Raw genomic sequence first — 119,641 nt, 5'->3', positions numbered from 1 at the left:
TTATAACAAACGAGTCGTGAACTTAAAATTCAGAGCACACATATGCATGTTCTCTAGGCCCTAGGGTGGATTGTGGATATGGTAAATTGTCATATTAAATTTAATTAATTATTATAATTATATACAGATATGCATAGGTGAAAGCCAAAATAGGTGTCTGCTATTTGCCTAACTACCATTTTTTTTGTTCTTTTAATGTTATTAATTATTATTAGGGGTTGTTTGGTTAACATTATTTAACATAGGAACCAAGGATGTCTTGGCCTAATGGTTAATATTGAGGTGTTGTGAACGATAGATCACAGGTTCGAATCTTCCTTCCCCTTCTTTGTATTGTCTTCGTGGCTCATATGGATCAAAAAAAAAATTAACATAGGAAGTTAAAAATTCTAGGAACTGGAATTGTTTGGTGTTGTTTGGTTGACAAATTCATGGGAAGTAGGAATTCCTAGGAAATTCCACTTCCCACAAAATGAAGGAAATTACTTACCTAGGGGGGCCTAAGAAAATGGAAATTCTCATGAAAATTTTAATTTCCCCTGAATCACCAAACAACATCTAACAATTCCTAGAAAATACAATTACATCTGATAATATTCCAGGAATTTGCACTTCCTACATTCAACCAAACGCGCACTAGATATTATAGACGTAATATTTAGAGGGCATTAATTTCCTTCATGATCATCTCAAAGATGGCATGAAATTGTCCGCTTAAAGAAAAGTACATCTATACAAATATATTAAAAGGCGTGCGAAAATAAGAAATTGTGCCACGTGGCGCTCTCCCTAGGGAGTTTTAGATCATGTAATCCATGTACAATAAAAAAATGAAGAAATTACATAGTATAGGGTTTGATCCCAAGACCTCAAGTTCATATACTAAAGTTTTAACCACTAGACTAAGCTGTATTTAGTGTTATTATCATAAAGTATTATATTAATAAATGAAATTTTTTCTTTGCCGGGGCATATATAGCCCGGGCCTAATAACTAGTTATATATAATATATTGATTATGTACACAGCTCTATCAGGAAAAAATAAATTGTATTCTTAAGTACTCTCTTTGTTTTAAAACGATAGTTCCGTATACTATTTTGGTCAAGTAGCCTTGTAAGAAAATTCTTAAAATTCTTATATAAAAAATATTAGGTATTGTGTTTAATATCTAGCAAAAGTGTAAAATCTATTTTGTTATTGTTAATTAGGTAAAATGAAGTACTCATGTTTACTAATCAAAGTTGATGTTTATGATTAGAATTGATTTTATTAAAAATATCGTTAAAAGTTGAAAAATATGGGGACTAGTAATTAATATCTAGCCAAATAGCCTTTCTTTTTTTTTTTATAGAAGGGCATATTTACATGCACATATACGTGTGCCACTATATAAGAGGCTTTTTTCAAGAGTGTAGAATGTATTATTTAAGCGCATTATACTATAAAATAGAATAAATTTATATATATATATATATATATATATATATATATATATATATATATATATATATATATATATTCTGGATGATTTATTCATTTGGAAAGAATTTGTGGAAGAAATCTTTATTGTTAGAAAATATTTGGGTAAGGAAATCAATAAGGAAATATTGTTATTAATAGAAAAGTATTGTATTTGATATATAAGATTTATAGATGATGATCCCATATAATTGAATTATAATGAAATTAAAAGGCTAACCCAAATTATGTTTTAAATAAGATTCATATGTAATACTCCCTCTGTTTTTTTTTATCTTTCTCACTTTCCATTTACACATCTTCCAATGCACATTTTTGAATTAAAATATCTTTCATCATATATTAGTAAAAATTATAACGATTGAATATTAATAATGTACTAATTGAGACGAATCAAACAAGATCCCACATGACTATATTTTTTCTTATAAATTGAAAAAAATTGAGAAGATTCTCTCTAAGTATGAATAGTGTCAAGATTCTAAGTGAGAACGATAAAAAAAAACAGAGGGAGTATACTTCTACAACCTTTATTAAAATATTATATTCAAGAAGAAAAATATTATTATTCTCATAGGTTTCTCATGCACACCACGCTATAGTTGAGGTGCACCCAACACCACCAACTGCGACTAATAGCCTAAACACCACTAACTACAAGGTGGGGTGCAGTCTGTACCATCAACTATGGGGCAGGGTGCAATTTGTACCACTAAAATTCACCTTCTTCGGCAACATGTTAGGTTTTTAGTCTCATTTATAGTACAGAATGCACCCCACCCTATAATTGACGGTGTTTAGGCTACTAGTCGTAGTTGGTAGTATTGGGTGCATCCGATCTATAATTCAGAGTGTTGATGTCAATTTTATCTTTTTTTTAAACATCATATAAATTATACAAAATCAAAGTAACTAATCTTTTAAAATATGCATAACAAAGATTTGCATTTATTATTAAAAAAAAGGAGGGAGCATATTTTAACCTCTCAAATTCTTATGTGATCTTGCACAACTACAAATAATAAGTAGGCCAAGAAATCACCTCAAAAAGGAGAAACATGAACACCCAACTAAAAAAGCAAAGGAAAAAAAATAACAAGTTCAAGAGGCCAAGACAACGTGCTTCCACATTCTCTGAATATTTTCTTGCACATGAAGAAGACAACAACATTCTGTCAATTCTCAAATAAATAAAAACTAATTATGTCTAATTCAAAAGAACCCTCAAAATTATTATATAAATTATTTAAATTCAACTTAACAAAAGAAAAAACACGAAGAAAAGAAAAGCAAAAGGTAACCACGTGGAAGAGTACGTGCTTCCAGCTCAAATGATGTCACCGCCCTCTTTATTTCTCTCTCTTCACTGGACTTAAATCATTGTTCTCATTTTCCCCAAAATTTTCCTCAAAATTATTAGTTTCTTTTTAACATTTTATCTTCATTTTTTTCTAAAATAGTAAAATTGGTTCAAAATATACTTATTAAAATAGTTCTTCGATTTTTAGATACATACAACATTTCATGTTTACACGCTATCCAATGCATTATATTATTGTTTAATACCTTTAACTATGTACGTCAAAAAATTATATATAAAGCTGATATTACAAATGTACGTATTATGATCAATCACATAAGATTATACCTGACTATATTTTTTCTTATACATATGCGGTACGTGAAAAAATATAATATTAGGTTGGTAAATGAAAAGTAATTAGAAGTAATATGCAAGTACATGTATTTACCAAGAAGCATATGTTTAAAAATAAAGGATCAAGGTTGGCATAGTGGTTGTAAGACCATCCTTCCACCCCTGTGTCAAGAATTCGATTCTCACTCCTTATAAAAAGAATTCCCAAATTTCTTCTTTTTTTACAAGAAAATTATCCTTATCTTTACGTTGCTATATAGTCATTATTGTATAAATCAAAATACTATGTTATTGGTGAGCTTTATATTATCATGCCTATTCAAGAGTAAATTAATATATTTCATAGCAAATAGTTTAGTTTTTAAAGTACTATTTTTTTCTTTTTTAGTTGCTACATTTTGACTGAATTTTATTCACATTATAACTTAGACGGTTTTTGAGTTTATATACATAAAAAAAGTATAGTCATATTGGATCTTGTTTGTTTCGTCTCAATTTGTACTTTTCAAGTATATTTTTTTTATAATGTAACTCAATATATTGATATTTGAAGTTGTATCCCATAAACTTTGAAGAACACAAATATAACAAGTAAGAACTAAAAAAAGACAGAGGGAGTACTTTATTATCTTACACATATGAGCAACATTCATACTTCTTCCATTCTACAAACTTTGTATGCAGAAATGACACATTAGTATATGCGTAAATTTGAGCATTAATATCTCAAACTACGCGTAAAGAAACATTATAGAAAATTGATGATATGAATTTATATATCGACATAAATTTAATAAATCCAACATCACTGCGTTTTACTCACATGCAAATAATACAAAAGGTCAAAATGAATTTATTTTTTGATCCATATGAATCACGAAGTCAGTACAAAGTACAAAGAAGAGAAGGGAGAATTCGAACCTATTACTTAACGTTTACAACACCTCAATCTTAACCATTATGTCAAAATATTCTTGGTGCGTAAAAACTAATATAGTAGTAAAAAAAAAATTGGAGAAAGTGTTTTTTTAGACAAATTTTATTTGGGAGGTCCTTTTAAAATTTTAAATTTAAATTGACACCATTGAAGAAAAAAATCAAATCAATAAATTTTAGGACAGCATGTTCATTTCATTTGCATTTGCATTTCATTTGGCAGCTTCCTCTCCTCAACATAATAAAGGATAGCAAGTCACACATTCAATCGCCTCTCTCTCCTACTACTACTACTTCTCATTTCTTTCTCTCTCATTTTCTCTCTCTTTCTCTCTCTTCATTCTCTCTCCTCTCGCAGCCTCAAGCTCTCTTCGTTCTTTAAGGTAAGCGCTAAAAAGCTCTCTCACTTTGTAATTTCATTCATCCTTTTTTTTGTTGGTAGATTCTTCATTTTTAGTTCTTATTTTTCTGGATCTTTTTTAGCTTCGATTTGTTGTTGAAGTTCGAATTTAATTCTTTGTTTGAGTTTAATTTGATGTGAATCTGCTTGTTTTTACTGAATCGTAGTGTTTTTTATGGTTGATTTAGTTCCGATCTGAAGTTTTAGTTCAGTTGACCTTGTTTGATTGTGATTTGACTAGCTCGATCTGCTGAAAAATTTGTCGATCTTGTTGATTTTTGATAGATTTATGATAATCGATTGTTTTAGTTGAAATGTTAGGGTTAGGTGATGTTTTTTTTGAGGTTGATTCTTGTTTTCTGTTATTATCTTGCTTAGAATCGTTGTTTGCTCTGTATTTGTGCTAGATGTTCATCAGTTGGAGATACTTGATGTTTAGATTTATTCGTTTGCGATTTGATATTTCTTTAGAATTGTTTTTGGATCGTTTTGTTGAAGTAACATTCGAACCGTGCCGATGTTTATAACTTGATGAGCTATTTGCTTGGAATTTGTACTATGTAAGTAATTGAATTTGATAGTATTGCTGAGGAATGGTTTGAATTTTCCTTGTTGGATTGTAGTTAGAATTTAGATCACAGTATTGCCAAATTTTGTTTTAAAAAGTACTTTTTAATCTGTTTGTTGAGCCTAGAATGCGCATCAAATACTAAATCTCGATAGAGATCTGAAAAATATGCATCTTTGTTGTTACGAATCCGGAGATTAGTTCAACATTGTGGAAGTATTAAAAAATGGAAGAAACAATAGAATTTGTAAATAAATATTGGCAGCTTGATGCGTGATAGCTTGATTTTGATGTAGAGATGCAAATGGATCGTCTTTGGTTGGGAAATAATTCAGAATCCTATTGCATGAGAAAATGTGTTAATGCTTGAAGAGTTTTAGACCTTGTGCACTCTTGAGTTGTCGACATACTCTAGGGATGCGAATTATGTGTGAGAGATGTTTAGTTGATTACTTAATTTACAATTGATGTGATATAGAGATATTGGTGAAAGAGTCCACATTATCATGCTTACAATTCTATTGAGATCAATTCCTTTTGTAATAAAATGTGTTGACTATTTCTATGTAGTATAAACCGAGATGGCTGATGCAGAGGAGATTCAACCCCTTGTCTGTGACAATGGAACTGGTATGGTCAAGGTAAGATGATACCATTGCACTACTTAAAATTTGTAATGATGACTTGAATTGAAGCTGATTTTGATAATTTTTTTGATGTTGTACAGGCTGGATTTGCCGGAGATGATGCTCCAAGGGCTGTCTTCCCAAGTATTGTTGGTCGTCCCAGACACACTGGTGTCATGGTTGGTATGGGACAGAAGGACGCATATGTTGGAGATGAAGCACAATCTAAGAGAGGTATTTTGACCTTGAAGTACCCAATTGAGCACGGTATTGTGAGCAACTGGGATGACATGGAAAAGATTTGGCATCATACCTTCTACAACGAACTTCGTGTCGCCCCTGAGGAGCATCCAGTTTTGCTCACTGAGGCACCATTGAACCCTAAGGCTAACAGAGAGAAGATGACCCAGATCATGTTTGAGACCTTCAATGTGCCTGCTATGTATGTTGCCATCCAGGCCGTTCTTTCTCTGTACGCTAGTGGACGTACCACAGGTTCGTAGCTATATCAAATATACTATGGTTCTCTGGTTTCTGCATATATGTTTCTTGTTTATATGATCTAAGTTTGTTCTTTAATCAGGTATTGTGCTTGACTCTGGTGATGGTGTTAGTCACACTGTTCCAATTTACGAGGGTTATGCCCTTCCCCACGCCATTCTCCGTTTGGATCTTGCTGGTCGTGATCTCACTGATTATCTCATGAAGATCCTTACCGAAAGAGGTTACATGTTCACCACATCAGCCGAACGGGAAATTGTCCGTGATATTAAGGAGAAGCTAGCATACGTCGCGCTTGACTTTGAGCAAGAATCAGAGACTGCTAAGAGCAGCTCTGCCATTGAGAAGAACTATGAGCTTCCTGATGGTCAAGTTATTACCATTGGAGCTGAGAGATTCCGTTGCCCAGAGGTCCTCTTCCAGCCCTCATTGATCGGTATGGAAGCTGCTGGTATCCACGAGACAACCTACAACTCCATCATGAAGTGTGATGTCGATATCAGGAAGGACCTTTACGGTAACATCGTGCTCAGTGGTGGTACAACAATGTTCCCTGGTATTGCTGACCGTATGAGCAAGGAAATTACAGCTCTTGCTCCTAGCAGCATGAAGATCAAGGTCGTTGCACCACCCGAGAGGAAGTACAGTGTCTGGATAGGAGGGTCTATCCTTGCATCTCTCAGCACCTTCCAACAGGTAACACGGGGTTTAAAGGAATTAACCATTACTGTTTTGTTCCAGTGTTTACTTCTAAGGCATATAACTAACTCATAATGTGTTGTATTTGCAGATGTGGATCTCCAAGGGCGAGTACGATGAGTCTGGTCCATCAATCGTCCACAGAAAGTGCTTCTAAGCTAAGTTTTGAGATTTGTAGTCCTTCATAGTCTCCTGTTGTCTCTTTGTTTTTCTTTCAGTTTGGTCAAAAAAACTTAGTGTGGTGTATGATTTGATTTGATTTGGATGAGAGAGATGGAAAGGGTTTAGGAGCTTGTGGTTTTTTTTGGGACCAGAGCTTGGAATTTCTATTTGTTTGTTGTAACTATTTTTCGGGCATTATGGCATGTAATCTATGCGGATTGCAGAATGATGTTTAAATGCTATACTCTACTATTTTGCTGAGTCACACCTTTGCTTCAGCCTCAGGTCTTTGATCTTTTCATGTGGTTCTGTTTTTGCCATATTCTTCTATATCCTCTGAATTGTTGTTACTGGATGTATGTATTAAATGTATAGAACCATAGAGGACTTTGTGGAGGAGATTGTTGAAGATGGTGACATTTGTGTTATATATGCTGAGGGTCGAGAGGTGAGAATGAACCGAAAGAGATATATGCATAGAACCATAGGGGACGTCGTGGAGGAGATTGTAGATGATGGCGACATTCGTGTTCTATATGCCGAGGGTCAAGAGGTGAGAATCAATCGAAAGAAAGTTTTCTTGTAAGGCATTTGTTATTTGCTTACGAGTGCTGTGGTACTTCATTACAAGCAGAGCTATTTATTTTTTGACAATTGACTAGGATGAGTGAGGACAAATGGAGTAATGGACAATGTTTTGGTCGGTTCCTAGACTACAAATGATCCTATCCTGAGTTGTGACGATGTCCATTTAAAAGAGATGAATGGATTACAGACGTTGTAACGTTTACAAAAGTCAGGTGTTGGTGGTTTGAATTTCGTGAAGCAGTTTTGGCGTTTTTTTTTCTTTCTAATATAGTACGAAACCCAAATTCTGCGTTAACACTCGCAAGGCTTCATGGAGTGATTTTCTAGATTGGTGCTGAAGAATTTTTTTTTTTATAGAGAAAATTTCTAGGTTGAAACAAGCGCTAACCAATTCAAATAGAGGATAAATAGGGTTTTCTAAGTTCAAAAAAATCAAATTCAAGTAGATGTGTCTTAAGGGAGAGTTTCAATAACAAGGATCACTTTCGCAACCCTTTACTTGAATGTGGTGCAAAATTGATAGCACCATGTTCCACCATAACTCGATTTTGTACTCTATGTGGCAATAAGGTAGTCAGGTAGGTAGGTATGATCTATTCTATCCTTTTTTTTTATATTTCAAGTTCGATTTAGGTCATGTGTGGTTAGATTAGGATATTAGTGGCTAGGCTCGAGAATCGTATTAAATTGGTTTGGGTTTGAGTCAGTATTAGATTGATTCAACATTTATATTCCGAAATCTATAAAAAATCATTTCTAGTTTACTTGGGTCAATATTGGTTGGAATCAGGTCAAGTTCTCTCAGATTTGTGTCGTATGGTTTATTTGAGTCAGTTTCGAGTAAGATCAGTATATTTCGGGTTTCAAGTCTCATATTAAGAGAATTTCATGTACAACTTATAGTTTAATACATGTATATATGTAGGTAGGTGAGATCAAAGGCTCAATTGGTCCGTAATCTCTTAAAGGTCAACTCGATCCAGGTTAGCGAACTATACACTTTGAGATGAGGAAAGACTCGTTTAGATTTCCTTCCTCAAAGCGCCTTTAGTAAGAATTAAACTCCCAACCTTAAAATCAGAAAGTATTATCATTATGATTGACCAAGTTTAACTTGGTACTTTGAATTGAATATAGAGCTTTCTCTTTTGAGACAAAGTTCCGTGTTTGGTTATATATCCACCTTTTGTCGAAGCATCTCTAGGAAATCTAGTCGTCCTCTTTCCTCTTAAATAAAGTTAGACTAAAAAGTTGATTAGATTAAAGCTAATGGTGGGCTTGATTATAAAATTTGGGCAGTCAAATCAAAGTTGCTTTCATAGTTTGGCTTATTTACCAATAGTTGGAAGTCTCGTCCGAGGCAAACAGTTTATAGACCCTAGGTTATTGGAGGCAAATTTGTGCTTTAAGCGGGCAACTAATAAATTATTACTTCCTTATTCTAACGAATAAATAGTGATGTCTCAGGTGCTTTTTTCTCTTCTTCATGTATAGTATTATTATGTGTTGAGATCCTCTAGAGTTTCAAAATTCCTCCATATATCTCAGGTGTTTTTGGGATGTAAATTTGGCTATAAATTCGTGAATTTCAGTCCACACGTCCAATCGATTCGGATCTTTGCGCATTCTTAGATGCACATGAACTTTTATTCATCGTCCTAAAAGTACTTAAAGTTGCCCAAAAAAAATTGAAATTACATTTTTAATCTTTTCCTTCTTTGTCCTAAACCACCACCACCCCCAACCCCCAACCCCCACCACCAAACCACCTCACTCCACCACCATCCACCTCCTGCCACTCCCACCCCCATTGTCACTGCCACAACCACCCACTGGCCACCTGGAAGGAGTCGAAATTTTTTTAGGACGATGGACGAACATCTGGCCTGAACGTTCTCCCCATGACCCGGACGTCCAGGCTAGACGTTCGCCCATCGTCCTAAAAAAATTTCGACTCCTTCCAGGTGTCTGGTGGTGGCAGTGACGGGTGGCAATGGGGAGGTAGGTGATGGTGGGTGGTTCCAAGGAGTGGCAGGTGGTGGGTGGTGTGGAAAAGAGAAAGGTAGTCTATAAAAATAAATTTGGGGCGATTTTAAGTAATTTTGGAACTACATTGAACAAACCCCAAAAGCACGTGTGTGGTTACCCATCCTTCTAGTACTCTATTACCAAACAAAAGATTTTAGGTAACTTTCATATATAAATAAAGGAGATGCTGGCTTTTTCTTCCGGGTTTCTCTTGCTTTGCCCCCTCTCTTTGTGGTAATTTTCTTTAAGAATTGTTGAACTTCCAACACTCTTTTCATCTCTGTAAGTTTAATTGTTTGCCACTCTTTTCATCTCTGTAAGTTTAATTGTTTGCCACTCTTTTGATATCTCTTAAAACAAAAAATTAAAAGTGTTCTTAAAATTTATCTCCTTTCTTCTTTGTAATCTTCCATTAAAATCAAAATTTTTTCCTCCCATGAAGAATAATAATGAGTTTTTTTTTTTAATTGCAATATCTATTTCTAATCCACTTGTGTTTTTCGTTTTGAGTGAATCTTTTGCATAGGACCCTAATTTTAGCAATTACCATCAAGATTCGTACCGGGTGTATGAATGAAATCTAAGTTGAACCATACTACTTTCCCAGTCCATGAAATTTCACAAGTGTGTCTTGCATAAAAAGCATCAGACTTAAGTTTCAGCACATAATTATACTATTAAGTTTGCAACTAGCACAAACTTTAACATGAAAGGATAGTTCAACATATTGGACTTGTTAAAAAAAAACCATTAACAAACTTACAGAAGTGCAAGATTTTGTAATCTAACCATTCACTTTAATTTCTTAAAAGGTGCATGACCTAGTCTACTTTTATAATTTTAGGTCAGCCCATTAGAGTATACTCTCTTCATGTCATAATATAGTGCCAACTTTATTAATGGTGGGTCAAACCTTAAAATTTTTGACCAAATATTCTCATTTGTATATATAAAAAAACATATTTATGTGGGATCTTTTATTAATACGAAATTGAAGATATTAAAGTTCAAAGTAACATCTTGGAGACCGTGTAAAAAAGAAACAATAACTATATTATGGGACGGACGGGGGAGTATATAGTAATTGAATTCAACTATATTTTGTTTAATTAGTAGTACTTGGTCAACTTGATAAAACTCTTATCCTAGATACTTGAGTTATTTGGTTCCAATCTTGCGAAGTTTAGTGTTTTAGAGTATGAATGTTGTTATCCGACCTCACCTTGCTCTCAAGCGTCTGATCTGTAAATGTCATTATGATAATCTGTGAGAGTTGATGTCTGAAGTCTAAACAAGATCCTTCGACCAATTAAAATAACTACATTCATGATTCTTAATTTGATATGCATTTATGTATACTGGACTAAGCATTAACTGGCCCAAGAGAGAGTGAGCTGGGTTACAGAGCCCAATGATAATCTGAAGACATGTATCATTTTTTTCCCGTCATTCATTCACATTTTGACTTGAAAATATTCGTTACACAATGGTAGAGATTTCTTCAGCTCATATGGCCCTATAAAGTATAAAAGTGAGCTACTATCAAACCAAAAGCTCAAATGGCAATTTATTCCTCCACACACATTAGCCTGCATCACCACTGTTGGAACATTTATAGGGTAATGGGTTTGAAACTCATAAGGGTATGTACTAGAAGAGGAGGAGGTCTAGTATGCAAAAGGCTAGAAGTGCATCAAGTGGCAAAACGCATTGATAAACCAAGGGAGACAGAAGACTGGCCGCGAGTCGCGACAACCGTCGCGAGTCGCGACCAGTGGCCGTCGCGAGTCGCGACAGGTGTCGCGGGTCGCGACCAGCGCCTCGCGACTCGCGAGCTTTTTCGCGAGTCGCGACGTGTCTTCTGCCTTGGAATGCGAAAAGATGCCTTGACGGTTTTATGTCCGTTGTGATGTTATGGCCTCATTTTAATGACCTTTAAGGTCCTTTAATCAGCTGATTAAAGGCCTTTGATGGGTGATTAACATGGGGGTTATGGGATTAACTACTCTAGTCAATGAAAGGTTTATTCTTCCTATATAAACCTTGGGATTCCTATGAGTGAAGGGTTAGAAGAAAATCAGAATTTTCTATTCTATACTCATCTAAATACTTCTTGCTTAGCTTTAGAGAAAACTTGCAATCTTCTCTTGAGTGTTCTTCACAAACACAAAACACAAGTTCTTGTTGATTCACTTAGAAGATCATCTAAGTGGATTGTTTCTCTCCATTGTATCTCATTAGTTATTTCGTGTTAACCGGTGATCCTAGAGGGGAGAAATTAAACTAATAGGAAAGCGTAGTTTCCGTGCCTTGGAGTGGATATCCGGTTCTCTCATTGATCAACATAAAATCTATTAGTTTAAATTTCTCATTTCTTTTCGGATATGGCTCATAAATCAAGGACATGACTATGAACTTCCAAAAGTTGGATAAGTTTGAGGGGGTGGGCTATCGGAGGTGGCAAAAGAAGATGCATTCTTGTTGACCGCCTTGAATGTGGTGTATGTTTTATCAACTCCTATGCCACCATCCCGGAAGATGGAGAGGAAGAGCCTCTTGAGACTACTAGGAAGAGGATAAGTGGGAGAATGATGACTACATTGTCGTGGTATATTCAACTCTCTCACGACCGTTGTTTGATCTCTACCAAATGTGAGAGTGAAAGGAACTTTGGGACGCTCTTGAGGCCAAGTACATTTCGGAAGATGCTTCAAGTAAGAAATTCCTGTTAGTAATTTAATTTTTTTAAAATGACTAATGATCGGCCTATTATGGAGCAATTCCATGAGGTTCATCATATTTTGAACCAAATAAGATCACATGGTATGGTGATGGATGAGGCAATTGCGGTTGCCTCAATCATTGACAAATTACCAAATTCTTGGAAAGATACAAAACATCTTTTAAAACATAAAAAGGAAGACATGTCCATGGAGCAATTAGGAACTCATCTTCGTATTGAAGAGGGGATCCGGGCTCAAGATGGGGTTAAGGATACTACTCCTAGTATTCCTAAATTACCGTTAATTTGGTAGAGGTTGGTGGTCTAGTAAGACCAAGAACCAAAAAACAACAACAACAAAACAAAATCAATGTTGGAAACAAGAAGAGGAAGACCCTCTCTTGTTGGATATGCAATGGTCCTCATCTTAAGAGGGATTAACAACAAGAAGAAGACAAAGAACACACAACCTAGTGTTGTTCAAAACAAAGATTGCACATGTAAATGTAATTGAAGAAATGCATTTTGTTGCTATGATTTCTGAAATTATGTGTGTGCAGGTTGATGATTCTTGGTGGATAGATTCGGGAGCCTCTAGACATGTGTGCAATAACAAGATTTCTTCAAGTCTTTGAAAGATTTGGATGATGGTCCAATCTTGTATATGGGGAATGATTCACGGTAAAGGCTAGAGGCATAGGCCAAGTAGAATTTTGTTAACCTCGGGAAAGACTTTAACTCTCCGGGATGTTGTGTATGTACCGGAAGTTAGGAAGAATCTTGTGTCAGGAGGTCTCTTGAATAGTATGGTTTTAAAGTTGTTTTTGAGTCGGATAAATTTGTACTTTCCAAGGGTGGTATTTTTGTTGGACAAGGTTTCTTTTGTAATGGAATGTTTAAATTTAGTATTGATAATAAAATTGGTACTAGTTCTATTTACATGCTTGATGTTTCTTCTCTATGGCACAATCGTTTATGTCATGTGAATTATCGTAGATTATATGACATGTCTAAAATGGGGTTATACCTCCTTTCGATTTAAAGTTAGAGAAGTGTCACACTTGCGTGCTAAATAAAATTACAAAAAATCCTTATCCTAGTGTGACTAGACAAACGGTATTGCTTGATGGTGCATAGTGACTTGTGTGACTTTCATAGTTCACCTTCTTTAGGAAATAAAAAATATATTGTAACTTTTATTGATGATTTTTCAAGGTTTTGTTACATATATTTATTATTTACTAAAGATGAAGCACTAGAAAAGTTTAAGACCTTTAAAATCGAAGTGGAACTCCAACTTAATCAAAAGATTAAAAGACTTCGAACGGATAGGGGTGGTGAATATTATAATCCAAGTTATTTTAGTTCCATTGGTGTAATTCATGAAACAACCGCCCATACTCACCTCAAAGTAATGGTATAGCGGAAAGGAAAAATAGGGTCCTAAAAGAAATGGTTAATACCATGCTTTCTAATTCGGGTCTTAATGACGGTTTTTGGGGTGATGCAATTTTAACTGCATGTTACATTTTAAATCGAGTTCCTAATAAAAGGAATAAGACTACCCTCATGAACTTTGGTGTAATAAAAAGCCTAATCTCAATTACCTTAAGGTATGGGGTTGTAGGGCAATTGTCAAATTGACGGAACCTAAAAGGAAAACTTTAGGTGAAAAAGGAATTGATTGCATTTTTATAGGCTATGCGGTACATAGCAAAGCCTATAGGTTTTATGTCATTGAGCCCAATGACTTTGTCTCTATTCACTCCGTAATAGAGTCAAGGGATGCAATATTTGATGAGACTAGATTCTCATCGATTCCTAGACCAAAGGACATGATACCTAGTACTAGTTCCAATGTTGTAGATGACATTTCAAATGATCATGATACTATAACACGTGAATTAGGAAAAGTAAACGAATTAGAAAAGAGAAATCTTTTGGACCGGATTTTCAACTATATTTAGTTGAAGGGTCAAGGGAGTCAATTTCGACTCAAATTTCATATTGTTACAATATGGAGGAGGATCCTAGGTCCTTTGATGAGGCTATGAAGTCTCATGATTCTGCTTTCTGGAAAGAGGCAGTGAATGATGAAATGGATTCTATAATGGGTAATCACACTTGGATTTTAGCTAATTTACCTCCCGGTTGCAAACCCCTAGGTTGTAAATGGATTTTTGTAAGGAAAAAGAAAATCGATGGAACCATACTAAAACATAAGGCCCGGTTAGTGGTCCAAGGTTTTAGGCAAAGATATGGTATCGATTACTTTGATACTTATGCTCCAGTAGCTAGAATAGCTACTATTAGACTATTGATAGCATTAGCTGCGATTCATGGTCTAGTAATTCACCAAATGGATGTAAAAACTGCTTTTCTTAATGGTGAATTGGAGGAGGAAGTGTACATGAATCAACCTGAAGGGTTTGTGGTTAAAGGTCAAGAAACTAAAGTTTGAAATTAGTTAGATCTTTGTATGGTCTTAAACAAGCACCTAAGCAATGGCATCAAAATTTGATGAGTTGTGTTGTCTAGTGGGTTCAAAATAAATCAGTCCGATAGTGTGTATATAGCAAATTTGATAATAACGGTAAAGGAGTTATAATTTGCTTATATGTTGATGATATGCTTATTTTTGGGACTGATTTGGAACAAGTGGAAAAGACCAAAGTCTTCCTTTCCTCTAGCTTCTCCATGAAAGATTTGGGTGAAGCGGATGTTATTCTAGGTATTAGAATAATAAGAGGGAAAGGGTCGTTTTATCATTATTAATATATATATGAGAAGGTGGATAGAGGTATAATGAGTCAAATTCGACTCATTTTGCTACTCCTATGGATCCTAGTATTCACTTGGTTCCGAGTAGTGGTACTCCAATTTCACAATTGGAGTATGCAAGCTTAATTGGAAGCTTGATGTATGCTATGACTAGCACTCGGCCGGATATAGCCTTTGCTATTGGCAAGCTCAGTAGGTATACTAGTAATCCTAGTATGTTGCATTGGCAAGCATTGAGAAGAGTGTTAAGGTACTTGAATAAGACCTTGGATTATGTCATAACATACAATAGAGAACCTTCTATCTTAGAAGGTTACTCGGATGCTAGTTGGATTTCGAATAAGGAAGATTATTCATCCACTAGTGGTTGGGTGTTTCTTCTTGGAGGAGGTGCCATTTCATGGGCTTCCAAGAAGCAAACATGTATAACGGATTCCACTATGGCATCGGAATTCATTGCTTTGGCTTCTTGTTGCCAAGAAGCGGAATGGCTAAGGAATGTGTTGAGTGAGGTGGACTTATGGGTGAAACCAATGTCACCTCTTGCTATCCATTGTGATAGTGCATCAACCATAGCTAAAGCATATAGTGAAGTCTACAATGGCAAGTCAAGGCACATTGGAGTTAGACATAGCTATGTGCGGGAAATGATAAGGAATAGTTGTATAACTATTAATTTTGTTCGGTCTAGTTTGAACTTGGCGGATACGTTTACAAAACCGTTGTCAAGGGAACTAGTGAACAAAATGAACAAAGGGATGGGTCTTAAGCCTATTGATCAACCTATGGTGAAGGAAAACTCTATTTGATGTCTAATACAACGTTAGATCTCAAATTCAAGGAGGATAGTACTTCTCTAAGAGGTTGGGAGCACTTGTTTAATACATCCCGAGGTTAGTGCTTGTTGCTACAATGATAAAGAGGTTGAATTTTATTCTTAATAAATCTTTGATAAGGTGCTCAATTGTAGGAGCATGTCCGGAAAGATTTACCTATGTAAGCTAGAAGTTTGGCCGCTTCATCAAGTCTTAGGCTTGACTTGGAATGCTTATGAATGGATATGGACACCAAGGCTTCATAGGTGTCGGAGGTTTTAAGAACCTAGTTTATGTTTGTGTGTATTAGTAACTTCAATAATTTGTAATGGTTATATGATTCAAAGCTTTGTCTATCATTATGATCTAAATTATTGTAAAGATTACTTTTACTAAATGGAAATTCAATCGTTAGATATTTCCATGATGCATGAACATGTGTGTTTGCGATTTATAGCAAGTTGAAAAACTTTTCAACATTACCCTATAAATGGGAGGAGGATTGTTGGAACATTTATAGGGTAATGGGTTTGAAACTCATAAGGGTATGTACTAGAAGAGGAGGAGGTCTAGTATGCAAAAGGCTAGAGTGCATCAAGTGGCAAAACGCATTGATAAACCAAGGGAGACAGAAGACTGGCCGCGAGTCGCGACAACCGTCGCGAGTCGCGACCAGTGGCCCGTCGCGAGTCGCGACAGGTGTCGCGGGTCGCGACCAGCGCCTCGCGACTCGCGAGCTTTTCGCGAGTCGCGACGTGTCTTCTGCCTTGGAATGCGAAAAGATGCCTTGACGGTTTTATGTCCGTTGTGATGTTATGGCCTCATTTTAATGACCTTTAAGGTCCTTAAATCAGCTGATTAAAGGCCTTTGATGGGTGATTAAAATGGGGGTTATGGATTAACTACTCTAGTCAATGAAAGGTTTATTCTTCCTATATAAACCTTGGGATTCCTATGAGTGAAGGGTTGAAGAAAATCAGAATTTTCTATTCTATACTCTCTCAAATACTTCTTGCTTAGCTTTAGAGAAAACTTGCAATCTTCTCTTGAGTGTTCTTCACAAACACAAAAACAAGTTCTTGTTGATTCACTTAGAAGATCATCTAAGTGGATTGTTTCTCTCCATTGTATCTCATTAGTTATTTCGTGTTAACCCGGTGATCCTAGAGGGGCGAAATTAAACTAATAGGAAAGCGTAGTTTCCGTGCCTTGGAGTGGATATCCGGTTCTCTCATTGATCACACCTCTAACAACCACTGCGGCCATCACCTAAACGGCGAATGCCGCCTTTACCAATAACCACAACGGACGTTCGCCCATGACATAAAAAAATTTCGCCTGCATTTGCGCGACCAAAGCAGCGGTGGTGGAGGCAGATTGTGGTGGTGGCGGCAGCTTGGCAGGAGGGGATGGTGGTGGTGATTTAAGAAAAAAAAGTAAAGGTTATAAATGTAATTTCAATTTTTTTAGGCGGTTTTAAATAATTATGGGGCGATGTATAGAAGTTCGGATGAGTATATATTATAGGTAGATAGATTTAAATTAAAGGAATATGGTAACAACTTTAGTTTGTTAAGGTAGTTGTTCATGACTTTGAAGCTTTGGCACTAAGTTAGTTAGTAATAACTCTAAAGCATTTTTGACATTATGAGTTAAAGAAGTCTTGGCAAATATGATCATATCATTACCAACACACAATTATCTTACTTATTTTAGAAGTATTCATGTTTAAGATTTTTCGTCAATGAATAAATAATCTATGATTTCAGTAATGTACATAATAATACTAATAATGATAACAAAAAGAAATAAATGTATAAATAAATACTAAAGCTAAAATGTTGCTACATTTGGTTTTTCACAGTTTGCGAGATGCAACTTCAAACACTAAGATTTTGAGTTACATACATGAAAAATATATAAAAATTATATATTTGAAAAATACAAAGTGGGACGAATCAAATAAAATCCAACATGATTATGCTTTTTCTTATGTATATTAAATGGTAAAATATAAGGCATGCACGATGTTCGAGGTCAGTGGCAGATTCAAGGGGGGCCTACCTAGGCCATGGCCCACCCCATGGTTTTAGTTCTTTACTAGTATTAAATGTTGCAAATACTTACATACAACCGTGGTAGTTTAGTTGGTATTAGGCTATGTTTAGTTCACCTGAAATTTTCTGATCTGATTTGAACTTATTTTTTCTGATCTGATCTGAACTGATCTGATAATACGATCTTATCTTTTAGATTTTTCTCAATATTAAGAAAAAATATAGTCATGTGGGATCTTGTTTGATTCGTCTCAATGAGTACTTTATTAATATTCAATTATTATAATTTTTACTAATATGTAATGAAAGATATAGTGATTTTTAAATATAAGCTTGATCTGAACTGATCTGATTTGAACTTATTTTTTCTGATCTGATCTGATTAGATCTGAAATAAGCAAAAATAAGGTGAACTAAACATAGCCTTAGTGTGTCTTTGATTTTTGCTTAGATCTGGGTTTAAAACTTGTTGTAGACTTCTTTCCCACATTTTGCCATTTTTTTTTAAAAAATATTTCTTCCTGATTACTGTTCCAATTTTGAACATCTTATCCCTTTAACTTCATCATTTGATTCCTTGCTAGTTGCTTCCCTTCCTCTTATTAAAACAAATGTCAACATCGGAAAAATTCAGTCAATGTCGAAAAATGTTCGACAGGTTTGATCTGACAAAAAAATAAAATTTTAAAACTTGTTTCTCACAAAAGAAAATTTATAAAGTTGCTTCTCACAAAATATTACTTTAAAAATTATTTCTAACCAAAAAAAAAACTTTTTTTTTCATATCATTCAAATAATCACATAACACCACATAAATTACAAGTATATACTTTTAAATCACTTTAGAACAAAACAATAATTTTAAATTTGCTTTAGAACAAAAAAAAAAAGTAATTTATAAATAACTTTACAACAAAAATAATAATTCAAAATTACCCAATATGCATAAAGTATTGAGAACCAAAACCCACTTGATTGACCAACCATGACTCCAAGAAAGACACCCCCAAAGATAAAAAGAAAGAAAGATAGAAATAAAAAAAAGGACAACATAAGTGGCACACACCTACTTTTATCACACAAAAACAGGTAGGGATTAATTACACACAGCCTGGTACTCCTTACCTGCTACTCACTCTTCCACACTTCACTCTCCCACTAAATTACTACTAAAATTAAAAGCACACAACATTTTTCTACTATCTCCTATATTTATCACTATCATCACAATATCACACTCATTCACTTTTTTTCTCTCTCTCTCTCCTCCATTAGTCCATTGCATTGCTCTTGCCAAAAGCTTTAAACAAAGCTTCAAGTTAAAGCTAAATCTGCTCTCTTCCCAATTTCTCTTCTTATTATTCTTTATCACATTTTTCAATGCATCTTTCTTTACCATACTAAAAAACAAAAACCCAAAAAAACCCATTTTTTTATTTTTTCAAAAAATCCCTAAAACCCTCAAAAGATCCCATTTTTTTTGTTAACCTTCTTCAACAACAATGGCATTGTTGAGGAAACTACCCAGATAAGAAAAAACAAACCTTTTTCACTGTCTTACTCTCCACCATAAAACCCAGAAAAAAAAACACTCAAAGTTTGCATTTTTGACAATGAACAGAAGAAAAACAACTCTAAAGTTGATGAATTTGATACCAAGTTTTGTGCTTTTTTTCTTGTTCATAATTCCAACTGCATTATCAGATGTTTCTTCAAGTAGATCCGCACTACTTTCTCTCTCCTCTGCAGTGGGTGGTCGTACACTCTTATGGAACACTTCGAATTTAAACGCTTGTTCTTGGTCAGGCGTTCAATGCCAAAACGACGTCGTTGTAGGCCTCCATTTACCAGGATTTTCTCTCTCTGGAAAAATCCCACATGGGATTTTCACCAATTTAACATCCCTAAAAACTCTAAGCCTTCGTTTCAACAAATTATCAGGAAATTTACCGTTAGATCTTGGTTTATGTTCTGAGCTCAGGAACATGTATTTACAGGAGAATGAATTTGAGGGTGAAATCCCAGAATTTGTTTCTTCTCTTAAGAATTTGGTTCGACTTAATTTGGCTGATAATAATTTTAGTGGGGAAGTTCCTAGTTCATTAAAGAATTTGACTAGGTTGAAGACTTTGTATCTTCAAGATAATAATTTGAGTGGGTTTATGCCAGAATTGAAGTTGGAATTGGACCAATTTAATGTGTCTAATAATCATTTAAATGGGTCAATTCCTGTTAGTCTTAGTTCAATGTCTGTGACTGCTTTTCAGGGTAACAAACTCTGTGGAAAACCACTTCAAATTTGCCCTGGCATTGCTGCAGGTAATGGGTTTTCTTCCTATCTTGTAAAGACTTTGTTCTTTTAGTAAATGGTTATGTTACTCGGACTCAAGTACCCAAGTTGGACATGGGTATGTATATACAAGTGTTCGACTCGTCTATTTTATAAAAAAATTCGTGATTGTGGACTAAAATGAAGTGTTGAAGTATTTATACCCATGTCCGAGGGTGGAGAATCCGATACGGGTACTTGAGGAGAAATGAAGAGGGTAAGTAACATAAGGAAAAACTATAATATTTTTTTTTGTAAATTAGGTTTGTGTAGTTTTCAGTTTCTGGTTGGTTGTTTTTGGATTTTAGATAGATGGATTATTAGTAACAATAGTGTGGATTCAACTACCAACCAGAAACTATAAACTGGGCCTAGCTTTTAATGTTGTGTATCTGCTGTATATAGTAATGTTTATGTATGTTTGATTCTTTGAGGAATTAGCTCCTGTAGGTCTTTTTGTTGCGAGACTAAAACTAGGTAGTTGTTGTTGTGATGGACAGGTACTGGTATCTTGACTGGAGAACAAAGGAAAAAGAAGAAGGGGTTATCTGGTGGTGCAATTGCTGGTATTGTCATTGGAGCTGTGGTGGCATTTGCTTTGATTTTGATGATTATAGTATTTGTATGTTGTAAGAAGAGGAGTAAGAAGAGCAGTGCAGTTGATCTAGCCTCAATCAATAAGCAGTTGGGGATTGAATTTCCGGAGGAGAAGCCTGCTGGGGATGTCGAACATGGTGGGTATTCAGTTCCCGCGGTGGCAGCAGCTGCATTGGCGACTAATGGAGGTGCGAAAGGAGAAGAGGCTAATGTTGGAAGTGTGAGTAAGAAATTGGTGTTTTTCGGAAATGGGATTGGTGGGAAATTGTTTGATTTGGAGGAATTGTTGAGAGCTTCTGCTGAAGTTTTGGGGAAAGGTACTTTTGGGACAGCTTACAAGGCGGTTCTAGAGATGGGGACTGTCGTTGCTGTAAAGAGGTTGAAGGATGTGATCCTCGGAGATGTAGAATTCAAGGAGAAGATAGAAGTTGTCGGCGGAATGGAGCATGAGTTTTTGGTGCCTCTTAGAGCTTACTATTACAGTAGGGATGAAAAGCTTCTTGTCTATGATTACATGCCCATGGGAAGCTTATCTGCATTTTTGCATGGTGAGTATTCTCTTGCTAGTAAATCTATGGCTGTTTATATTTCTTTAATTTCATTTAATATCCTGAGTTTATTCAAGTTGTTTTAAGCTCCCTATTCTTTCAGTCATAGATTCCTGGTTAGTGGTGTTAGTAGCGATTAAGCAATTTTTGAGCTTACAATAGCGTGGACCCTGTTCACTTCACCTTATTTTCGCTAAACTGAAAGTATTTTGAGTGATTAAACTTATTACGACTAAACATTAACATTTAAGGTGAAGTGAACACGGCCTTAATTAGTGTGAATTCAAATTTCAAGTTGCCCAAATTTTAAGTTGATTGCCCATGCCTGAATCTCTGGCGAAAAGACTTCAATCTAGTCAAGAGTTGTAGGGTCGTGCTTTCTGGAATTCCACCCCATGTTAGTATACAAAAAGGTGATCTTCTAATGGTACACCTAAGCTTGTAATTAGAAGATGAGAGAATTGAACTGACTGACCTCATATAATTAGGCTGTTAATCTTGGATTTTAGTAAAAACAGCGCACTTTGTCCTCATAAGTTGGAATTTCGTTGATTAATAGTGAATAAGATTAGGATATTTCACCATCATTGTATAAAAGTGTAAAGATAGACAAGCCATTTCTATGCTATCCAGTAAGTTACTACAGGACCCATTGTTAAAGAAACTGATTAGTGCCGTTGCTACACTTTGGCAGTACTATGGCCTGACTAGTTTGCTCAAAGCATGTTGAAAGGATGTGTTTTGTCAGAATTCTTTAAATTGTAGCCATTGCATTGTTTGAATTTGGGTTGTATAATGTATATTATTGTTGTTCTGCCATAACATTAACCCCACATCTGTACACTGGGTTTGTCTCAAGTTCTTTTGGTTAGCGTTTCTGTCATTGTCATTTGGTAATGGGAACTATTCTGAAGTTTATTCAATCAGGTTAAATAATGTTTTGCAGATTCGGAGTTTTGATGTTTGTATTTATATTCTGGTGTATATAGCATCTTGCTATAGACATTTGTTTTTATATTACTGAAGTCGGATGTAGAGCCAAGCGGTGGCTGGTGCCTGGTAGGGGCTGTAATAGTAACCATATGCTGCGCAAGTTAACATAGATTATATTTCACATATTCGAAATCTATGCTGATCCGTTTTTGTTAAACTTTTCATCTATTTGGTCTCCCTAGTAAGTCCGTTTTCTCCTCATTTCCACTTATTTCAAGAAAACTAATTATGTTCAGGGTTGATAAATTCCGACTTCTGATAGGGCCTGGGCCAATAAGTTACGATATGGGTTGAGAAGGGCTAATAGTATATAAATTCAGATTGGTTGATATAAGTTTAGGTAAGTAAAATTTAGGTGAAGTGAGCACACCCTAAAATTTCTTGGTTACGTCATTGACCCAAGGGTTAGAATGCTTGCAACTTCTAGTACTCTATGCACACCGTTTTCCCCTGTCAATCCTTAAGGTCACTCTTATAATTGTTGCTTGTCTTGTTTCATGCTCTTAGGAAACAAAGGGGCTGGTAGAACACCGTTAAACTGGGAATTAAGGTCAAGCATTGCCCTCGGAGTGGCTCGTGGTATAAGTTACCTCCATTCCCAAGGCTCTGATGTCTCCCATGGAAACATCAAATCATCCAACGTTCTCCTCACCAAATCCTATGAACCCCGTGTGTCTGACTTTGGTCTAGCTCAGCTTGTGGGACCATCATCCACTCCAACCCGTGTCAATGGCTACCGTGCACCCGAAGTGACAGAGCCTCGAAAAACATCCCAAAAAGCTGATGTCTACAGCTTTGGGGTGCTGCTGTTGGAGCTCCTAACTGGCAAAGCACCAACACACGCTCTCTTGAATGAAGAAGGCGTTGATCTCCCAAGATGGGTACAATCCGTGGTTAAGGATGATTGGGCTTCTGAGGTGTTCGATCTCGAACTCCTCAGATACCAACATGCTGAGGAGGAGATGGTTCAGCTGTTACAGATCGCAGTAGATTGTGCAGCTCAGTACCCTGATACTCGTCCTTCAATGATCGACGTAACCAAGCAAATTGAGGAGCTCTGTAGTTCTAGCTCAAGGGAGGCTACAGATCCAAATGCTGCCTCATTTGTCGATGCCGATGACGGATCTTCTCTTTGAAAAATGATTAAATGAAGAATCCAAGATTGGTATGCCATTGTACTTAAGACTTTGGATTCCTACATAAAAAAAGATTAGCAAATTCATGTTCTATTCCCTAGGAGAGTATCAATTGTCCAATTTAGTTCATTTCTTCTTCCTTTTCCACTTTTTTTTTTTTTTTTTATTTAATTTTTGGCTTGGAGTGGGGTAGTAACTAGTGATAATACTTGTGAATTCGTTGTTAGAAGGATCTTTTGGGTGGCTGTAATTATTAGTTTGGCTTCTGTTTATGTATGTGGTTTCACTTTACAGCAGATTTAGGTGCATTTTTTTTCTTTTCATATTGCATGGAACTATGGAAGTCGACATCTTTAGTTTGCTTCGTCATGCGGGAATGTTTAGTTGTATTGCATGCCCTTTCAAGTGTACGTTGGTCCCACACTCCCACTTGTCTCTAATGTTTGTTTTAATTATTGGTTTTCATTTCAACTTCTGTCTACTACACTGATACTTACAAAACTTTTGTCGTGTATCTGGGTGTACCTTGAGCATGCTACACTGTAACTGTAAGGTTAATTTTCTGATCATTGCTCGTATGAAATTTTCCGAATGAGCAAAATTTAGTAAAAATAGAGAGTTTTAAATGAGTAAAAATTGCATAATACATCTGGGTGTATGATAAATGAACTCATGATATTAATACAAATTCTTGTGACTTAAATTTGTTTAATATTATTTAGGGCCTTTGGGCCAATGTCGAAAACTGGTACATTATTAATATATTAATTATAAATTAGTAAAAATTTGAAAAGTTAATATTTTAGATTTCTTTATGCACTTGATGATAATTTATGTTTAATTGGTCAAGCTTTTAGCTTTATGATTGAGTCAACCCAAATGAGATTAGATACAGTGAAGGAGTTACATATTATGATTTAAGATCATCACTTATGAGTCTCATATCAATTATGAGATTTATATTTCAATTTTGTTGAATAAAGGTAAAAACAAATAGCTCTAATACATAGGTTAGAAAATACGTTATTATTATTTTTCTGCATGACATTTACTTTAATGTAAACTATCCAAAATAAATCATTAAAGTAACTTTCCATATTTTAGTTTTCATTTACTCTGATATCATCTACAGCATATTCGTTTTTTATACCGTTAATGAGAGAAAAAAAATCTTTACAAATTAAGCTAACAAGATTTTTTGTTATGTTCTGTCTTCATAGAGAATCTATAATTTGGTTTGATTCCAAACATAGAGAAAATTATACCTAAAATTTATGGTTGAAATCAAAAATTCATTTGTCCAATGCCAACTTTCCTAAATTTTTGGAGGCTTAGAGAAAGAGAATCTCAACCTTCACTTTACTTGGATAATTTCTCCACCCTTGCAAACTTGGTTTAAAACATGAAAAATTACACTAAATTTAGGCAAACAACCTTTAGTACCATAAGATATGTTTGACAAACATCAAACTTTGGTTAATGACCTTATCTTTCTTCTACAGACAGAATAGTTCCTTTCTTTGTTCCACAATTTTTATACAAAAGAAAACCAGAACAAACCGCCCCCTCGAAAATTAATAATTAGGGAGAGTGACGAACATATAGATTACGCACACTCTCCCACCAATGGATGGGCTCCCAAGACCACCTGCCCATGGCAAGTATGACTTCCATACAAATAGGCCTAGGCAACAAAAGACCAGTTTCATAAAATGGTTTTGCATCGCTTTTGGTCTAATACTTCTACTTTCATTGGGTATTTATGCCATAACCTTATTAGTTGTCTTCAAAAAGGCGCAGGTGCCAAATTTCCAGGTTAAAAATGTACAAGTTTCGAAATTTAGTGTTGCTCATGTGTTAACCGATCAAGAAAAAGTATTATCAACTAATCTTGAATTTTTCTTTGAATCCGACAACAAAAACCCTTTACTTGGTGTTGATTTTGGGAATATGGTGATGGAGACAACTTGGGATGATATTGAGGCACATTTAGGAGAAACACACGTCCAAAATTTTGTGCAAAAGTCTAAGGGTGTATCAACGTTAAAGGTTAGTACCAAAGGTGAGGTTGAATTAACAAAGGATGTGAAAAAGGAGGATTTGAAGCTTGATTTGTTCCTTAGTGGGAATCTTAAATTCTTTTCTGGTCCTTTCAACACCAAAGTCTTTCCTTTCATGATCTCATGCAATGATATTTCTGGTGTTTCAACTAATGCTGCTTGTGACTCCAAAATGTTCACCACAGGGTAAGATAAAGATTTATATATCTACCTTTTACATAACTAATCTACCGAATAATTGACGCTGTAACTCATGATATATGCGCGGACATCCCTTCTTTTAGATACACCTGAATGTATGATAGACATAAAATATTGCACATTTTAGCACATTTAAGTTGGAAATTGCTTCCCATATGCATAAAAGAATGCTATATTATAGGAGTACATAAGAAATGCAATGTAGGAGAATTATATTAATTATCTTGTTGTTTGGACAGCAAACCTCAAAAACCAACACCAGCCAAGAAGCCTAAGCCACCAACACCAAAAGCAAAGCCAGCTCCAGCTGTGGGAGAGCCACCTGCGGAAGAGCCGACTGCTGGAGCGCCAGCAGCGGAAGCACCAGCTGCTAAAGAGCCAGCTGCCGCAGAGGGCCCAACGCCACCACCACCGGAGTCTTTCCCACCAGTCAAACTCACCATCCAAGACAAATCTGTAAGCTCGACGTCAAAATACTAGTTTAATTTAAAATGGTTAGGCATTTAACTTGGACGATAAAAAAAAAAGTTAACTATTCATGTTAACAATAATTAACATGAATAGATTGTTAAAAGATCTTTAACATAGCAAATTGCAAAATGTAGCCTACTACTAACACCTAAGACAATGTTTAAGTAGACAAATACATAAATACATAATGATCAAAATGGTTAAAGTGAACATAATTTTACTACAAAAGTCAAATATACAAGAGTCTAATTAAGAGTAACAACTAAAAGTATTAAAAATTGTGTCTTTTTGCTCCAAAAAAATACATAAGTTTAGTGTTGTTCATGCAGGTGATAATGGATAATGGATTTCTGCAAGCCACAATTTCCAAACCAGCTGGATATGTCACTGGCATTAAATACAATGGAATTGATAACATTCTTGATACAGTTAATCCAGAAGATGATAGAGGGTACTTGCTAGTTCATTACTTCCCCTAAAGAATGATAATACCTACTAATTGATTTCTAATCGTTCCATATTGATGTTTCTAGTTGAAATCTTTTTACGAGACAAACAAAACAAACTAGAAATATCAAAAGGGACGGAGAGAGTAATACAGATTTTGATCAAAATTTCCAAAAAAAACACATTTTCTTTCATGACGGTACTAGCTTTAGATATACTACCTCCGTTTTTTATTATGTGCAACGATTTGACATAAAGTAGAGAGGGTAAATGTCTAATCGTTGCAAATAATAAAAAACGGAAGTATATTTTGAAGACCAACATGTAAACCTACATTTCGTATCGATGAATTTCAGGTATTGGGACGTTGTTTGGGCTCCACCAGGTACAAAAGGAACCAAAGGAAATTTTCAGAGGTACTTTAACCTTCAATTTTTTTTAAAACAAATGCTTTATAAGATAAAATGGTATGCATACTGATGAAAATTGTTACTTTGAATTGTTACACAGGATAATAGGTACAGAATTTCGAGTAATTATTGACAGAGAAGATCAATTAGAATTGTCATTTAAAATACTATATGATCCTGCCAAAGATGCTAAAAAGGCAGCTCCAATGGAAATAGATCAAAGGTACGTCGTATGACATCAATTTTAGCATATACTCCCTCTGTTCTATAAATTTTCTTTTTGCTATCTTCTTTTATGGTCTCGACTCTTGAGCATACAATTGCACGCCATAAAACAACTATTATTATTTTGATAACACTAAAAAGAATCGTTGTTTAATAAACACACATTAAAACAAATTTTGTGATCCTTCATAATATTAAATTTCCTTATATAATCATGTAAATCTATATATTCTCCAATATATTAATATTATGAATGCTATAGGTATGTGATGCTCCGTGGAGTATCAGGCATTTACGCCTACGGTATTTTTGAGAGGGCAGCTTGGGCTCCTTTTGGTATGCCAAATGCTAGGCTTGCTTTTAAGCTTCAACGACAACAGTAAGTTGCTACATATTTTTAGCATCATCTCATATAAACTTAGGTTGCACAAAGACAGATACGAATACGGGTGCGGATTCGGGTGCGGGGACAGAAAACGACAAGATTTTGAAATTTTAGGGAAAGGTACGCGTACCCATACATGATACGTAGCATATCGGGTACGGGTGGGGGTACAAGTACGTGACCTAGAAGAAGTACCCATGCTACATATAAATATTATTAGAGCTGATCCTTTGCCCCGGCCCGTTTTTGGGCCGGCTTTTGGGCAGAATTTTTCGGGCCTGTCTCGATTTTTTTTGCTTTGGGCAAGCCAAAAACGACTTTTCAGTCTATTTTTTTGGCCCGAAACCCCGCTAATTTTGGCCTGAAAATAACAGGCTTTGGGCACAAAAATTCGGCCCGACCCGACCCGACCAATGGGCATTTTTTTCTGCCGCGATCCGGCCCATGATCACCTCTAAATATTATAAACAAGATTATGAATTTGAGATTGTATTACATTTTAATACTATGATGTTTTATTACCACTCTAAATTTCTCATCAAATAACAGTGCAAGAAATTGTTATCTTGAAATGGATGAATGAACAGGTTTAGATACATGGTGATAGCAGATAATAGGCAAAGAGAAATGCCTGTTCCTGAGGATCGTATGAAACCTAGAGGTCAAGAGCTTGCTTATCCTGAAGCAGTCTTGTTGGTTGATCCTACTGATGCAAAGTTTAAAGGAGAGGTAACTATATCCACGATTACCCACTACTAATAGATCGTTCAAATAAATTACTACCTCCGTTTTCTTTTAGTTGCAACGTTTGACAAATTGCACTATTCATGTTCTCTTATTTGACCACATTTATTGATTTATATGTTAAACAAAATATAGTCATGTGGGGTCTTGTTTGATTCGTTTCGATGTAAGCTTTCATAATATCAAATTTTTATAATTTTTACTTACATACAATTAGAGATAAAACGATTTGAAATTGTACATTGGCAAGCGTGAAAGTCAAAATGTTGCAACTAAATAAAAACAGAGGTAGTATTAACTAAGTTTTATCTGTAAGATCTGTAGAGCATGATATTTTCGAAAGATTCGACACATCATAAGTCCAATACATAAAAGTGAAGAAACTATAATGTATGTTTTGCACATTGGACGTAGAGAGACATATTCCTTTGTTTTAATTTGAATCCCGTCTATTACATATCTAAATATACTGTGCGCATAGTATATCCAATTATCTTAGACTATTTTTTTTAGCTCATGGTGCTTTCTCCTCGAGTTATACAATGCATAAGACACACTACCGTTTTAAAAGTGAAATTATGAGCGTTTAACTCTTATCTGGCCTTTGCGCCACTAGCATAGTATTTACTATTCAAATCTTATACTTTGATTGTCTTTCATGATATATATATAGGAAAAACGTAATTATATAAGATCTTGTAAAATCCGTCTCAATGTATATGATATTAATGTCTGAAATCATGTCTCATCAAGCGTGAAAACATGAAATAGTACGACTATGACTATTTCTAAACAGAGTAAGTATCTCCAATTATCTTAGACGTACAAATTTTGGTTGTTGTGGCAGGTGGATGACAAGTACCAGTACTCAGAGGAAAGCCAAGACATTCGGGTGCATGGGTGGATCTGTAGAGACCCGCCTAGTGGATTCTGGCAGATAACTCCCAGCTTTGAGTTCCGTTCGGGAGGGCCCAATAAACAATTCCTTACCTCTCATGTCGGCCCATCCACCCTTGCTGTAAGTTTTCTTCTGCTATCTATTGTCCAATTTGCACCAACATGGGCTTTTATTTCCTCTTTTTTTTTTTTGGTTTAAAACAATTACTACAAATAAGGTAGAAATGATCATGTGGCCGGGGCGGGTTTGGGTCGGGCCTAAGATTGTCCATTGTGCGGGTTGGGTCAAAATCTTGTGCCCAAATCCTGCTATTTCAGGCCAAAAAAATAGACTAAAAAATCATTTTTGGCTTGCCCAAAGCAAAAAATATCGGGTCGAGCCCGTCTGCGGGCCAAAAAATACGACCTAAAAAGCGGGCCGAGCCGGGCCAAAATGATCAACTCTAAAATAAGGATACATGGTTCCTAATAAGGCCCATCTTAAATCGAGTTTCTAACCGAATTTATTATGGCCCTTTTGGTCGACAATAACTTTACAAAATAACAATATTGATAATGAATTTTTACAAAATACTTTTGTGATTTAGATCATAATTTTTATACCTCAACACGACCTATATTGTGATAATTAATGGTAATAAAATTATTATAAATAAAATCACAATCGTTTGTTAATTATTACTTATCGATTACACGAACATTTAGTGTCTTTTGAACATGATAGATTTCATTTTACCTCTCCTATTATCTTTGGAAAAAAAGCGAAAAATAATATATAGAGAATCAAAAATGGCATATAGAGATCCTCACGAAAAAATCCTTAGATGGACCTTATAAGTTAGAATACTTCTTCTATTCCACAATAGTTCACCGGTTTATGGACAACGTTTATGGACAACGTTTATACTTCTATAACGCAATTATCGGAAAATGATGTGCAGATGTTCGTAAGTGCTCACTATTCAGGAGAGGAGCTAGTCCCAAAATTTGAAGAAGGAGAACCATGGAACCATATTTATGGTCCTATTTTTATGTATATGAATAATGCAACCAAGCAGGAGAATATTTCTATGCTTTGGGATGATGCTAAACGAAAGGTAGCTCCTAATTGAATTTCATCAAGCCTCTTAAATTACTGAAATTATTAAATAATTTACTTAATCTTGAATTAGCCTTAAAACTAACACTTCTTTCTCAATCCAATATGATTTATGGTGAATGTTTAAGATGTCATCTGAAGTCGAAAAATGGCCATACAGCTTCCCAGCATCAGAAGATTTCCCCAAAGCCAATGAAAGAGTTAATGTTACTGGTAAATTTTTTGTTCATGACAAGTAAGTCCTCTTTAACACTCCTGAGTCCTAACTAAACTATATCGTATACCAAAGATGTCTTGACCTAATAGTTAAGGGTTTGTTTTCTTCGACATAAAACAATTGAATTGAACTGATTGCAACCGAACTGAATTGAAAATAAGATGGGGAGAACATACCCTAAGATTGAGGTGCTGTGAATGATAGGTCACATATTCAAATCTCCCTGCCCCTTCTTTGTACTTTGTATTGCCTTCGTGGCTCATATGGATTAAAAAAAATACGTCGAAATATGGGAGAATCCACCTCACAATACAAAAAAGGTTCAACCTTAAAACCATATGACAATAAGGGAAATAAATTTCTTTTACAATATAAAGTGAACCTATCTCTCTTCTTTTATCATGGTGATCACCATTATCCTATCTAACTCATAGCTACAACACTAAATACTTCTTTGCTACAATACTAAATACTTCGTTTTAAGTTACTCGATTGGAGTACAATCAATGCACTATGATTTGTTAGTTTTCACTCGTTGGTGTTGCTATGTAATAATCCAAACAGTTTTATGTATATGAAAGTAAATGAGTATTATTATATACTATGCACAACATTTAGGGCATTCAAAATGATTTTACTATATGTAAATTGTTCATTCAAATACACTAGTATTATCTAAAGGTACTATGGGTTATGTTAAAATTTTAAGATTTGAGATATACTCCGTAGTTGGACCTCGTCATAGGTCCGCTTCTAATACTTACCAAAATGAATGAGGAATTGAAATAGGCTCAAGTGATGAGTTTTCCCATCTTCCCTAACAATATCTACGGTTCAATTTCTACCCCAAACATTTACTTGGGATCTAAGGGATGAGGGAATTAGAAGTGTTTGGCTGGTAATGGGCCTCTGGGTAGAGATCATGTGTGAAGGCAACCTAGAGGATTTCTTCTTACCAATTTTTTAAAATAAAAAACTTACCAAAATGAATGAATGTTTTAGATATAAAAGCAAAGAACGGGAACCAGCCAAAAATGCTTTTATCGGATTGGGCCCTCCGGGAGAGGCAGGATCTTGGCAAAGAGATTGCAAGGTAATACAATGACATCTTTTATTGCACTTCATCTTTATAAATAAGCCCATTTAAATCACAAGTTGTGAGTTCGATTCTCATAAAAGGAGTTGAGAGGTTTGTGAAATAAGTTAAATTTAGATGCTCTATGAGATGGCGTGCAATTTATCTTTCTTAATTTTTTAAAAAACAAGCCTATGTAAATCACCTTTTTATTATCATAAAAAAAAGGTTTCAAAAATAAAATGCACTTCAACTTTCAATTTGATTTAGAGAGAGACACAAAAATTATAATAGTTGAACTGAAATCCTTTGTGTTGCTTAAATAGACTTATCAATTTTGGACACAAACAAATGAGGAAGGAAGTTTCACAATTCCTTTTGTACGTGTTGGAAGCTACAATCTTTATGGTTGGGTCGATGGTTTTATCGGGGACTTTAAACACGATACTCCCATCAACATAAGCATAGGTAAATTTTCTTTAATCTGTGTTTTACTTCATTTTAATCATGAAATGTCCCAATTAATATTAACTATGGAGTAATACTACCTCCATTTCAAAATAAAATGCATTCACGTCTTACGAAAATTTACTTCGACCATAAATATCTGTCATAATATGATAAATAAAAATTATATCGTTGAATTCATCCTGAAAAATACTATAATAACAATATTTTTTAAAAAAAAATTATCCACGTAAATTGAAAATAATTAACGGTCAAAGTTCGACCTCGAACATCGTGCGTGTCTTATATTTTGAAACGGAGGGAGTAATTGATAAATATTAATTACTACGCGGAACTTCAGGTAAAAATGTGGATGTGGGTGAGGTTGTGTTCGAGCCACCAAGGGATGGACCGACCCTATGGGAAATAGGTATTCCCGATCGTGTTGCTCAAGAGTTCCACATCCCTGATCCTAATCCGAAGTATGTGAATAAACTCTATGTCAATCACCCTGACAGGTAAATAAGCTTTTTCTTCAAGACTCTAATTAATTAAGAAGCCAGTTAACCCAAAATTGATTGTAAATGTCTTTATATTAAGTGTTGAAAGAGATTAAATACATTTTTTTATGGTTTATTAACAGGTTTAGGCAATATGGTCTATGGGAAAGATACTCAGAATTGTATCCAAAGGATGACTTAGTCTATGATGTCAAGGCCAGTAATTACTCAAAGGATTGGTTCTATGCTCAAGTCACAAGGTAATTATTGTCTTTAATTCATAATAAATTTAACAAACAAGGATTTTTGTCCAACTCACCTCACAACCTCGAACCTTATGATGTGGGGTTCGATTCTCATTTCCGCACCCCTCCAAGAGGTATAACTAGGGGTGGCAATGAGATGAGACAACTCGCGAGCTACTCGAGATCGACTCGGTCAAAACTCGGTCAAAGCTCGACTCGAGATGTTGGTGAGTCGAGTTGAGCAACTCATACTCGACTCGAAAACTCGTGAGAAGCTCGAATACCTAATTATCAATAGCAAAATACCTAAATTCAACATTTTTCTACCTTATTATTACTTGTAACATGAGACACTTGTAAATTACTCGAAATCTACTCGGTCAAAGCTCGACTCGGTCAAAACTCGACTCGGTCAATGCTCGGTCAAAACTCGGTCAAAACTCGACTCGAGTAAGCTCGACTCAACTCAAACTCGACTCAAAATACTAACGAGTCGAGTCGAGCTAGCTCAAACTTGAACTCGACTCGCATCATTGTCACCCCTAGGTATAAGTACCCCTCTTTATAGGCTTACATCTGACAATAGGAGGTGGGGGCCACTTTAAACCATCACACATAAACGTCTAATTTTCATGTTTTGAGATACAATGTTTATGTTGACAGACATAGTGTTTGTAGAAGCAACTTACAGAGTTAAATGTTTAGCAAAATACAAACACGTATTACAAACACAAACAATATATCTGAACTTATATACATTATATGTTTTTTCTGTTATGGGCTAATTAAGGTGCCCCCATACCCATTATGGATTGATCATTCCTCGTATATCATCATAATGGTTCCATATATTGTTGGGTAAACTCAAACTGTATGAAATGATTATCTTAATCTCAAACCTAGCTAGGCAAGTTCACCAAATCCTATAACAAGTTAGGGCTTTTTCATGCATGAACCCTTCAAAAATGATTTTTCTAGAAATCATAAATTATTTAAATGGTTGTATTTGTGTCTGTGTCTGAGTTACAGGCCCATAGGTGCAAGGTATAACGGAACCACATGGACAGTGAAATTCAGTCTCGATAATGTGGAATCGGGTGCAACCTATAAGCTCAGAGTGGCAATTGCCTCGGCCACCAATTCTGACTTGGAGGTACAATGATTTTCCTATTACCTATTACAATATAATCTTAACAAAAATGAAAACCTTGCTAATTTTGTGTTTGGATGTGTGTGCGTGTGTGTGCGTGTGTGTGTCAGATTCGGTTCAATAAGGCGAAACCAAATCCTCCAATCTTCAAAACAGGGAGAATAGGGAATGATAATTCAATTGCAAGACATGGTATTCATGGACTTTATTGGCTTTACAACGTTGATGTAAAAGGAAGTGAACTCAACAAAGGCGACAATACTCTATTATTGACTCAAACAAAGGGAGTTAGCCCATTCCAAGGGATTATGTATGATTATCTTCGTCTTGAAGGCCCTCCAACTAGTCCGAAATGAAGATATACAAAAAAGAGAGAAAACTAACCCACTAACTAAAAGTACCAAAACATCGATTTTTATCCCCAAAAAAATATTTACCATGCTCAATCTGTAATATAATATGGTCAAAGACAAATATTTTTGGGGGCTAATTTATCTAACCTTTTGTGAGTTTCAGTTTATTTTCGGCCATCAGTTTAAACGATGTGTATATTTATTTCTCTTTAGTATAGAAAGATGAGGAAATGTTTGCCATGAAATCGTTTCAGTTTGATAAGCCACTTAACAACGATGTGAGAGGAAAACATACTAACATAGCCTAAGAGCGTATCACAACATGGATTGTCAGCTAAGGTAAGATTTCGGGGACGATATTCAGAATTTGGGATCTAATCTCATTTAGATTATTATCGTCCATTCCATTCGCACCTCACTATCTGCCAAAAGAAAAAGAAACAAATAGACAAAAACAAAAGCGAAATTATATCATACCATAACAAAGGCTATATCACATAATTTAGTTGGATTCATGAATCATGAATGTGCTTTTTCTTATTTTCTGCAGCATCTGTAGCATCCACTTGCATCTTTGCCATTTGCAAATCAGCTAATGTAGCTTCCTTTTCGTTTCTAGCCAACAACTTTTTCCCCTGCACATAGACACCATCCAAACAAAAGTGAAGCGTTATAGTAGAGTGTACTGTTTTCGCCTTAAAAAGGAATCGTTGATCACACAAAAAGCTCGATTTAGTACAATCAGATTTCAGACAAACAATGATAATTTGTAAATAATCGGGTTGGAAGTTCAGTTTAGCTCGGCATATAACTATATAAGTTAACTTCGTGAAACACATCTACACTCCGAATCATAAGCTATAAAACTAGCCACTTGACTGATCCGCGTATGTGATAGAGAACAATAGGAAGATAGGGTGTCTTGCTCTCGAAATTTTGTATGGGAAATATATCGTTGTATAGCTGTGGCATATCAAGGAATCATTCATATCTAAAGACGCTTAGACAAATCAAGGAATAATTGATACAAAGCATATATGAAAATAAAGAGAGGAGTGAGGAGGGAGCAATGAGACTCATCTTGTTCAAACAAAGGACAGTATATTAGCAAATTTTAATAGGTAGTGATAATTACTCTGCACTTCTTATATCTACTTTACAGTTAAATACTTGGCATTAATCCTAATTGGCATCATTGTAATGCCCCAATATTGCTTAGAAGATATGGGTTCCGTTTGGTTGGACAGAATACATTTTTGGTGGAAAATAATTTTCTTGAAAAAACATTTTCCGAGTAAAGCCAAGATCATTGAAACTTAGTTTTCGTTTTTTTTAATAAATAAGAGATAAAGGGAAGAAGGTTTATGCAAGGAGGGGAGGAGGATGGATGAGACTATTAGAGGAACGACGGGGAAGAATAGGGAGAAAAACGTGTTTTCCCTCCATTTGAAAAGGAATATGCTTTTCACTCTTTAGAGAACTATGCCACCATTTGGAAATCTTTTTCATTCTTTACCTAACTAGTAACTAAACATGCTCTTGATGGTACTTCCTAATTCTCATACTAGCTACAACAAGGTGCATTTTTTCTTTCAAGAACCTCTAAGATACTCCACACTCAAGCATGATTATCTTGGAGTATTCATAGAATACCTGAGAATTCTTTAGCGGTGCACATGCATGAGAGGGGATAAATTACAGACTTGACCATTTTTTTTATAAATGTGTTTGGTAACAATTAACTGATTGCTAAAAACTTATTGCCGTTTGTTTGAGTGAAATGATATTTATATAGACATTTTAATACAATATGTATTAGTATTATTAGAGACAAAAAAGTTATTAAACATATTTTTACCTAATCCTCTTAAAAAAAAACCTCCTGTTAGGAGCCTTTTCAGTTTGAGAGTTTTCCACCATTCTCTCTAAAACTCTATTTTACCAAACACCACTTTTAGAGTTTTTGACTAGTCAAAACTCTAAAAGTAGTCCAAAACTCTCTTTTGCTTCAAAACTACACATTGCCAAACACCCCAAAGTGTCTTTCAAAAGAAGTTTAAATTTCTTTAGAACCTAGCTCAACAGAATAGTAAAACTTCTGAAAAGTAAATCAATTTCTTATAATCAACCAAATAAAGGATTATATAATTAATAGAAAAATAAAATACAAAATTCCTAGTATATAGAGGAACCAAAAAAGGAGCAAATCAATATATTCATAATAATAATAAAGTTCAAATTTGATCCATAGGGTTTATTAACAAGTAATATTTGACACAAAAATATACTCTTATGCAATTTAATCAACCATATTATGAAGGTAAAATTCATAAATAAAACATAACTAATAAATACTACACAAACAAAAGGAATAGTGAAAATAATAAGATATACCTGGCCAACAACAAAGGCTTTGCAATAGCTAAAACATTCTTGAAAGTAAATATAGAAGGAGAGACACCCATTTTTCATATTAGAAAGAATAGTGGATTCATGTTGGTCCATCTTCTTAATATTAACTTCTTCAATTATATTTCCACCTAAAATGAAACTCAAAGTTGTAACTAATGGAAGAAAAGGAAAGAGTGTTTTTTTTTTGTTTCACTTTCATATGAAAAGGCCTGGGCTCGGCTTTGTGCTGCTAGTTTGCCGCGTGTTGTTTAGAGGTCATTTGTACGTGGCAGGTCCACATTTTATATTTTACTTGTGCGTTTCATATAATTCGCTATATTACTTCTCAATTTACGGACTCTTAGACAATATTGAGATAAAAGAGAGGTAAAAAATAAAAAGAAAAGGGACCCGTTTGAAAGGAGAAAGATAGAGAAAATTTATTATCCGAAAAGAAAGTATAGTAAATAATTTGAAACTTCCCACAATAAAAAGTGTAGCGAGTATTATGAAACGGAGGAAGTAGTTTCATGTTGCCAACCTTTCTTTTTTTTTTTTGAAAGGTTGCCAACCTTTCTTTTGGTGCTTGCAAATCTTACCTTACGACTACGAGTCTATTTGGAGTTTTGGACTCCAACAAAGGGTAAGATAGTCTTTTTGCAAATGAAAGGTAAATATAAATATTACAATGCGTCTTGCGTGTGGCTGGCCACATGCGAAATTATAGGTGTAACCGCGTACATGACATGTTGTCAGTCCGTCGGCTTATTTTCAAATGGTCATATCTCACTCGTTTTTCATCAGAATCGAGTTTTTGATCAGGTTTTAGAAAGTTGTCGAGCCAAATTTTCATCTCTAACTTAAATCTTCCCAAAATATTAAGTATGCTGTGAGATATAACCTTTTGAAGTTGACCCTTATGCACAAACACTTATAAACAAATGGAATTACTCTTATGAACATATAGAGTTACTCTTATGACCAAATGGAGTTACATGTATGAGTATGTGGTTACTTTTAACAATGAAAATGTGTCACTTCTATAATGAAATGTGATTAATCTTGTAAGCAAATGCAGTTACTTTTGGGAACCTTTGGGGTTACTCGTATGATTAAATGAGGTTACTCGTATGATTTATTGAAGTTACTTGTATAAATAAATGAGGTTATTAGTATGAATTAACTAGGTTACACATAAATGGGGTTACACATATAATAAAATGGGGTTACTTTTGTGAATAATTGGAGTTATTTGATCAAATAGGGTCATCATATGATTAAATAAGGTTAATATCGTGAACTAATGATGTTACTTGTATGAAAAAATGAAGTTACTTTTGTGAACAAATGAGGTTACTCATTTGAATAAATGAGATTGCTAATCAGTTTACTTTTATGAATGGATGAGGTTACTTTTATAAGCAAATGCGGTTACTTTTGTCAATTTTTGGGATTACTTTTGTAAAATCTTGTACGGGGTTTGGGGCTTTTTGGGCCTCTAGGTGAGTAGTCCTGTGCGAAGGCTGTCCAATAAGGGAAATTCATCTTACCATGAATTTTCGAAAAGGGGCCTAAAAAAACTATTTTAATTGAATCATATGAAAGGTTGTGGAAAATACTGTTGGATCTTTTGAGTTATAGGATTGATGGGTACTTTAGTTTATTATCAAGACAATGAAGTAATCCAATAAATTAATAAAAATAAAATGAAGTGCAATATATGCATATAAATATTGTATAATAATAAACACTAATATTAGATTCGAAATTTACATTAATTGTATAACCTACGTTGTATAATTAAACCTTTCTCAAGCATTTTAAAAAATAATAATTTGAAGTATCATTTTTCGCACGAGTTCCTACCTCCTATTATTCCAGAATTATGAGAAAGTTGCATTCTCACATACTTATATTGCATTATGGTTGTATAAGAATTCCTTATTTTTATTTTTATTTTAAAAATAACCAAATAACTCCAAATTAACTATTCCTAGAAATTGATCCCATCATACTTCCTTAGTTTATTAATAGATAAATCATATTTACTTTTTACACTATTTGAAATTTAATTTTGACCATATTTAATTACTATTGTGTAAAAATAAATGCCATTGTCTTATTGTTATTCGATTAATCTCAATATATATATTCAAAATATTTTTTTATAATGATAATCGAAAATATTGATGGTCAAAGTTGTGAATCAGCAAATGTATCCAATCAAAATTTAAGAAACAACAAAAGTATGACCTAAAATTCACTCTCAACCATTTACCTCCAGTCCTCCACTTACAAATCCTCGTACTCCATTTAATCAAGTCACATTACACAAACACTTACATAAAAATCATAACATCCAATTCAGTCAATTTCAAACCTACATCCCTTTATCTCGGAAACACAAACAAAAATTCCATGACCTAACTCCAATAAACTTTTCTTCATACATCTTGATTTAAATTCACATCTTTAGTCCAAAGTCTTATAATAATCTCATTAATATACCCCTATTCCTTTACTCCATAAATACCAAAAGGTCTTGTAACACAAATGAAAATCACACTACCAAAAAATTGAGTTTCTTCTAATTACTCCATAATTCCAACAACAATAAACAAAAAACACCTAAAATCCCTCAAAAGCAAAAAAATTGAAACAAAAACGTCTCCCCTCTTTCTCTCTCCTCCATTTCTCGCAGTTTTTGCTTTGAGGTTTCTCTCTCCTCTTTCTCTCTCTACTTTCTCTCTCTTGTACAGTCGAAGAAAAGAAACGTCGGATGTGTATGCATCCTCTTCTTTCTCTCTCTGGTAACTCTTTTCTTTGACTCGCACACTTTTTCTCTATCTTCTAAGTTTTGTTTTTACCCTTTTTTTTGCAGTATTTTGTTCTTGATTGTTGATTTTTAACTTGTTGATGATATTTTGCAGTATTTAAGATTATAGAGATATAATCATACAAGTTTTTGATTGCAAATATGGCAACCCTAAGATCGAGTTTGCCGTCGAGGCTTCGGCAACTCTTTTCTAGCGAAGGATCTTTTGGACCTTCTATTCAACTTGATTCTGAGACGGTTAGTTTTTGTGATTTTTTTTGCGATTCGATTATAAACTAGGGTTTTTCGGCAATTGTAACTGATTTAGGGTTTTTTTGGGGGAGAGATGGAGTTTTATTTGATTAGTTCGTGTTTTAGGGTTTACTTGGGAGTTGAATGTGGTGGTTTGTGTATTACCGGATTTTGTATGATATATAGTATTGTATAAGTTGTTGATGGTTATTGAAATATGGATATATCTATTTTAATGCTTTACTTGTGAAATTAACATTGGGCTTTATTCTTTAACCCTAATGAAAATTTTAACTTTCACTTTATGAAACCTCTAAAAAAAGTGTAGTACTTTTGGCGAAAAAAGGAAAAATAGATGTTACTCAAAATTTGAGTGTGTGTCACAAAACAGCTGTGTATATGACTTATTTATTTGTGTAAAATGTTTACCATATTGTCGTGATAATTAGATCAGATAAGTGAATTTGTAAATAGGATTTTTATTGCGGCTCGTGATAATAGCTGAGGTTGCTTGAGGCACTTGATTGAACTTTTAGTTTTAGATTATTGCAGATATGATGTGATAAGCCTTGGTTTTCCTTGTGTCAGTAAAAATTTGTTGAAAGAAGTGAGGATGGTATACCGTAGAAGTAATTTTATATTTCTTTGCAATTTGCACTTCTGATAAAGGAAGGTGATGGTTGTGCACTTGTACTAGTAGTTCAATACATTGACAGGTCCTTATTTATCCTTGGGATTTGTCTCATGGAGTCAGTGGCAGCTTTTTTTTTTTTTTTTTTTTTTTTTTTTGGGGGGGGGGGAATCTTACATATGGTTGAGGTTGTACACGAATTAAAAAATGAAGTCATATCTATTTTTGTTCAATTTGTTGCTGTAGTTTACATTGCAATCTGGTTCTTTCTGTTTCATGACTTTGTCACAATCGCTTTGTCAAGGCAAGGCCTTAGCTGAATTGTTGATGTTAGAGGAGCTGCTGCGGTTCGTAGATCATGTTGGCGTATGGTCTAGGGTTCTAGGCCGAGACTTTTTACTATTTATGATATTACGTTTTCATTTTGCTGGAGTTCTTGTTACAATCAAATGACCTTAACAGCTCGGCTTGTTAATGATGCTGTTTTCTTTTCTGCAGCCTCCTAAAATCAAATCATTTATTGACAAGGTTATTCAGAGTCCGCTACAAGACATGGCAATTCCACTGTCTGGTTTTCGTTGGGAGTACAACAAGGTGTTTATCTTGGTATTCTCTGAAATGATGTCTAAATGTGTCTGTTCCCAACTTACACTTTTCTTATTTTTTTAGGGGAATTTTCATCATTGGAGGCCACTGTTTCATCACTTTGATACATACTTCAAGGCCTATATAACTGAAAGGAATGACCTCCTACTCTCAGATACTATCACAGAAGATGATGCTCCATTCCCGAAGCTTGCAGTTTTGCAGATCTTGAGGGTGATGCAAATCATCCTGGAGAACTGTCACAATAAAAGTTCGTTCGATGGTTTAGAGGTACTCTGAATCTTATGAGTAAATTTGTCTTTACAGTAGTCTTCTGCTGAGCGGTTAATTGGAGGTGATTGTGTCCGAACTAAGCTTTTTACTTCTAATTATTGTTTGAACAGCATTTCAAGCTACTGCTAGCCTCAACAGATCCCGAAGTTATTGTGGCAACACTGGAGACACTTTCTGCTCTAGTGAAAATACCTCCCTCGAAGCTGCATGTAAGTGGGAAGATGATTGGGCTTGGCCCTATTAATAGTTGCCTGTTGTCTCTAGCGCAGGGGTGGGGAAGCAAGGAAGAGGGCTTGGGTTTGTATTCATGTGTCGTGGCAAACGAGAAGAGTCAGGAAGAGGGGCTGTCGTTATTTCCATCAGATGTACAGGATAAAGATGAAAAGTCTCAGACTCGTCTTGGCTCCACCTTGTACTTTGAATTGCATGGAGTTAGTCCCCAGAGAAATGGAGAGAGCAGTAGTGATGTAAAATCATCTACTTCAACCATGATACATATGCCAGATCTGCATTTACGGAAAGAGGATGATCTTTTGCTTCTTAAGCAATGCATTGAGCAGCATAATGTACCTCCTGAACAGAGATTCTCGCTGCTCACAAGAATCAGATACGCACATGCCTTCCGTTCAACTAGATCAGGCAGATTGTACAGTAGAATCTGCCTTCTTGCTTTTATTGTGCTTGTGCAGTCAAATGATGCAAATGATGAGCTTGTGTCCTTTTTTGCTAATGAACCTGAATATACTAATGAGCTGATCAAGATAGTTCGATCTGAGGAAACTATTTCTGGAATTGTGAGGACACTTGCTATGCTTGCATTGGGAGCTCAGTTGGCTGCATATTCTTCATCTCATGATCGGGCCAGGATGTTGAGTGGTTCAAGCATTAATTTTGCTGGCGGTAATCGTATGATTCTTCTGAATGTACTTCAGAAGGCCATTTTGTCACTGAAGAATTCTAGTGATCCGTCGTCTCTTGCTTTTGTTGAAGCACTTCTGCAATTTTATCTGCTTCATGTCATATCTACTTCAAGTTCGGGTAGCATTATTCGTGGATCTGGAATGGTTCCGACGTTTTTGCCACTTTTGGAGGATTCTGATCCTGCACATATGCACCTTGTCTGTTATGCTGTGAAAACGCTTCAGAAGCTTATGGATTACAGTAATGCAGCTGTTACTCTTTTGAAAGATTCAGGGGGGGTTGAACTTCTAGTCCAGAGACTTCATATAGAGGTTCAAAGAGTTATAGATGCAGCAGGTTTAGATGATAATTCGATGGTTTTGAGCGAGGGTTCAAGCTCCAGCGAGGATCATTTATATGGTCAAAAGAGGCTCATCAGGGCTCTGTTGAAGGCGCTTGGATCTGCAACCTATGCTCCTACTAACACGTCCGGCTCCCAGAGTTCTCCTGATAGTACGTTGCCATCCACTTTGGCTTCAATATTTGGCAATGTTGGAAAGTTTGGAGGTGACATATATTGCTCCGCTGTTACTGTTATGAGTGAAATTCTCCACAAAGACCCTACTTGCTTTCCTGTGTTACATGATATGGGTCTTCCCGATGCATTTTTATCTTCAGTTGTTGCTGGCATAATTCCTTCTTCAAAGGCTCTCACTTGTGTGCCGAGTGGTTTGGGTGCTATTTGCCTTAATACCAAAGGTTTGGAAGCAGTTAAAGAAGCTTCTGCATTGCGCTTCCTTCTTGACATTTTCACATGCAAAAAATATGTTGTGGCTATGAATGAGGCTATTGTTCCTTTGGCAAATGGTGTGGAAGAGTTGCTGCGCCACGTGTCTTCCTTGAGAAGCACTGGGGTTGATATCATTATTGAGATCATCAACAAAATTTCTTCTATTGGAGAGGGAAGTACTTCAGGGTCATCAGAGAAGGTCAATGAGGGCAATCCTATGGAAATGGATTCTGGGGAGAGGGGAAGTGGAAGTGAAAGCTCTTCCAGTGTAGTCATTCCGTCAGATTCAGCTGGGGAGAGTATTACAGATGAGCATTTCATTAACTTGAGTGTATTTCATGTAATGGTATTGGTTCACAGGACAATGGAGAACTCAGAAACTTGTAGGCTGTTTGTTGAGAAGTCTGGTATAGACGCTTTACTGAAGCTTTTGCTCCGACCTAGTATTGCCCAGTCCTCTGAGGGGATGGCTATTGCTTTGCACAGCACTATGATTTTTAAGGGGTTTACCCAGCACCACTCTGCTCCGCTAGCTCGTGCTTTCTGTTCCTATTTGAGGGATCATTTGAAGAAAGCTTTGACTGGATTTAGTCTGGTTGCAGGGTCTTTTCTGTTGGATTCTAAGACAAAACTTGATCATGGGGTTTTCTCTTCATTATTTCTTGTTGAATTTCTTCTATTTCTTGCTGCTGCAAAGGAAAATCGGTGGATTTCTGCACTGCTTACAGAATTTGGCGGTGATAGCAAGGATGTATTGGAGGATATTGGGAAAGTGCATAGGGAAATTCTATGGCAGATTGCACTTTTCGAGGATGCAAAGGTTGAAGTACAAGAAGGTGCGAGTACGGTATCTGCATCAGAATCACCGCAGGTATTGAGTTCCAGTGGAAGTGATGAACAGAGAGTTACATCCTTTAGGCAGTTGCTTGATCCACTACTCAGAAGGAGGATGTCAGGATGGAGTGTTGAGTCGCAGTTTTTTGATCTAATTAATCTCTATAGAGATCTTGGTCGTGCAAGTGGTATTCAAAGAAGTAACTCTGATGGTTCGAACCTACGGCTGGGAAGCAACCAGCAGCCACGTGAGTCAGGTGGTTCGGATACTGATAGTGCTCCTAGAAGGGAAGAGGACAAACAGAGGAATTATTATTCATCTTGTTGCGACATGGTTGGATCACTGGCGTTGCACATAATGCATTTGCTTCAAGAGTTGGGAAAGTCAATGCTATTACCTTCTCGAAGACGTGATGATGCCATTAACATATCACCTTCTTCTAAAGGAGTAGTATCTACTTTCGCTTCTATCTGCCTGGGACACATGAATTTTGGGGGCCATATGAGCTCTTCTGGATCTGAAGTTTCAGTATCCAGCAAGTGCCGCTATTTTGGCAAGGTTGTGGATTTCATTGATGGCATCTTAATGGACAGGCATGATTCTTGTAATCCTGTGCTATTAAATTGCTTGTATGGGCAAGGTGTCATTCAGTCAGTTTTGACTACATTTGAAGCTACAAGCCAGTTACTGTTTACTGTTCCCGCATCACCTATGGAGACGGACGATGGAAATGTGAAACTTGAAAAGAAGGAAGAGTCGGAGCATTCATGGCTCTATGGACCTCTCGCTAGCTATGGCAAGCTTATGGATCATCTAGTGACGTCATCGTATATATTGTCTCCGTTCACGAAGCACTTACTTGTGCAGCCTGTATCTAATAGCAATATTCCATTCCCACAAGATGCTGAAACATTTGTGAAGGTTCTACAGTCAATGGTCCTAAAAGCTGTACTTCCAGTTTGGACTCACCCACAGTTTGTGGATTGCAGCTATGATTTCATCACATCAATTATCTCTATTGTTCGACATATTTATTCTGGGGTTGAATTGAAAAATGTCAGTAGCAATAGCAGCAGTCGTATAACAGGTCCACCTCCAAATGAAGCAGCTATTTCAACCATTGTGGAAATGGGGTTTTCGAGGGCTAGAGCTGAAGAAGCTCTGAGGCAAGTTGGAGCCAACAGTGTTGAATTGGCAATGGAGTGGCTCTTCAGTCATCAAGAGGAAGTCCAAGAAGATGATGAGCTAGCTCGTGCACTTGCTATGTCTCTTGGAACTCCGGGGTCGGAGGCAAAAGAAGATGCGGCTAGCGAAAATAGTAGGCAGTTTGAAGAGGAGATGGCACAACTTCCGCCAATTGATGAACTTTTATTGACTTGTGTGAAACTTTTGCAATCGAAGGAATCTCTTGCTTTTCCAGTCCGGGACTTGCTTATGACAATGTGCTCTCAGAATGATGGTCAATACAGACCTAATGTTATTTCCTTCATTATTGACCAGATAAAGCGATGTAACTCTGTTAGTGATTGTGGAAATAGTTCTATGCTTTCTGCATTATTTCATGTTCTTGCGCTGATTCTTCATGAAGATGCTGTTTCCCGAGAAACTTGTTTAAAAAATGGTTTGGTAGAGCTTGTCTCTGATGTATTGTGGCAATGGGATGGGGGTTCATCAGGTGGGTCAGATGTAATTGTTCCAAAGTGGGTAACAGCTGCCTTTCTTGCTGTTGATCGCTTGTTGCAAGTGGATCAGAAGCTAAATCCTGAAGTGGTTGAATTGTTGAAGAGGAGCACCGAGAGCAGCCAGCAGACATCCATCGTTATTGATGAGGATAAGCAAAACAAGTCGCAGGAAGTATCAAATCATGTTGATACAGACAAGCAGAAGAGGCTTGTTGAGGTTGCTTGTAATTGTATCAGGAAGCAACTTCCATCTGAAACAATGCATGCTGTTCTGCAGCTATGTGCAACACTCACCCGAAGCTATCCGGTTGCTGTTTGTTTTCTTGATGCCGGGGGTCTTCCATTGCTTCTCAATCTGCCAACAAGCAGCCTCTTCTCTGGGTTCGACAATATTGCTGCTACTATTATTCGGCATATCCTTGAAGATCCTCAGACTCTTCAGCAGGCAATGGAGTCAGAAATTCGTCACAATATTGTTACTGCAACAAACAGACACTCAAGTGGAAGGCTCACTGTTCGTAATTTTTTGGTAAATTTGACGTCTGTGATATCTAGAGATCCAGTGGTGTTCATGCGGGCTGTTCAATCTGTTTGTCAAGTTGAGATGGTTGGTGATAGGCCATATATTGTCTTACTGAAAGATCGTGAGAAGGATAAATCGAAGGAGAAGGAAAAGACATCAGAGAAGGAGAAACCAGTGGGTATTGACGCAAAAGCTGCTTCTGGTTTTCTTTCACCTACAGTGTTGGGAGGTGGACAAGGGAAGCTTCAGGAGTCCAAGAGTTTTAAGGCTCACAGGAAACCTCCTCACAGCTTTGTCAATGTGATTGAGCTTCTCCTGGATACGGTTATGATGTTCGAACCCCCTAAGAAAGATGATGCCTTGCCTGGAGCTTCAGGTACACAGTCAACAGCTAACATGGACATTGATGCTGCTGCAAGTAAAGGAAAAGGAAAGGCTGTTGCGAATGAGTCTGAAGAAAATGAAGCTCAAAACCAGGATGTTTCTGCTTCATTGGCCAAAATTGTTTTTATTCTGAAGCTTCTTACAGAGATTCTAGTGACATATGCTGCTTCTGTTCATGTCTTGTTGCGGAAAGATGTTGAGCTTAGCAGCTCAAGGGGTTTGCTACCCCGGATTCCTTCTGGATGCAGCTCTGGGGGGATGTTTCAGCATATTTTGCACAAATTTGTCCCCTATTCTAAAAAATCTAAAAAAGAAAAGAAAGTGGATGGTGACTGGAAACATAAGTTGGCATCCAGGGCTGGTCAATTTCTGGTGGCTGCATGTGTGCGTTCTGCTGAGGCAAGGAAGAGAATTTTCACGGAGGTTAATTCCGTTTTCAGTGACTTTGTTGAATCAGCTGAAGGATTCATTTCACCAGGCAATGAAATTTTGGCTTTTATTGATCTTCTTAATGATGTCCTTTCTGCTCGATCCCCTACTGGTTCATATATCTCTTCAGAAGCTTCAGCTACTTTCGTAGATGTTGGTCTGGTTAGATCACTGACTCGAACACTACAAGTGTTGGACCTTGACTCGGGTGACTCATTAAGTGTTGTTACCGTACTTATTAAAGTATTAGAATTGGTAACCAAGGAGCATATCAATTCTGCTGATGCTCATGCTGGAAAGAACGATAATTCTGCCAAGCCTTCTGAGAATAATTTGCATGAAAGAACTGATAATGGTGGTGATGGCGTGCAAGCTATGGAAGGTGCTTCTCAAGAGAATGATAACTCTGCCACTGATGTTCGTGGTGATTCTTTTAGTATTGGGCATATGTATGGTGGTTCTGAGGCTGTAACAGATGATATGGAGCACGACCAGGATCTTGATGGAGGCTTTGCTCCAAATGAAGATGATTACATGCATGACACACCAGAGGATGGAAGAGGCCTTGAGAATGGGGTTGACAGTGTGGAAATCAGATTTGAAATACAACAAGATGGGCAAGAAAATCTTGATGAAGATGATGATGAGGAGATGTCTGGAGATGATGCAGATGACGGAGATGATGATGATGACGAGGATGAAGATGAGCGTAATGATTTGGAAGAAGATGAAGATCATCACCTTCCCCATCCAGATACTGATCAGGATGATCATGAGATGGATGAAGATGAGTTTGATGAGGAAGTATTGGAGGAAGAAGATGAGGAGGATGAAGATGATGAAGATGGACTCATACTCCGGCTGGAGGAAGGCATTAATGGGATTAATGTACTTGATCACATTGAGGTATTCGGTAGAGATCACAGTTTTGCAAATGAAACTCTGCAAGTGATGCCCGTTGAACTTTTTGGCTCTAGGCGACAAGGGCGCTCTACATCCATATATAATCTTCTTGGAAGAAGTGACAATACTGTACCCTCTCAGCATCCACTCTTAGTTGAGTCACATCCCTCTTCAACTTCAGCAACTTCAAGGGCTTCAGGTAAACTTGTGTTATGTTTGATTTTCTTCACATTTTGTTGCAGTTGATACTATCTTTTGTTTATGGGATTTTGATACATGTTCTGCTTTCAGAAAATACAAGTGATTTATTATTTCCTGATAGAAACTTGGAAAATGCCTCATCTCGGCTGGACACTATTTTCCGTTCTGCACGGAATGGACGGCAAGGTCACAGATTTAATTTGTGGCTTGATGATAATGAGCAAGCTGGTGGATCAAGTTCGTCTGCCATACCGCAAGGCTTAGAGGATCTGCTTGTGTCACATCTGAGGAGGCCAGACACCGAAAAGCCTTCTGATCAGAACAGAACCAGTGCTGACTTTGGGAGAAAGAATGATGCTGCCCAGCTCCAAGTGTCAGAAACAAGTATGAGAGCAGAAACTCCTGCTATGAGTAATGCCAATGACGAAAGTGCATATCGTCCAGCACCATCTTCTGCAACTATGGATGGCTCCAATCCTGAAGATAGATTGGGGACTTCTCCACCTCTTCAGGGAGCTGATGTGTCATGTTCACAATCTCAGTCTGTTGAAATGCAATTTGAGCATAATGATGCAGCTGTTCGAGATATTGAGGCAGTGAGCCAAGAAAGTGGTGGAAGTGGGGCAACTTTGGGAGAGAGCCTCCGAAGCCTAGATGTTGAAATTGGGAGCGCTGATGGTCATGATGATGGCGGAGACAGGCAAGGCTCTGCAGACAGAATGCCTTTGGGTGATTCGCTGGGAACTAGGTCAAGGAGAAATACTGTTTCGTTTGGGTTGACTGCTCCAGTTGTTGGCAGGGAGAATTCACTTCACAGTGTAAGTGAAGTTGCAGAAAACTCTAGTCAGGATGCTGAGGAAGGTGTTCCAGCTGATGGGAACCAAAGGACTGGCGATGGTGATTCTGGTTCAATTGATCCTGCCTTCCTTGATGCGCTTCCTGAGGAGTTGCGGGCTGAAGTTTTATCTGCTCAGCAGGGTCAAACAACCCAGCCTCCCAATGCTGAGCAGCAGAGCGGTGGAGATATTGATCCTGAATTTCTCGCGGCACTCCCCCCAGATATTCGAGCAGAAGTTCTTGCACAGCAGCAGGCACAGAGGGTTCATCAATCCCAGGAGCTGGAAGGGCAACCAGTTGAGATGGATACTGTGTCGATAATTGCTACCTTCCCTTCAGAACTTAGAGAAGAGGTTAACTATCAGATTTCTGTAAATATATGTTGATTGCTGATTGTCATGTTTTTTATCTTAACAAATATGTGCTTTTGTTAGGTTCTTTTAACATCATCTGATGCTGTGCTGGCTAATCTTACTCCTGCTCTTGTTGCTGAGGCAAACATGTTACGTGAAAGATTTGCGCATCGCTATCACAGCCGCACACTTTTTGGTATGTACCCAAGAAGTCGAAGAGGTGAGTCCTCCAGGAGAGGTGAAGGATCTGGTCTGGATAGAGCTGTTGGAAATATTACTTCCCGTCGCTCAATTGGGGGCAAGCTACTTGAAGCTGATGGTGCTCCTTTAGTTGATACAGATGCTCTTAAGGGAATGATACGGTTGCTTCGTGTTGTTCAGGTGTGTGATACAATGTTGATGGCTGCTTAATTTTTTGATTTGTTGGTTTTTTCTGGCAGGATACTGATGCATATTCCTTTGCAGCAAGTCTATAAAGGTTCATTTCAGAGACTTCTTCTGAACTTGTGTGCTCATGTCGAAACAAGGACTGCATTAATCAAAATTTTGATGGAAATGTTGATGCTTGATGATCACAAGCCTAGCAATCAGCTAAATGATGTTGAGCCTTCATATCGGCTTTATGCATGCCAGAGCCACGTGATGTACTCTCGTCCTCAGTTCGTTGATGGTAACTTTTTTTCCGGATTTTTTGTTTTTGATGGACATTGATTGCGTTTGGTTTCACAATGTGCATCTCATTCTGAGTGTGGGAGCATAGAGCTCTCTGCCGTTATGGAATTGGAGTTTAGTTTCTGCAAATGCGTATTTCTAAAATCTAACTGTATGGTCTTCTATCTGGTGTATAGGAGTCCCTCCTCTGGTTTCTCGACGAGTTCTTGAAACTCTAACCTACCTGGCACGCAATCATCCTTATGTTGCAAAAATTCTGCTAGAGCTGAGATTGCCCCAGCAGTTTCATTCTGCATCTGAGAATGCAGATAAAGTGCGTGGTAAAGCGTTGATGATTGTTGAAAATAAAAATTCTGATATGCATGAGGAATATCATTCTGCTGCACTGTTGTTGGGTCTTTTGAATCAACCACTTTATTTGCGGAGTAATGCACACTTAGAACAGGTTAAGATTTTACCTTGATGCCATAGCTCTCTCTTCTTTAGTTTAAGTATATTTCTTGTGCTGCATATATTATTGTTTGATTATGATTTTTCTTTTTCATGCCAGCTTCTAAGCCTATTGGATGTAATAGTTGACAATGCTGGAAGCAAACCTAACTCGTCAAGTAAACCCGGAGTATCTACTCCAGAGCAGCAGTCTGGCTCTGAGGTCCCTACAACAGATGCTGAGATGCATACGACAGATTCTGGAACTGTTTCTTCTGAAGCCAATGCAGTATCTAAAGTTAATGATTCTACGGTACCTTCAGTAGCTGTTTCAAGTGAGACATATGATTCTCGGGCTGTGTTGCTTAGCCTTCCACAAGCTGATCTTAGGCTATTGTGCTCTTTACTTGCGACTGAGGGGTAATTTGACTTATCATTGCTTTTTCTTCGATAAATATTTGATTAATCGAGCAAACTAATTATGTATGTCTGTGCATGCTTGTGATTCAACTATTGACACTTTTGTTCGGATTTGTTGGATGTTTGTGTATGGAGTGTGGAGGTATATTATGTTGTTGCTTACTATTCTCTGTTTCATTTTTTACTAGCCTACTGCAAGGATAGATGTCTGTATTAAGTATTCTCTTTATGTATATTTTGTTGTCTCATGCTAGCTGTGGCTACTAGTACTTCATTGTGCCATTTTCTGTGAGCTGTCTTGTATCACTTTGCTGTGCTTAAATGCTGCTTTCCAAGATTTTAAAGTTCAAGATTGCTTGCAAGATGGCCTCCAGACAATGGCTTCTTTACTGATATTCTTGTTTGCACAGCAGTATTGGCTGTCTATTTCTTAATTGTTATGCAGTTTTCTCAATCCCTTTTCACTTTCCCCCTTTTTTTAAATGTAAAAATTGACATTCAGTGTTGTCCAGCCTGTCAGATAATGCATACGCACTTGTTGCTGATGTGCTGAAGAAGTTGGTGGCTTTTGCCCCAGCGCATTGTCATTTATTCATCACTGAGTTGGCTAACTCAGTCCAAAAATTAAGCCAATCGGCTATGGAAGAGTTGCATTCCTTTGGTGAGGGTGAAGGAGCACTCCTACACTCTACTTCATCTGATGGAGCAGCAATACTAAGAGTATTGCAGGCACTAAGCTCTCTTGTTTCCTCTGTCAACGATAAGCTAGTAGATCAGCCTAATGTTGGTGCGAAGGAACGCAATGTTGCCCTTTCTCAAGTTAGAGATATCAATTCTGTTTTGGAACCGTTGTGGCTTGAGCTGAGCAGTTGCATTGGCAGAATAGAGGTTTATTCAGATTCTGGCCTTGAATCCCCTTCTTCATCTTTAGTTGTGAAACCTAAGCCTTCTACTGCAAGCCCACCTCTACCTGCTGGCAGCCAGAATGTCCTACCCTATATTGAGTCATTTTTTGTGACATGTGAAAAAATATACCCTGCACAGCTTGGTACAAGTCAGGATTTCACTGTTGCTGCAGTTCCAGAAGTTGATGATGCCAGTACTTCTGCTAGCAAGCAGCAGACATCTGGTGGTCCTGTCTCAAATGTTGATGAGAAGCGTGTTGCTTTTGTGAAGTTCACTGAAAAGCATCGGAAGCTGCTGAATGCTTTTATCCGGCAGAACCCTGGGTTGCTTGAAAAGTCCTTTTCGCTGATGATTAAGGTTCCTCGTTTCATTGATTTTGATAACAAACGTGCGCACTTCAGATCAAAGATAAAGCATCAGCATGATCATCATCACAGCCCTTTGAGGATTTCAGTTAGAAGAGCATACATTCTGGAAGATTCATATAACCAATTGCGGATGAGGTCGAACCAAGAGCTGAAGGGGAGGCTAACTGTACATTTCCAGGGAGAAGAAGGTATTGATGCTGGAGGGCTAACTAGGGAATGGTATCAGTCATTGTCTCGGGTCATTTTTGATAAAGGGGCACTGCTGTTCACTACTGTGGGCAATGATTCTACTTTTCAGCCAAACCCGAATTCTGTGTACCAAACAGAGCATCTCTCGTATTTCAAGTTTGTTGGGCGAGTTGTAAGTGTATTTTCTTCATGCTTGCATATTTTAGTCATTGTTTTGTACTTTTGCTCAACCACTTGAAAAATTACAGGTCGGCAAAGCACTTTTTGATGGGCAGCTTTTGGATGTTCATTTCACTCGCTCGTTCTACAAGCACATCCTAGGTGTAAAAGTGACGTATCATGACATAGAAGCCATTGATCCAGATTACTACAAGAATCTTAAATGGATGCTTGAGGTATGTTCTGTATTACTCAGTGGCATTCTTAGAGAGAACACTTTCTTCTGCTGTTTTTTTTTTCCTTCACATTTCTCTTTCCTCTTTTTTTGGGGTTCTTTTTCCCTTCTTTTTAGGGAGAAAGGTCGTATTGTTTAGAATGTCCTTCTTTACCACTTTAATGTTTCTGCAGAATGATATAAGCGATTTGCTAGATCTTACTTTCAGCATTGATGCTGATGAGGAGAAGCTGATATTATATGAAAGGACACAGGTACCAGTTTTCTCTTATTGTCATGTCTAACTTCTTTTTCTGAAACAAACACCGTCTTCACAATTGGGTTTCGCTGGAAAATTCAGGTGACAGATTATGAGCTGATTCCTGGTGGACGAAATATCAAAGTCACAGAGGAGAACAAGCATCAATATGTTGATTTAATTGCGGAACACAGATTGACGACTGCAATTCGTCCTCAAATCAATGCTTTCTTGGAAGGTTTTAATGAGCTGATCGCTCGAGAGCTTATATCCATATTTAATGACAAGGAACTTGAATTATTGATAAGTGGGCTTCCAGAGATCGATTGTAAGTTCTGTCATCTTTTACTGTTATTCTTCTTTTGACCTTTCTTCTGGCCTCTTACAATTTAAATTCTGATTTATGTATTGCAGTGGAGGATATGAGGGCGAATACAGAATACTCTGGGTACAGTCCTGCATCTCCAGTTATCCAGTGGTTCTGGGAGGTGGTTCAGGCATTTAGCAAGGAAGATAAGGCACGTTTACTGCAGTTTGTTACCGGCACATCAAAGGTAACTTTTCTTATAATCTTGAAGAGCAAGATGAACCATGAGAACAGGCTTTGCATATCAGAGGACCCAAATATCTGAAATCCATACTCACATCATCCTTCCTCCCCATATATTAGCCTCCATATTTTGTAAAACAAAAAAATTTATCGAGTTTTTCATGGCATGTATGCTATATTTGGAAATTGTGCATAATACTTTATATTAGAATCCGGTTTTTATAGATTAGACCCTCAAAATTTTAGGTGGTCCGGGATATTTCTAGTTTTTCTTATTGATTTTGTTGTCTTGTTCGTATATGTTTTCTTTTTGCTGTGATTGTGATTATGATTATTTTCTCTTTCGCTATTTTCTGCAGGTGCCTCTTGAAGGTTTCAGTGCCCTGCAAGGCATTTCCGGCTCACAGAAGTTCCAAATTCACAAAGCATATGGTAGTCAAGATCATTTGCCCTCGGCGCACACATGGTAAGTTTTCCTCCAATTTAAGCATGTGTATTTTTCTGTTCCATCTATGAGGTGCTTGAATTTCGGAACTAGCTCTAAACTTCCATTCAAATCTTGAAACAGCTTCAACCAACTGGATTTACCTGAGTATCCCTCAAAAGAACATCTGCAGGAGAGGTTATTGCTTGCTATCCATGAAGCTAGTGAGGGTTTTGGGTTTGGTTAAGAAACATAATTAATGGTTGATTAGTTGGTAACTAGAGTTACTGTAGATAAAAATTTGTTTCTTTTATCATTGGGTTGTAATTGGGAGGGCAAGTTGGATGGAATATGAGGATTTTTGAGTTGCTAAATTGTTAATATAATGTACAGTTCTATTAATTTGTCTACCTATAATTGATACTTGGCAGTTTTTGATCTTGCCAATATGCATTTAGTCTGAGGTAAATTTTTGTATCCTTTATTCCTTTTTATCTTTCCTTTTATTTATGTCGGCTTTGTAAATTCAAAACCTATTTTAAAAGAGCAGAGGTATGGTTTAAACTTTAAAATATTCAAATTAGAAGATGAAAGAAAATAAGTATGTTAATGTGCACATAGAAGATTTGTATGAGCAAATCGTTTTATGTGGAATTTGTTAGATTCATTTCAAAGTCTATATGGTTTTATGTAATTAATATTTGATAATTCTTTGTCACAAAGCAATATTTAAACAATCTTTGAGAAGGTATAGGACATATTCCAAAAAAATTGGACGAGCAAAATACATTATGACAATTGATTTGGGATGAATTAGTAGGTGATTGCGAACGTTTAGCGTCATGGACAAAGCATGATTTGGGATGAATTAGTACGTGATTGCGGACTTGATATCCCATTGGTAGATGACATTTCACAAAAAATTTGGTATTAAAATAGAGTAGCTTGGTATTAAAATAGTCATTTTGATATCAATACCAAAATATACTTGGTATCAAAGTGTAAGTTTGGTACCAAAATGTATTTGGTATCAAACGACTCTATTTTAGTACCACTTTGACTTAACTTTGGTACCAAATTTTTTGTGAGATGTCACTTTGACATCTCATTATGAGTTATCGATACTTTTTCGTCTGTAAACATGCAAGTTAAAAAAAAGTACTGCTCTCTAACAAGCTAAAGAGAAACCAATATACTTTTCGGGATCCATGGTATGACGCTATGATCCACTGTTCATGATAAAAATGCATGATTTGCTCAATCTGCTGCTAAAATTTATTAATGAATAATGATCTGCAACTTACAGAAGATCACTAATGTTTGCGCAACTCTAACCCAAAAGAGTAACTTACTGTATTATTTACTCACCAAATAAGAGTAGACAATGTTTTCTATAGGATACAAAGAATCACTAACTAGACTAGATCATGCTAATCAAAGCTCCCCAAAGAATCATTAACAAGAGCTGCAGTTTTGTCAGCATCATCATTTGAGTTCAAATTCAGCAAGGATGGTGGCGCTGAGTTCTTGCGACATACCTGAAGCATATCCATTATCCATGTAGTGCTGTCACAGAGTGTCACTTGCCAATGTCACTTGCCAGGCCCGTCTCGAACTATATAGAGGCCCTGTGCGATCTCGTGTAGGAAGAATTCAATAATGTAATAGCTCATCCATACTTCACATACATATTATGAAAAAAAAAAAATTAGTCCAAATAAGTAGATAAACTTTTTCTTTTTACTACTTGAACTTTCTCTATTTTGGGGCCCTGTTCCATAGAACATGTTGAACATGCTAAAAGCCGCCCCTGTCACTTGCACTGCTGTCCAAGAACTACGAAGTACGAAGTAGCAAAAAGTGTTGCTATTAGAGAAGCAAAAGATTCGCCATGGAAAAGACAACCCAGATAACAAAATTCGTAAATAAAAACCAAACAGTACGAGATTTCGATATTATCCATTCCAAAAAACAGAGCTCCAACTGATATGAACAAACAGCAAATACAATTTTACCAAATTACTCACTCTAATTGTATGTTCACTCTTCTAATTATCAGTACTTGCTGGAGGGATAACAGAAAAATACAGGAATTTCAAACCTAAAATTTAACAATATAAAAAGAAATTCTATACATGTAAACCTACATTAAATACAAACGAGAACATTTCAAGTAAAAAATTTCGTAATACTTAAGCTAATAATATCGTCTAGATCAAATATTCAAATGTTTACGTGAAAAAGTGAAAGTTAGTGTAACAAGAAGTTGAAAAACAACGGCAGAAAATGTTGATGCAAAGAGTGAAAGAGAAAAGAGATTACCAGCACCACTACCACTACTAGTAGAGGCTGTAGAGCTTCGTCGAGGCATTATTATGGCGAATCAAAACCAATAAAAGAGATGATATAAGAAGAAGTTTTCTAGTGAGAGAAATTCATATGAGCAAAAACTAGGAATGAATAATGGTGAGAAACATAGGAGAAGATTGCAGTGTTTGTATATGGAGGGAGCTAGACGTTGGCTTGAGCAACAAGTCAGGTTTGTTATGGGTTGGGGACTTGGGGATAGATTAGAAAGATAATTAGGTACTAATAGAGCATGCATGGGCTCTTTCAGGTGTTCGAACTGATAAGGTAGTCTATTACTTTAACTGTTTGGTAAAATTTTAACTTATCATTTAAGTCATCTTAACTACTTGAAATTTGATTTTAGAACTCTCCAAACAGTACTATTTATTTTAACATCTAAAATATATTCGTATCTTATCATTTAAGGTAACTAAAATGGTTTATCAAACAGAGCTATTATGTACGAGCTTATTGTGCACATACATTGTATGTAAACTTGTAGAAAAAAAGTGTGTTGAGGCTAAGTTATTCGGTATCAAATATGGGTTCAATTTGCTCATGGTCTGTATGCTTATATGACCTACCACCTTATATATGTGTCATTAGTAAATTGGAGGCGTATCACTTGACCTAAAAGTTCGAAAAGAGCAAAGTTTACCACATACTTAAATAATGTCATTTTTCCCCTCTTACTTTAGTTGTGTACGTTTGTCATTACACTTTTTTTTAAAAATATCTTTCATTATATAGTAATAATGATTAGAACGGTTGAATATTAATAAAGTACTCATCTAGACGAATCAAACAATATCTCACATAAGGATATGAGTTAGCTCAAGTGGGTAGAGTGCTTCCCCTTGGCCTCTGAGGTCAGGGGTTCGATCCTTACCCCCAGCATAATGTTGGAGGCCTTTTGGGTGGGCCGTTCCCACTCCAAAGCAAAACCTTGCGAATATGTACGATGATAACAAAAAAAATAGCTATGGATAGTGTACGACATAAAATAACAACTAAAGAAATTTGGGAGTCAATGCAGAATAATCTCGAGGTAATGGAGCAAATTTATGGACAAGAAGAAGACTAAGAGTTAACCGATTATGAAAACTAGTTAATGTTCGATAGTACTATTATTTTGCCTAGTAGTTCAGCTATCAAAACATGTATTTTTTTTTAATCATTACAACAATGACAATTGACAAGTATTATTATTGTTGTTATTATTAATAGTATTATTGTTGTCATCAAATTAAAAGTATATACTTCGAACAATGACAAACTTTATTGAAATGTGTACTTCTTAGGCTTGAATTATCATGTCAATATAATTAGCAAAAACATATAAAAAAAAGAATTAGCAAATAATAATTAGCAATATTAAAATAATAATATTATTATTAATATAATATTAAAAGCAATAGTAAATTAGAAATAGGAGTAATAATAACAATAATAATATAGCAATATAATTGTAATAATGATATTAATATTAACATTTATAATAATAATGATAATAATAATTATCATTGTTTTATTGTCAGAAAATTAAATTACTAAATTGGACTGAATTGAACTGATTGTAACTGAATTAAACTAAACTGATTACAACTAAACTGAAAATAAACTGAGACGAATTGTTCCGAGGTGCATAGGTTAAAAAAACCCCATATGATACTTCATACTCCCACCTTGACTTTATTTGGGTCTGAAATAGGAATATCTCCTCCAGCTCTCATATTCCTATCCAGGAAGACAGGAACACAAAATGGAGAAACACGTTGATCACATTGACTTTATTAATTATTTAAACATATAAAGATCTCATATTTCTATGCCATAAATGAACACCCACCTAACTACACGACCTCCTTTCTTCTTCCTCATATTCTATCAAATCATTGTTAATTATACTACAAAGTTTCCCCAAATCTCAAAATTTTGACCAAATTTCCCAACTCAAATTTTCTCTCTATCTTCTATTTCAATGGCATTACAATTACAGTTATTCAATCACTCTAAACTCTCATCTTCAACTTTCACAAATCATTCAAATACTTCCTCCATTTTTACAACTCCCAGAAACTCCATTTCTTTCTCCTCCAAAACTTCACTTAAAATGCCCACTTTTTCTCTCCTCCATAATCACTTTCTTCCTCACAAAACCAACCAAAATCTTTTCAGAAATCGTCTTAAAATCAAACCCAATAAAAAAGATAGTAATTTGAAGTTTAGAGTTAATGATTCTAGTAAACCTTTACCTGCTGAAACTTCTTCTTCTTCTAAAAGTAGCACAAAAACGATTATATTTTGGTCAATTGTTACTGCTGTTTTAGCTGTTGCTAACAGGGTTTTTTATAAGCTTGCTCTTGTTCCTCTTCAAGAGTACCCTTTTTTCTTGGCTCAGTTCATTACTTTTGGGTAATTATTTTCATCCCCTTTTTTTGAGTTTTTGATTGATTTTGACACTTTTTACTTTATTTTATTGGAACATTAGTATAAACTTTACATTGATCATCTTTATATAAAGTACCCTGAAAGAAAAGGTAGATGTGGGGTTTAATTATGGTAGTGATTTTAGTCATGAAACTTTAATCAAATTATAGAACAAATGTTTATTTCTCAAATTTTGAAATCATTTTGATAACCCATTTGGCAATTTTAGTTTATGGTAGTGAATGAATGTTTCTTGTGAATCCTTTTATATGTTAATCATTTGTTTTCAAATCTCAATTTATTAAGCAAATTGAGAATATTGTACATTTTTAGAATTGGACTGTTTTCTTGATCACCTAAACCCTAACCCTTAAATGGAAGTTTATTGTAATTATAATGTTGGATGAATGATATAAAATCAATTACACATTTAGGGTCCGTTATATTCGACTTATTTTGTATCCTAACTATCTGGATTTATCGGAACTTACTTGAACTTGGCTGAACTTATTGATATATGAATTTATTTTTTGAAAGAAATAAGTCAACATAAGTTGAACATAACAGACTAGAGAGCTTTACTTGAGCAACTCTATTGCTGATTTGTGTTGTTTGTTAAGAAAAAAACCTTCCCCCATAATTTGTTGTAAGTAGCGAAGTATTGTCTTACAAGAGGTTGTGATTTATGCAACACAGGTATGTGGCTATTTACTTTAGTATATTGTTCATACGACACCGTGCAGGGATAGTGACTGACGAAATGTTAGCTATTCCAAAATCTCGTTTTTGGCTCATTGGTCTTCTTGAAGCACTTGGTCTAGCTGCTGGCATGGCATCTGCTGGTACAGTTAACTACATTTCCCATTACTTCAATTACTTTGTAGTACTGTGTGGAGTTGTTTAAGGATATTCGATTACCATTCGAAATGAAGATATTAGTGTGTCTGCAATGAGGATAGACTGCATACTTATGACCTTGTTGCTTTCTACTCTGCCCTGGGTGGAAGCCTCTATAAAAGCATAGAGGCATTAAGATAGCAATACTCTCTTTGTCTTTTTTACACTTGCTGCATTTGCTTTTCCACTTCATGAGTCAAGATCCACATTTGATCATTATTATCTTTAATTATGCTTTATTACATACTTATTACAGAAGATATCATGAAATTATACATTAAGATAAACCGAACAAGATCCTGCATTCTATCTTATATACTACTTTGAACATCTAAAGCCGAACCGTGAATGTAACAAGTAAAACAAGACGGAGGAAGTATAAACTTTCCTTATATGTGCAGTATTTTTCACATTATATATCCCATCTTACTATGCCTATATGTAAGTGTAATCTAGAAAGTTGGTTCTGTTTCTGTAATTGTGAACAGAAGGCTAGATTAACTATCCTAGATCTTACAAATATCACCATTATACTTACAGTAGTACATCTTTTTTTTCCACAGCCATGATTCCTGGCCCAGTGATACCAATATTGCATCAGGTAAATTGAGTAGATTTCAAGTCTTCTACTGATGGCTGTTCAGTTTCATGATGGTGTTATTATAGCTCATATGGTTTGCGATTGATGTTGTGGCTTCATTGTCATCTCTGTTTATTCCTAGATGACCCAACAAACATTTAGACCTGTTATCATCAGTGAATCTATGCCAAATCAATAGGCTCTTTTCTAATTATTATTAAACCTGCATCTCCGAGCTTTCTTTTTTAATTTTGAAAAACGTATATAGCACCTAGAGGAGGCAGAAGTAAGTACTGTTCTTTCAAGTATCTCTACCCCTACTATGTTGAAAAATACAGGCTCCCAGCAGAAAGTAAGAATCTGTAATCTGGTCTCACTGCTTTGTTGAAGATCTGATGTCAACTTAAGATAATAAGTGGTGACAAGATATCAAATAACTCTAAACATAAGTCATATTCTATTGGGAAAGTGTACATGGTAGCTTATGCTTGCCATAAGTTTTATGTTATTAGGTTTCTTATGTTAATTGGTTATCTATATGGCTATATTATTAGGAAAGTGTATTAGCTGTTTCCCATTAAGAGTACGATATAGTGATTTTTCCTATCTACCTTTCTCTGTAGACTGGGTTTATGTTTTCTTTAGCTGTATCTTTATTATAGAGTTTAACTTCAACTTAATTGTGAACGTTTTGGATAGCAGAACAGACATGTTTGAGGTGTTGTATAAAAATATTCATGAAGCTAACTTAGTTGAGTGCTTCTTGTACTATTTTACTTATTTTAAGCATGCTTTAGTTATTACTTCCTCTGTGCAAATAAATGTTCTCTTAGGATTTTGCATGAATATTAAGAGGGAAAAAATGGGGGAGTATATGCTTTTTTTGGTGGATAGTGCAAAACTGAAAATATAAAATTGAGAGAGAGGAAACAAGATAATTGTGGAAGGGTCCACATAACATGGGTTGAGTAGGCCGGGTAGGGAGGGTATATGTTACATTTTAAGGTAACAGGATGTTTAGTTGTGGAATAACCAAAACAGTATGCAGTTTTTTTCGTTTACAGGACGTTTAGTTGTGGACGGAAGGAGTAATTAATTCACTATTTTTTTTTTCTCTCCCAGCTTTTACTCTTACCTCTCAATTATGCATTTTTCCTTCAAATTATCCTTGCACACTTGTGTTAGTAATACCTTTTCTTGAGGTGTGGCCTTTTGGGTGCAACTGGTAAGAATGGAAGGTATTTATTAGATTCTTGCAGAGATTCTGCCATGAATATGTCGGCATAGAAATTTCAGGTCACTCCTGCTCCCTTTGTCTTTGTTCTGGTTTATTTTTTGTAATAATGGAATCTGTTTTGAGTACAAAGTACAAATTGAGTGAGTTGTATGCTTCCCTCACTTGATTGGCCTTGATTTTGCGGATATCACCTAGTGGGATGACTTGGATCCTCACCTCCTCACTGCAAGATTTGTATTACAATATGTCTGTGGAATGTGGGGTATTAGAATATCATCTTTTTGCCTGAAAGACAATTCTTATAATTATGGTCTGAAGCAGAAACATTAATATCTACTACAAATTATTACCTTTTTAAATCTTTGATTATGTTTTAAGCAAAATAAGATCTTAATATCTGCTAAATTTGATCTCTGATATCACCTTCTTCTGAGCCCTCCTGCAGACTTTTCTGGTGTGGCAGCTGCTTCTCTCTTTTGTCGTCTTAGGCAGGCGCTATTCGTTTATGCAAATAGTCGGCTGCTTGCTTGTAGCTGCTGGTGTTGTCGTTGCAGTCTCTAGGCATGTTCAAGTCTTCATCTATATTTCTAGCACATAAACTAATTAAATTGCTCCACCACTGCTGTTTCCATGATGAGATACAATCAAGCCTTAATGAGCGATTTCTGATCCAAAATTTTCCGCAGTTCTCGTATTGAACTACAGCTTCTCAAGTTCTAAGAACTGTTCTTCTGATCCCCAAACATAAACTCTATATGGAAGAAATAACACTTCTGAAGGTGTATACAGTACAACTTCCATAGGGTACCAAATGTAGTACTTTGTGTACATTTTGTGCATCAACAACTCTGGCTTTGGAAAGGCTACATTGGGGCAGGTTCTTTAGTGAGGACAGTCAATGAATAGCTTTCTGCAAGAGGATTATTGTTTTTGAATTTGCTGATTTTGGTTTGTCTTGTACATTGTATTCACTTCTTGTACATGACACTCTGTACAAAGGCAAATTTATTTCCTCTTCTTTTCTTTTCTTTTCTTTCCTTTTTTGTTTATTTTTTTTCATAGGGTTGGGCTAGGGATGTCTGAAGCATGGAATTAGAAATAAAAATTCTGAAGTCTTGAATGTAATCATGTCAAAATAATTAGTTAACAGTTGCAGCCTCAACTGAGTAATATCGTTGTATTTTTTTTCTTGCTGCAGTGGTTCCGATGGTCACCAAGTTCTTTCAGGAGTTGCATTTGTGTGGCCAGCTCTAATGATTGCTTCAGGTGCTTTCCATGCTGCAGCATCTATCTTGAAGGTGATATTGTCTTATTCTATTGTTATTTATTAATTTACAGCTTATGATATGTTTGACAGATTTACTACTTCAAACTTAAAAGGAAAGACACCAATAGCTAACTAGTTGTCTATCCAACTCCTTGTGTATCGTCGATAATGTCTCCATGTATCTAAGCTAACTTGGGTTTAGTAAGGAAAATGATGTTAATGCATTGGGTGTTAGACGGAGAAGTAGTTAGCCATTTAGCTAGACTCAAACTAAAAGCATGATCTTTGTGAACAGGAGTTTATCTTTGTTGATGCTGCAGCACGTCTCAAGGTATCATTACTATCTCATACAATCTTCTTGACTTGCATCATTCTTCTGATAAAGAAGGCTTCTGGGATTTCATCTTTTTTCCTATGTTCTTTTGGGCATGGTATATAAACATTGATTCTGTCTGCACGCAGGAGAAGTCTCTTGACATATTTGTAGTCAACTCGTTTGGATCTGGCTGTCAGGTAAACCTTTCATCAATTGCTAATTATTGAACTTCCTTCCTTATTCCATATGATAAAAATTAAAAAACTGACAATTTTTTTTTTTTGCGGTTTCTAGGCTCTTTTTGTTCTTGTTTTACTCCCTTTACTATCAAACCTCAAAGGTATACCATTCGACCAACTGCCACAGTATTTTGCAAGTGGAGGCGCATGCTTTCTGAACATTGGAGTTAATAGCGCAGGCAAGTTTTCTCGTCTGAAATGTATATTTTACTTTATACCCCTGTTTCTAGCATAGATTTATGCCTACTAGAATTTTCTGATTTCCTGTTTGGAGGTTATCACACTATATAAACACGTGTGAAAAAATGGTTTTAGCAAGTAAATATAAAGGAAAGGAGAATGGGAAGTGGTTGATAAAAAAGATGCATGTAATATCAACTTTTCTCAGTTTTCCACAGAAAATTATTCCCTTGTTCGTCACATTTGTTGACCTAGTCAGTAGTCACTTTATTTAGAGTAATATGCTTAAGGAAGCAAGGTATGGTCTTTCTTTACTTTCTTCGAATGAGACGGGCTCTTTCTTTGGAGAACAGAATGAGGGTAAGGTATCTCCAGGATGAGATTGTTAGGAATTGAACATCGACCTTTGAGTAAGGAACTGGATCGTGAGCAAAGTGCTCCCATTCTGATTCATGAAAAAGATAAATGCATGACAATTCTGATCTTTTAATCATGAAAAAGTTCATTGAAATTATGAACTATTTTGATGAAAGATTTCGACCAATTAATCTTATGAAATCTTATTAATCACTCAGTTTTTAGTTTTTTTGGTCTTAAGATAATTAAAAATCATGTGATTCAGGTTTTATAATGGTATAAAAATTAGTCATACTTATACTATCAAGTTTATTGTGTAACCGACAATCAAAAAACTAGAAATAACTTTTTGTGGTTCAAACATTGTTGTTTTTAGTTTTCAGAAAAAGAAAACTGAAAACAAAAAAGGATAGCAAACATACCCTTAATGTTTGCATTCTCAAATATTAGTGGATGTCTCTTTCAGGGTGTGAAGGAGCTCCCTTGCTACCCCTTCTATATGTGGCCAGCAACATTGCGTTCAACATTGCCGTCCTAAATTTACTGAAAATATCTAGTGCTGTTGTCTCTTCGCTCGTCACCATGGTGTCAGGTCATCCTCCTCACACATGCTTCTTTTGTACTTGTTTCATCCCTAGAAACTGGAATTTTTATTGAGATTGTTGTTGTTTGTATTTGTAGTGCCAATTTCGATATATATCCTCTCACTCCCATTGCCGTATCTCCCTGAAAGTTCGAGCTTAGGCCTTTACTTCGTCCTTGGAAGTGTGATTCTGATGCTGGGACTTCTTCTCTACAACGTGCCTCAGTTTTCCAACAAAGCTCTTGATGATACAGGGGAATAGAATAGTAGCAACTTGTGGAGGCCTTTAACTTTGAGCATATTCCTCTTTGGTTTCATTCTCTTTTTTTACCTGCTTTCATTATGTGTACTGTTTAATTAGTTAGTACTCTATGAACATACTTCCTCGATAAAAGAAAGAATGCAACAATTGGGTATTATTTGTGACTTGTGAGGTATAAAATATTCAATTGTTGTCTTCTTTATGTTACAGAGGAGGGTTTTTATCAGTACGAGTGTACGACCCAGTTGCTCTATGGGTTCACTTTTGATTTACACTGCTTTCTTTTTCCCTATAATTATAAAGGGTAATGACACATACGACTTATAAACACCGACATGGCTAGTGTTTTCTTCCTTCTTGTTTTCCGATTTGAACATAACCAAGTTAATGTCTGCATGTACTACTACTATTTGATAAAATAAAAGTTGAGTTGGATGTCAAATACTCCCTTAGTTCCTTTCCTTTTTGATGTTTTTCGTTTGACTTTGGTTGTGTCTAAAAGTATCCTAACTAGAAATAATAAAAGAAAACGGAGAGAATAATTAATGACCCGTTCGATATTACTGTAATTTTATATTTTATGATTTTCAAAGTCATATGATATATAGCCTATAATGAACAAAAAAATTAGTTAAATTTATTGAAAATATGGTGATTTTGAAAACTGACAACTAAAAAGTAAAAATCATTTTTTCTGGTTTCATGTTTTTGATTTTTAGTTTTAAAAAAAAAAAACTAAAAACTGAAAAGAAAAAAATGATAACGAACGGCTCCTTAGTTATTAAAGTAATTGGTGTATTGTACAATTACCGATTAAATTTCGTCTATATTATTGTCCTTTTATAAAAAAAAAAGTAATATGAACACAGTGCACACTAAATGTGCACCCGATCCATCTCACGTGAGTTGTAATGATTACAACTTTCAATTTTTGCGGTGTTCAATCTCCACTTTTTTTTTTACTCTCCTCTGATAACTTCTCTTTCCTTCTCTCTTTTCTGATAACTTCTTCGAACTTCGCTCTCTTATAACTTCTGCATTTTCTCTCCCATAAATTAACTTTTCATTTTCTCTCTCATAAGTTCTTCATTATCTCTCTGTTCAAGTTCGTACTATGTCTATCAGTTTTTCCGTTCATTTCTGCTTAACTTTGAAATAATATAGTGTATTTTGAAATGATATAGTGTTTTGCTGTGTTTTTGGCATGATAGTGTTGCATGATATAGTGTATATGAACATGATATAGTGTATATTTATTCTGAACAATTATTTTTGTATTATTGAAAAGAGAGAAACTCGCAGGATTTGAAAAGTGAGAGTGAGTAGTTTATAGCAAATCACGTGCTTAAATTTGGTATACATTATTTTTCTAATGTGATCGGGTCCACATAAGTCTGATAGGTCCTTTTAAGCCTGTGGCTGAAACATTACGAGAAATAAATCATTTGAAGGGTCGATTCCCAATGAAGGAAGGAGCTGAGTAGCAAATTTCGAAGCTTTTGCTTTCTATAGTTTGTCGTTGTATTGTAAATTGACCGGACCCCCTTTATTAGAGGGCTTCCTGTCACAAGGTTTCCTTCAATATGGCCTTCTTATTTCATCCTAAGAATATTCCATCTTTATGAAAACGGTAAAAAGTACGATTTCGCATACAATAAGTCAAGAATAATCTACTTTTAGGTACGAATTTCGTTTTTCCTTTTGCAATGGCGTAAAGTAAAATCAATCTTGCTAAATTATTGTTTTTTTTTTTGGTAAAGAGAGATTTGGAGCAAAATTAGAAGTTTGAGTTTATAATAGAGGATTTGATTAGTCAATCGTCTAATTTAAGTGTTTGTTTAAAAGGAGATTCGATTAGCTTATTAAGCTTAAAAAGCTCTTTTTGAAAAAGTTAAAAGATGAGCTTTTTGACATTAGAGGTTTGGGAATGAGTGGAGCAATTACATTTATGTACTAAAGTTAGTTAAAAATTACATTTATATACAATAAAAGGTACAACAAATCACAATAGATTATGCACATGTATTTGTTGATAGTTTTACACAATAATATAACAATTAATTATCAGCTACTTATCAAACACCTTTATACAAACAACTAATACAATCAGCTAGTCAAATCAACAAATACAATTAGCTAACCGTTATCAGCTAATATAATCAGCTAAAACTATCCATTAATTGTCAAACAGGATCATTATTAAAGAAATTTAATGTAGGATTATATTTCTCTTAGTACGTAATAGAGCTGATCAACTCTGGCCCCACCTGCGGGGCCGGTTCAGCCCGATTTTTGGGCGGGTTTGGCAGATTTTTTTGGCCGCGGTCGAGTCCGACCCGACCTTATTTTTTTTTGCTTTGGGCCGGGTTTTGAGCAAGTAACAAATGACTTTTTAGTTTATTGTTTTGGCCGGTCCGATTTTGGCTCGAAAACCCCACTCATTTCGACCCAAAATAACGAGTTTTGGATACAAAATTTTGACCCGACCCAATCAGAACAATAGACAATTCTCTGAGCCCCAATTCGATCCGATCCATGATTACCTCTTAATTCTCTGATACGTAACAAACCTAACAATACTACAAAATCACCAAAGTTAAAAAAAGTCACCAAATAAAATAATAGAAGAAATACGGAGCAAAACCGCGTAAGTTCCGTATTTAATACCACGCGTCTTCGAAAAAACGCAAACTCGTGCTTCCCATCTACGCAGGTTCTTTCCTCTCTCTCCTAACATTTAACTTTATATATACTACTTTCCTTTCCAATCTTCAATCTCCTTCAAATCTAATTTCCAGAAAACCTCAAATTCAAACTCAAGCATTCAACAATGGCGGCCTCAACTGAAAACAACAGCAATTCCTCCTCATCTCACTCTCTCTCCTCAGTTTACCTCTCCGACATGGCGGAAGTTAAGAAAGTCTTCGATCGATTCGACACTAACGGCGACGGAAAAATCTCCGCCACCGAACTCAAGAACGTAATGAAAGCGCTTGGATCGGAAACTTCGCCGGAAGAAGTGAAACAAATGATGGAGGAAATGGACATTGATAAAGATAGCTACATTAGTCTCGAAGAATTCGCCGAGTTTTGCTCGAAGAAAGTTGAAGGAGATGAGAATGGATCGCAAGAGCTTCATGATGCTTTTGAGATGTATGATCAGGATAAAAATGGCTTGATTTCTGCTACTGAGTTGCACCTCGTTCTGAGTCAACTCGGTGAGCATTGTACGGTTGTGGATTGTGAGAAGATGATTCAGTCTGTTGATGCGGATGGTGATGGAAATGTTAGCTTTGATGAGTTTCGTAAGATGATGACTAGAGGAAAATCGTCGTCGTCGCAAAATTAGGTTATTCTTTTCTCGGAATTTCGCTGACTTTTACTTTGAATTGTTAGCGTAAAAAGCCCTAATTTGTCTAGTTTCGTTGCTTTTCGTTTTCTTTTGCGCTTTCGAAGAATGTCTGTAATCTTACTCCAGTATAAAGGCACGCATGTGGAAAATTGATCACAATTTCACATGGATTATTCTGAATTTAAGCAGTTTAGTCGATCTATAATAGAAGTACTATTTTTCTCAGGTCAAATAATTGTTGTAATTAGGAGTATTTGCAATACCATAGAAATCTGATCTTTGAACCTGCTGTCGAATCATCTTTATTCTATAATCGAAGAAAAGTAACGAAGTACTGTTTCGTTTTAATTTGTTTTGTTTTGTTTTGGTTGGAATTTTTCAAGATACTTGTCTCAATCTCTAAGCGTCAAACCAAAATGATGGAATCTTTTGGCCAACTTGCTAATAATACATTAAGGTACGTGCTACTGAGTGGTAGTTTATTTGTGGTCCTGTAAGTGTAATTTATTGACCTTTTCTAATCTTCTTTTGGAATAAGCTCTTTTATGTGAACAGTTCATTAGCATTGTTTTCTCAAACTTTGTTGTTATTAGATGTATTGATATTATAAGATGGTGGTGGACTGGTGGTAAAACTCTATGCCCATTTTACATGAGGTTAGAAATTTGGAATGAGCTTGGTCTTAGTATTGCACTCTTAAGTAAATTACTTCATAGCAGAAAAATATCCTTAAATACACCGATATATTTCTCGCTTTAGAGTTGTCCTATTTTCAAAGGAAATTTTGTTAGGTTTTCTGTAGAAATTTATGGGATAAGAGTCTGAGAATCAAACTATTGTTGTAATAGTTAATTAATTTGAATAGAGTTGGGAATTGAGTTTCACACTCTCTGGTGTAATTCGGTGAATGTGATGGTAATAGTCCGGGTTATCTCGACTAGAGTCTATTTCGCTGTGCTTAATTTGTAAGCTGGTCAGGAGACATTTGATAGTTAGTTATAAATGGTGATAATGAGAATGAATTGCATATAAATTTGTGAATAGAATTATTGTTCATTAAATCATTCTCACGGTATTTGAGTACCTATGCACATTATTTCCGTCCAAAATGGTCAATTATCCGGGCATTGAGCCTCTATTTATACTAATATATTAAAAGGCGTGCATAAACCAGGATCGGTGCCACGTGGCGCTCTCCATAAGGAGTTTTAGTTCATGTAATCCATGTACAATAAAAAAAAAATAGAAATTGCATAGTATAGGTTTTGATCCCGTGACCTCAAGTTCATGTATTAAAGTTTTAACCACTACACCAAGTTGTATTTAGTGTTATCATATCAGAATACAATATTAATAAATGAAATTTTTTCTTACCCGGGACATAGCCCGAGCCTAATAACTAGTTTCTCTCCAAATCTTGCGCGTGAGTTGCAAATTTTAATAATAGTAGTAACAATATTAGTCCCCAATTAAACCCTCATTTAAATCCCTTGTTTTCCTATCTTTCCTATTTACCATTTCTTTTGCTCCATCTTCAAACTTCTCAAAGGCAATTCAGAGCTAATGAATTGGGTTCCAAGGCAATTCTTCAAGGCCTGTTAAATTCGGTGGTTGTGAGCCAAAAGTGTCGTGATGACTCAATGCAGTATAGATTTTCAATGCACAACATGAGAGAGAGGGGAGCGAGTGAGTCAGAGTTTACTGTTGTGAAGAGAGGTTGGTGATAGGAGTAAAATAGATGAATAAGTGAAAGGGAGAATTTAAAAGGAACTAAAAAGGGAAAGTGAATATACGCGCCACTTGAAGACAAAAAACGCAAGCTTAGGAGGAAAATAGAGGGTTAATGCCAGATAATTGACCATTTTTGTGGAAATGATGTGCAAGGTACTTAAACTAAAACATTTTCCTATTTTAAGGTATTAGTGACCAAAAAACAGTAAGATTTACAAAATCAGTCTCATAAAAAATACTAGCTCACAATTTTTCCTGAAAGAAATAATAAATACCACTTTTATGTTGTGGACATGAATATTTTCCCCAACTTCAACTAAAAGCAATTACTTTAGGAGTCGTTTGCGATTATTTTTTGTTTTCAGATTTTAGTTTTTTAGAAGAAAAAAAACTTAACGTGAAAGTTAAACTTTACAATTAGAGAGGAAATTAAAGTATGTTTTACAGTCTCACGTAGTGGGATTTACCGTGTTTATTTCACACATTATCCAAGAAAACGTTTGATATTTAGGCTTACTGATTACATGGAAGTAATTAGTATAATTACTTATTAAACCAATATTTTAATACTTCCTCCACTTAACGTTTTGACTTTCATATTTTTCGATATAGAATTTCGACAATTGATATCTTAATTATATATTTGTGAAAATTATAAGAAGTTGGAATCTTGTAAAATCTATATTGAGATAAATTCAATCACACCTTACATGTAGAAATATGTATTATATATTATTCACAAATTTTCGATCAAAATAAATATATAAAAAGTGCAAAAGTCAAAATATTGCCAGTAAAAAAGAGAGAGGAGGTATAGGTGATGATGAAGATTGAAGACGGTTTACCTTGTGAGTTGTGAGTCATGGGTACTATACTTGTATCTAGTAGTGTCAGAAACAGATCTGACCATTGGGTCAACCTGATTCTGACCTGACTTGAACTTGGTTCGACTTGTGAGGGTCAGTCCCCAGACCTGACCGAAACTTGAACTGGGATTACCCAGACCTGACCGGCACCCGGCAAGATTATATCCTGACCTGTTCAGACAGACCTGCTCTCAAACCCGAACCCGACCGTAATCAACAAGATATTATTAAAATTCAACTATTTTTTTATATCTACAAAATCATTTAAATATGTTAATTAATAAATTGCTTACATTTAATAATTAATTAAATAAAAAATTAAATTATATTTAATTTAAGGGTTAAACTTTGAATATCATGTACTTGTTTATATTTTTATTTTCATTTATTTTTGAATTATTTAGGTACATTGTGATGTATATGTTATATATACATGCTATAACTCACAAGACACAACATATATGTGTATACGTAGTATTTTAACAATTTTCTAAAATATCTAAATTTTTGATGTAATTTTGAATATCATCTATTGATGGCTCAAGACTTCATTAAGAATTAGTAAGCTTGTTAGCACTCTTTTACAACAATAATGCTGAATTTTTCCTAATGATACGAAATTAGGAGTTATATTTCCAGATTTTTTTTTGAAGAAACTAAAGTTCATTATAAAGGATCAGAATCTTCGATAATTGGTCATACAGCCGGTCCAAAAGCTAGCTCTTTGTGCTTGTTCCAACTCTTCAAACACAATGATAATGTTTTTTTTCCTAATACTTCTTTCGTAATTAAAAGAATGCAACAATTGAATATTTTATATCTCACAAATAATACTCAATTGTTGCATTTTTTCTGTTACATAGGAAGTAAAATTTTAGAAAGAGTAGTGATGTAAAGGAATAGTGTTCTATTTCAATTTTCACTTTATGAGCTAGTTCAAACAGCACATTTCAAAATTCATTATATTTACAAAGGGTCTTAGTTGAGACGAGTTTAAATTAATGTTTTTTTATTTAATTTAAGACAATTTTGTGTTAGTTTAGGTTGTAAATCTATCAGTTAATGTCATATATTAACCAGTTTATGAATATTATTTATCAACTTATGAGCATAGACTTATTTTCTTATGGGTGCAAACCAATAAGTTTATGGCCACAAACTTGTCACTTTGTAGGGTACAAGGTGATAAATTTATTGGTGTAACTTATTTTATGGGCCCAAACTATCAGTTTTTACAAAGATAATCTATCATTACTTTGGTTCTTTTTTTCTCTTTAATTTCTTCTACGAATATAATGAATTAGTAAATGCGTGAATCCTCAACTTCCATCATTGTTCATCATTCACTAGTATATTCCATTGTGCTCTTGGCACTGCTAATGCTCAAATCCCCATTTTACTCCCATAACGCCTAAGGATGAATGTTATTCGGATAAAAACCGATATCCAATGCAAATCAAACTGAATTAGTAATTCGATTTGGATCTGAATTACTTTTTTTTTAATATTTGGATCTTCGGATAGGTTTGGATTGAGAGTAATTGAAACCAAAAATCCAAACCGAATAGCAAATGTTTGTATCACATATTTGTATTTTGGGATTGAGGTTAAGCGTTTTCGATGAAATTTACAGATTTGTATGAATTATTATTTGTTGTTACTTATATTATCACCACTTTATTTTGATACTAGTGCCTAATTATTTCATCAAAAGAATAAAGAGTTTAACATTTTGGGATATTTTGAATTAAATCCAATCTAATATCTAAAAGTTCGAATTGAATTGGTTTGGACTCGACCTTTGTTTGATTTGGATTTAGATTGAAAAATTGAATTCCAAATTTTGTTTGGATTAAATTATACTAAACCTACTCCAAACCGTACACCAAACTTTCACCCCTCCTAATGATGTCATAAAACCATCTTGCACTGTCACCACTCAATCTCGAACAAAATTTCCATAATTGCATCAATGAAGCGTCGTAGATGGACCGAACTCAAGTGAAAACTATGAAGTTCTAGCAATTTATCGAAGTTTGAGGCAATTACAATTAGGGATGAGTAGAAATTTCTGAACATCCAAAATTTGATATAGGATCCAAAATTTAGGAATATATGGTCAACTGTGACTTTCTCCAGGCAATATGAGGATTTGCAAGATAAAAGCATCAATTACTCCATAACTTTCACAACTTAGTCCAGATAACATGTTGTCAAAACACCAAACGAAGCCTAGAGGGGACAACGCAAGGCCAAAAATGTAACATAAGTAAAAATGAAATGTGCAAAACTTTGCCTAGACTACTGTAATTATGTTTCTCCACTGAACCAAAGCAATTTCTATTAGCTTCACCATCACTAATGAGTGCAAAGTCTCACTTCATTGGGTATACTCAATAATTTCACATGCAAGACGAAGCATCGCCAACGATCCTTAGCCAACAGCACGAAAAATGGAACGCTGAAGGATATCTATATACCCTGCTGCATCAGTCTCAATTCTTCAACTATTGATGCCGCTTTTTAAAACCTTTTCTGCAAGAAATGGGAAAATGTTAATAAAGGAAGATTAGATGTGATAATTCTATTCAGACACAAGTATCTGAGTTCATTATGATCAGCCAAATAAAAGCATCTACTCTTCATAGAACCAAATCGGACCAACAAGAAAAAATTCACTCATTTCACCAAAACGAAAAGTATTCTCCAAAATGGCAAGATATTTGACAACAGCTTAAAGCGACGTTGGCATTTGCCAGCATGACCAATGATCGAAATTACCAACATGGTAACATACATCAGTTTTGATTATTCAGAACTGGTTTTTTGTTCTCCTCCCCGATCCTTTTTTACGCTAAATTTTCTGCTTTTGGAGCGAACACTTTGTTTTCAATACAATTCAGAAGGACAGAATCCACCAAAGAACTAAAGGCACTGATCATTAATCATCTGCGACAGTGCGACACAGGTTCAAGGCCTTCAGAGTTTGCCAATATAACATGTAAGTTGCAGTTGGTACTTCTCACTTCTCCCTGCTTTCCTCTGGGATCAGTTATCTATATTTCCAAGGACCTAAACACCACCAAGATTTTTTTTCAAGGACTTGAACTATCTATTTATATAGTTAAGAACCTCTTCTCAAGCAGCCGACCCCATGTTGTTGTTGTTAAGAACCTTTTCTGGGATATACTTTACTTTTTCTGTTAATGGCACTTCAACTATCTTTTCATAGAACAGCACATAATTTTTTCTGTTCTTTCTTTCAAATATTTTGTGATACTAAAAAGTAAACATAATGACCTTCCTCTCAGATCCTCTCTCCTCTTCCCTTCTTCCCATTTTCTTACTCCACATTATCACCACCACTCCTTTTCCCTCTTCTCTCCTCATTACTCACCAAAGGAAAATTAAAATTACCCTAGGAACCAAACTTGAGTCAATTGTGCTAGTGAGCCTAATATTTGCATGTATGCAATGGAATATATGAGAGAGATAGAGATAGAGAGAGAGAGAGAGAGTTGGTTGGAAAAAAGAAACAGACGAAAGAACTAAAGTGGAGAAACAAAGGAGAAAGGAAATAGAATTGTATCATTAAAATAAAATAAAAACACTTATATAGAACTAAGAGGTTTATTTGCTATAGACATGATGGGGAAGATAGAGCTCAAGAGTGTTGATAGGAAGAAATGGAAGAAAAGGCATTAGAAATGTTGGCTCCAATTTGTCCCTGTTTTTTCGGGTTTTATCCAATTTGAGATTGGCTGGTAGATCTCTAATTGAGAGCACGCCAGGTTGATTATAGAGATAAAGTAGAACTGCTTGAAAATTATATTTGGTGTGTTTTTACTATCTTGAAAGCAAAATCTTGTGATTTGGGGTTTTCTAATATATAAAAAAAAGTTGTGAGATACTATTTCGCAGCTAGCTGTAGAAGTAGCATTCAACTTTTTTTTTCCTTAGTAAAAAGGTAGTCCAATGAAGTGACACAAAAAATATAGGTCCATATCTCCACTGTGCTTAAGTTCTGCATAATTTAGGTCCCAAATGTTTGAGATAACCTCTGCGAGAGGGTATGGTTTTTTATTTATCATTATGCCAATGATTGGAATTGTGATGGTAGTACATATATCAATGCTTGTCTAACCACAACGAAGAGGCATACTTGTAGTGGCAGCAAAACAAGTAAAGTTCACCAAAAACTTGACAGATTATTTTGGTACACCATTTTCAATCCTCTTACTAGAAGATGCTGGTGTTTGCAGTGTTTTGCAAACTAGCAAATTCATTCAATCCACTAATTAATCAGCTCAATTACCAAACTCCTAAAGAACTGGTTTGACCCTTTCATACAGCCATAAGAGTCAATTCACTAACTTACATCAGTGCTTTGATCTTTATACCAGATACAGCCATATGTCTTCCCACTGTAGGGCTCAGAGACGGAAGAAAACATTCACCGTTTGTTAAGAGGAATTTAATTTGTCGTAAAACTATTTGCAGTTAGAAGAAACTGTCAATTTGTGATGGCTAAGAAAATGTCTCCACTCTCACTTCCCTCACTAACATATCAAATGGTGATGGGTACTTGGGACCAGCATGCCCAGAAACTCAAAACTCTACAGGTAGCTCATACTATACATTTATATCTGACCCAGGGATATATATATTATGTATACTGTATAGTCAATAATATTCTTTTCAATTATTTCTTTGTAGGTGCCCAAGACTCCAGAGAACCAAATTCAGAGGACTCCATGCAGCAGCAAATTGCCAGTTGAAGGAAAGATTCTCAAATCATGGAAACAGCCTCTCCCAAAGTGAAAGGATAGACTGCATTCTTTTTATGCTTCTTCTTAAACCCACTTCAAAGGCTGCTATGAACGAACAAAGTTTCTCTTCTCCTACGATTTGTAGTCCATTGAATCATCAACCAAAGAAACTTCAATAAGGATGTTTTTCAGTCAAACAATCCATCATCATCAGATTTTGAATGCGGCTACAAGTTACAAAGAGTGGCAGGTGCAGTCAAGAGATCTACTACTAATCACTCTAATCTTACACAAGGGTGTAAATATGATTGCATAAAGAGAGATGATTCGATAGTCGGTAGCTTGGGAATCCCACTGACCATAAACCTAATTCATAGATATATCTCATACTCTGCTGCACTGCACCAATAGACTCATCAAAAACCAATAATCTCAGTACACCCTAGAGGTGATCATGGGACGGGACGGGCTTTGGCCAATAAAATTTGCCCGTTTTGGTTCGGGCCAAAATCCGATGCCAAAGCCCGGTATTTCGGACCGGGCCGAAATTTGGCCTGTTTTTTGAAATATAGGTTGCCCGTAGCTCGGATTTTTTTGCCTAAAATTTGGCCGGGCCGGCTGCGGGCGGAAAAAACGTGCCCAAAATCAGGCCGGGGAGGGCTAATCTTGATCACCTCTAGTATACCCTCAAAAATATATAGGAGGATTGAACATGGATGTGATGAAGCAACCTAATTATAGATTAAAGTCACAATCATATGGGATGGGGCATAAAAGAGAGAAAAAGGCAGAAAGCTGACACTAATTTAACGGAGCATGTTGCTCAACTACCACCAGATTAGATGTAATACTCCGTATTTTGGAGTTAATTCGTAATAATTAAGAAAATATAAAGAAGTTAATAAAAAGATATTTTAGTATTATTTACAGAATAATAAGAATATAATAATAATACTATGGTTCGGTTTAGTTAGTTTAGTTAATTTTGGATTTTAAAAGACTAAAACCGAGTTTTTTTTAGACCTAGTTGTGCTGTACTATAAATAGGAAAGAATAGGAAGTGAAAATTTCAAAAACCCTAAATTCCTCTCTTCTCCCTCAGCCGTCATTCTCTATCTATTCTCTTCTCCTTCAGCCGCTTGTCTTCCTCCTCCCTCAAAGTTTTCTCTCTCCTCTCTCGCTGTTCTCTCTCTTGTTGGCTGCTTCACCTCCATTGACAAGGTGTTGTGCGAGCGAAGTAGTGCGAAGCAAAGGGTGTGGGTGTGGTTAAGTGCTGGCGAGCGAACCTCGTGGTGCGAGGGTTTGAGTGTGGTCTGTTGCGAGGGTCGAGGGCGAGCGACAAGTACAAAGTGGTGGTGCGAAGGCTTGTGCGTGCGCTGCTGTGTGTGCGGTGACGAGCGGGCCGACGTGCGTTGCGGTTGTGCGAGCGTTCGATGAAGTCGCGTGGTGCGACGAATCCGGGTGTGAGCGAAGCAACATCGTTGCGGTGTGCGAGTCGTGCTTAGGGCTGTGTGCGAGTCGCGCGAGGGTCGATGTGTGCGTGCGAGGAGTGCGTTGTGGATGGAGGTTGGTCGCCGGAATTCTCTTACCGGCGAAAGTCAGTGGTATAATACCACACACTCCGCACACACAGTAGTGCACGCACAACGCACCGCACAACACCCGCACAACTCTCGCACAAGCCTTCGCACCACCACTTCGTACTTGTCGCTCGCCCTCAACCCTCGCAACAGACCACACTCAAACCCTCGCACCACGAGGTTCGCTCGCCAGCACTTAACCACACCACGCACACACCCTTTGCTTCGCACCACTTCGCTTGCACAGCACCTCGTCAATGGAGGTGAAGGAGCCGACAAGGGAGAGAAGGAGAGAGAGAACAAAGAGAGAGAGGAGAGAGAAAACTTTGAGGGAGGAGGAAGACAAGCGGTTGAAGGAGAAGAGAATAGAGAGAGAATGACGGCTGAGGGAGGAGAGAGGAATTTAGGGTTTCTGAAATTTTCTCTTCCTTCTTATTCTTTCCTATTTATATACAGCACAACTAGGTCTAAAAAAGAACTCGGTTTTAGTCTTTTAAAATCCGAAATTAACTAAACTAACTAAACCGAACCATAGTATTATTATTATATTCTTATTATTCTGTAAATAATACTAAAATACCTTTTTATTAACTTCTTTATATTTTCTTAATTATTACGAATTAACTCCAAAATACGCTGTAGACGTGTATGGATTTTGGGGCTGTTACATTAAATAGCTAAACCTGTAATAAGTTCTTAGGAAAACAGTTCGACTCATATGCAAAGAAAGTGCATATAGTTTGAAAGTCACACTTGCTAGAAATTTAAAGTTGATTTCCATTTTCCATTTTCCACTCACCTACAGAGGCTATCTACGCCATCCCTTCACCTTCCCTCCCCTCAGGTCGAAACTGGAAAGTTGTACTTAAACCTCACTAATCACTATGCTTTTGTTAACCAAACTGCTTTGCAATTTACTGTCTATTTACTTCCTAAATTTTCCATATCAACTAAACAACTATAAATCTGCTATGCAAGATGAAGGTATTAAGCCCATAAAGACCTGTTAGTCAAATTTCAAGAGTAACCACAGCAAGAATACACATTTTAGCAGCACTTACAAATAATAAAAATTATAAACATCACAGGTGTCTGAGATCCTCAAACAAAGATTTGAGCTTGAATATTTACATAAGACATACCTTACGCTTCTTGTGTTTTCTTTCCAAGCCGCCGGCACTACCAAAGCCGGCTTTTGACTTCCGCTCATCAGCACCATCTCCCAGTGGCAAGGCTTTGATCTCATCATAGAAATTATCAGTCAAGCCAAGCAACCTACGATACAAAGAAAACAACAAAATCAATAATACTGCACATTTCATATCAGACCTGCAACCCACTCAAAAAAAGGTTTCTCTAAATAAATAAATAAAATGGATACCCATTGGATCTCATTAAATGTTTCATCTTCCTTTTCTCTGCCTTTGTAATAGGAGCACGATTGAAGATCTCCTCTTCCTGTTCTTCACGTCTATCCCACTGAGCTTTGAATTTAGAAAATTCTCTACTTTCAGCTCCAACCATTTCTCTCACCTATGTTGCATTACAGAGCAGAACTTCAGCGCCAAAAGCACCCAATCAACATAAAATAACCACATGACAAGATTATTAAAAAACTGAACCTCTTCAGGTCTTCCCTCTAGATCATCCACTAAACTCTTGACATATTCACTTTGTCTAACTCTGCGGAGAGTGTCCTTTGATTTCCTCTCAGCATCTCTCTCCTGTTTGGACTTCCTACCTTCCTCCATAGTAGTAGGAGCAATCTTGGGAGGCTTATAGACACCCCTATTATCCTGAAAATTTACACAGCAATTGTTCATGCCGATTCATTTTCGCAGAGTAATATTTGCTACAAGCCGACGGCAATATATACTTACATCATCATTCATATCAGTTTTGCTAACAAGCATGTCCGGATTAGGACGGTATTTTAAGAGATCCTCCGACTTCTGAGTGGCATCTGCTACGTTTTCAGTCAACTCTACTTTTACCGTATCAGTTGAAGCAGCTGATAGTAGTCTCTCCATCCGATAGCCACATTTTTTGTCTATAGGGCGTATCTGTAGTAAATTTCCCAAAACAAACAACTCAATAAATGCAGCAATAAAATACCTTAATCCTTCAAACTAAAATAACCAATGAGCAGACAGACCTTCTCTAGAAACAATCTTATCTCAACAAGACTCCGGACAACTGGATGTCCCTCTATTGGCAATCCCTTCGCCTTGCGGAGAAGATAATACACAAGTGACTGACAATAATTTATAAGCAGCAAATGCTTGGCCTCCAGATAGCTAACCCCATCTGACGTAGGATATTGTTTCGCCTTCACCTAATACATTGCAACCATGACATTAGAGACAATAAACTTGTACCTTATATACATAGTTCACAAATGTCTAGTATCACTAAGCTTTAACAAATAACGAGAGCAAATCAGAGTCGAATCCCTACTCAAACATCCACATACTCACTAATAATTCCGAAATAAATAATGTACCTCAATTCCCAACATATAATTGAAAGATCATTGCAATTATAGCAGGTAAATTACATAATCATACAAAAAAATCCGGTGTGCCGAGCTCTACAAACAACTCAACATAAATACTCAAAAATATCAAGAGAACAGACCTTAGTTGTTAAAGCTTCAACTTTGCTTGTAACTAAATCTAAACCTTGTTTCATCTCTTTCAACACCGCAATCAACTGCGGCACTTCTCTAGCAAAACAATTCCATAAAACAGCAACTTTAATGGTCCGAAATTACAGAAAATCCTAAATTTTTGCAAAATTTTTACAATAATCCTACTAATTAGAACTTCAGAAAGCTAACAAATTAAGAAATCTATACACATTCAATAGCAATTTAATTTGGTGCAAATAGGTTAAAAGTACTAAAACTTACTTGCGTATTTTTTCAAGAGGAATTGTACCAGTATTATCTCTCTCCTCCATAACTAACAAATCTGCAATTCTGCAATTAAACTAACAAAAATTACAAAAATTTATTTCAATTGTAATTCCTAAATGTAAATCAAAGTTCTAACCTTTCAGCTCTAGAAACGACAATGGTACTAAAATCAAAAACCTAACTTGAAGAATTATAATAAAGAATGCGCAAAGGAAATGTAGAGGAAAGGAGATATACATGGGATTCCTGAGAGACTGCAGCGAACTCAGAAAGACTGACGTCAAGTCAAGGAATTTGCCGTTTCGGGTGAGGTTTTAGCCTAAACCCCTAAACTATATTTATGAGTTTTTGATGTATAACCTAAAATCATTCTCAAAAATAATTCTCAAATTGGATCCTAAGGATAAGTTTATCCCCAGACTCTAAGGAGACGTTTGGTTCGCGCAGGAGTAAGGGAAAGGAATCCAGAAAGGGTTACAAGGAGAAAGGAAAGGAATGACCCTGATTTTGCCTGTCTGTTTGGTTCCAACCCTGAAAGGGAATGATATACTCTCTGATTCCCTTTGTGACTGTTTGGTTTTTTAAGAAAGGGAATCAACCAGTTTATTAATTTATAGATGTTTTGACTTATGATTGTATTCATTCAAGCTGTTTTATAATATAAAGATCAAAATACTATTTGAACAATACCATTTTGAAATTTGCTTATGATCAAATTTGTTTACATTGCCGTTTCATTTCACGAGAAGTTCAAAATACCATTTTTTAGCAATGTTAATACCAACTAAAACCACAACAAAACACTTGTCTAAACTAAAAAAATCTTCATCTTTCCTTCATTTCAACAGGTGGAAACCAACATCATTGAATTTTGTCTCTCTGCCAAAGTTTGGTGGATATATGGCCCCCCTTTGTAAATTCCCATCATCTTATCATAGAACTTATTTTTTTATCCATCAACTAAAAAAAACATTTTACAGACTTCTGAAAGTACAATAACCATTATTCTCTTTCTTAACTTGGTTGAGGTTCAACAAAAGGTGAAGTTTATGTACAAACCGTTGCCATGAAACACTTCTGTAGACCATTTACAGAAATCAGGATCAAAGTGAGCAACATCATGTGGAAACCAACATCAACATGAGCAACCTTTCTCATTTCAACATGTGGAACATCAACAACAACATGCTTTACATTATTAGAAACAGGATTCACAAAAAAACTATAAAAATAAATAAACGTTATTAAGGTTGTCCCATGTTCTGTGCATAACCTCACTGTGAGCTAAAACATGGCAGAACATAATGTGTACATATATTGCAGCAACAACATGGCAGAACAAAATAATGTAGTACAGATATAAACATGGCAGAACATAATCCATATTCGACTAACCCTAAGCAGCAACATACTCTGCGATATTGCAATTTTTTTTTTAAAAAAAATAAAATCGAAGTGCTACTACAGAACTCGCCCGCCGATATTACAACTACAGATTTCGCCGGCAAATAATCAAATCGTCAATGTTATAAGAGTCGCAATTATAATCTAGTGGTACTTACATTGCTCGCCGCCTTCTGGGGTCGTCGGGTCGCCGCGGTGGTCAGAAGTCGGCTCAGTGGTCCAATATCGGCGGTGGTTGGGCAGTAGTTGGTCGCTTCAGGCAGTGCGGGATGAATTGAGTTGAAGTTATTCAGAGCAGTACACAAGAGGAGAGAGAGAGGGGGGTAATCAGCAAGGGTAAGGGTTTTCAAAACCCTTGGGGGTGGGTAATCAACTTAGAGGATTTTGGGCTAACCTAATAGGAAAAATAAGTAAAGGGTTTCATTAAAGTGGTGAAACAAACAACATAAAAGGGTTTCATTAATGGTCTTTCCCTTACCCTTTCTTAACACTCCCAAACCAAACGCCTCCTAACAGTTTGTTTGGTAGAAAGAATTGGGAAGGAAAGAAAAGGAATTGGAAGGAAATTTATAACTTTCGAATGTTTGGTTTATTAAAAAAAAATTAAGTGAAAGGAAATGGGAGGAATTGGAAGGAAAGACTTTTTAATAAAATTTCACTTTACTTTCCTCTCAAAAGCGGGGGAATTCGGAAGGAAAGAAAAAATTTATACCAAACATGGAAAATTAAGGTTTTTTTCCTTTCTCTTCCATTCTTTTCTTTTCTCTTCCCTTCCTTTCTCTTCCTTTTCTTTCCTTTACTAAAAATGAACCAAACACACTGTAAGACTTTGCTTCAAATTCTGCCACATCAGCTTTTCACTACATTTTTATTTTCTCCAATCCAGATTTTTTTAAAAAAAAGATATCTTTAAATTATAAAAAAAAAAAAAGACCAAATAGAATTTGGACACATATCCAACATGAGTCTTGAATTGAGTTTTGATTTTCAAAACTCACCTTAAACTCTAGTGGTCTTATACAACATTATCCCTTAAAATCTTATAGAGTCTCAAGTTAAGACTCATCTCAAGACTAAGGATAAACATACCAACTAAAAGTAATTTCATGATATGGCGTTCTCCTAGGTTCGGACAATAAAGCATTTAGACAAAGCTCGTCATGTACAATACAGAATCCAGACAATGTTTCTTTATCTTCCTATTTCATAATCTGGGAACAAAATTAGACCGGGACCAAACTGGAAAAATTATGGTTCGATCTGATTTGAACCGAGAATTTCCGGCAACAATTGGGGTTTGGATTCGTTGAACCATAATCTATATTTTTGTAAAAAAAAATAATTTGATTTAAACATATTTATAAATTAGATATATTAAAGTTTAATAATTTTAATAATAATATTCCTAGAGAAAATAAATATTAGATTTTTAATTTTATAACTTTCTACCTTTTAAAATTTTACTATATAAATTTTTTTTACTAAAAAAATTGGAAATTCCGGTCCATCGATCAAGTCCATGATTTTTCGGGTTTGGACCCGATAGGGTGGGAAACTCAAAACCGGGAATTTCTCTATACCGAGGATCGGATCAACTTTCGTTATGGTTCGGTCCATATTCTGATCAAACCATGGTATTTGCACAAGCCTATTAAAAATTGTTGAACTGGTGATGACATAATACACTAGGAAAGTGGTCGTGGCTTTCCATTGATAGATGTTATAGCTTGAAAATCTGATGTGGCAAACAAAGCTAAAAAGATTATAGCTTTTTATTGTAGTTGCTTTAATATCAACATGATCAAAGTTATTAAAATCGCGATTCAAATATTAAAATATCACGATTTCACGATTCAAAATATGGTAGACGATTCGATTCGCGATTCTAGACGATTCTATACATTTTTGTTGACTAGCGAAAACCTCGCAAGTTTAAATCATGCTAACAAAGACAATAAGAGATATATATTAGTTATTGCCAATATAGTGGGTAAACAACTATTTTTTTCCAATTTTTAGGTCTTTTAACTTATAATTTTAGCATATTCAATGAAGAATCAGTGCAATATCTTGATTATACATGTTTGTAGAATCTTACGATTCTACTATTCGATTTTACGATTCGATTCTAAAGGTTGTTTTCGATTCAAACTAGAATCTCGATTTTGACAACATTGAACATGATACCTATAAAAAGTTACTATGTTTATGTGTCTTGTAATCATATAAATTTCTTTTAGTTTTTTGGAATTACAAGATTTTTTAGTTTCTATTTTCGATATAAATATTTGGACTGACTTACGTTCTCTTTGGTCAATATGCATAGACCCATCTCATATCTCATAATTGCAACCATAGTTGGCTTGCAACCCTTCTAATCTCTCGAGTTTGTTGTTTTTTTCGACCTTATGCCCCCTTTTCAACCGCCACTCGTCCCAATCCTATTTGGTTGATTGACCTCTCATCACATTTGATTTCTAACTCGATTTTCCAATACTTCATGTGGCAAACCTTATAAGCAAGTATAAATTTATTATGCAAAAAGATCATTTATATTATAAATTCATGTTCTAATAAACATAATTCTTAATTTCAGGTTGCAATTTTTTATTTTATTTGGTCATTTATCACTCAATATTTTGTCGTTATAGATTTAGTAAAAGAGAATCACAAGCAAATTTAACTACATGTCTAGTCCAAACCTCACCCACGAATTCAATTTTCAATACACGAACCACACACGACTCAACTTAACATACCAGCCAATATGCCATAGTTAGGTGGATGATATCTAGCTTATCAGTAAAGTCTTAACAGAGTACCCAAGACTTGAGATCGAATATTGTATACTTTACAATACTTAATTAACGTCTAATACAAAAAATTGACATAACATTTTCTTCTTCGTATTTAAATACAAATCGACCCACAACATAAGAAATAACACGAATCAATACCATCTTTAATACAACTACTTTATTCCACCCTATCCCAAAATCAAAAACCATCAACTATAGTATTGAATACACCACCCCAAGTTCACTTTCATGATTTTACTTGTTAATAGGGACACATCACGCACGTCCTCCCAAACTAATGAACCACCCTCTTTAAAAAAATCACAAATAACCCCAAAAAGAACCTAAAGAGACACTAAAAATTACATAAAACTTTCTCCCTCATCACCATTCAGGCATTCATCCCCCTCTCTTTGTTCAGAGAGCACATCACGGATCAGAATGACAGAATTAAGACCTCCCTATTTCTCTCTCCTCTCTATAACTATAACTAACCTCTTCGATCTCTGCGCTTCGTAGACTTGTTCATCTTTTAGGACCACCTTCCAATTTTTTCTCCCATGATGCAATTGATCCAATTTTCTATATCATTTCCCTCTTTTCATTCTTCTTTCTTTTTTGATCACTTTTTTTTTTCATGATTTTAAATGGGTTTGATTTTATAGGATTTTTTTTGAAGTGGGTATTTTTTTTTCGTCGGCAATGTCTGCTTCTCCGGCGAAGTTTCTGTTCAGATTTCTGTTCGTTTCCATCATTTTATGGGTTATTTTCATGTAAGTAAACTTACCCATCTCTTTAATTTTAAGTGATCATTTGTTTTTTTTTTTTTAACAAATTTGTTTGCTTTTTTTGGTTTTTGATTTTGTTGGTACTTGTATAATTGTAGTTTAAGTGGTGCATTTGAGCTGAATTGCTGAAATTGAAGTGCCCTTTGTGTTTATGGGTAGCATTTTTATGTTGTTGTTGATGAATTTTTTGAACATTAGAACAATTACAACAACCAACATTTATTAGATTTCCATTTTAAGTGCAATGGTTCAGGTGGTCTAAATCAGTAAGAGCTGGAAGAGAAACTGAATTTGAAAGGCCTGTAATTTGTTGATTTTACTGATGGGTTTATAAGTTACCTTCTCAATTGTCCCCTATCTGGGGTTATATGTATGTTTCATAGTTAGAAAGTGCAAAGAAATGAACTTCAATTTGTTAGGGTTTTAACAATTTCAAATGTTGCCCAACAAGCACATCATACTACATTAGATAATTATATGAAGGCAGCACACATGATTATTGTGGGAAAGTCCCCTTTTTTGTAAGGGTTAAGGCCTAAGGATTAGAAAACCACCTCAATTATACTTATTCAGCCTATCAAGAAACACACTACATAACCCTTTGTCATACATCATCATATGTCATGCGATTTTCCAGCCAAAAAAAACTAAAAAAGAAGAACATGAGAGTAGTAATGTCGACACTCTTGCAAACCTTGTAGCTCATCTCTCTCTTCCCAGTAACCCAATAGCCTCTCTCTACATTACAACCGTTTGGCATAATACTGATATGTATTTGGCTAATGACTATTTATGCTTTCTTATCTTATTTATCATAAAAATCAAATTTTTACGGAATACTAATTTATTATTTATGAAGTTGATTTGTTTAATTATCTTATAATATTTTGTATGTAACTTGTTTGTTCGACATTTCCTAGCTTTTTCCCTTTTCTTTGTTTTAAAGTTAGAAAATGGCTTTTCCCGTTTCCATGTGTGTAAGTATCCATTTCCCGTTTCCGTTTCCATGCATCATATGGCTACTGCCTAGTGCCTGCCACAGATATAGTTCCTATCCTTGAAGCTACCTGAAACTGATTATTTTAATTGGGCAAATTTTCATTACCCTTGGGATCCTTGTGCTTTTGTATTCTATGCCCATTATTTAAGTCTATTTAAAAGAACTCTAACCCTAAAATTTAATTAATACTAGTGATATTTTCTTAACCTTTTGTAATTAATGAGATATAGGTCCATAAGCATATTGATGATAGGGATTATGTACTTTGACTATAATGCTCCTACTTTTTTTTTGTCTCAATATTCTAAAATGATAAATTAAATTTCAATGTAGAAATTTTCTTATAAACTTTTGATATATTTTTTTAAAGTAGAGACATAGAGGTTAAGTCATGAAATTACTTTTTACTAAAATTTGAGGTTATTGAAGTTAGACTGAAATAATACAAGAGAAGGATACCAATGAATAATCACAAAGAAATACCTAAGGCATCATGGAGAATTTACTTGTTTGATTTTGTGATTGATAAAGATAAACTATGATACATTAACACTAATAACTATCCTATGTTTGGGTTATATTCTTACAATCTTCAATATTCTCGTTCTTTATTCTCGAGAGAGAGGTGACTACGATGTTGGCTTGGATACGTCCGAACCGCAGCTTCTGTTCTCCTTCATAACTACTACTCTAACCTTACCAAGAATTCCTTCATTTTGGATTTTATATTTTGTCAAATTACTTGTCATCCGCATCCAACATATGCATCTCCACCATATTTTAATCTCATAAACATGATATGTCTTAAAAGCTGAACATCATAGACCAAAGCTCTAGACACATCTACTAAAACAATATTATCGCAACTACATACACCATGACATCTTATCTTTTATGGTACTTGTTATCATTTCATCGTTGCAATTAGTTGACAGCCGCATAGGAGAATTTTGGTGTTACCCTATTGTGATGTGGAAATATTCCGAGACTTTTGCACAAGTGCACTTCCTTGCACGTCATTTTACATATTTTTAATTGTGTCTACAATACATGTTTGGAAGACCCACTCTTTATGTGAATGGTGTACATCCATTAGTACCTTTTTCATAAGCCTCTTCAATGTCAATGAAAGTCGTGGAACTTTTGTTTCCTATACACATATCCATGAGTTGTCTTAGGAGGTGGATGACTTTTATAGTTGATCTTCATGACAGAAACCCCAACTCGTTTGGTAATACTTCACTCACTTTCTTAGCCTATTGTTGAATCAACTTTTTCTCTTACTTTATGGTGCGAGTCATTAATCTATCACTTGATAGTTAGAAGAATCTTGCTCATTTCCTTCGTAATTGTAACTTGATACTAAAGTATTATTCTTCCTCTTCTATTGCCAAATAATTTTCTTAGTTTCATTATTTTATCATCTTTAGTGCCATCTCCACCTTTATTATTTCTTTGCATGGGGTCTCTATTAATCTCGGGAGAAAGTATATGCTTAAACACTTTTAGTCCACCACCCGACCTCCATCTAGTTATGGATGGAAAATATATGCTTAACTTGTAATTTGAGACGGAGGAACGACATAGTTGCATTTTTCGCTTTAGAATGTATGACTAAAACTTATAATCCTGTTGTTGTGGACAACTTAATGCTAATTTCCAGGTCAATGATGTCTTACTTTTGTTCGTAGTTCTATATGTACTTCGCCAGCCCTCCTTGCCATCTTTCTTGTGGGATACGTCTACTTCGGGGTGGAGGGGGGCACAAATCCACAATTAAAAGAATTATCATGGAAAAGTGCAACCCCATGAATTTTCTCTCGCTCTTGTTTGGTTGGATACAACTAGTCATGGGAAGTCTAATATCTGTAATTCTGTGTATTATATATCCAACCTTTTTTTTTGTTTGGTAACTCCCTTGGACTTCATGTTGCTGAAGGAACCGAGTTCCCATGAGGCATGACAAATGCACTTTAAAGCTACTGGTTCTAATTTTTCTTTTGTGCTCTTGGGTCTTATTGTGTCTTATGGTCTCTTGATAGGCTTTGACCTAAACCCATGGAAGCATATAATACGAATCTCATTTGTTATCATGATGAAGGAAATAGGTTACATCAGCAGCTTTAATCATGCCACTAGGCATCTGATTGAAGACATTACACAATGAGCCTAGCCTTCGACATCCCTTTCTCATGGTTTAGCCGTTAAGGTAACAACTTAGGCTATGACTAGAGTGACCATTGGTGTGCGCAAGGCCTGAGAAGGAATTCTCTCAGTGAAATCCAGTTGAATGTGTAATTTGCATGATATAATCCAGGTAGTATAAAAAGTTACTTATCTAGGAAGGGTTGCTAAGTTCGATTTTCCCTTATTCATATCTTATACAAACAATTTTGCCCACTAATGTCAGTTTCTTTTTTTTGTATATCAATCAGGGTAACATTGTACTTTTTGATGTACTTTTGTGGAATTTGTCTTATGAACGAACAAAACTTCTATGTATTAATCCTCGGGAAAGTTACACTTATTGAACTAATAATGTATTTATTTACTTAGTCACATGGAAGGGGGTTTAATTATCAACTAATGTTTGTTTTGTGCGTTGTAGATTTGTGGTGAGGCTCGTGGCTTGGGCCTTGAGTCGTGTTGTGGGGGCATCTGTTGCATTTCGAGTGGGTGGATGGAAATGTTTAAGGGATGTGGTGGTGAAATTCAATAAGGTATATTTCATATTTTTGTGTCGATTTTGGCTTTTGTATAGATGTATTAGGTTATCAAAGGATATAATAATTAGTGATTTTTGATGCTCTTCAATGTTGGATGCATTTGACTGTGCATGGATATTGGTCATGATGTTGTTCTAGTATTGTGTAATTGGAAGCGTCACACTACACATTAGTTAGCAAAGTGCCGAAGTCTTGCTTATAAATCGTTTCAGTGCGTTCCCTGTTTCAGTAAGGCTGGATTGGGTAGTCAGAGAATAGAATGAACAGCTTTATATGAAAGCATCATTATTTTTGCTATTCAGTGTCTTTTTATTTTACTTTATCTTATTAATTTCTTCAAGTTCTGAATTCTGTAACTCACAGGGTCCTGTTGAATCGGTCTCCATTGGTGAAATCAGACTCAGCTTACGTCAGTCCTTGGTCAAACTTGGGGTTGGTTTTCTTTCAAGGGATCCAAAGCTGCAAGTATTGATAAGTGACTTAGAAGTTGTGACGAGGACAACAAAGTCAAACAAAGGGACAACCAAGGGACGGCAGAAGACTAAGTCCCGCAAACCTCGTTCTGCAGGGAGGGGAAAATGGATGGTTATAGCTAACATTGCCAGATTCCTATCTATCTCTGTGACGGATTTGGCTTTAAAGGTAGCCATTTCATATCATGATTCTCCTAAGCATTGTAATGAAACATTTAGGATCTTCTGTTGACTGTTTTATTCTGGCATTTTCATTTAAAAAGGTTGTTTGACTTGCATGGCATATTGGCATACTCATCTAGTCCTCATACAGGTATGAAGTGTCATTAAGTTAACATATTCTAGGTTCTGATTGCATCTCGAGTTGTAGTCTAACTTGAGGGAAGTCTCTCAGCATCACCTTGAATCTTGATTGCATCTCTATTTGTAGTTGATAGTCTTAATACTATGCATAATTTCTAGTTGTGGCTAGTAAGGCTGTTAAGTGCAATCATGAATAACCCTAGATGAAGCTCACAATGTTCGGTCCAAAGGCCCTTTGCTAAGGCTATAACTTATGCTTGTGAGTTCTTGGACCATGGTGTCTGAATTCCTCTGGGGTTGGGTCTATGATCACTAGCCCAATGGCCTGTTCTAGAGGTCATAAGTCTTGTCCATGAATTCTTTGAGGATCCTCGTATCAGATCTCAATTGATATTTGATGGAAGCCTTCATTTTGTTTTGCTCCCTCTTCCCCTTTTCTTTAGACGAGTCCTCCATGCTGCAAAGGATTCCTAGAACCTTTCCACCATTTTTCATCAGTTAGCACTTCTTCCGTTTTTTTTTTACTTTCATCGTTTCCTACTTTTTGGCAATTCCTTATTATTTGCATATCTCTATCTTTGGCAATATATTCTGTCTTCCTCTCTCCTAGCACACGGGGTTCTTTTTTTTTTATCGCTCTCTATCTCTCTCCTCTCCTTGGTCCTTGTGCAAACATGAATGGTGCATGTAAACAAAAAACAGAGAAAGTATAAGCTAATACTGTAGCTTTGTCTTCCATCCTTTTTCCCGCTTCCTCAAAGCTTCCAAGCACTATAATCTGCACTTATATTTTCATTATTGCTTGTCCCTCCCTCTTCCCCTCTTCCCTTGAACACTAAAAGAATGAAGGTAACTGTAGTAGTAATATGTGTGAAGCTAAATTAAAATCATGGGAGGTTGAGGATGATTCTTGATTGTTCATTCGTTTATTTTTTGTTTTCATATATTGAAGGGATGGTTGTGTGATTGATGCAAGCCTTGATAATCTGCTGTATGAGCATTCTTCTTCCATGTGTGTATGTGGTTTTTTTTTTATAGGTATTATGTGCATAAATAGAAATACTTTTGAGGGAGTTTGACCTGTTTAAATATGAGAGTTAGGACCAAGAAATAGCAAGCTTTACCTTAGAAGGGCACTACTGATAGAAAGAAGCAAGAGTGTAAACAGCTGTCGAACTCATGATCTTATTTTGGAGTCAAAGAATAACAAGTTTAACAACTGATGCTCTGTATATGCATTCCTGAGACCTGACATAATTCCTCCGTTTATAAATACATGCAACATTTCCTGCGTGTATGCTATCCAATGCACTTTTTTGTTTCTTATATCTTTAAGTATGTAGTAAAAATTATAAAAAGTTGATATCATGAAAGTATGCATTAAGATGAATGTTGACTATATTTTTTCTTATATATTTGTGAGAGAATATGGGATAAGGTTGGTAGATGAATAGTGGTTACTGTGTAAATGTTGCATGTATTTAGAAACGGAGCAAGTATAACATATCAGGTATGCCAGTGTATTGGAACCTTGCAACTGCATCTTTTAGGTGTGCTCATCTACTATCAAAGGAAGGAAAACTAATCACTTTGTATGTTGTTTGCTTAACTTTCATGTTTCCATTTCTTCTTTGTAAAGAAAAAGGAAAAAAACATGTATATGAAATTGTCAAGGAGTCAAGAGTCCTCTAGAGTTTAGAGAAAGTTGAAGGGTAAAAAAGTAGCATGTCATTCCTTACAGCATTGAGAAGCAATTTGTGTTTTAATTCTGTTCATAAACACTGCTTTGATTGACAACTAGCTGTTCTTTATCCGGTGGGGAAAATTTCTCTGTTTGTCACAACTTATTCCGGGCTTCCGTTTGTTGATTCTCTTGTCCCTTTTTGCCAGAATGCTCTGACCGGTTTTAGTCTTGGACTTACATAATATTGTCTTGTCTCAATTGGTGATCATAACATTGCAGACACCCAAGGCTACCTTAGAAATAAAGGATCTGAGAGTGGATATATCAAAAAGTGGCAATGCCAAACCTAGTCTCTTCATAAAATTGCTCCTTTCACCTATTGTTGCTCAAGTGGGAGAACCACGGTTCAGTAATGATGAATCATCAAGCAATATTGACGAGGGATATATGGTTGCAAGTCAGTCATCCATTCCATTGGTGGATCAACCTTTTTCTTCCTTCAACTGTGAGGAGCTGTCTCTTTCTTGTGAATTTGGGCACAACAGGTAGATAACTTTTTCTCTTTTTTCCTTCTCTTCTTTCTTATTACATTCTAGGTTGTTTTAATTGTTTTGTGGTTGCCCCCTATGGCTGCATCTGGTAGATAGTTGTGCACATCTGCAACTTGTACTAATAATTATTTTACTGCTGCATATTGTTCTGAATAGATATATATACATATATAAATACATGTAATAAATATAATTGTTCATGAGATATTAACGAGGAGAAGAAGAGTACGAGGCAATTCTACAACTTTCTCTGATTTATTGTGACTTGTGAGCATTCCATTGTTGTGACTATGTACGTCTTGAAGGAAGGTCTTCCAGTTTTTATCTAAAGAAAAAGATAAGTGATTGTTAGCCTTGCATTGAATTATGGCTTGACACCCATTGGCTGCTCTTATTCTTGTCTGACAGTAGTTTACTTTACTAATAGGAATTCCAGCATATTGGATAATTTTGAGACGCGCCAATGATTTGTAAATTTGAATGGCCTTATAACACGACCTGTAAAAATTTAATTGTTGGGAGTTAATGGAGAACTCGATGAGGGATGATTATGAATATTAGGTCCGTCCTTTAGTGGTAGTCCCTTCCTGCCATAAGAGCGAGGAAGAAAATTTGAGGACGATGAAGCATCTTATTTTATGGGCGAAAATGGGTGGCATCTTATTGATGCCCAGTTGTTTTTGTAACTAGCTTGTATGTTTAGAGCTGTTTAAGCATGTCTAGTTGTTTCGGGGAATTGCTATAGGTCGATCTGGGCTGAGTTGCTGGAATGAGGAGACATGTCTTTGCTGGAACCTGGTAGAGAAATACTAGTTTCATTATCTTTTTGACCTTTTTAATCTGCTTTGACCCTAGCTGGTTTGATGTGGTTCACTTTACCTTCCCTCTAATTTTTCCTGGCCACGAAACCTCATGACCTAGATAGGTTCTTCTGACTTTATGTAATCTGTGCCATTGGCATGGCTGACCTATGTGAGCTTGGCCTGGTTTCTGCCTGCGGTGGGTGAGCTGGCCATTGGTATTGGGCTGCCCTACTCAGTTGTCTTTTCTTTTGGGGCTAAATTGTTGATCATGTAGGCTGCTTATTATTCTCATACATGAAGCAAGTTTTGAGACCCTGCCTTTGAAGATGGCCTGCTTGCTTGGATCTTGAGTTTGTCTGTTGCTGTCATGTAAGATTTGTTTAGTCATTGTTTGTATTTGTATAATCAATTTTCAAATAACTATTTGGGGTCCTCGGTGCTCTTGTAACAGAGAATACGGGATAGTTGTCAAGGATGTGGATGTTTCATGTGGTGAAATCTCAATGAATCTCAATGAGGAGCTGCTTCAGAAACGTAAATCTGCTGTCACTTCTGACCAAGCCTCCGTGTCAACTGATGATAGCAGGGATGTGAAGATCCCACCCACGAAAGAAGCAAGTTCGCCAATGACCAAACTCTCTACTGTTTTTCCAGAAAAGGTCAGAGTATTTTCCATTAGATAGTTTGCAAGTGCTTTTTGTAAGGTTTATGGATCCTTCAATATATGGATATACATATGTTCAATTATTTATGTTGTTGGGGTTTCATGCTGTTACCGCTCTAACTGGTGATCTTGGTTAATTCACATTAAAAATTCAGTAACTATGTCTCGTTAGTCATTACTTGTTTATGCTACTCCATACTTTACAACATGTGGAAGGCGTGATTCACATTTGATATAATGGTAGTTGATGATAATTTATGCATCTTGATAGCTCTTGAAGTGGCTGGATAGAATCGCTTGAGAAACATTCCAACTTTAGTTGCAGCAGTAAATATACCCTTGGACCTTAAAGTTCCCATTTATTCAATTGTTAAAGACTAAACAGTACAACATCTTGGTGTCTTTCTAATATATCTCATATTCACTTATAATAAAAAAAGACTATTGCTGTTTAATGTTCTTGCTTACTTACTTTCTAACTTCAAGGTATTGTTAAGCTCCTTTCAGAAAAAAGGAATTTTATTGAAAAATGTCATCTTCTGCTTTTATCTTTTTTCTGTTAAGTTCGTAGAGGCTCTTTTACGATGTTTTAGAGTTTAGACAGCCTACATGGTTGGCCTGTGCAAATTTTGGCTTGATAAAAATGGTCAAGGCACTACTGGTTGCAGATGTGCCATCAGCAAACAACAGAAAATGACAATGAAGGCATTGATTATGATCCAGTTGAGGGAAGCTTGTGGGGTGGTCAAAACAGCTAAGCATTTATACCCTTACAAAAGCCAAAGGCTGTTACCTTATGACCATTAGGCCTAATTTTTTCTTTTCAACTTCCCCATAAATCACTGGAAAAGGTAAATTATAGTAATAATGCAGACTAAAGATGGCAAGCGGGTATAGTCAATAGTGGAGTGGATTTAGCTTCTGTTCTCTGTATATCTTTCAGACGCTAAAATCTATCAGAAACCAATCTCTCTTACTAAGATATTGAAACCGTCGATTCATGTGGAGAGAGAGTAGAATCCTTGGCTGGTATTTGATCGCTATTTGGTTTGGATAAAGATCTTGCTTTGGTTCGGCTTGGAACCTCGACGTGCTACCTACTAATGGTATCGAATAAAGGTTCTTAGCTGCCGTTGCTTGGGCGCTAGGGATTGGTCCTGATGGCAAGGATTCACTTTCTTGCTTTGAGCTCCCTGGGAATGGAAATGCTGATGCAGAGGCTACCTCCCGAAGTACTATTTCCGCGTCTCCCTGACCAAATCCACCCACATTAGGATTACTCTTTAATGGTTGATCAAGTTTGATGTATCACCCTCTGAAACAAGAAGCTCTGGTCCTGGAGGGATAATATCAATCACTTCACGTCCATCCGAGGCATCTGCTATATTTATTTCGTAGAACCTCGCACAGTTAATAGGTTGCTATTTGGTGGTACATATATGCTCCATGTATTTTGAGTATATTACACTCTGGCAATCTGAACTTGTATCGGTCAAATTTATTTCCTACTTGAGTTGTTCTTACCAAGTGTCATCGGGATAATTAATTCTAGGCTTGTGCTGCAGGAAGATAGTAATCTTGTTGCGATCAATTTTCTATTTCCTTAACTGGCTACGTGTTTTGTTAATGGTCCTTTATTTTCTTGGAGCTTAGGCTCTTCCAATAATCTTTCTCTGTTTCTCTTGTTTCAGTTTTGGTCAAATGACATTGAATTCTTATATGCCTTGTAGATCTCTCTTTAATGTTAGCCTGAACGTAGGTCTTTTAGTAATAAGAACCACTGACTCCTATATGTTTTCTTCCTTTTTTCCCCCTCTTTTTCTTTGAGTAGTATTTGACCTTATTTTGACAAATGTATATAACCTTAGGGATTGAATGTGAATATTATGTTATTGAGGATGTGCTACTTTTACAGGCATCCTTCAGTTTGCCTAAATTGGGTGTAAGGTTTGAGCATCGAGGGCAAGATCTTTCAGTGGAGAATCATATCAAAGGTATTCAAATAAAAGGCTCCAAATCAAGATCCAGTGAAGACGGTGGGGAGAGTACACGCCTCGACGTTCAATTGGATTTCAGTGAAATTCATGTATGGCTTTAATGTGCTAACGTCCTCCATGCGTGATTAATCACAATTAAATGTTAGTTGCGATGTACTAATATATCGTTTCATGTTCCTTGTGTTGTTTTTGTCACTCAGCTTTTCAGAGATAGTGATACTTCTATGTTGGAAATACTACGGGTCAATGTTGGTTCTTCTGTCTATATCCCTCTACAGGTAAGACAGACTTGTATTTGGTGTAGCGCTTATGTAGTTTTATGGCTGTTTTCTTTACAAACTAATATGGTTATATTGTTTATGTAATTTTACTAGCAAATAAATCCCATTAGCCTGATTAGGATCTGTAGGAAAAGAAAAAAAACACATAATACTTGCTGAGTAGTTTAAGTTCCTATCCTGGTGAGATACTGAAAACATTCTTGAAATTCATGCTGCACTTGTATGTATATTAACTACTTTATAACTTGATGGATTTGATGGAGGATGTAGCAACATTGGATGGAAAAGAGTTGCCCATTAGTGAGAGTTTTAAGTACCTTGGTCGATCTTACACAGGAATGGAAATATTGACCAAGACATGACTTGAATGGAGAGGGGAACTGGGATTTTCTGCGTCCCTGGTGTACCTTTAAGGTTAGAAGGAATAGAACATCTACTAGACCAGCGTTTTTATGCAATTGTGAGTAATGGGGGTAGTAGAAATGCATATGTTGAGATGGATGTGTGGGAAGTGGGAACACATTAAGTGATAGAAGTCACAACTCACAAGTGCATGGAAGTTTAAGTTTTACGTCTATGGGAGGTGGCTTGGAATATGTGAAGGAATTTTGAAGTGGAAAACATACATTTGCTCTACATTTAAGAGGCAAGGTAACAGGGTACTTATTCAAATTGTTCTGGGAATAGGCAAAGAGTTAATTGATCAAGGAGAGGAGACTGGGGGTTCCTTTATAGAGGAGACTCGGAATATGTGTGGATACTTTGAAGTGGAAAGTAAACTTTTGTTCTGCATTTAGGAGGCAGTGTTGCAGTATGATAGTAGGAACTTATCCCAATGATTTGAGAATAGGCAGAAAGTTGGCTTTATGAAAAAAATGTGTGGCAAATGGTTGCAGAATTTGCTGCGACCTGTGAGATGAAACGATCTGTTTCTTCTCTCATGGGGGGTTGGTGTTGGTCATGGGGTGCTTTTACTGAGGTCTGCTGGAATATCAGGAGCATTGCAGAGGATAAATATCTGGAGATACAAAATTTCGGCCATATAACACATTATTAATGAGTAAACTCCAGAACATTAGGGCCATTTGCATTCAGAGCATGTGTTTAATATTCAAACTTGGAAGGGATTTGAATGTGCATGGCCCATCACTAGGAGAGCTTTTGAGCAATATGATTGTCTTCGTACACGGGGACACTGGGAATTAGCTGGTAACCCCTCTATCTTAAAAACCCATTTTACAATTTTAGGATGTCTCTAAATACTTTACTCGTTTCCTTTTTTTTTTTTGGGGGTTAGGACCACATCTCGAACTTTAATATAAAATTACCCACTATACCCCATCGCATCTACTTTTTTCAGCTCTTCTCAGTATTATCCACTATCATCAATCACATCTACTTCTATACCTTCTCAATAAAAAGTTAGCCACTATCTTCAATCATATCAACTTTTATCTCTTTTCTAATATTTTCAAAATGACCCACCTTATGCTTTCTCTTTAATCGTTGTGCCAAAAGCAGATGGGTAATGCAGTCAGATTTGGAGGGAGTTTTAGAATGTGGGATGTAACATTTTTGTTGGGCTTTCTCTCAATATTGCCTTGAGAAGAAGTGTGCACAAAGGATTGTACTCTTCCTTTTCCTCAAATAGACTTCCTGTTACGCTTGGGCACGAATTTAATAGCTACAGAGTATTAATAAGGGAGTGAACATTTTTAGATAGTGTTAAAGTATGAATAAACAATTGATTTAAAGAAAGTGTTAGTAGAGGGGCCCACATCAAATGGGATATGGAGAAAGTGTATTTAGTTTTTTTTTTTTTTTTTTGGGGGGGGGGTGACTGGTCCCACATCACATAGGTTGGGTGGGGAAAGGTTTTTATTTAAGGTAACAAGAATTTTAAATGTGGACCCCACAAAAATGAATACAAGAGTTTATTGAGGACGGAGGGATATGATATCCGGAGCTAGTACTTAAAAGTAAGACATCTTATAGTATTAAATATTACTAGTAAAAACTAAAGGGACATGGATCAATTTCCTTATCAATTTTTCCAGCCTAAATCTTTTTTTTATTATTATGATCTTTACTTTCTACAAATGGAGAAGATTGGTTATCATATATATCTAAATATATGATTGATAGTATATCTAAGGAGATAGGGAGTAAGATGGAGTTATTTACGGAGTTAGATATCAATTATAGAATAATGTCCTTAATTAACTCTGCCATATTAGAACATTAGTACACTTCTTATATGATAACATGAGAACAGTGGAATTCATTTTAATGAAAACAAAATCCTTTTTCCAAATATAATCTTTTTCTGGAAAATTGGTTCAGCAAGGGAAAAAAGATAATGATTTAGCAAACATGGATTGTATAATGGTTAAAAAGGTTATAACAAATTTTTTCATGTTCTGATATAAGGATTGTTCGCATGGGAACCTAACCCTCTCTATATATTTATATATATACAATAAAGTTCACATTGTAACACTTCTTATATGAGAACATGAGAATAGTGGAACTGTGGAAGTATATTCCATTTTAGTGAAAGTATAATCCTTTTTTTGACATGTTACTCCCTCCATTTTCTTTTCTCCCATGTGGAATCTTTTTGTGAGAGGAAATTGGTCAAACTAGGAAGAACTTTTTGAAACCGAGGGAGTACATCATAATCCTTTTTCCTGAAAATATAATCCTTTTGGAAAATTGGCTCCCCTAGGAGAAAAGCAAAAAGGTTATAAATTTGCCAAATGGATTATATATTGGTTAAAAAGGATAATAACAAAGTGTTGTCGTGTCCTCATATAAGGTTTGTTCTCATGGGAACCCAACCCGATGTATATATATAGATGGATATATGTTCCATTTTCTCCTTTCGTTAGCATTAATGTGGCCATTTAATGTCAGTTTATGATGGTAGTTTTCTAACAGGAAGCTTGATTAAATGTCTTATTTCTCATGTATATGTGTGCTTCTCTTGTAAAATTTGTGGTGGATTTCAGCCAGCTTCAGCTGTCAGGGCTGAGATTGATGTAAAGCTCGGGGGTACTCAGTGTAACATGATATTGAGTCGATTGGAACCATGGATGCGTATGCACTTTGCTAAGAAGAAAAAGATGGTGCTTAAAGAAGAAGTTATATCAGTTGATAAGCCAAAGTCCAAAGAATCCAAGGCTATCATGTGGACTTGTACAGTTTCAGCCCCCGAGATGACCATTGTTCTCTACAATATGAATGGTTTGCCTCTGTACCATGTAAGCAGCAGTCGATATATGTTTTTTCTTTTTACATTAGACCATTATGTCTGTATCATATCAGAGATTCAGCGCGTCTATATGTTTGACATTGGTTGCTTCTAGTTATCTTGGTGACAGGAGAAACTGGATATTTTACTTTGGTTAGACATGCATGTCCTATATGCGACTATGTCTAATTAGTTGTTACTCTTTTTATCTGCATGTAATGGCTATAGTTCTAGATGTTTATCTTGTAATAACAAAAAATGTGGAAAGTTTAAGGGGGAACTGAGGATGTCTCTGATCCATAAGTCTTCTTCTCTAGCTTTGATGAACTTGTGCTCATGTGTTTCAGCAATAACCTTTACACGGTGTCTTTCTTTCATAGAGCTCCCTCTCTCTTTCCCCCCTCCCTCCCAGTGCTATGTTTGAACTGGTCAATTGCACAGGCTCGTGCAGCCGCTTAAGCAACCAATTTATTTATTTTTTTAAATATTTTTTTCTCCTTTGGGGGTAAGAAGCAATCATCCTACAAATGGGATGTCAGATGTGTCATTTGTACTTCCAGGTTATGATAGTGTCTAACTTGTCTTCTTTGTTACTCTGTTAGAAACCTCTTTTTGCTCTTACATTTAGTGGTCCCCTTGTTAACTTTTGATTTGTCAAGTTCCTATCCCCTAAAATGTTAAAAGTATATAATTGCTTTTACTTAATTATATTTATTCTGTTATTGTGATAGGCTTGCTCGCAATCTTCACATGTGTTCGCGAATAATATTTCTAACAAGGGAACTGCAGTACATGCGGAATTTGGTGAATTGAATTTGCATCTGGCTGATGAGTATCAAGAGTGCTTGAAGGAATGTCTATTTGGTGTGGAAACTAACTCGGGATGTTTACTGCATGTAGCAAAAGTTAGTCTTGACTGGGGCAAAAAAGATGTTGATAAACTTCCAGAAGGCAGCGCTAAGTCTATATTAGCTCTTACTGTTGATGTGACTGGTATGGGTATTTATTTCACCATGAGACGCGCTGAATCTCTGATAGTAACTTCTCTGTCCTTGTTAGCTCTTTTCAAAAAGATGTCAGCTGCTGGAAAACAAAATCAAGTTCGGGGTAAACATTCATCAAAGTCATCAGGGAAAGGGACGCGACTTTTGAAACTTACTCTTGAACGGTGTTCGATTAATTTTTGTGCTGATGTTGGCTTGGAGAACACCATTGTAGAAGACCCAAAGCGTGCTAATTATGGATCGCAAGGAGGGCGATTTGTGGTCACTGTTTCAGCTGATGGCACCAAAAGAACTGCAAATATTTTTTCCACGGTTTCAGACGAATGCAAAAAGTTGAAGTATTCCGTATCACTTGAGATCTTACATCTCAGTGTGTGTTTCAACAAGGACAAACAGTCTGCCCAGATGGAACTTGAAAGAGCTAGGTCAATTTACCAGGAGCATCCAGATGATCATAATCTTGGGTCTAAAGTATTACTGCTTGATATGCAAAATGCGAAATTTGTTCGACGATCTGGGGGTCTTAAAGAGATAGCTGTCTGCTCTCTTTTCAGTGCTACTGACATTGCAGTTCGATGGGAGCCAGATATGCATATATCACTTTTTGAGCTTATGTTATACTTAAAATTGCTAGTACATAACCAAAAGCTTAAGGAAGCCATGGATGATGACTCGGGCATTCCCCCTGTTATGACTCAACCTGAACAAGGGAAGGAAGTCCGTGCAGAATCTGGGCATGCAGAAAAACAACCTAAGAAGAAGGAATCTGTATTTGCCGTTGATATTGAAATGCTCAGTATATCAGCTGAGGCCGGAGATGGAGTTGAAGCAATGGTAAAAGTTCAGTCAATATTTTCTGAGAATGCCCGCATTGGAGTGCTCCTTGAAGGGCTAATGCTCAGTTTTAATAGTTGTAGAATCTTCAGAAGTAGTCGGATGCAGATCTCTCGCATTCCTAAGACATCAAATGGCCCTGATGCAACCTTAACCACAACTTGGGATTGGGTTATTCAAGGCCTTGATGTACACATTTGTTTGCCATACAGGTTGGAGTTACGTGCCATTGATGATTCTGTGGAGGATCAGTTGCGGGCACTGAAGCTTATAATGGCTGCCAAAAAGAAACTCATTTTTCCATTTAAGAATCAGAGCTCTAAACCTAAGAAATCTGGTTCTTCAAAACTTGGAAGTGTGAAGTTTTGCATACGCAAGTTGACGGCTGATATCGAAGAGGAGCCTTTGCAGGGCTGGCTTGACGAGCATTACCAGCTCCTGAAGAACGAGGCCCGTGAATTAGCTGTTCGATTACAATTTCTAGAAGAACTTGTCTCAAATGGTGAGGATTGTACTGCTGCTGATACTAGTGATTCCACTACAATAAAAAGGTTAAACTATGATGGAATTGATTTAGATTTGCAAGATCCTTGTGCCATACACAAGTTAGAGGAAGACATCTATAAGCAGTCATTCCAGTCATATTACAAGGCATGCCAGAAACTTGTGGTCTCTGAGGGTTCTGGAGCCTGTCGGGAGGGATTCCAGGCAGGTTTTAGGCCCAGCAAGTCTAGAACCTCTATTCTTTCCATTGTTGCCACAGACTTGGATCTTACCTTGATACAAATCGAAGGTGGTGAAGCGGGAATGATAGAAGTTGTCAAAAGACTTGACCCTGTTGCGAAAGAGAATAATATACCATTTTCTAGACTTTATGGAAGCAATATGATCTTACGGACTGGTACACTTGCTGTTCAGATAAGAAATTATACTTTTCCCATCTTTTCAGCAACTTCTGGTAAATGTGAAGGTTGCTTGGTGCTAGCGCAGCAGGTAAGGATTAAAAAATTGCTTTTTGCCAAGATGCATATTCAATATAATCTCTCTTGATATTCTCTTGCTAACCTAATACCTTGTGCTTGCCATTCGATAATGTGGAGCCAACCATTAGAAAAAGGGGGGAGAATGGAAAAAAGGTTACTTGCCAAAATGATCAAACTCAATAGGAGTAGGAGTACTTTTTGCTATGACCTAATATCATTTGGAATTATAAATTACGATTGTTTATCATTTGAATTTTTTGTTCTTATCCCTTTGTATCTTTTAGTGCTTTGAATTTCTTTTATTTTGTTTATACTTTGGTGCACAATGTGCTATAGATAAAAAGGTTAGTAGCGCTATACACATTGGTTATAGAAGCTGTATCATTCATTGTCTGGTAATATATTTTTCTCTATGTTTTACTGCAGGCAACTCCATTCCAGCCTCAAATGCGCCAAGATGTGTATGTTGGGAATTGGAGAAAAGTTGATCTGCTTCGTTCAGAAAGTGGAACGACACCACCAATGAAAACATATCTAGATCTTCCCCTTCACTTTCAGAATGGGGAAGTTTCATTTGGAGTAGGTCATGAGCCTGTTTTTACTGATATAAGCTATGCCTTCACAGTGGCTCTTCGCAGGGCTAATTTAAGCATCAGAAATCCTAATCCCCCCGCTGCACCACCAAAAAAAGAAAAAAGCTTGCCTTGGTGGGATGAAGTAAGAAATTACATGCATGGACATGTGTCTCTATTCTTTTCTGAAACCCGTTGGATTGTCCTTGCAACTACTGATCCTTACGAGAAGCACGACAAGCTTCAAATGCTGACGAGTAACATGGAGATCCATCAGTCCGATGGTCGTATTTATACCTCTGCTAAGGACTTTAAGATTTTGACCAGCTGCCTGGAAAATTTGGCGAAAAGTCGTGGCTTGAAACTTCCTGCTGGTGTAGCTGTTCCTGTTATTGAAACCCCAACTTTCACTTTGGAAGTTAGTATGGATTGGGAGTGTGATTCTGGAACTCCACTTAATCATTATCTTTTTGCACTGCCTAGTGAAGGGAAACGTCGTGAGAAAGTTTTTGACCCCTTCAGATCTACATCTCTTTCTCTGCGGTGGAACTTCTCTTTGAGACCACTTCCTTCTGAGAAAACATCACAATCATCTAGCATTGAGGACGGTACGACAGCAGGCTCTACTGCTAGTGCCTCAGTCCATGATGTGGAAGGTGGTTATCCGATCATAAAACTTGGGGCTCACGATTTGGCATGGATTGTGAAGTTCTGGAATATGAATTACATTCCTCCGTATAAACTGCGTACCTTTTCTAGGTGGCCTCGTTTTGGTGTTCCAAGAATTCCAAGGTCTGGCAATCTGTCACTAGACAGGGTGATGACAGAGTTTATGCTCCGAGTAGATGCTACACCGACTTGTATTAAACACATGCCATTGGATAATGATGATCCCGCCAAGGGACTCACTTTCAAGATGTCAAAGTTAAAATTTGAAATGTGTAACAGTCGGGGAAGGCAAAAGTATACTTTTGAGAGTAAGCGTGAGCCTCTTGATCTTGTTTATCAAGGGCTGGACTTGCATGTGCCCAAAGTATATTTGGACCGAGAAGATTGTACTAGTGTTTCCAAAGTAGTTCAGATGACCAGGAAAAACTCGCAATCTGCTTCTATGGATAAAGGAGTCAATGAAAAAAGCAATCACACAGGTGCTTGTATGGAAAGGCCTCGTGATGATGGTTTTTTGTTGTCATCTGATTATTTTACCATAAGAAAACAGTCTCCAAAGGCTGATCCTGCAAGGTTGTTGGCTTGGCAAGAAGCTGGAAGGAAAAATCTTGAGATGACATATGTGAGGTCTGAGTTTGAGAATGGAAGTGACAGTGACGAGCATACACGGTCTGATCCCAGCGACGATGATGGTTATAATGTGGTAATAGCTGACAATTGTCAGCGGGTCTTTGTATACGGCCTTAAGCTTCTCTGGAATATTGAGAACCGAGATGCTGTTTGGTCCTGGGTTGGTGGATTATCTAAAGCCTTTGCTCCATCCAAGCCTTCTCCTTCTCGGCAATATGCCCAGAGAAAGCTTCTTGAAGAGAAGCAAATACTTGCTGAGATGGATAAGCCACAAGATCATGCTGGTGGTGGTGGAAACTCCTCCTCCCCAAAGCAGGAAAATTCAGCATCACTTTCTTCTCCATCCCATTCTGCTAAAACAGAGAGTGTATCGGCTATTTCTATCGGTACAACATCTTTACTAACAGTTTGTTGGTTTGATTTTTACTGGTACCATTGTTCTTGGATGTTTTTACTTTTATTTGTTCAATTTTAACTGAATCCCAAATAATGCACTAATTTGCAAGCAATATTTTAATTTATGTCCTCACCTAATTTGCCCACAATAGAAGGAAAGAAATAAGAAAAATGCTCTGTAGCTTCCTGATGACTAGTCTAATTATTCATTTATTTGTTTCGTAACAAGGTCTCCTTCTCTTTTCTCACCAGCAAATAGTGTAAACATGACTGATTCAGAGGAGGAAGGGACTCGTCATTTTATGGTCAATGTTATTGAGCCTCAATTCAATCTTCATTCGGAAGAAGCCAATGTAAGTTCTTGGATTTTAGCAGAAACTGGACCAATGCGCTTAAGGTTCAGTGGAGCTTTTGTTGTTTTTGTCAAAAGAAGTCACCATATGCTATGCATTTAATTGCATGTAAGGCCTTTTGTGCACCTAAATTTTGCTTCCAATATCTTTACAAATTCTGGCTTCAATTACATAGCCAATAAGCTCGTGTAGTTGTTAGTTAAATTTGCTCCCTATATTTTAATTGCTAAGGTAATAAATTAATAAAAAGATAAATACTGTATACCGAAAGAGGGTAAGAAGTCATGTACTAACGTGTGGAAGACATTGTATTTCTTTCATAGTGTACATCAAAAAGAGGTAAACTTGTAAAGTGTCCCAAGGAGTGAATTTGGATAGAGACGTAGAAAACAACTTTATCCATAACGTAGCCTACATTGGAGAAAAGGGCTTCATCAGTCTTGGAATTTTTAGTTGATCAATAGTAGTTTGGTGTTGACAAAAATGGTCCGTATATTTAAAATGGGCCATTTCCAGGTAATATATTTTGGTTTTGCTTTTCTTTCGCGCTTCATGGCTATTCTTTGTTAAATTCTTGCATCATCTCTCTCTCACCATGTACTATGGAGTTTCCATGTGAGGTTAACCGCAACATTAACCATTCTGAGTGATACCACTTATTTGTTGGTTTATCTGGAATCATTAGAGGTCAATTTTGCTTCCGCAATATCAGTAATGTACCTGACAATGTGCTATCTTGTTTTCGCCTGGACTATAGGTGTCTCTGATTTTGCTGGAGTTTTCAGGTTTCATGTCATTTTATTCTGTACCTTGTGCCTGCTCCCCTCTCTCAGATAGGTTGAAGATGATGAGCTTTGAGTAGATTAAAACATGGATGACTATTAATTGTTCTTGCATCTGTGTCCTCCTTCCCCCTTTTTTGTTCAGCGGAGTAAAGAAGCTTTGACAACATGGATGACTTCTCATATTACCTGAAGTATCTGTGTTTGATCCTTGAGACTCCGACATGGGTATGGGTATTTTCACACTTCATTGAGCCAAATTTCTGGAGTCTTTAACAAAATGAGTCAAGACAATTAGACACGTACCCGTGTCAGACATGGGTATCCGAGTTCGAGTAACATGGGAAATTACTGATAGGAAGGGGGAGGGGGGAAACTGGGAAGGAGGATGGGTTTTCCCTTTATATTGCTGTAATAACGGAATATTGTATATGGATTAGTTTCCCATCACAAAATAGTATGTTCAGGTTGTATAGCTGGTGTCAAGCCTACTGAAAATAGTATATTATAGTTCTTCTTTCAGGAGTGGGGTGTGGTTTTGCCACATCAGAATAATGTTATATTGCCTCTTGAACTTCAAACCATGGCTGAAATGTGAGTAGTATTAGGTTTCTAGTCACTTCAATATAAATACTTGTCTTTTCCCTATTCATCTTTTGATCCCAAGATTGAATTGGTGTTGATGCCTTAACAGGAAGGCTAGGGCGCTACTCTGAGACAAAGGAAAAAGTGGTGATACTCATTTTCGGTAACCATGTCATGAACCTAAACAGTAGAAACTAGAATGGCTTACATGAAAGTCAAATTCATTGTCGGTTAATGCAGGGCCGTAAACTCCTCAAAAGTTGGTTCTTATTTCTACTGGAAACCCACAGAAGAAAGTGATTAAAATTTTCACTTCAATATTTTTTCCCAACCTGTTTATAATAATTCTATGAAGCCTGTAAAACAGATTTTTATTACTACATGCAAGTCTTATACTTATATATGAATTATACGTCCAAAGGTTTGGAAGTTTTTCTATTTCGAAATCTCTGATTGTGCATATTGTATTTGACGCTTAAGAAGATGCGCATTCCTTGATGTAATTTCTTCTTGTCTGTCCTGTTAGTTGTTTGTTAATAAAAATGAGATTCTTTATTAATTGTAACTGCAATGATCTAGATTATAATGTCCATATTAGGCGTAATCAGTGCATGAATTTGACTCATATATTTTTCTTATTCTGCTATAGGCCCGTAGTTGTTTTTCTTTTTGATTAATTAATTCTGGCCATTGGTGATGTGAAGAAATAAGGTCACAAGAGAACTCTCTAAATTTTATTGCCAATAGATTGTAGTAACGGCATAATCTACACAAGATTTGGTGTCTTTACTCTTGTTTGCATTTTTTTCAGAGCACGGTTTTTGATTGTCGTCTATCTAGACAGTTGGAACTTGGAAGTCAGACTCTTTTATTGCTTTTTGATATTTTCCTTATGCTCTACCAGGGTAGATTTCTGCTTGCTGCTGTAAGTGGCCGTGTCTTAGCACGTTCATTCCATTCAGTTCTTCAAGTGGGAGTTGAGATGATTGAACAAGCACTCGGTTCAGAAAGTATACAGATTCCTGAATCTGGACCTGAAATGCCATGGAAACGTATGGAGTTATCTGCTATGTTGGAGCATGTACAGGCTCATGTCGCCCCAACTGACGTTGATCCAGGAGCAGGGCTGCAGTGGCTTCCAAAAATTCGTAGAAGCTCTCCTAAAGTCAAACGTACTGGTGCTTTACTGGAAAGAGTCTTTATGCCCTGCGACATGTATTTTCGTTATACTAGGCATAAAGGTGGGACTCCTGAATTAAAGGTACTTAAATCTTCTGTGTCATATGCTTTTTAGCATCATATATAATCTAAACTATCAATGTTGCTGACATCAAAGTATTATGATTTAAGTTCACCTGCCATTTTCTGGAAGCAATCATGTGATTGCTTTACATTTTCTCGTGTAATGTTAATGCAGGTGAAGCCCCTGAAAGAGCTAATTTTCAATTCACATAATATCACAGCAACAATGACTTCTCGGCAGTTTCAAGTCATGTTGGACGTGCTAACCAATCTTCTCTTTGCAAGACCTCCCAAGTATGAAATTTGTTCCTATTTGTTGCTTGGAAATTAATTTTTAAACTAATATTAGTCCAAAGGAGCACTATCTCTTAGTGCACAATATTATTTCTCCTCTTTAAAATGTGAAATCATCTGTAAGTATGGAAGTATTGCATATCCATGCTTATCCAGCTTTTCCAGTGCACAATATTAATCCTCCGCTTTAAAATTTATCTGTAAGTATGGAAGTATTGCATATTCATGCTTATCCCACTTTTTCAGTCTACCCAGGGACATTCCAACCAAGTTTTTAAAATTGTGATGCTACAACCAGAAAGTACCATATAGCTGCTGCGATGAATATATGGACTCCCACCATAGAGCAGAGTATGGGAGGTGGTTTTAGGCGAATGTCTATGAGCCTTATTCTACAACTCTGAAGAGGCTATTTCCAAGTGAAGTAGTGAACCCTTGATTTGGAGGGCAAGTAGCCCATCATTTCGTAACTAGGAAGAATTAAATGATAGTTTAGTAGGACACTTGTAACCGAAGGTTATGACACTGTCCATTAAAGACTTTTTACTTCGTTGAAAATGCATAGTACTGCTAAGAAAGTATATACCGAAAAGGAAAGGGGAAAAGTCCTTACATGAGTTAATTTTTTCCTTTAAAATCCTTAGACATTTTGTGGAAAAGAAGGCATCCTTTACATTGGTTTTGCTTGCTCCTTTTCTTTGTGCTTTAGTTGTGAAATGATTCTTTGTTAATTCTGGGGCATCTTTGAAAGTTCAATGCCTTTTAATAAGGATTTAGTTGAAGTCAGTTTTTTTTTGTATATTCGAAAAGTCTGATACTTCAATTCGATAAGCATGTGTGACACACACAATCACAAGTTCTGAGAGTTTCATGCTTTCAACAATCTTCTTGGCTAACTGGGTTATGGTGCAGGGTTGAGAACATGCTGTCATTATAAAGGGTATACCGCTTTTGTAATATATTTCTGAGGTTTGGGACCACAATGTACATGTATTTCTTCTCCTTTCTACCTCTTGAAGGTCATGTCCTCTTGGATAAAAAGAAGGAAGTGGAGAGGAACAAAGATCCTCTATCCTTTCCAATTGATGCTACAATGAAAGAAATATGAGCATGGAGAAAAAACTTAAAAATTAAAATTTGTTTTAATGATGACACACTCTGTTTGCCACTTGCTACAGGAAGATGTGTTAAAAACCAATGGCCACCATTGCTGTACCTGCCTTTCCTCTAGTTGACTTTAGAGATCTACTTTAATTTGATCCAATTCTGGAGTTGGGAGAGTTTTTGTTGAAGTCATCTTGGATATACTATATCAACAATTTATGCAATGAGGATAACCTCAAGACCATGTGGGCTTGAAATCCATTGAATTGTTCAAAATTAGGGTAACTATACTTATCAATTCTGACAGTGGAGGTTGGTCCTTATCTGGGTTCAGTTACTGATCTGCTCTCTGCATTAGAATCTACTTTCTTGTCCCGTGTTCTGTTTTTTTTTTTTTTCTTTTCAGATGAATTCATGTTTCTGAGGATTATTGTTGCTTGCTCCAGGCCACAACTCCTTGGTGTCTCTTTCTGCATAAAGAACAAAAAAATATCCAGAGGCTTTTGAAAGTTGTTGACAGAGTTATTTTATGTGCATATGTCCTCGCAATTGTTGCTAGATAAAGTTTTCTCTGGTGCAGGCCCAGGAAGAGTAGTCTAACATATCCTTCTGAAGATGATGATGATGTTGAAGAAGAGGCAGACGAAGTTGTTCCTGACGGTGTTGAAGAAGTAGAACTTGCTAAAATCAAGCTTGAACATAAAGAGCGTGAACAAAAGCTGCTTCTTGACGACATCATGAAATTATCACTTGGTACTGATGCTTCTGGAGACCAAGGCCCAGAGAAAGAAGGCGATTTATGGATGATATCTGGTGGAAGTTCCACACTGGTGAGCTACCAAATACCTTCAAATAACTGTACCGTAATATTAAGTTCTTTACTGATGCTGCTTATATGTTTGGTATTGATGGCTGTGCAATATTAGTAATTTTCTCCCATTGGCATCAACCACCCGCTTCGTACCAATACAACATCAAATATTACTTTATGATACTAATACAATATTATAGGTCATGTATACAACCATTAGAATATTAAATGTCAATATGCATTGAAAGTGTAATTTCAACTAAATTTATCCACATCTAATTATATTTATATAAAGCTCAGTAGGTTCATACTGAAATTGACACTTGGTACCTCTTTCGAGTGCCAAGTTCTATGTATTCTTAAGGAAATAAAAATATAAAGTGAAGCATATGATATTTGATATTACTAACCATATATAATCTTCACATAATTTTTATGTAGTCATAGTAACCAGAATCATCCAGATAATATGGAAAGTACCCTAAAAAAAGATAATATGGAAAGTAGTTAATATTCTTGATCATATAATTTTTCCATTACTTATAATTTCAGTCTATTGTTGTAATATGTTAATATTAAAATTAATTAAATTTTTTTAAAAATAATTGTATCTTTTAAATAAATAAGTATATAACTTCTATGAAAATATTTACCGAATCAACGGGTCACATGTCTTGTTCTTAATATGTGTCAAAGTGATTCAAATGGTTGTTTTGAAAGAAAAAGAACCGGAGGGAGTATATACGCCTTATTGTTGTTTGAAGCAGTACTCCTCACAAATTTATCCTTGTATAGATGGTGGCAGTTGATAAGTGCAACCTGAACTGGATTTGTATGGATATTAAGGAACCTTTTTAAAATGGAGTATAGAAAATTCTTTAACGTGTTAACCTCCTGGATTCTGTTGCAAGGCTGGTGCTTGCCTATTTTATAGTAGCCTAAAATTTTTCACTTACCATTAAGCAGCTGGAAGGGAGATAAAGGTAAAATGAACAGCTTCTCCTGTATTGATGCTTCTTGTATTAATATGGTATCCAATGTCAATTTTGCACTCCGAAAAAAATAAAAAAATATATAAATAGGACGGAGATCCTCATTAAAGAGTCTCTTTCTTTATCTATCAAAATGGCCATGGTAGTACATGCCTAGGAGAAATGTGGTTTGTCAGCTCCAGTTCCTTTATACCTGTATAGTATCAGGAGTATAGCAACATTACTTTTAGTATGGTTATTCTATGTGTGTTAAAAGATATGCTCTCTAGAAATACTTCAATAATTACTATTAAATTAATCTTTCTTCTTGTGTCTGGTTTTCTTGGTAGGTTCAAAGGCTGAAGAATGAACTTGGGAATGTGCGTAAGTCAAGAAAAGAGGCATCGGCATCATTAAGGATTGCTTTGCAGAAAGCAGCTGAATTAAGATTGATGGAAAAGGAGAAGAATAAAAGTCCCTCTTATGCAATGCGCATCTCTGTGCAAATTAACAAAGTAGTTTGGAGCATGCTGGTTGATGGTAAATCATTTGCTGAAGCTGAGATCAATGAAATGGTGAGTAAAAACTTTTGTATAGTACGAGATGATGAGCTTTTAATCATGACCCCTAACCCTAATGATTCCCAAGTTTTCTCATATTTATGTCATGTATAACAGAAAGAATAAAAGAAAGATCAGAGATAGAGAGTGAAGAGTACAGAGTAAATAAACAGAGAAAGGATAGGGGAAGATATCACATTGCGACAGCTGTTTTCAATGCAATAAATTGTTTAGCTTGAAATGGGATAATGATGTTGTTCTATCACCATCTTAGAGCATCTACAAGGACAGTTGGCTTTGGGAGCTTTGATGGTTGAAAATTTATTCTAGATAATCCATTTTAAGCTATGTGGACAGTTATGGTTGACGGGGAGAAATTGGTTTTTCTAAAATAAGGAGATGGCACTGAAGTATGTGAGAATGGGTGGTTTTCTTTATTTTATTTTGCATGCAGTGTTATGGGTGTGTGTATTGGGGCTTTTAAAGAGGTCCTCTAAGGGTATACATAGCTTAGACTCCTTAAAGGGAGGACTGCTGGTTTTCCCGTTATGGTTGATGAGGAGAAATTAGTTTTTCTAGAATATGGAGATGGCACTTAAGTATGTGAGAATGTGTGTTTTTCTTTATTTTATTTTGCATGCGGTGTTATGGCTATGTTTATTGGGGCTTTTAAAGAGATTCCTTTAAGAGTATACATAGCTTAGACTCCTTAAAGGGAGGACTGCTGGTATTCCTGTTGTCCATAGCTACTTTGTTCCTTTGATATGTGCTCTACACACCTTTCTGTATGTTAGTATTGTACTCCAATTTCAACAAAGTTGATAGTCTCTTTAATGGGAAGATTTTCAACTTCAAATGACCTAGTTTCTGAATATGTTGCTTGAGAAACATTCCGAGTCTTCGGTCATACTTTAGCATTCATCTGGTTTGTTACATCGTACATGTTGAGGCAAGAAATTGAGTGAAGGTTTTCTAACGAATTTCTTACTTTTGCATGCAGATATATGACTTTGACAGGGATTACAAAGATGTTGGTGTGGCTAGATTTACGACAAAGTATTTGGTTGTAAGAAACTGCTTGCCAAATGCAAAGTCTGACATGCTCCTATCTGCTTGGAATCCTCCCCCCGAGTGGGGTCGGTAAGCACCTTATTCTGCCTGTTAGGATCTTGTCGTTTTCATAGTTTGAATCTTCTGAACTCATTTTTTATTTACCAAACTACCAGACTTTTTCTGGAGAGGTTTGAGACTTGAGAGGAGAGGCGTTAGTAAAGTAAAATTCATAGCCACTAGATTTATCGTGTTAGATTTAGAAACATTTATATGTAATTTCAACTTTCACCCACTTTGAATAAAATATCTAGTTATATTTTTCACGTATGTCTCAAGTATTTGGGGAACTTTTCAAAATAGTCCCAAGTATTGTCTTTATGTATATTGAAGAATAAACTTGGGACTATTCTGAGAAGGTCCACCTCAAACTTGGGATTATCCTTGAATAATCAAATTGATAATGGGTGAGACTTACGATTATTCATATCAGTTGTTCCTAAATTTGGTGGCCCTATTGGACCGGGCCATATATGGGAAGTACAATTCAAGATACAAGTAGAACAAGAAGATGGGAGTAAAATTCTAGATACCTCAGAAATCTAGCCTGCATTACAAATTTCTACTTCATGATCCTAATCTACTCCCTCTTCAGTCAAAAGGGTTGAATGATTAACCAAGCATGCATATCTTACTTTTGACTAAAACAACCTTTTGGCTCTCCTTTCAAAGAAATATAATTTGCTGCAAGTATACTTGGTCAGAATTGATTCATGACATTTTCTTCCAAGCCTTTTCTGCTTCTTCAAACCAAGCTACATTAGATTTTTGATGTGCCCATTATCTTAGAAGACCCCAGCACAAAAACCAGGACAAATGTATCAGACATGAATGGTCATTGTAACTCCATCCATGTCAACAAATCTGTTCCTGATGGCACTCCAGCAGTTGACCCCAGGTTCCTGCGCCTTGAAAATGTCTTCACATTCAAACATCCACCATAATTATCTTGAGTAATGAAGCAAATGCACCCTGTGAATTAAGCTGTTCTTTTCCTGATGCAAATCCCATTGTAGCGCTGTGACAGCTGCTGTCCACTTCCCACCTCCCCCCCCCCCCCCAAAAAAAAAAAGAAAACAGAATAACAAAAAATCTACACATACTTCGTTCCGGGTAACTACAGCTTTTGGACACACTGTCTAAATCTCTGTCCTCTGAAGATTTTCTACATTCTACAAAGTGTTCCTAACTGCTATGTCCACGACCTTATAGAATTCTTTATAAAATATCGAACTATATTGTTGCAAAGCTAATCAGTATATTCCTTATCATCTAGAATCTGCCTCCTTATAATTGGTACTTAACTTTCCTAAGTTACAACTTCATACATTAATGGCTTATATTTAAGTGAAGTGATAAAGTATTCACAAACACTAGATTGCCTGTAAATTCTAAGATATCAGAACTCTTTTGTTGTTCCTGCCATCTGTTCATCGTTGCTGTCACTCTCTGTATATTATCCTCCTCTTATCTTCCTCTCACATGTAAAATCTACAAGTTCTATCTTTTATTTGTCAACTAGTCAACTGCTTCACTGAATGAGAGTTTTTCCTTTAGTTTGTTTCATTCAAAAAAATAAAGGAAGTTATTTTCACGTATAAGAAAGAGATTGAACTAAATGATTATCTGAGCTTATGCAGCAAGTATTACTTAAAATACATATTAGTATGTTTGGCCCACTTTGACATTTACCAGAAAAGGTTGTTCAAGGCTTCAAGCTAAAGCCAAAGTTATAAATTTTTGGCCACCCTTGTATTCTAGAATTTCTCCGTGCCTCTCACCAATGTTAACCTTGAGTGGGACGGAGGGCATATAGAACTTTGTAATTTTTAACAAATCCTTTTGATATAAAAGTTACCATTTTTACAGACACTTCTGTTTCCATTTCGTCTGCTTGGCAGCAGTATGTGCCTCCCTGTTACATAGATGGCAGTTCAGGGGCCTTTGCATTATAGTGATCACAGTAGAAGCTGCTCAAAATACTGTTGGTCAACTTTGTATTGTGTTTAGAACAGTGAAAGATCCTAGATACAAGATTCAAAAGAGAGTGTGTTTTTTGCTGCTACACCCAGTTGTGGTTACTGGGATGGTGGTATAAACATTGTACATTAGAAAAAGTTGCTTTTCCATTGCTTATGTTTCACCAACAAGTCAAATGATCGTTGATATATTTTAAAGGCTTCAAAAGGGACACTTTGTTGTCTTTCATTTGGGCATGCATGTTAAGCTTGTAAATAATATTTTACTTTTTTCTGTCAGGGTCAGCAAGGATCTCTTTTCCTTGCGGCTCTTAGACCTTAAACCTTTGTCCAGCTAATTATTCTCTAAGCTGAGAGTTACTCTATGACTGCAGTCACATTTAAAGAAGCGGCTCGTGTTAATATTGGCAGAATTCTTTTCCTTTCAATTTCTTTTTGAGTTTTGCTGGAGGGTGTGCTGCACTTGTTTGTAGATTTCAACTTCATCTTTTCACGTTTGGCAATTTTGCTGATTTCTTATTCTTTTTTCTCATCACGAGTCTGTTGTACTTTTGGCATAACTCTTTACTGTTGGCTCTATGCTGCAGAAAAGTTATGCTTCGAGTAGATGCCAAGCAAGGGCCTGTCAAGGATGGAAACTCTTCACTAGAACTTTTCCAGGTACATGATTTTATCCTTTAGCCTTCTAATTTCTTAGCATTTCTTTTGAGGTCCTTATTTTTATGTTTTTGTCAGTGAAGATTTTTTATATGATGTATTGCTTGCATGTCAACGCTGCATGACAGAGAGTGTACCAGGGTAATGTCTTCAAAATATGAAGTATCTTGGCTAATTCACATTATTGCCACAGCCTTCTTTGATTACTCATGGTGTTGGATCTTGCACTTAGTTTCTCTTGATTGCTTCAGAATGGACATGAGTAAGAAGTTAGATAGTGGGTTTTACAAGAAGACTTGAGATATACTAGCAATCCAGTAAATCATTATAGCTAGCAAGTAAGCAAAAATAAGAGGGTTGGAGGCATCAGAGTAGGGATGTACATAGTGTACACTCAAAAACTTGTGGAGGCTGTAAAGGAAATATTAGTCTTCCTGCAGACTGTTACTAGTGACGTAGAAGAATATCAAATCATCCATCAACATCTAATGTGTGCTTTGTGAATCTGATACCGATGATGATCTCGATTGACCAGATGTAAGTCTGTTGCATGCTGTTGAACACTGTTACCAAACTCGCGTTATAGAGATGGGTATTGAGACGCAATTCGCTACCTAACTTTGATGAATTAGGCCAAAAGTATACAAACTCTACATACGGATTCGTCATTTTTGGATTGCAAACCGCAATGGTTTTAGTGAATTAGATAACATTGCTTTTGAAGTTCTTAATGATTATATGTTATAACAAGGTGGCATTTCAGCATTTAGTTCATTTCTTTTGTTGAGCACTATTACCGTATTAGAATATTTAAAAATTCTTGAAGTACCTTAGTGAGGAAGAAAGAAAAATGTTGAAATTCAAGCATCTCTATTGATCTGATATCGACAACAGTGATTTGCATAAATGAATTAGAAGTACCATTACTAAGTCTTCTGACAACCTTTGCTGATTGCTCTGTGTATTGTTATTACTTTGTGCATAGGATGCATCAGATATAGATCAACTTCTTATAATATCAGATAAAGATTCGACCTTGTGTCACCTACTCACCTTTATGTTCAAGAATTTGTGAATAGAATTAACGGACTTCAGAAGTTTTTACTGACGTAGTGGTAGCAAACAGTGAAATTTTTGGACCCTGTTGGCTCGCCTGGTTGAGCTTATAAGAGATTCCATTTTCCGTGGGGAATGGATGCTGCTTTACTCTCTTTTTTTTCTCTGGTTGAATTCTGTTACTCTTGAGAGCTACTTTCGTCCTGCATCTGGAATACTTCGTAATTGACTGCTGGGTATACCGACTAATATTGATATAGCTTATCTCTGTAGGTAGAGATTTATCCCCTAAAAATACATTTGACAGAGACAATGTACAGAACGATGTGGGAGTATCTTTTTCCAGAAGAAGAGCAAGATTCTCAACGGCGTCAGGTTAGCACACAGCTCTTATTGTCCTGTATTTCTGTAACATGGCAATGCTCCCATGCTGATGCAGACTTGACCATTCCCCCCCCCCCCCTCCACCCCTTGCAAATAATTGTGTTCAACAATTAATAAAGGATTAGACATATGTGTGTCACCCATGTACAACTATCACACTCTCAGGCTGATGGTGATATTATTCTGATTTCAACTTATTGTGTTATGCCACGCAGGAGGTTTGGAAGGTTTCAACTACTGCTGGTTTAAAACGTGTGAAAAAGGGTTCTTTGGCACAGGAAGGTTCTGGATCTACTGTGACCAAGGACTCTGAAAGTTCTTCCAGGACAAGTGCCTCTGGCGTACCCTCGACATCTGGAAGCAGTCATGCTGACACCTCCCTGGTGAGTTCTTATTGGTTTTAGCATGCACTACCATAAGGAGAAATCTTTTTTGCATTTTAGTGGCTGTAAATATGGAACTTACGGGAATGTTGGTGCATAAGAGAACCTCTTGGCTTCGTTTGTCTGAAGTTATTTTATCCTCAATGAACTGTCTTTTATCTTTCAAGTTAAATCAAAGATATCTTGGTTCTTTGTACAGACATCAAAACAGAACAAATCAAATACTGGTACATCATCAGAGCTGAGGAGAACATCTTCTTTCGACAAATCATGGGAAGAGAACATTGCAGAATCTATTGCCGACGAACTCGTGCTACAACTTCATTCTTCAAGCACCTCTCACTCTAAAAGTGGGCCTCTAGCTGCAAGCGAGCAGCAAGATGATGCTTCTAAAAGTAAAGCGAAAGATGCCAAACAGATCAAAGCAGGCCGTGTATCTCATGAAGAAAAGAAAGTAGGGAAGTCAAGTGAAGACAAAAGATCAAGGCCCCGAAAATTAATGGAATTCCACAATATCAAGATAAGTCAGGTCAGTTTTGTTGTGATGGTGACCTGTTAAAAATTATATATGCATGTTTTTGAATAGACACATCTCAACTTAAATGTGTAGGTTGAGCTACTTCTCACTTATGAGGGATCAAGATTTGCTGTGAGTGATTTAAGATTACTCATGGATCAATTTCACCGTGCTGAATTTACTGGAACTTGGAGGAGACTCTTTTCAAGAGTAAAGAAACACATAATTTGGGGCGTTTTAAAATCAGTTACTGGAATGCAGGTAACATCAGAGCCATATAGCCTTATCCATATATTTTTAATTCACAGACCCACTTGGTTATGATCCACATCATATTTGTCTCAAATTGTCTTCATAATATAATTGGGGTTTTATAAGCTACACATGCGTGTCAGTTGTCACAAGTGTTTGTCCTGCAATATTAATGAGAATGAATCTGAAATTTACCTCAGACTGCTCTATGATTAATTAACAGTGGGGTTAACACTTTTTTTGGATAACGATCATAGAGGGGATGGGAGGGATAAAGTGATCTTGGCTCTAAATAAAGATGAATCTCATCTTTTCTTTCCCCTCTCTCTCTCCAAATTACCCTATCCAAATACACTGTAAATGCACTACTAAATCTTTCTCCTCGAGTGATTCACAAAGAATGTGAATTAAAAGTTGGAGTTTTTCTGATTGACCTCCGGTCAGTAAACTCAATAAAAGTTGGACTTTTTCTGATTTGACGTTTCTCCGATTTACAGGGGAAAAAGTTCAAAGACAAAGCACAAAGCCACAGGGAAATTACAGGACCTGGCATCCTTGAAGATCTTAACCTCAGTGACAGTGATGGTGGTCAGACAGGAAAATCTGATCAGTTTCCAGTAGCCTTTCCTAAGCGTCCTGCAGATGGAGCTGGGGATGGTTTTGTTACCTCTATAAGGGGCTTATTTAATACTCAGCGTCGGAAAGCCAAAAAGTTTGTGCTACGTACCATGAGGGGTGATGGTGACAATGAATATAATGGTGAATGGAGTGAAAGTGATGTGGAGTTCTCTCCTTTTGCAAGACAGCTAACGATAACAAAAGCTAAGAAACTGATTAGGCGACACACTAAGAAGTTCCGTTCAAGAAAAGGTTGGTTTGTTCCTTATGTTTCTAACCTGTCCGCATTCATACTAAAAAAAATTTATTATGCTTGAGGTTTAATCTCTCCATTTCAGTTTATCTCATCTTGGGACCCCTCGAAAAAACATATACTTCTTCCATTTCGAACTCATCTGTTATATTTGACTTTTAAGGCGAAACCTTGTCAGTTTTTCGCTTTTTATCTTATTTCATTACTGTTACTGTATAATTGTAAAAACTACAAAATGGTAATCTTGTAGAAGTATCTCCTGAGATTGATCTAATAATGTTATAATCACATATTAAATCTTCATATTTTGACATATTAATGGTCAAAGTTGTTGAGCTTTAATGAGTGGATGAAACTGTGGCCTATTATTTTTGAAGGGAGTTAGTAACAACTCAGAAGAGTAGCTGAAGGTAACACCTCCCCTTTCAAGGACATCCTAGTTTCTTTTGGTGACAGTAACAATAGTGAGAACCCACAGAAATCAGAGTGGCAGTAATACCCAGTGTACTCAATGTCTTGTAAAAAGCACATCACTCTGCTTGATTTTATATGTATATAATGTCGTTTTGGTGATTGTCTTCTATCAGGTTCTATTCAACAAAAAGATTCACTTCCTTCTTCTCCAAAGGAGACAATATATGAAAGTGATTCTTCCGGTGAATCCTCACCTTGTGAAGAGTTCCGGTTGGAGTATGAAAAACAACCACAATAAGGATGTTTAGAAATTGGGAAGGAGAGGCAAACCGAAGATAGTTTTTAAGAGGGGAAGTCGATTGGAGCCTGAAAGAAGCTCCTCCAGATGCCACTGTTTTTATTATGTGGCACTACCCCCCAGCACATTCAGATTAGCAAATCCGCCGGTTCTCACTTCCGACTCAGTTGAATACATTGCGTGTTCGGGATTCATATATCTGGAGCAATTCGACATTCCCCGCCCTTGAGTGAGTGCTTCTCGGAAATCATTCATTTCTACTGTTGGACTGTTTCCATGCATTCAGCAGCTTCCAAGCCAAGGAATTTTGTAGGTACAATTTTGAAGTGTCCTGTATAAATATACAAACGAGATTGAATACATATCAAGTTGAGGGAAAGAGAAGTGAGAAAGTGTATAGAAAGAAAATTTTGCACTACCTTTTCCTTAGATTATATACTTTAGTTTTTATATTTTATTTACAGTGTAAAGTAAATTATTTATGATGAGAAGCTCTATTTAGTTTTCAGCAAGTTCAATTTTGCAGTTTCTTCCCTCTTCCCTTCGAAAAAACTGGTTGTGGCAATTAGGTCTGGATGGTTTATAAAAACTTCCTAGTTTTCAATGTTACAGGTAACAGAAACTCAACACATAACATGTTTACATTGAAAGGGATCTGTAAATAAATGTCCAAAAGTTCCTATACCAGAAAACTTCAAGATTTGTAGCTAAATGGTAGGTCAGGAATTTCTCCCAGTCCGAATTTTGAGTCATAACTTTAGCCAAATCACTGCATATTCAGTCATCCGATTCTGTGTACCTAGGTAGCCCTAAGTATGTCCACGGCTATTTTCAGAATAAGTAAAATGGGAGAGTTCTATGATTAGCACGATTTAATTTTCAATTTGAATAGCTAGCCACCTACTGTAGATGAGCGAGTTCTAAATGAAAAGAAAATACTTACAGTTGGGAGTCTGTGATCCAAGAAAATAATTTTTTCTTTTGGAATATGAAACATATTACTCGTGTTTAAATCAAGCCTCTAAAAAGAGTATATTTGGGTTGCAAAGCAATCGAATCCTTAATCTGCGCTTTAGGGATGACATACCTTAAGACCGATCTCCTCGGAACACTATTCCTATTATACATTTGAGTATATCTAGCTAGCTACCTTTAAATATGTCCAGGTCATTTTCAAATAAGCAAATGAGTAAAATGGGAAAGTTCTAAAAAATCAGAAGAAAATGCTTAGTGTTGGGAGTTTGTGATCCATGAAAACAGTATCTTCTGATATGAAATAAATATACTCGTATTTTGATTCAGTTCCTAAGAGGAAAAAACATATGTGCTGTCTGTATATGGATGTGAC

The 119,641-nt window shown here is 36.1% G+C and overlaps 8 protein-coding genes and 1 long non-coding RNA gene across 11 annotated transcripts; 7 read left to right on the top strand and 2 right to left on the bottom strand.

The window, feature by feature from the left end:
• The first annotated feature begins 4,297 nt into the window (after nucleotides 1-4,297).
• Nucleotides 4,298-7,295, top strand: LOC104888182 (actin-7). Its single transcript, XM_010673076.4, has 5 exons — nucleotides 4,298-4,457; nucleotides 5,613-5,683; nucleotides 5,770-6,163; nucleotides 6,252-6,865; nucleotides 6,960-7,295. The coding sequence occupies exons 2-5, from the start codon at nucleotides 5,624-5,626 to the stop codon at nucleotides 7,023-7,025; spliced, it is 1,134 nt and encodes a 377-aa protein (XP_010671378.1). The 5' UTR covers nucleotides 4,298-4,457; nucleotides 5,613-5,623; the 3' UTR covers nucleotides 7,026-7,295.
• An 11,741-nt stretch (nucleotides 7,296-19,036) lies between these two features.
• On the top strand, nucleotides 19,037-24,045 carry LOC104888190 (probable inactive receptor kinase At1g48480). The gene is made up of 3 exons (XM_010673086.4): nucleotides 19,037-20,340; nucleotides 20,851-21,495; nucleotides 22,996-24,045. The coding sequence occupies exons 1-3, from the start codon at nucleotides 19,635-19,637 to the stop codon at nucleotides 23,622-23,624; spliced, it is 1,980 nt and encodes a 659-aa protein (XP_010671388.1). The 5' UTR covers nucleotides 19,037-19,634; the 3' UTR covers nucleotides 23,625-24,045.
• Nucleotides 24,046-25,147: 1,102 nt separating this feature from the next.
• LOC104888199 (probable rhamnogalacturonate lyase B) lies at nucleotides 25,148-34,795 on the top strand. Its single transcript, XM_057392372.1, has 16 exons — nucleotides 25,148-25,870; nucleotides 26,125-26,352; nucleotides 26,667-26,807; nucleotides 27,160-27,219; nucleotides 27,314-27,436; nucleotides 27,701-27,817; nucleotides 28,411-28,552; nucleotides 29,415-29,585; nucleotides 30,406-30,561; nucleotides 30,692-30,798; nucleotides 31,783-31,873; nucleotides 32,182-32,323; nucleotides 32,664-32,820; nucleotides 32,946-33,062; nucleotides 34,077-34,200; nucleotides 34,308-34,795. The coding sequence occupies exons 1-16, from the start codon at nucleotides 25,251-25,253 to the stop codon at nucleotides 34,551-34,553; spliced, it is 2,742 nt and encodes a 913-aa protein (XP_057248355.1). The 5' UTR covers nucleotides 25,148-25,250; the 3' UTR covers nucleotides 34,554-34,795.
• Nucleotides 34,796-39,527: 4,732 nt separating this feature from the next.
• On the top strand, nucleotides 39,528-54,422 carry LOC104888208 (E3 ubiquitin-protein ligase UPL2). The gene is made up of 17 exons (XM_010673106.4): nucleotides 39,528-39,751; nucleotides 39,872-40,014; nucleotides 41,138-41,233; nucleotides 41,309-41,515; nucleotides 41,629-48,163; nucleotides 48,256-49,355; nucleotides 49,437-49,736; nucleotides 49,821-50,025; nucleotides 50,204-50,472; nucleotides 50,578-50,876; nucleotides 51,389-52,511; nucleotides 52,588-52,734; nucleotides 52,907-52,987; nucleotides 53,074-53,299; nucleotides 53,386-53,525; nucleotides 53,881-53,987; nucleotides 54,090-54,422. The coding sequence occupies exons 2-17, from the start codon at nucleotides 39,919-39,921 to the stop codon at nucleotides 54,190-54,192; spliced, it is 11,034 nt and encodes a 3,677-aa protein (XP_010671408.1). The 5' UTR covers nucleotides 39,528-39,751; nucleotides 39,872-39,918; the 3' UTR covers nucleotides 54,193-54,422.
• A 3,647-nt stretch (nucleotides 54,423-58,069) lies between these two features.
• LOC104888219 (protein CLT2, chloroplastic) lies at nucleotides 58,070-64,851 on the top strand. The gene is made up of 10 exons (XM_010673118.4): nucleotides 58,070-58,709; nucleotides 59,421-59,566; nucleotides 60,185-60,222; nucleotides 61,884-61,999; nucleotides 62,637-62,736; nucleotides 63,001-63,036; nucleotides 63,168-63,218; nucleotides 63,316-63,439; nucleotides 64,264-64,389; nucleotides 64,479-64,851. The coding sequence occupies exons 1-10, from the start codon at nucleotides 58,276-58,278 to the stop codon at nucleotides 64,640-64,642; spliced, it is 1,335 nt and encodes a 444-aa protein (XP_010671420.1). The 5' UTR covers nucleotides 58,070-58,275; the 3' UTR covers nucleotides 64,643-64,851.
• Nucleotides 60,905-64,357, bottom strand: LOC125494916 (uncharacterized). Its single transcript, XR_007271080.2, has 2 exons — nucleotides 64,220-64,357; nucleotides 60,905-63,885 (listed from the first exon to the last, which is right to left on the bottom strand). It is a non-coding gene; the product is annotated as an uncharacterized LOC125494916 (long non-coding RNA).
• Nucleotides 64,852-67,330: 2,479 nt separating the features above from the next.
• On the top strand, nucleotides 67,331-68,342 carry LOC104888229 (calcium-binding allergen Ole e 8). Its single transcript, XM_010673130.4, has one exon. It carries the CDS (start codon nucleotides 67,473-67,475, stop codon nucleotides 67,989-67,991), a length of 519 nt encoding a protein of 172 aa, XP_010671432.1. The 5' UTR covers nucleotides 67,331-67,472; the 3' UTR covers nucleotides 67,992-68,342.
• Nucleotides 68,343-72,742: 4,400 nt separating this feature from the next.
• LOC104888239 (uncharacterized) lies at nucleotides 72,743-81,607 on the bottom strand. Of its 2 annotated transcripts, none has more exons than XM_010673140.4 (9): nucleotides 81,420-81,607; nucleotides 79,852-79,920; nucleotides 79,578-79,665; nucleotides 79,096-79,275; nucleotides 78,821-79,003; nucleotides 78,563-78,736; nucleotides 78,322-78,473; nucleotides 78,083-78,215; nucleotides 72,743-73,126 (listed from the first exon to the last, which is right to left on the bottom strand). In XM_010673140.4, the coding sequence occupies exons 2-9, from the start codon at nucleotides 79,899-79,901 to the stop codon at nucleotides 73,115-73,117; spliced, it is 972 nt and encodes a 323-aa protein (XP_010671442.1). In that variant the 5' UTR covers nucleotides 79,902-79,920; nucleotides 81,420-81,607; the 3' UTR covers nucleotides 72,743-73,114. The 2 variants fall into 2 exon arrangements, with proteins under 2 accessions (XP_010671442.1, XP_057251190.1); XM_057395207.1 differs by having other exon boundaries at nucleotides 79,852-79,929; nucleotides 81,421-81,605.
• Nucleotides 81,608-84,373: 2,766 nt separating this feature from the next.
• Nucleotides 84,374-118,801, top strand: LOC104888247 (hypothetical protein). 2 transcript variants are annotated; one of them, XM_010673152.4, is made up of 23 exons: nucleotides 84,380-84,832; nucleotides 88,456-88,567; nucleotides 88,937-89,215; nucleotides 91,313-91,578; nucleotides 92,839-93,046; nucleotides 94,967-95,137; nucleotides 95,249-95,326; nucleotides 98,341-98,592; nucleotides 99,314-101,413; nucleotides 101,830-103,660; nucleotides 103,923-104,023; nucleotides 106,295-106,651; nucleotides 106,808-106,926; nucleotides 108,611-108,860; nucleotides 110,163-110,387; nucleotides 111,373-111,512; nucleotides 114,049-114,121; nucleotides 115,448-115,549; nucleotides 115,774-115,941; nucleotides 116,141-116,470; nucleotides 116,552-116,719; nucleotides 117,208-117,580; nucleotides 118,169-118,801. In XM_010673152.4, exons 1-23 carry the CDS (start codon nucleotides 84,762-84,764, stop codon nucleotides 118,291-118,293), a joined length of 7,899 nt encoding a protein of 2,632 aa, XP_010671454.1. In that variant the 5' UTR covers nucleotides 84,380-84,761; the 3' UTR covers nucleotides 118,294-118,801. The 2 variants fall into 2 exon arrangements, 1 of the variants encoding a protein (XP_010671454.1); XR_002039398.2 differs by lacking the exons at nucleotides 116,552-116,719; nucleotides 117,208-117,580; nucleotides 118,169-118,801 and having other exon boundaries at nucleotides 84,374-84,832; nucleotides 115,435-115,549; nucleotides 116,141-116,326.
• The last annotated feature ends 840 nt before the right edge of the window (nucleotides 118,802-119,641 follow it).

The sequence above is a fragment of the Beta vulgaris genome, chromosome 1, assembly GCF_026745355.1.
Source record: "Beta vulgaris subsp. vulgaris cultivar EL10 chromosome 1, EL10.2, whole genome shotgun sequence".
Classification (NCBI taxonomy): Eukaryota; Viridiplantae; Streptophyta; class Magnoliopsida; order Caryophyllales; family Amaranthaceae; genus Beta; species Beta vulgaris.
The sequence above is the reverse complement of the archived record's forward strand: the minus strand, read 5'-3'. Positions and strand labels throughout refer to the sequence as shown.

Coding starts and splice junctions, on each gene's coding strand:
- LOC104888182 (XM_010673076.4), top strand. CDS start 5,624: ATGGCTGATGCAGAGGAGATTCAACCCCTTGTCTGTGACAATGGAACT. Junction 6,164..6,251: donor CGCTAGTGGACGTACCACAG/GTTCGTAGCTAT, acceptor TTCTTTAATCAG/GTATTGTGCTTGACTCTGGT. Junction 6,866..6,959: donor CTCTCAGCACCTTCCAACAG/GTAACACGGGGT, acceptor TTGTATTTGCAG/ATGTGGATCTCCAAGGGCGA.
- LOC104888190 (XM_010673086.4), top strand. CDS start 19,635: ATGAACAGAAGAAAAACAACTCTAAAGTTGATGAATTTGATACCAAGT. Junction 20,341..20,850: donor TTGCCCTGGCATTGCTGCAG/GTAATGGGTTTT, acceptor TGTGATGGACAG/GTACTGGTATCTTGACTGGA. Junction 21,496..22,995: donor CTTATCTGCATTTTTGCATG/GTGAGTATTCTC, acceptor TCATGCTCTTAG/GAAACAAAGGGGCTGGTAGA.
- LOC104888199 (XM_057392372.1), top strand. CDS start 25,251: ATGGATGGGCTCCCAAGACCACCTGCCCATGGCAAGTATGACTTCCAT. Junction 32,821..32,945: donor TATGTCAATCACCCTGACAG/GTAAATAAGCTT, acceptor GTTTATTAACAG/GTTTAGGCAATATGGTCTAT. Junction 34,201..34,307: donor CCACCAATTCTGACTTGGAG/GTACAATGATTT, acceptor TGTGTGTGTCAG/ATTCGGTTCAATAAGGCGAA.
- LOC104888208 (XM_010673106.4), top strand. CDS start 39,919: ATGGCAACCCTAAGATCGAGTTTGCCGTCGAGGCTTCGGCAACTCTTT. Junction 52,988..53,073: donor TATTATATGAAAGGACACAG/GTACCAGTTTTC, acceptor TGGAAAATTCAG/GTGACAGATTATGAGCTGAT. Junction 53,988..54,089: donor TTGCCCTCGGCGCACACATG/GTAAGTTTTCCT, acceptor ATCTTGAAACAG/CTTCAACCAACTGGATTTAC.
- LOC104888219 (XM_010673118.4), top strand. CDS start 58,276: ATGGCATTACAATTACAGTTATTCAATCACTCTAAACTCTCATCTTCA. Junction 59,567..60,184: donor TGCTGGCATGGCATCTGCTG/GTACAGTTAACT, acceptor TTTTTTCCACAG/CCATGATTCCTGGCCCAGTG. Junction 63,440..64,263: donor CATTGGAGTTAATAGCGCAG/GCAAGTTTTCTC, acceptor TGTCTCTTTCAG/GGTGTGAAGGAGCTCCCTTG.
- LOC104888229 (XM_010673130.4), top strand. CDS start 67,473: ATGGCGGCCTCAACTGAAAACAACAGCAATTCCTCCTCATCTCACTCT.
- LOC104888239 (XM_010673140.4), bottom strand. CDS start 79,901: ATGGAGGAGAGAGATAATACTGGTACAATTCCTCTTGAAAAAATACGC. Junction 79,666..79,851: donor CCTCTTGAAAAAATACGCAA/GTAAGTTTTAGT, acceptor TTGTTTTGCTAG/AGAAGTGCCGCAGTTGATTG. Junction 79,004..79,095: donor TAAGATTGTTTCTAGAGAAG/GTCTGTCTGCTC, acceptor AATTTACTACAG/ATACGCCCTATAGACAAAAA.
- LOC104888247 (XM_010673152.4), top strand. CDS start 84,762: ATGTCTGCTTCTCCGGCGAAGTTTCTGTTCAGATTTCTGTTCGTTTCC. Junction 89,216..91,312: donor TGACGGATTTGGCTTTAAAG/GTAGCCATTTCA, acceptor ATAACATTGCAG/ACACCCAAGGCTACCTTAGA. Junction 106,927..108,610: donor CTCTTTGCAAGACCTCCCAA/GTATGAAATTTG, acceptor TCTCTGGTGCAG/GCCCAGGAAGAGTAGTCTAA.